Source organism: Anabrus simplex, chromosome 1 (genome assembly GCF_040414725.1).
Source record: "Anabrus simplex isolate iqAnaSimp1 chromosome 1, ASM4041472v1, whole genome shotgun sequence".
NCBI classification, from domain to species: Eukaryota; Metazoa; Arthropoda; class Insecta; order Orthoptera; family Tettigoniidae; genus Anabrus; species Anabrus simplex.
In genome coordinates this window covers 157,717,335-157,861,513 of record NC_090265.1, presented here as the reverse complement: position 1 = coordinate 157,861,513, position 144,179 = coordinate 157,717,335, and the positions used below count along the sequence as shown (strand labels likewise).

General features: G+C 41.1%; 1 protein-coding gene across 1 annotated transcript; it reads right to left on the bottom strand.

Annotated features, from left to right (window-relative positions):
• Window positions 1-52,118: 52,118 nt before the first annotated feature.
• LOC136863327 (uncharacterized) lies at window positions 52,119-141,744 on the bottom strand. The gene is made up of 7 exons (XM_068225751.1): window positions 141,629-141,744; window positions 97,895-98,024; window positions 80,844-80,981; window positions 74,680-74,810; window positions 71,442-71,594; window positions 59,453-59,520; window positions 52,119-53,508 (listed from the first exon to the last, which is right to left on the bottom strand). The coding sequence occupies exons 1-7, from the start codon at window positions 141,680-141,682 to the stop codon at window positions 53,028-53,030; spliced, it is 1,155 nt and encodes a 384-aa protein (XP_068081852.1). The 5' UTR covers window positions 141,683-141,744; the 3' UTR covers window positions 52,119-53,027.
• Window positions 141,745-144,179: the final 2,435 nt, after the last annotated feature.

The window sequence follows — 144,179 nt, the reverse complement described above, 5'->3', positions numbered from 1 at the left end:
TCTTCGTCTTGATCCGCCTCTATCTCCCTGGCTTTCAGTACCTCATGATGATCAGACAGAAGTGACGTTCGTTCCACTGTATTTGCGTTATATAGATAAATTTCATTTTTTTGCATGTTGATAACGGCATTGTACTCTTTCATAAAGTCAGCTCCCAATATAAGATTAAAATTAATTTTGTTCATGACAACAAATATGTGTGGAAATACAGTGTCACCTAGCTGGAGATCAATGTACACCTGTTCTTTGCATGTAGTGGTTTTGTCCGGAATTATTCCCTTTACTTTAACATTTGAGACCGGTATAGTGTGTATGGCATGTTTGTTTTTCAGCTCCTCACACAAAGCTTTAGAAATGATACTAATGGATGCGCCTGTGTCTACAAGAGAGTACACCCTAAGACCGTATAATCGGGTGACTATAATTGGTAGCCCCTTAGGCTTATCAAGTTGACATGGTTGTTTTTCCTCGATTAGGTCTTCCGGTTTCACGAACCATGAATCTATTTGAGCAACTGTCCATTCCTTCATATAAAATAAATCGTTAAAGGAGAGTGAAAAAGTCGGTCTTAAATTGACGTTTTTTTTTTTCTTTGACCCTCCGGCGCGTATTGCGGCGCGGAAGGATTTAGCTCCCTAGCCTCCAGCTGTTGATTCCTATGTCGTTGTAACTCTAGGCTTTCGGCTCCAGTCACATCTGGATCGGTGTCTTGATTATGAATGGCGTCCTTCCATTTTGAGCCTTTTTCAGTTTCCTTCCTTAATTCTTCAATGTACCTCATGCTTTCTCGATGACGGTTCTCCATTTCATCTCTGAAATTCCGGTAGTTACGATCTGAATAATATCTAGGTCTATCATAGGGCCTATTCCGTCTGTAGTCCTGTGGTCGGTCCCGTGTCCTGTAATTTCCCCTTCTTCGGACATTCTTCGGATCTTCCATCCTGTCCTCTCTGGGTCTCATTCTTCTCTCTTCCCATCGACGATCGTACGCTCTGGGATAGTTTTTGTACTCTTTAGGTCCACTCTGATTTCCGTTTTCAGGCATTGGAGGCGAATTCCGGTTTTTCGGAATGTCTATTACGTTGACCTGATAAGTATTGCTCCTTTGAGTTTTCGGTACTGTTGAGACATTCATGGTGTGGTCGAGCTGTCTGAGAATAGCCTCAGCCTGCACGGCGGTCTGAACATTAGCAGCAATGAGTAAGCGCTGTACTTCCACAGGAAACTGCTTTGTTATCGCCTGGACCAACTCATTTTCAGATGGTGGAGTGTCGAGGTCTTTCATTCGTCGTACTTGATTACAGAAGTAATTAGCGTACTGCGTTTGCCCATCTGTGGAATATTTTCGTGAATACAAATCTAACCGTAATGCTTGTTGCAGATCCGCTCCCCAGTATCTCTGTAGGAATAAGCGCTTGAAACCTTCATAGTCTTCAAACGTATAACGGAAAGCATGGTACCAGTTGAGCACGTCTCCCTCTAAAAATTTCTCCGCTGTTCGCAGATGTTTTTCAGTAGGGATCTTCTGTTCACGAATATATTCATCAAGGTCCCTAATGAAATTTTTAGGCGTGACCCCGTTTAAGTTGTTGAATTTTCTAGGCCTGTCCTCGCTCATTCGGATAAAATTAATGATTTGAGGTACGCTTTGTGCCGGTGTAGTACTGAGATTCACTGTAGGTTGTTCAATGTGGGTAGTATTCTGAGACGATTCAGCTATGGGCGATATTCCTTCTGTTACAGTAGATTTAGCCTGTACGACCTCTTCGACATTACTCTGTCGGTCCATTAATGATGTCACTAAGACCCTAGTGCTCCTATCCTGCAACTTCAAGAATCCTACTTCTTTTTCTAATTTTTGGAGGGCGTCCATATTTTCCTCCATCTTCTGTTTCCCGGACTTGACATCTCCGGCAAGATTAATAATTTGCTCGAGTATTTCCGACTTGTCTTTGTCAATCATGCTCTTGATATCATCGAACTGGAGTGAAATATCTTGTATCTCCATTTGGTTGACTGAGATACTGTCCTTTACGGAACGGAGATCATCGTCGACCTTCTCTTTTATTTTCTTCAAGTCTTCTGTGACCTCTCCTCTAAGATTTTTCACTTGTTCTGACATCTCTTCTTGTGCCGTGGAAATCTCTACCTTTATAACATCTATCTCCTTCCTCACAGATTCAATGTTGTTTCTGACTAGGACTACGTCACTTTGAAGAGCGGTGACCTTCCCGGTGATAACCTTATTATCCTCTTTAATCTGGCTCGTCAAAGTAACAACTTGTTCCAGGGTTTTTTTCTGATTTTCCCTGCACTCTAACACGATATTGTCAATCCGACAACTAGTTTCCTCCAGTTTTGCATATAGTTCGTCACGACCTTTTTTCGCCTCTTCCTGTATCGCAGCACCCATAATGTTCATTTTCTGACTCAATCGTTCATTACTATCTTCCTGAATTTTCCTATTCTCTTCCTGTATTTTTCTACTCTCTTCCTGTATTTTCCTAAATTCCTCTTTATTCTCCTCCTGTGCTCTCCTACTCTCTTCCTGTGCTTCCCTACTCTCTACTGTTAGAGTCTCTAATAACCTCCTAATCTCCTCGAGATCCATTCTATTATTCAGAAAGTGACCTGTGTCAGCAAACGCCGAAATGCAGAAACTTTCCCCCCAGACATGTTGATTGTGACAAGGCAAATTCAAGTTTCACGAAGAAAATTCCTAACCCTCATTTTTCCATGTGAAACACATAATCTTAAGTAAAATACTCTGAAAATTTCGCGTACTCTGTTAGAATTCTACCTAACTGGGATGGCATTAAATCTGAAATGAACCTGCCGAACCGTGAATAATTAATAATTTGAGCAAGTCAATTTAAACCACGTGGAGAAGCAATTAATCAAGTTCCACGATGGATTAAGCCACATTTTAAAGCCACAAATCGAGCCCCACGGATGGGAAAAGCCACTAAGATGTGCCCGTCCTAGTCAGTCATCGAACACGAGACACCCCAGGGGTGCTCAGTTCGGTGGCTGTAGGCTTATAAAATAGATGAATGTGGCAGGATTTATCATAGGGTTCATCAAATGAGTGCGTTCCAAGTAGAAAACAAATATGACACTTTTATTCAATTTAAAGCAGTATAGGCCATCCTGAAAGCTATGATTATGATTATGATCGTTACGTTAAGGAATTTAATCTGGCTCTTGATGTAACAAACCTAGGCACACACACAAATGGGGTGGTACACGGCAGTTGTTTCCCTGACATTCTAACAGAGTATTTACATTGTAAAATTTTTTTTTATCGTCTTCAAAGTTATTAAGTTATTTGTTTAAAGTTGAATTAAAAGTTTTCATTCAGAAAAATGAGGTCTGGGCCAAGCCTTCATCGATAATCTGGAAAAAATGCAGTAATTGTAAGAACGAATTTAATAAAGAAATAACCAAGATTCAAAAAGTTAACACTTATGACAAAATAATAAAATTTACAGTCGTTATCTTTACGATAAAATGAAAAGTTGAATTTGCCTTGGTTTTCTCTAAGTTAATCCGAGACGTCGGATATACCTGTTCACGTCATCTCACATCTCCTTTCGTGAGAATTTGTATTGAACGTTAAGTATTTGACCAATGATTAAACTAAATAAAACGCCTCTCGGGCTTGCAAACGTGAATAAATGGGGATAATGCCATCCATGTGGAGATCCTGTCCACTATCAATCGATAATATCGGTGTCACATGTTTCAGAATAGAACACATAAAAAATAACCCTCTAAATACTAATAAATCACTACTTCTACAGCTAACTACGGAAATTGGTAAGAAGACTGTGAGTACAAGAAGAAAATATCTACACTATGTACATGTCGACGAGTGTCGATCAACCGTTTTACTCTCCTATTAACAAATTTATTTAGTTACAGCAAGATTGAGTTATCACATGAGAGTAAAAATTACATCAACGAATGAGCTGGTATAATCACGAATCGGACATTATTTAGATATTTCGTCGAAGACTTGTTCTTTAGACCTAAGGCCTTCCCGAACATTCATCTGTACCTTGAGATTGAAATTACTGGATTACTTGAGAAAATTTGGGATATTCCCACGAATTAAAAGTACATCGATAAACATGGACTTTCATTTTCTTCATCTGAAGACACTAATATTAGGCTACACTGCATTTATCGCGAATAATCCATAAACATGTGAAAAGCTCAATTTCGCGAAGACTCATACCACTTATTCCATATACTCTATACGTACAATGTACCACAATGACGACTTTAACCTGTCGCATCTTAATCTCAAATATGTAGCCGTGAAATATCAGGACCTACCATCGTCCTACAAATACATAATATCCACTTAAAAGTGTCTCGATGATTAATTACATCCAATTAATTATCACATGCTTCCAATGCACATGTTCACATTAAATTCGCACATAGAATTCGGACTCAATATCCCGATGACACGTTGTCTCAGACACGAGGTACAAGTAGAAGTTCCGATACAATGAAAAATATAGAAAATACGGACGAAATATCCTACCATTAAATCCATCAAACATAAACTAATTCATATTCGTGACGAAATTTACTCAATAAGCAAAGATGGTGTCGATAACACATGGATAACTCTCTCAGAACCCTCACTGTCAAATTCATGGCCACATGGTCATTAAATAATCACATGTATCAGTTTTATGACGTACTCGAGCAAATAAACTGCCATAAAAAAAAGTGTCAAAATAGCTTACGAAGAAAAGAAAGAATAGAACAAAACTACATAGAACAGATATAAATGAGACGTAATCGACTTAACTTATAGATGAATCTTCATGTCTGGAAGTCTGGGTTCTCAATCAGCCATGCCAGGAAGAAAGAATCTGCATCCCGGCGCCGCCAACGATGGTCAAAGGTTTAGAACCTCATGGTGAAGCACTGGTAATCCATGATGTGAGATTTCGTCCTCTTCTGGAATTTATTCACGTCCACGTCTTCCGCATCCACTCGTAAGAAAGCTGAAACTTACACAAAATGTTTTAGAGTAGGCTCCAAGCACACACGTAACAGTATTTTGGGAATGACACGTACTTTAAGGGATTAATGTCTGCACACTCGACGTCTGATCACAGCACTGTTCTAAATTATATCCAATTTTTCAGACGTGTAGAGCACAGGAGTGAAGTGACGTTCCACGCTGAGCGACTGAAGGTGATAGTCCAAGACACGCCAGAGGGTGTGTGAGAGCGAGTATTCGTATCACATGACTTAAATGTCATGTCTGGTGCACATACACGGAAGTAAAGTCAATTGAGGGGCTAAATTCTTCTCCTGTACGAATCTACAACTTCATCACCATCTTAGCCACAAGGTCGTGCAAATTATTCCAAAATTTCAGTTTTTAATTTATATCCTCCAAATGTGCTATTCTTTTATCCAGTTTATTTTACTTTAGTCCTTGAGCCTTCCGTAATTATGCACGTCGCCACCAAAGATATTACAAATATTTCATTCATATCATTCCTCGCAATTACGAGTGACACGCGCTGGCCTCCTTCTTCCAGTCACCAACCTTCATATTTTTATTTTTATTCCGTTAGCCAGTCGGCCGCTCTCTGCACAAAAAAACTCGTTCTCGCCCCTGCCAAGGTCGCGCGCGCACCCCATCTCGCCGACAAGCAGACACAAGCCGCACCAACACCTGTTCACTCATTTGTGGCCTCACGGTCACAGTATCCCCATGGGTGTGTCTGTGAGTAGCCTCAACTATAGCGTTTTATAAATGATAATGACAGGGTCAAGTCGTATTCTGAATGAACAAGAAATGTTACGAGTTATTACAAGCTGAGTCAGATATGGATGAAAATAACAGCATTACCCCTTCCAACCCAAATTATTTCAAGTGATACAAAAAAAAATAGTTTTAAGTGAAAAATGACTCACATTTGCTTCCTGAACCTGGTTCTAGAAATATTTAGTATTGACATCGTTTTTACGTTGTCATATTAGTAGGACCACCGACAACATACGATAGATTCCTTATGAAATTCTTCAATTCGGTGGAACAGGAATACAAGTTAAAATTCTGTAATCGACATATCTTATTGATAAGAGATTTTCTTGGTTATAGAACACGTCTAGAGGCAAGAAAAGTAGAATTAAATTAGAGAATACGAAATAGCATTGGACAAATACTCGTATTAGGCCTAAATATTTAGAAATATATAGCCTAAAATAATAAGCATGTCCTTTAGCTATTTTAGATGAGTGCCACAAAAGGATTCTTTTCGTTAGTTCAGCTGAGCATAAGATATGTATGTATGTTCAGTCTTCAGCCCTTAGGCTGGTTGAATCCTCAACAGCTCTACCATTAGCTGTCATAGATGGCCTAGGCTTCACTGAAGAGGTGTACAAGGGAAATGAGGAGTGAAGTAGTTTCCCTTTGCTTTCCTCACCGAGCCAGAAGTTGCTATTACATATCAGTCTGCCAAGCCATCTGAAATACAAGCATCCACCGACCCTATGAGCAACATTTTCACACCATTCATAGTAGGGACTGGATGCATAAGGAATGGCATTACTAGCACCGCTCATACCTCAGTCACTTTCTAAGCCTGCGATAAGACTGAGACATGTCAATGAAAGTAATAAAATTGCTCTAGCCTAGACCAGAACACATAGTGCACTGTAAACACAAGGTCCTGCCAGGAAAGACATAACATAAAATAATATATCTGAAAAGAATCTCTCCTTACAGTAATAACAAAATTTGAAGTGAAAAGCAAAAAGTTATATTATAAGTAACGATTTTTTAAATAGTGTCCCTTGTATATCGTATCAGTCCTGAAAATAGTTTGAATTGTTCATTTGCTGATCTATACCAGTCTTACCAGCTATCTTGAAATACCACAAGAGAAATTACCAAACTGTCTCATGGCTTCATAATACATTGTAAAACGGACTAGTACATAATGACGCCATATGGCATCGCTGGGTTGGAAAGAGTTAGAGAATGACTCTATCAACAAACATTAGTCAAATTTGGGACAGTGAAGGAAATAGTCAAGATGTAGTTGATGAGACCGATAATTCTAGTGACATTCGACCAAAATGCAGGCGAATAGTCAATAATAATAATAATAATAATAATAATAATAATAATAATAATAATAATAATAATAATAATAATAATAATAATAATACCGAGCGAGTTGGCCATGCGGTTAGGGGCGCGCAGTTGTGAGCTTGCATCCGGTAGATAGTGGGTTCAAACCCCACTGTCGGCAGCCCTGAAGATGGTTTTCCGTTGTTTTCCATTTTCACACCAGGCAAATACTGGAGCTGTACCTTAGTTAAGGCCACGGCTGCTTCCTTCCCACTCCCAGCCCTTTCCTATCCCATCGTCGCCAGAAGCCCTGTCTGTGTTGATGCGACGTTAAGCCAAGTGTATAAAAATGTAATAATCCTAATTCTATTTGCTTTACGTCCCACTAACTAATTTAACGGTTTTCGGAGACGCCGAGGTGCCGGAATTTAGTCCATCAGGCGTTCTTTCCACGTGCCAGTAAATCTACCGACACGAGGCTCGCGTAATTGAGCACCTCCAAATACCACCGTAGTGAGACAGGATCGAACCTGTCAAGTTGCGGTCAGAAGGCCAGCGCCTCAGCCGTCTTAGCCACTCAGCCCAGCGAATAATACGTCAATCGAGGACAGTTTTCAAATAGAAAATAGGCTTCGATGAAAAAATGGTTTCACAAAACGCGAAAAAGTAGTCAGGAAAGCGCCGGTTCCTAATGTTTGCAAGCTAGTCCTTAAAGGTTTAATGTAGGTGTCAGTATATGTGTTTGGGTTTCAATGTACCGTGTAAGTAGGTTATTGTAATTAATACTGATGTGTATTGATCCGGAAAGCAACGACACCCAATTAATACATATTAATGACGTTTTACTATAAACTATAATGGAATGGCCTATGGCTTTTAGTGCCGGGAGTGTCCGAATACATGTTCGGCCGGCCAGGTGCTGGTTTTTAGCCCACGAGGTCCCGGGTTCGATTTCCGGCCTGGTCGGTGATTTTAACCTTCATTTGTTAATTCCGATGGCTCGGAGGCTGGGCATGAGTGCTGTGCGGATCATTAGATCTGCACCAGGCCTCCCTGGTGGCCACACTCCATTGTTATTAGGAGGTATCTGTGACGTGGTAGACACATCGGAAATAACAATCCTTCGTTTATCTGTTATCGAATAATAATACTATGGTATCTTATCTTTTTCCCAATGTGGTCTCACGAGCCGATAGTGTGATACGTCCTTCCGCTTCAACACCAGAATGATATTTCACGGCACAAGATGGATAGATTTCAACCTGTCGAACTTTAAAAATGAAGGATTTTCAAATTCACTTTCTGAAGTACTGTTTACTGTTCGTTAAGGTTACCGTAAGTCCAAAATTGGGACAGAATTTTAATCACCAACTGGTAAGGTTCTTTAAAAAGCATAAAACATTAAGCACATTTGATAACCACGTCGCAAACCACCTATCGAAGAGAAATCTACACAGGTACGTTTAAAAATATCCAACTACTAGAAATGCTGTATGTCTTCTTCCTGATATTTTCCCAGTACCTGGAGTCAGCCTTTGTATGGATTTATACTTATTTTACGGCCAGATCCATTTCCTGACGCCAAACCTGTATGAGATGAATACATAACTGCGTTTTTCAGTGTGCGTTAGGACGAACACAAACACCTAGTCCTCAAACCAGCGGAATTAATAAAAACTCCCGGCCCTGCCGGGTATCGAACACGTGGCCTTCTGAACGGAAGACCGATAGGATAACCATACAGCCAAGGAAACAACTTCTACAAATATGTATTCATACAGTAGAAAGATAAAGTATGTAATTTGGTCCATCTACCTCAGTGGTGAAATCAACTAAACTCTGTCCTTTGGTTCCCAAGATACTGAGCTCGATCGCAGCTGAAATTAATGGCAATTGAAGGTGTTCTAATGCGCGAACGCGTTAAGTTCAGCGATCCGTCATATAAAGTAGTGACATTAGGTGTTTGACCTTGTTTTCTTCTAGGCTGACGTCATCACCATCGTCATCACCGGTCAGTTGATTCGAGCTTTGTGCTACTAAGTGGTAATGGTATTTATTATTTCGCACCATTATCGTTTGCCTTCTCCTGCATCTTCATCATCATCGGCATCCATTCATTCGCTAGAGAGGACAACGGTTATTCTGGTGCTGCTTGTCATATTCCTATCATTGTAGACCTTTCTTTCTTTCTTTCTTTCTTTCTTTCTTTCTTTCTTTCTTTCTTAGTCTGTTTGCCTTCCAGGATTGCTCGGACTCAGCGAGGGATCCCATCTCTACCGCCTCAAGGGCAGGGTCCTAGAGAGTGAGACTTTGGGTCGAGGATACAACTGGGGAGAAGGACCAGTACCTCTGCCAGGCAGCCTCACCTGCTATGCTGAACAGCGGTCTTGTAGGGGCATGGGAATATTGTAAGGATAGACAAGGAAGAGAGAAGGAAGCGGCCGTGGTCTTAAGTTAGGAACCATCCCGGCATTCGCCTGGAGGAGATGTGGGAAAACACGGAAAACCACTTCGAGGATGACTGAGGTGGGAGTCGAAAACCCTCTACTTAGTTGGCCTCCTGAGGCTGGGTCAACCCCGTGTCAGTCCACGTAGAACTTTTCGAATTTCGTGGCAGAGCCGGGAATCGAACCGGAGAGTCCGGGAGTGGCAGCGAATCACACTAACCACTATATCACAGGGGCGGACACATTGTAGAACTACGCAGGTTTATTGACAAAGGTGCATTGGACAAATATATATTAAAGAGAAAGATGAGGTATAAAATGTTTGACAGTGATTTTTTTTTCCTGTTTCGTGTTCGTTTCTGTGTCTGAGAGTGAACCTAAGCATGTGGGGTTGATGGTCAAGAAAGACTAATCAAGGACGAAAGCAGTCTTAATGAAGGAAAACTAACTAGCCAGTTGTCAAGTTTTTGTAAAGCGCAACGTGCTGATGTAATGTTCTCCCGTCGAGATGGGCTCAGACACCACACGGCGTGGGAGTAATATTTTTCTCTCCTCAGGTTTTATGCCGTGTGAAGTCATCAACGGAGTAAGAACGGATGTTAGTGTACACTCAGGCACCAGTCCACGTAGCGTAGATACTCATAATGTTTATGTATGTACCGATACAAGAATGGAAAGCGCATGTAGATAGCTTTCTACAGCTCATAGACCTTTTAGGATATTTGCGTGGGAGAGAAAAATAATATTTCGATGCTACTCCTTATAATATGAAATTTCTGGTCATAAAGCATCACTCTGTGGATCAGTGATAGAGTTTTGGCCTCCTGATCCAAGGATTGCAGGTTCAAATCCTCGAAAAGCGGATAAAGTCCATTCTACATCCCATGTAGTACGATGTCGACATGTAAAAGACCTCTGGTATCACATTATTTATTTATTTATTTATTTATTTATTTATTTATTTATTTATTTATTTATTTATTTATTTATTTATTTATTTATTTATTTATTTATTTATTTAATCCGTTTAACCGCCAGGGTTGGTTTTCCCCCGACTCAGCAAGGGATCCTACATCTACCGCCTCAGTTTCCTTGAGCGGGAGTCATTTGGTCGGGCATATAACTGGGGAGGAGGACCAGTATCTCGCTCAGGCGTCCTCACTTGCTATGCAGAACAGGGGCCTTGTGATATATTGGAAGGGATAGTGAAGGAAGAGGGAAGGAAACGGCCATGGCCTAAGTTAGGTATAATCCCGGCTTTTGCCTAGAGAAAAAAAATGGGAAAACACGTAAAAGTACTTCAAGGATGACTGAGGCGGGAATCGAACTCCTTCTACTCAGTTGACCTCCCAAGGCTGAGTGGGTTCCAGTCCTCGTAGTACTTTTTTTAAAATTTCGTGGCAGAGCCGAAGATCGAACCCGGGCCTCCGGGGGTGGTAGCTAATCCCACTAACCACTACACCACAGAGGCTGACCCATTTGATACTACAACTAAAATGTTTTCATTCCTCCCCTGAAGGGAGAGGCGGGCCTCTTAGACGGCGACGCCGTCTCTCAGGCCGGGAGATTTGTTACGGTGAAGGAGATGCACGGAGAAGTTGAGGGGGTTGGCGGCCGTGGCCTGTACTAGGAACTGTCCCATCATTCGCCTTAGTGCAGGAGAATGGAAAACCACGGAAAACCATTCTCAGGACTGCCGACGGTTGGAGCCAGCCGTCTCCCGAATGCAGAGGAGTAGAGCCACGGTAGAGCCGTGGCCACCCCTCCTCTACTCGGTTGGCCGGTCAGAGTGCAGAGCTGTTGGACCACGGACCAGCCTTGGTTACTTATAGACCGAGACCCACTCTGCATCTACCGACCGACACATTTGATGTTTACTAACGAAATTTGCTATTTGCTTTAAGTCACGCCGACACAGCTATGTCTTATGGCGACGATGGGATAGGAAAGGCCTAGGAATGGGAAGGAAGCAGCCATGGCCTTAATTAAGGTACACACCGGGCGAGTTGGCCGTGCGCGTAGAGGCGCGCGGCTGTGAGCTTGCATCCGGGAGATAGTAGGTTCGAATCCCACTATCGGCAGCCCTGAAAATGGTTTTCCGTGGTTTCCCATTTTCACACCAGGCAAATGCTGGGGCTGTACCTTAATTAAGGCCACGGCCGCTTCCTTCCAACTCCTAGGCATTTCCTATCCCATCGTCGCCATAAGACCTATCTGTGTCGGTGCGACGTAAAGCCCCTAGCAAAAAAAAAATTAAGGTACAGCCCCAGCATTTGCCTGGTGTGAAAATGGGAAACCATGGAAAACCATCTTCAGGGCTGCCGACAGTGGGGGTCGAACCCACTATCTCTCGATTACTGGAAACTGGCCGCACTTAAACGACTGCAGCTATCGAGCTCGGTACTAACGAAATTAGTAAAAACTCAGCTATCGATCACCCAAGAGTGATTCTGTTCACTCTGCCATTTGTTGGAGTAAAACTACTGCGAAATTGATGTGCAGGCAACCAAGATGGCGTCAGGTTGGAATATGCGCCCACAGTAGCTGAGGCCATACGATTTTATTGTTATTCTACTATATTTATTCTGATGTTTAGACCGTGGTGATGATATTACATTTAAGAAGTTAACTGCTTGGTCATTAAGTTAATATGCCTTGATGATCTTATCATGTTTCGTTCCCTGCAACATATTAAAACTGTTAGAAACGATTTATTACTTTCAAAATCTTGCTTGATTTTTTAACTTCGCTAAAGCGTCAAAAATACTATTAAGGTAACTAAACTCGCGTTCTTTCTCCCAACTCTCACTCCTTGTCTGTCTGTTAGGTCATCAGCCCAGGGGCTGGTTGGATCCTCAAATAGCACCACCAAAGGTTATGCGGTCATAAGGAGACCCCAAAAACCAATGGCAGCACCAAAATGAGGCATACTAGGCAAGATGAGGAGTGAGGTAGTTTGCCATTGCTTTCCTCACTTGGTCAGAAAGTACTATTGCAGCATGACTGACCCTATGAGCAACACCTTTCATAAAACTCAGATGCACTAGTCATGCTCTGAATGTCATTACTCAGCACTACTCATACCTCAGCAACTTCCATATTGTCACAGCTATGGATGTTGACTGGGACTTTGGTGGAAGCTACACTTTACTCTGGCCTGTGCCAAGAGATGGATGCGAAAGTACTGTACCCATCAAGAAGTGACAGCAGGCAGATCTCACTCTTTATTGTTATTTTAGTCTCTCAGCCACCTTTTTGCTTGTCTAGAACTATGCATTTTGTCTTGGCATTTGCAGTGCTAGGTGCAGAATTACAAGCGTTCGTTTTTACTCATTTTCCAAGTTTGCTACTATTGAAATATCACCCGCAAACCGTGAATTTGTGAAGGTGACCTTAGTAGTGTATTTTATTAGTCGTTCCTTTGTTCGTTCGTAATCTGTTTTCCCTCCAGGGTCGGTTTTTCCCTCGGACTCAGCGAGGGATCCCACCTCTACCGCCTCAAGGGCAGTGTCCTGGAGCTTCAGACTCTGGGTCTGGGGATACAACTGGGGAGGATGACCAGTACCTCGCCCAGGCAGCCCCATCTGCTATGCTGAACAGGGGCCTTGTGGGGGATGGGAAGTTTGGAGGGGATAGACAAGGAAGAGGAAAGGAAGCGGCCGTGGCCTTAAGTTAGGTACCATCCCGGCATTTGCCTGGAGAGGAAGTGGGAAACCACGGAAAACCACTTCCAGGATGGCTGAGGAGGGAATCGAACCCCCCGAGGCTGAGTGAACCCCGTTCCAGCTCTCATACCACTTTTCAAATTTCATGGCAGAGCCGGGAATCGAACCCGCGCCTCTGGGGGTGGCAGCTAATCACACTAACCACTACACTACAAAGGCGATTTTATTAGTCTACATTGAGAATGCTATCCAGTCAGGTAATTCTTAATGTTTTAAACGTATTACTCGATGTAATTAAACATTTTAAAATAGAAAAGGCAGGTCCGAACCTCCACTGAGGTGTACCTGAGCCGGAGTTTACGTACGGTAGAGTTGCCAGTTCCTTTCCGCTCCTCCATTCCCTTACCCCCCACCAACAGCGAGTGACATCCCATCCAAATCTTGACCGCGCCCAACGTTGCTTAACTTGGGAGATCTCACGGCTACAGCTGTTGACTTTTAAAACAGTAAGGGCACAGAAAACATTTTCATGACTTTTGTATGAGCAATTCATAAGAAAATGAGGAGTAAGGTCATACCACATTGTACTACTCATGTCTTTGGTGTGTAAAGAAGAAGAAGAAACAGAAAAAAGAAACAATTTTCAGTCAGCAGTGATGTGGAACAAATGATTTCTAACACGTAGCTGCTGGGCAAGTGGTAACCTGAACGAGAAAGAGTGGAACAGAGCAGATGATTGTATTAGCCTACTTACTTCAGTAAACAAGGAAGGGCCAGCTAACATCTCGCTATGGCTGAGGTCACTTTGGAAAGGCGGCATCCGCGCTCTCTCCCTTTAATGAATACCGCTCTTCCTTGCGTAGCTCAGGTGCTGCAGGTGTTATGGTGCGATAGAACAGGACAGAGTTTGGAGGAGCGAATCAAGTGACCGCTCGCTGGTTGTTAGGTGACAGGGCTGCAGGTGTCACAGTCTCGCTGTAGTTACAATGTTATTTCTTCTTCTTCTTCTTCTTGTTCTTCTTCTTTATCTTCTGCCTCTATTCCCAATCCATGATGTGGTCTTGGTGTGCTAACTGTGTCAGGCATGTGTTCTTACCCTGTTATACAGCCGGATAACCTTCCTGACGCCAATCATCTCTGGAGGAATATATTCACTACCGGTATTGCGTTTTTCTGTGGTGGTTTGTAGTATACTATATTGTTTGACTGTAAGGAGATATGCATTCAGATAAACCTAAACACGACCGAGCTCGATAGCTGCAGTCGCTTAAGTGCGGCCAGTATCCAGTATTCGGGAGATAGTAGGTTCGAACCCCACTGTCGGCAGCCCTGAAAATGATTTTCCGTGGTTTCCCATTTTCACTGTGCCTTAATATTAAGGCCACTGCCGCTTCCTTCCCACTCCTAGCCCTTCCCTGTCCCATCGTCGGTGCGACGTAAAGCAAAAAAAAAAAAACAACCTAAACACGCAGTTGCGGAGCCAGAGAAATTAACCAGACACACTTAAAATTCCCGATCCTACCGCGAGTCGAACTCAGGATACTCCGAAGGCCACGCCACGACGTTGACCATTCAACCAAGCAACCGCACAGTAGTATTTACTTAATCTTGGAAGAAGTCGCCTAATGTTAAAAATCTACAGCCTGTTTCCAGTCATTCGACCGGGTCAGGTATGGAATGAATAAAGCCCGCATCTAGGGGCTAGGATAGGAATTTTGCCGGCTACCGAAGCCTGTCGTACTCCTCTGGGGTAATGATTAATGACTGACAGATGAAATGAAATTATATTGGAAAGTGTTGCTAGAATTAAAGATACCGGGCGAGTTGGCCGTGCGCGTAGAGGCGCGCGGCTGTGAGCTTGCATCCGGGAGATAGTAGGTTCGAATCCCACTATCGGCAGCCCTGAAGATGGTTTTCCGTGGTTTCCCATTTTCACACCAGGCAAATGCTGGGGCTGTACCTTAATTAAGGCCACGGCCGCTTCCTTCCAACTCCTAGGCCTTTCCTATCCCATCGTCGCCATAAGACCTATCTGTGTCGGTGCGACGTAAAGCCCCTAGCAAAAAAAAAAAAAGAATTAAAGATGACAGGGAAAACTGGAGTACCATACCAGGAGGAAAACCTGCCTCGCCTTCGCTTTGTCCACCACAAATCTCACATGGAGTGACCGGGATTTGAACCACGGAACCCAGCGATGAGAGGCCGGCGCGTTGCCGCCTGAGCCACGGAGGCTCTCACCAAATGTTATAGAAGAAAAATAAGTAAAATGGACGTCAGAGTTAAATAAACTACCGTGACATTTCACTAACTCTTTACCGAGCGAATTGGCCGTGCAGTTAGGGGCGCGCAGCTGTGAGCTTGAATTCGGGAGATAGTGGGTTCGAACCCCACTGTCAGCAGCCCAGAAGATAGTTTTACGTGGTTTCCCGTTTTCACACCAGGTAAATGCTGGGCATGTATCTTAAATAAGGCCACGGCCGCTCCCTTCCCACTCCTAGCTCCTTCCTATCCCATTGTCGTGATAAGAAAAAGAAAAAACTAACTCTTTACAGGAGAAAAAAAGAAGCAGCTGAGGCGCGTATTTTGCTACCTTTAAGACAGGTCGAATCGACAGTTCAGACCGTGGTAAACTATCGTAAGAGCCAATACGCTAAGGAGTGCAGCGGACGGCGTAAGGTTGAACTGTTGTATGATCAGTTACCATGGTTTAGCGCTGCGTTCTCCTTGCACATACAATAGTAACACATAGCTGATCTTCATTCCTGCGAAACTTACACATACAATATTGTACCAAAACAGATCGCATACGGTAAAAATTTCAAAATCATCGTGTTTGCATCTGACGTCCAGAATTATTATGAACATTCATAAACTGAACGTAAATACAATTTAAATACATTGCGACCAGTGCTTTGCTATGTCCCAGGCTTCAGACGTTGCATGCATCAGTTCGCCCGAGGTGCACAAATGTAGACAAGGAGGTGAGCCATGGTTTGTTCGTCACCGCATTCGCACAGAGTGGAGTCTCAGGCATTTTCTTTCGCTTTGTTGTTAACTTGGTCCTTCACCGACCAATTCCGGAGCATCTTGAGAGCTTTCCATGCCACCCAGTTCTCTTCGTGGCTAGGAGGGACACTTTCTGATGGTACCATTCGCCCTTAGATATAATGTTAATATATTTGTTAAAAATCGGCACGGAGATATATATGTGGTTACCGTCTATGTAGAATTAAATTCTGTCAGTTGTTCACCATGAGTGGCCTTTTTATGCTTTTCAAGTAAAGTTATAGTTTATGGAATGCTGTATCTATTTTTATTGCATAACGATGGCTGCTTGTAGAGGAAGGCCTATTATTCGCATCCTGCCCCCCGAGTGAGAGATCTCCGTCTGGCGTTGGTCTCCAAATAAACACATATTTTCTTAGAGACAAGTGCCTGAGATGCATTTTATAAAAGACTTGAAACTCGGATTCCCAGTATCATTGGCATTCGTCAATACTTACCACGTTGTTAAATCGTTTTAACCATCAAATAATAATAATTTGATAAACCACGCGTTAACATCCTCGTCCCCACGTGTTAAATGTCTAAGAAATGTTAACAGTCCTAAAATGCCTGCTGTGAATCGTGCTTTGGATGTGGAGTTGCTATATTCAGAGCTTTCGGACATAATTGACTGATCAAAGGTTTTACGACGTTGTGATTTTGAATATCTGAAGGATGAAGAATTTTTACAAAGAGATTTTTACAGAGAGATAGAATATCGAAAAATGGACCTTAGTGAGGCAGAGGACGTAATTAAAGTGAGGTTAGAATATCTCATGATCAGTCTTAGAGCTGACCTATTAAGGACATAACTCTTCCGATGTACTCTAGCCACTACCTGTTGTGTATCTTTCTACGTTGGCTTCACTGTGTTCGGAGACGTCGAGGTGTTGGAATTTTGTCCCGCAGGAGTACTTTTAAGTGCCGTTAAATCTACCGCCTCGAGACCGGCCTATTTTAGCACCTTCAGATACAACAGGACTGAGGCGGGATCGAACCCGACAACCTAGGCTTAACCATCTGAGCTACTCAACCTGGTCCAAGACACAAACATGTTTACACTTGAGGAGTATAATTTGTCTAATGAATTTTTTCTTTTCTTCTGTTCTAGCATCATCTTCATCCGTTCTATTACCAGGGCGACGACGAGGCACGTCGCTACTCGTGTGCATTACAAGGTGAGTAAACAGCGTGCTTGGCAATGTTAACAAGACCGTGGAACTTATAGAACAGTCACTCAAAAAATAATGAGCACGTGATATTGTGTAAGTTACCCGCCGGTACACTTTTCTCAGAATCAATTGAAACTACAGATATAATGTTTGTTATGAATCTTATTATTTACGTAGATAATAGCACTCTTTTTGTTGTATTTAACAAGTGATTTTACAGCATGTCAAAAACGTATCAAAGGAATACTGGCCAAAACGCTCAGTTGTATTTACTGCTATTGCTATTTCATTATTATCAACCGTAGACTGATGTTATTCGATGTAAAAGCTATTGAAGGCTTTATTGGTAACTGTTAACCTCACTCATCATTAAGATGGTTAGCATCACCTACATCACCATTATCTAGAGCCCTGCCCGGATGCGGATATCCAGTGCAGGTACTGTGCTAGTTGGATGTCTTTGGACACTTAAGACAAGATAACGATCCTGAATTTGAGTTGTAGAGCGTGATCGAACTTGCCCACACTACCGCTGAAAGTTTCCTCCTTCCTAGGATCTTGTCCGTTTAGTTTACTCTTTCAAGCTTATCTTTGGAAACATGGCCCCTTCGATTTTTTTATACAGAAATGTGTGGTAAACACAATATGCCTTTGCATTACCGCCATCTGAATAGATTTATAAGAAGTTTCACATCAAAATGCATTTTGTATTCCTTTCTCACTTCCTGAATCCTTGAATCTATCATGTTTTGTACAAAATCGTATAAATACAGACTTCACTTTTTACAGGAGAATGGAAACCCATAATTAAGGACCATGGTCTGCATCATGATGTTCTTGAGGACCATGGCCACCTGGAACACCAAGCCAGCTCACTAGCGGTGCTGCAGCAGCTACATCCTCCGGCGGTAGTGAACAAAGTGCCACCTCCTGCCGTTCTTCACCTGCAGCAGCTACATCCACCCAATATACAGCAAGAACAGTGGCTCCAGGGACATTCAGTGCAGCAAGACGTCAAAGTGGTCTTCGATGATCTCCCGAGCCAGCATGGGCTTCAGGACCTCCAGGGTCAACAGGGGCATTTCGAGCTTGGCTTGCAGTCCCCCTTGGGGCTTCATGGCCAAGTTGGCCACCAAACACATCATGAACTGCACGCTCTCCCGTCTCACCACATACCAGTCAAGCCAAACCAAATCCAACCTCATTTTGTTAACCATGTACATCAACTACAAACAGGTCCTGTCAAGTTTGAGGAGCATAATCTGCTGGTCCCTCCACCACCACCGCCTCAACTTCCTCCTCGTGCTTTCCCATGGCACAACCGCAAACCCTCAGGGGCAGCACACTTTAAGACAAATCATCTAAAGTATAAACCAAAATACAGACCCCAGTACCACAATAAGGAACCAGTGATAATACCATTGTCTGATCACGCCACTAAGCAGAACTTTGTCAATGTGCATGAGAAACCTCCCTCATTCTACGCGCAGCTAGATCACCTGAAAAACTCGGTCATTCTGGAACACGAACAGCAGTTGCTACAACAGCAGCCAACATCACACGTCGAATGGAAGGATGACTTCTTGTCCATCCATCAGGTAGTGGGTACTGGAGGAGATTCCCACGCAGTAGGGACAGAGCCAGAGCTGCTGTCATGCACAGCTTCAGGACACTATCAGGTACAAGATGCTGCCTCCGTGTTTCCTGCCACTTTGTCGGATCACACCGCGGCTCAGTCTCAGGATGCTCCTGTGGTTGTAGAGCAAGCGGAGCAGGCAGCAGCGCGTGCGCCTATAATCATACCTACCCAGGAGGCTGTGCCGATACAGGATGTACGTTCAGCGAAACAACCCAGGGGCCGCTCTCTTCCTCTGCCTCCAGGTCCCACTGTCCGACCTTCCCATTTCCCACGGTGGCCACCTCGTGCACCGGTCAGACCAGCCCCACCGCAGTATCGAGGGGCCATTTATACCTCATCTCCAAGACTTGAAAGAAGAACGGGTATTCGGCCATCCAACGACGTTTACAAGACATACTATCCAATCTACAAAGTTTTCTTGTACCGAGAGGTATCCTGATAATTTTTCTCAATCAAACATTAAACCATGAAGGATGAGAGGTGACAACATTCGTAGAACCTAGATGGCAGAATTTGACAGTTTCCTAAAATTTGAATTCTCGCAAACTTCACTGCTTGAAGACGTGTTTTTGATCTAGCTTTGCGTAACAATTGATCAAGGAATTCACAAATTATCTCCATTGAAAGATGTGTTGAAATCTAATCACAAATTGTAATTTTATCCATTACATTTTTCCAAGTCTACATGTGAGTGAAATAAAACGTTAAAACCATCTTCTCATTAGGCAGATTGTATCACGTTAAATTTTCAAAGGTATGCAAATCTAGAACTTACGCCTGTGATCTTCAATTATTATCGCCGCTTTCCTTTTACCCATGATTTTTAAACGGCATGAAAACGTCCATTACACTCAGTGAGAACTATTTTTAAACGAGGATGCTGTGAGATTTGCCATGCTGTGCAAGTCACAGAGGTTTGCCTGAATCAGCTGGTCTGATTTGGATTCCCGTGCCTTACTTTAGGATGCAATAGAAGGCCATAGAAGTGACATTTAACAATACTGATATTTATACATGTAGAAATTACGAACAATTGCTTCTTTGAGCAGTGCTGTGGGAAGGTAGGAGAGAATGTTGAAATGATAATGTTAAGTCTATATTTACATGTAAACATTATAAATAAACTGACAAGGATGGAAGTATGAAATAAGTTATAAATAGGAATAGTGACGATAAGAAACTTATTTTCAAGAAAATGGACTTACCATGATGATGTTTGTTGTTTGAAGGAGCCTAACATCTAGGTCATCGGCCCTGGATTTAACACTTCGAAAGATTGTGATAGTGCATTAATTCGCTGATTTGTTCTTGACACTACGGACTGTTTGGAATCTCGGGCAAGATATGGGATAATATTATTGTGGAATTAGCATTCGCTTAACTTATGACATGAAAGTGTCAGCAACGGGTTTTCTTACCTGCTTATTCTGGAGAATTTTCGGTTTGGAGAAGGTTTTCATTGGGAAATTATGGTCACAGTAACGGGAAACAAATGTAACAACTGATTTTTTTACAATATGCTTTTTAAGTCGCACCGACAGAAATTTTTATAGCGACGATGGGATAGGAGATGGCTAGGAGTGTGAAGGAAGTGGCCATGGCCTTATTTAAGGTAAACCCCCAGTATATGCCTGATGTGGAAATTGGTAACCACGGAAAACCATCCTCAGGGCTGTCGATAGTAGGGTTCGAACTCATCATCTACCGAATACAGGCTTACAGATACGCGGCCCATACTACACAACCAACTTGTAAGATACTGTAACAATTGTTACTCAACAACAATGAAAATAACAACTGCTACCATCCAAGACAGTTAAGTGAAATCTCACGACAGAGCAGATGGAATTTCCTACTATATAAGGAAATAATTACTAATGTTTTATTGTAATAAATGGTAATGTAGTAAATATAAGTGACAATTTGGTACCATAAGTACGCACTGGCAACTCTGTTAGCTAGCAACCAATGGGATCCAAGTAAACAGCCATTATTTCACTCCCGCCATATCTGTCAGGTTCTATCTTTTGGAATTCAGACTATAGTCCACAATGCCTAGAGTTCTTGTAGTATTTTAAATACGAGTATTAACACGGTGATGAATATCTTACATTATATTTATATTGCACACTCACACAGTACATTGAGATGCTTCACATTACATAATATGTACTTATATCATAAATTTGATGTGATAGGTCTCTCGAATGTTGCCACACTGAAGGTTTTTTATTTATATATACTTTATTACGGGCTATATATTTATATCTGTTCTATGTACATGTATACTCATTTTTATTATGTATATTATGGAGACGAGGTACAAAATGTACTGGTCTCCTACTTCTAGTCGAAATGATGTATAACGTTATATGTTGTAAATTATCATATGTTGACAATAAAACTGAAGGTAAGAGGTGAAACTAGCATCACAGTCTGAATTACACCTTTCATTTCTTCCTCTACCAAAATTCAAGAAACATTACATTCCACATGCTTAGTTTTATTCACAACTAGCATTTAGTTGCACGTACAAGTTGCAATGAGTTCTAGTGAAAAAGTTCAACGATAAATGTTTATCGCCAGTGGAACGGACTCTTGTTACGTAATAATCAGGGCGCGAATTTTGATAACGTCTCTCTTAACTTGTTTATCATATAGACTACATAACTCATGATCATGGTCCCCTCATTACAGAAATATGTACCGTATTTATTCATTTTTTTCTTTCTTTTCCATTTTGTAGTTCTAGGTAATGTTTTCAATTTTGCGTCATTATTTTGTCATGTTTTCATTATTTTCTTTTAAAATCATTTTTAGTTTTGTACACGTTATTTATTCATTTTTATGCATTTACGTTGGGTAGATCAACTCAAGAGCCTAACTGGAGAGAACTTGCAACAAGCAATTCACCATGCCTAGGGCAGAGACTCGTGGAGACAGGTTCAGTACATCCTTACGAAGGGTTAGAATAAGACACAGAAGGTAGGTATTCAACATGTCCAAATATCATGCGAGTTTTCAATAAATGAGAATACTCAAGCATCAAGCGGTTCAAAACTCAGTTCCAAAGCTCTGAAAAAGTAACCTTCTACAACCCTTATCCGTATTTCTAGCCGAGTGCAGCCCTTGTAAGGCAGACCCTCTGATGAGGGTGGGCGGCATCTGCCATTTGTAGGTAACTGCGTGTTATTGTGGTAGAGGATAGTGTTATGTGTGGTGTGTGAGTTGCAGGGATGTTGGGGACAGCACAAACACCCAGCCCCCGGGCCATTGGAATTAAACAATTAAGGTTAAAATCCCCGACCCGGCCGGGAATCGAACCCGGGACCCTCTGAACCGAAGCCCAGTACGCTGACCAGTCAGCCAACGAGTCGGACACCCTTATCCGTAATCTTTGGACATCCCATTCCCACATTGCTTCTAAACTGGATCAGCTAGGCAGCAGTTTTAAAGATGGCTGGAATTGAAGAGTATGCTCTTTTACTGGCTGCTGTCATCGAAGATGAAGAAAAAGAAAGAAACAGAAAGAGAAGACGATTCTGGATACGGGAAAATGAAAGAAGAAGAAAACTACGTGGTGAAATCCATCATTTGATTCAATAACTAAACGAAAGTGACAAGGAATTTAAAAGTTACTTTCGTCTAAGTCAGGAACAGTTTTACGAACTTCTCTCTGCTACTGAGAAAACAGCCTGCATGTTGTAAGAGGCTACTAAAAGGGAAAACAACTAAAGAATATGTACCTTGTCCGTCTCTGTAGTAGTGCAACTTGCTAGTGTTAGGGGCCTAGATAGCGGCTATATATAGGCTCTTATGAGACGGCCTAGGGGTAATTGCGTAAGATGAGAACCATATGAATCTTCCCATTGATTAAGAATTTTTCTGAGTGGTCTTCCCCCCTGGGCAAATGCTGGGGAGATAGCATCTAACTTAAGGGCGGTCTAGGGGCGATTGCCCAAGATGGCGACTGCATGCACCTTCCTAGAGGTTAGGAATTTTTCTGAGTAGTCTTCTCCTGCTGTACCGAGCGAATTGGCCAAACGGTATGGGCTAGGTCGTGAGGTCGGGTTCGATTCCTACACACAGCCCTCCTGTCAATAATTACAGCGTTGTGGTTGCTCAACTAATTAAGATAGTAATCACGTGTTCTGTTCCCAGGTTTGTTGTAACAATATTCGTTACAAGATGGTAAGTATCATTACACAAATAGGCTGTTGTGTTTGCCGGAATATTTTTTGAATTCTAAACGAATATCGACAGAAGATTCAGTCGCAGCATTTACTATGGACTAGTTCGTGAGGCCAGCAAAAGACGGTAAGTATCATCAAGAAGGCGAGCGCCATCTAGCGTTACAGAGTAAGCGTATACCATTCTGTAAAAAAATCTCCGCAGCGAGAGAACGCTGTTCAGAGTTATTTGCTTTTCGGATGGGGACGTAAAGCTTTATGCTAACCTCACAATGCTCTTCGATAGAAATGTGTTATACCACCTCCCTTTTTTCACATGCAAGTATCTTAAATAATCAAAATGTAATTGATAAATTAAGTGTGTGTTTGCGTGTAGTGATGTGTGTAAGGGCTACCTCACAGCAATTGCTTATCCTACAGTCAATTCTATATTTTTGTGTGCGTTCAGTTTTACGATAGAGTGTGCTGTGTGCATATAACATTAAAGAAATAGTTTGTTATCATGTGTAGACTGTTGTTATCTCACACATCAGAGAGTTTCAGTGTTGTTTTCAATGTATGTAATTCTTTTATGGCAACTGCGTTATGAATCATGTGTAGACAGCATACAAAAAAAAGGAGTGAGGTATTTTTATTCTTGCAATTATCCAGTGAGATTCCATATATTAGAGTTTTTATTCTGACGATAAACGGAGAGAACAGGGTACAAAGTCGATGTGATGCATGTATTATTCTAATGCTGAACAGAGAGAGAGATCAGAGTTTGAATCACGATTTCTTTATGTTTGCATCATAAAAAGTTGATGTTATATAGGAGAGAGAGGTAGTTTTATTCCATAAAATCATCATCTGCCTGCGTGTCAGTTTCTCTTGTTTTTTATCAACAAGATACCGCGCGTCCTCTTCGTCCTATCATATAATCAAGGTAAGTGTTTTTCTGTTCAGAACACGATAGGGATGTACAGTATGATGACTATTAAAGTCTTTACTGTTAGACAACAACACACTATATATATGTTCTAAACATGAAAGAAATGGATGCTCTGGGATACATCATTTCCCGTCCTCTGTAACAACATGTTTTATCTTGTTCAGGAAGAAAGGTCACTCGTCGGATGGAGACATAAAGCCATAGCGATGGTGTAGTTTTGCGCTTCCTCCTATTAACAACATGTTTTATCTTGTTCAGGAGGGAAGGTCACTCGTCGGATGGAGAAAAAAGCCTTAGCAATGGTGTACTTTTGCGCTTCCTCCTATTAACAACATGTTTTATCTTGTTTAGGAAGGGAAGTCACGCGTCGGATAGAGACGTAAAGCCTTAGCAACGGTGTAGTTAGGCCTCCTCCGAGGGGAAGGGCATCTGTTCGTAAAACTGTAGGTAGGAGGAGGATGGATTGAGCTAACCTCTGTAACTGTGAGGAGGAGGAGGAGGAGGAGGAGGAGGAGGAGGAAGAACGCGGCTATGTTCCGTCGGAGGAGGGAGGATTAAGCTAACCTCTGTAAAGTTACGTTGTCGAGAAGGGCAGTTAGCCCAGAGAACTTAGGCCGCCATTCTAAGATAGTGTCGAGAAGGGCATCTTACTACAAAACTATAGCCCAGTAAGGTTAGACCCCTCCAAGATAGTGTCGGAGAAGTGTCATGTCGAGAAGGGCAGCTACCCTTAATCCTATGATATTAGGCCCCCTCCAAGAGGGTGTCGGGAAGCGGGTAGCATTAAAACCATAATCCACTAAGGTTAGACCCTCCTCTAAAATGGTGTTAGCGAAGGGGGATGTCGAGAAGGGCAGCTAGCCTTAATCCACTGAGGTTAGGCCCACCCAAGATAGTGTCATGTCTAGAAGGGCAGCTTGCTTTAAAACTATAATCCTCTCTCCAAAAGGGTGTCGGAGCGGTCATGTCGAGAAGGGCAGCTTGCACTAAAACTATAATCCAGTGAGGTTATTTCAAAATTCCGCGACAAAACAAGTGCACGTGGTTAGGACCTGACAAGGTAACAGCAGTGAGGTTAACCACACGTTCAAATCAAGTGCACGTGGTAAAAGATGACAGCTGTCGTCTCAACAGCTGTCCGAATTCCGCGCCCCTACTTGGTGTGGATTCCAAATTCCGCACGCCCACATGCTTAAGATGGCAGCAGTGAGGTTAGATAGTAGCTCTGAGGTTAGCAATGTTCACTTGTTTAAAATTCGCGCCCATGTGGTTATGACCTGTCAATATGACAGCTGTTGAAAGCGCGCGGATTTTAAATTCCGCACCCTCTACGTCGTTAAGATGGCAGCAGTGAGGTTAGGCCCTGTTAAGATGGCAGCACTGAGGTTAGCCACGTTCACTTGTCTAACATCCACGCCCACATGGTTAGGACCTGTCAAGATGGCAGCTGTCAAAAGCACGTGGATTTCAAATACCACAACCCCTACGTCGTTAAGATGGCGGCAGTGAGGTTAGGCCTTGTTAAGCTGGTAGCACTGGGGTTAGCCACATTCACTTGTTCAAAATCCACGCCCACGTGGTTAGGACCTGTAGATATGGCAGCTGTCAAAAGCATGTAGATTTTAAATTCCGCGCCCCTACGTGCTTAAGGTGGCAACAATGATGTTAGGCCCTGTCAAGATGGCACCAGTGAGGTTAGCGACCTTCACATGTTCAACAAGCGCACGTGGCTAGGACCTGTCAAGATGGTAGCTGTCAAAAGCACGTGGATTTTAAATTACGCGCCCCTGCGTGCTTAAGGTGGCAACAATGAGGTTCAGCTTAGTCAAGATGACAGCTGTGAGGTTGTCGATGTTCTCTTGTCCGAAAAAGTAAGGTTATGGTCCATCAAGATGACAGCTGTCATATTCACAGCTGTCAAAAGTTCACGGCTTTGTTTACAAACAAGACCACGTGGTAGTGACATCACGGTCACGTGGACATGACGTCATGGGGTCAATGACCTTTGGCCGGGGTCAATGACCTCGTGGGAAAATGCTGACAGAGCACCCATTATTTCAGTAGCATCACAGCTCATACTACTGGCCTGCCATTGTAATGTAAACTTCTCATCTCCACTGTGCATGGCAGAAGGTAAGTGAACCTGCCGTTATCATCACAACTCTGCAATTCACACCTTACATTGGAAACAACGTATTGTAACCGTTCATCACCACGCCATAGGCATGTTATGACGCCTAGTTAACAATATATGCCGTTTTGCGCAACATTCTGAGACATATAGTGTCGTAATTAGCAATTTACGCCCAGCCGGGATACGAGTTGCGGTACGCAAACTCGAGGGGGTGCAGGTCTAATTGCTTGAACCCAGCAGAAGAAGGCGCATTACAGCGTAACCTTGGAATTGCGCTCTCACTTCGAGCGAGAAAGAAGGAAGAGAGGACGCTACGCGTAGAAGAGTATTTGGTCAGCAAGGCGTGTTAACTCCAAGAAATAAAAATCCTTACCGATTTACTGGCACATTCATTAGTGCCAACCCACCATATTTAACTAATAATAATAATAATACTAATAATAATAATTTTGAGATAACCCATGGAAATTTACGAGTAAGGACTCATTTGAACCGGGGTATTTTATGAAAATTGATGATGTATGAAAACGCAATACTTTGATGATGATGATGATGATGATGATGCTTGTTGATTAAACGGGCCTAATATCGAAGGTCATCGGCCCCACGCAATACTTTAAGAATGGACCGGCAACGGCGCACATCATACAGCAGTGCGTAGATCGAGGCCAAGTGTTAGGATCTGGCAACGTGAGAGAAAAGTGGGAGTCACCACGAGATAATCCATGACGCGTGCATTTATGAAACGGCCCAACGATCAGATCTACATGAAAATAGATCAGTGTAAAGTAGGAGCCAAGAGCTACAATTTTATTATTCTCACGACGCTGAAAGATCAAGATTAGCGGAGCAAATTTCCGTATATGGGCGTGGTTAACCCTTTCCATAGTCGCCACGGCTATGTCGCTATAAAAGTAACCCAGAATTAGCTCCATCACCCCCATTCTAATTTGTGCGGTCGTAGTACTTACGTGTCGGAGTGAAACTGTGCAAAATGGATAACAGTGTGTGAAGTGCAGTGTTGAAGAAATATATATGAGCGCGGTACAGATATCGCGAAAATAAGCCGTGTGGTATGAAACAAGTACAGTAGTGATGAAGAGAGGTGTTATTTTAAGTTTTACTCCTATAAATGTTTACGACTTCAGTGATGGCTCGTAAAGTAATTATCAAAGAACGGGCCAACGCATAAGGTCTCTCAGAATTAGTGAGACAGCCGATTACACTCAGTGATTAGTGGTGGCCGAATTTAAGGCATTTGAATAGTGAGTGACGCTCAATGATTTGATAGAACGGAATTCTCGATAGAAAAACGTCTGCGTACTCCATGGACACTCATGTTAATTAACGGCAACATTAATCAGGTCGTGTAATAAAAAGGGAATGAATAGTGACTTACAGAGATTTACCGCTTTTCAGGTTAGTCCACTTGAATCAATGAGTGGGTCTAATCACTGGTAGGTTATTTGAAAACACGAAGTATTCATTAAACGATTTCCCATTTTTACCTGTATGTTCTTGAGTGATCATCGAACTCAGGATTGGAATCAACTAGAGCCGCGCCTGAGTGCCTGCATTCATCTCTTCAGGGAGCGTCGACATATTCCAACAGTAGAAGACCACAGTTCAAGACATCATGGATGACACCATGAGGAAGAGGAACCAAGGACTATCTACGAGTGAATATGCCGTAAAGGAAGCCTAGAAACCCCAGGTGTACCCTCAAGATGACTACAGGCCACACACAATGTCGATGAGTACATTTTTTAATATACTAGGCATGAAATTTGTATGGTCGCATACCGATACGATTTGCATATATCAATCTTGTTTATTTTACATAATTAGTAATATTAAATGTAGGGGACACTATACGCGTGTTACTAGGAAATATTATTTTAATAATCTAATTAGGATTGTCTTCTGTGATTTAAGGATAATCACTAAATTTCAGCGGGCTTATTTGCATGGATTAGTACGTAAGGTCCCATTAAGCTCAGGTGCGTGTGAAGCATACTCTTAAGGGTCGAACAGCAATTCAGCTGAATTTATAATTCCTTCCTAATTTTTGTAACTGGTATGAATCTTCATAATAGTTTGAGTATATACTACGTATTTTCTGCCTGCTGTCATTTCTTGATGGTCACAGTACTTTTGCTTTGCATCCATCTCTTGGCACAGGCTAGAGCAAAGTGTAGCTTCCACTGAAGTCCCAGTCTCATCCATGGCTGTGACAATATGGAAGCTGCTGGGGTATGGGTGGTGCTGATTAATGACATTCAGAGCACAACCAGTGTGTCTGAGTGTCATGAAAGGTGTTGCTCATAGGGTTAGTTGTGCTACAATAGCACTGTCTGGCCCAGTGAGGAAAGCAATGGCAAACTACCTCACTCCTCATCTTGCCTAGTACGCCTCATTTTGGTACTGCCATTGGTTTTTGTGGTTTCCCTATAACTGCATAGCCTTTGGTGATGCTATTTGAGGATCCAACCAGCCTCTGGGCTGATGACCTAACAGACAGACACTACGTATTTGCTTCACATGGTAATGCATGCATTTTCATAATTCCCCTAATAATTAAGAATATGATCATCGAAGATGTACAAGCCCGAGGTGCAACTTATGAAATATATAAATGCGCGAGTGAGGTAGTGTAAGTTAAACACCTGTTGACTAGAACCCTCAAATGAATGAATAAGCAGGATGTGAGGTGCAATGACGTGAAGGCAGGGGAATTGATGCTTGTGAAATATTCGAGATGACAGAATGAAAAGAATTAGAATAATTATGGTTATCGCGACGTATTGTGCCCTACAATGCTTTTGGTTCCCGTCAAGCGAATGCTGAGCTCGAACCAAGAGCACCATAGTGAACAAAACTCCCACAAGTGTGGGCTCGTGCACATCTCTTACCTGCATTACATATCCATCCACAGCAACTCAGTCGCACATGTCTCAGGGAAATTGGGTAAAGATAATAGAGGGCAAGACATGATTAAACACGTGGATATGCAAGATAGCAAGGTAAGAACAACCAAAAGTAAATGAAATACAGGAAACAATGCTGCATTCACAGTGAACATAAATGGATTTATTACAATTTAAAGAAAATATCCAAGTATTTACAAGACGTAAAATCTCAAATAACATTTTTATTTTTGTCATTAGTTTGTCGCAGATGCCTTCCATGTCACTAGGTTATCGTATCGCCAAGCTGGAACAAGCATGAATCACGGAATAAGTCAAAAGTAACGAGAAAGGATCCTTATCTGTACAAATGCAAGTCAGAAGTGCCATCTCCTCAACATGAAAAATATAGTCTCACAGGACCTCGAACCCAAGGTCGTCTAACAACGAACAAAAATATACATAGCCTGAACTAAATGAAGGTTCACAGTCCAGCATACATAAGGCCCCAAGACTCGTCAATAAAATCGCGGAAATTACAGCTACGTCAGCAGGTAGTTAAATAAACAAGTAGCAAGACTAAACCAGAGCCATGCAGACAAAAAAGGCGACCCCCTGCTGGCTACACAAGGTCGCGGCCGGGGAAGGCTCTCCAGGCTAACACTTGAGTTCGTGCAGACAGCAATATTACTCACCCTAGCCGGTGACGTAAAACTTGACTTCCTTAAACTCACAAAAAACAACGAGATGTGTGTCGGCCCCGCTGCCCTTCGGGAGTGCTCAGCTGATCGGATAACAGCATACCTCTTGCGTTCCTCAATTCACTTCAATAATCACATAACAGGCCATTCTTAGCGCCGAAATCATTCAACCACTATCATATCTCTGCCTCCATTGGGCGTATCCATAAATCACGTTCTCTGATATCTGCCTCCACGGGCTCATCCATAAGTACACAATGACTCACTTCCCTGGCGCTACTACAGCCAGACGAATGCGGAATATTCACCTTACAATGTTCATTATTTCTCTGCGCTCGGCATAACTATAACAAAACGTGTGATCAGCTAGAAGTTGATGTAAAGATATCTCAAGCAATCGGGCATACACACCCATCCCCGTTAGCCCATGTGAGTCAAGGACTAAGTCAACATCTCCTCAGAATTACGTACAATCCCAAATAAGTATAGGCTTCGCTGCACTAACTACAGGATCTGGTCAAGAGACCCAGCAAACAGACCCAGAGGGAACAGATACCGCAAAATAAAGAAATAAAAACATCAAAATTATACAAGTGGGAAAATACAACCTACTGCCTGTCCCACTATCCTGAGTTCGAGGTCTGTACATGATTACTCTAACCAAAGCGTTATTTACATCAGACAGCTATAGTTGTGGCTGACGGCCATCCTGAATCTACTTTCAATAATTTACATGCTTAGAACTAATTGGAGCGATCTAACCTGGACGTATCGATGGCATTGCGAGGCACCCCTCTGTGGACTCCTGTAGTTTACGGCATTTTGACAATTGTCGTCGCCGGTATCACAGGTGTGCGGATTACTGGATCCATGATGGCTGATGAAGGCTTCTTCTGCAGCTTCCTCGAAGGTTGTGAGGTGTCTCCTTCGGCGTCGTGATGAGCACGCCTTCCTGGTGTCCCCACGTCGATGCTCTGGGTCTTGACAGCTCCCGTCTTCTCCAACTCGCCGTACTTCTTTCTCGTTCTCAGCGTGTCGTTGCTCCCGCTAGCCGGTGAAGGGAAAATTATTGTCCCACCTAGATCGTGCCTGGTGTTTACGACTCGCAGCTCAGATGCTAGTCTCGGAGTTAGCTCGTCGTCTTATCACGCAGTCCCGACAGCAAGACAGTCAAAGAAAGAATCTCATGCACTCTGCGGCTCTATATTTATAATGAGGCTGGCTTACCCACGCCAACGAGTTAGCGGCGATTTTCTCCCGCCCGCGGCACGATGCGTACACACACAATGCGCGCCAAGTACTTCACTTACCTGTGCATTTCTAATTATAATCGTGTAGCATATCAAAATTTAGCAAAAATTACAGAGGTTGCAATTTTCTCATCAAATCAAATGCATCTCTTCTGTCCTCACAGATATAAATTAATTTCTTTCTTCGCTCCAAATCCTTTGTTGGCACGCTACATAGGTGACGTGTTTGGCGTCCTCTGCCTACAGTTAAGAGCTTCGCTTGGGGTAATAAATTTATCTTATGAGATTCTAGAAACTTCATAATTATATAGCTGCTTTCTTCCCACGAGAACTGCTCACACTCCACTTCTCTCATGTAATAAATTAGTATACGAGTATTTTCTGTGTGGTCTCGAATATTCCAAATATCGCAGGCTAAAATCATGACTATAAAGACAATGAACGGAATGGTTCAGTATTGAGTTGGCCTGAATATGGCCAGAATAATGAGAGATAAGAATTGGCAACCTCTGAATAATTATATACTTGGAAACAAGTAAAATGAGAAGCGAAGAAAGAATTAGAGAGTGTCCTTGTTGCCCAGCTGGTTGAACGCTGCCCACAGTAAGAGGGAGAGATTTACGACGTAAAAGGGTGCCTGGTCCCGTATGCGGACCGAGTCGTCTTTAAGAGCTCTCAGAACAGTAGCACTGGTAACCTCCTTCGTTCACCACCGCATTAATAATCCCATGCCAATGATATATTATGACCAGCGTTGAGAATTTTATGAGTCTGTAATGGACTGATTCCTCCCCATTTTATCTATTAAATTCGCTCTTGATGGGAGTTTCAGATTTTGCACCTTGGAAGCTAGTGAACGTGGGTTCGACCTGAATCGGATGATGAATTTGAGCTGACACCATATGGCTTGACTAGGCCATATCTTCAAGATGTATTGTTTGTCAATGTATTTACTAGTGATTGTTTATTTCTTTGTATAATGTATTCATGTATTTATGTTGTTCTTAAGTGTTTTATGGTAATGGGTAGGAAATCACCGTTGTAGTGATCCGCTTCGTACATAACAGGGTCAGGTAAACCCAGAAATACGTGTATGTGTTCAATATAATATGTAATTGATTTAGTCAGGTAGACCGTGTGTTCGATGTGTGGCGGTGTGATTTCGTGGGTAGAAAATTGTACGCAGTCATATCTATGGGAAATTCCATAACCATGACGGATATGGCTTAACGATAAATGCCATTGCATATTTTTGTCAATTCAATCAATGAACAGATATCATCAAGTATCATTGCTAGGTGATAGAATAAATCTGTGTTTGTGTAAAGTGTACACATTATTAGTGCGCGTTAATAAGACGATATAAGGTATGCCAAAATGATGGCCAAAAACAGAACATAAATGGAAAGGACATTCCGGCATTCTGTATACAAACGATTTATGTAGATAATAACATGGCATTATCCCGTGTAATTTTATCGTGTGATTCTATCAGTTTAATTAAATTCTTTGTAAATATTGGGAACAAAACTCTTCTCATTTAATGGTATGAGTGCATTCCTCTTACTTTAGAGAAAAGCCTACTTTCGATATATTTAATGTAGTGAACATTTTTCTTTTACGAACAATCCACTGACCTAGATGCTCTTGAGCTTTAGTCGTAGATACAATGAAAGTAGGGAAGACGAGACTTCCAGTCCCGGGAACTGATTTCCGAAGATTCTCATCCAAGGAATTCCATTCATACTGTATATTTATTTGTGAAAGTGAAGCATTTAAATGATGCCCTAATATGCACGGGAAGGGTACAGTATGGGGACCTCCCCATGCTGTTTTTCGGATAAAGCTAAGCGACATACAATTTAACGAAAATATTATTCACTGCATGTACAGTAATTTACTTCGATATCAGTATACAATGTAGAATACCATCGCGAAGTACGGGTACATTTGCTACTTACGAATTAAATTTTGAGTAAGTAATATCTTCCCTTCATATTTCTGGGGTCGTTTTCTTGATCATTTTATACCATTTTTGAGGAATTTTAGATCATTTATATGTCATCAAAATCCTGGGCCCTCTGAATGATATTAGTAGAACGTGTATTAAGATTATTTATTCCTATGGATTTATTTAGTATTTTTACTACTTTAAGTTTCTCTGCACATATTTTATTCCTACACATTTACTTTTACCTCTTCAAAAACGTTTTTTACTGCGCTGAAAAGTGCTTACGCTTGACTAGTATATTGTTTTCCTTCTGAGCCCCAGTTTCGAGCTCCTAGCTTGGAATCCTAAGAGAGTTTCTAGGATCCTTCGGTCCTTGAGGTATCAGATTCTCTGGCACAAAGATTTTTAAGTGTACCTGAAAGTTCCTCATTAGTTCAAGTCTATTTTCATTTGTATCCTTATATTACGTTTATACACCGGTACATTCTGATTTCAATTGATTATCATAGGTGAGAAGGATTTATTTATTTATTTATTTATTTATTTATTTATTTATTTATTTATTTATTTATTTATTTATTTATTTATTTATTTATTTATTTATTTATTTATTTATTTATTTATTTATTTATTTATTTATTTATTTATTTATTTATTGTTCTTCTGAAGGTCAGAAAACTCCGCCTAGCAAAGAGCTACTTCCCAGATTTGAAAACAGGCAGTGATCTACCTAGAATGTCTTACAAATACGAAGTGTGATGAAATAAATGTCATTTCCTTACAGCATGGAGGAGGATAATTATTTAGTTTATTTTCCGGATTGAACCGTGTAGTTGTTTTCTGTACATTACGAACAGTTTGCCGACGTTTCAAATACATTGCAGTATTCTTTGTCAAGGGGACTGAAATACGCCTACTCGATCCGAGATCCTATACAATAATTTATATATCCTGGCTTACGTCAGCCAGAAAGTCTAGGATATACTGCATAAGACCAAGAAAATCTAACTGTGCTAAATCTGTAGAACACGATGGTAGAAGTATAATAATAACAAGTTTGAGTTTTGTGGTTCCAACAGACCGATGAATCCTTTATTTGTTACAACATTTTCTTTGTATGGACGTTCGGAAAGCTGTTATTGCTAGACATGCATCAGATGTGGAGGACTTCTGATAAACGTAGGGGAAGTCCGGGCAAAGTGAATAAACTAATTTATATCAATTTATTTCTGTAATTACGAACGACAATGACATGAACTTTACTGTAATTGTTCCTTGTTATCTTTCCATTTATTTGATATAAAAAAAGAATCAATTATTAAGCAATTCATAGTTAAAATTTGGTATAAAGTAATTCTAGCACATTATTCACTTTGCCCACATAGCCGGGCAAAGTGAATATTCACATGCGGGCAAAGTGGATAACGAAATACATTGTTTAAAAGTGGGAATGTTAGTACTAAGAAAATATATATTTGATATTTGCATACAAATGGAATTCAGAAATTTGTTTTCAATAGTTTTTATAGCGTTCACAGTTTACTTGTCATACCTAGTTTCACAAAAAAGAGAGAGCAAATGAGCTCACATTCAATACACTGAAAATTAATCACTCTTACTCCGTTCCTTTAAGTGAAATCTAAACATTATATCACAAGGTCCATATTGAACAGAGTAATTGCTGTTATATTGTTTCTGTTTATTTTTTCCCGTAGAATACTGCAGAATCGATCAATTTGAGGACGATTAAACCTGCGAACCCTTGCAACTGATGTTGGTTCTGGTATCCACAATACAATTTCGGGATGTCAACTTTGAAACCCCTTCAGCCAGTAAACTCCAGCATCTTGAAGGGCAAGGGATTTTATTCCTATTGGCAAAATCATAAGCCAATTTCATAAATTCCTATCTTGTAAGTTCATAAAAGAGACTGAACATTTCTATCAAATAGTCAACCAGTTCCAGTTCTTGTCGCTCACTGAAAACTATTCTAAATTTGCCTAACTGCTTCTTGCTAGAGCCGGATTTGTAGTGCCGGCACAGCGTAGAAAAATGCAGATCGTATTTTGTAGCAATGGAGTTAATAGGATTTGTCCTACATTCCTCCAGAGCTTTCTTCATCGTTCCTTCGGACCAGCTGCCCTGATGACTGGTTCGTCTGCAATTGTAAACCATCTGCAAAAAAATGTGCAATATTCAGATTTTTATTGATACACTTGACGTTAATTTTTTCATGTTATTTATTAATTGTTAAAATTAATCTGCTTTGAACAGGTTACAAACCTACTGGCCCTACCAGTTTACACTGGTCTGCGCGCTAAAATAAATAAATAAATAAATAAATAAATAAATAAATAAATAAATAAATAAATAAATAAATAAATAAATAAATAAATAAATAAATAAATAAATAGTTCGATATTTCTATCAAGATTAAATATTATTCACTCCAAAGTAATTATGAACAAAGTATTCAACAATATTAACCTGCCCGGGCAAAGCGAATTAATATCCGCCTTGCCCTATCCACTTTGCCCAGCTGTGTTCCATTAAGGAAATCGTGACTGAAAGCTTAAATATAATGCAGCAAGAAGTAAGCAAAGTGTGTGCATAAGTGGTTGGGAAGAACACTAAAATACAATTTAATCACTTTTAAAATAGTTAAAAATATCTATGAACAACAGCGTGTTTCTTACCTTGATAAAATTTTAAGGAATATTGCAAAAAATCTTCTAACACTTCCAGTCTCACTCTGTTTACCACTGCAGTCTTTGTACCACTGATTCTTATGTCTCCAGCAGATTACAGAACTTCCTGCAGAAGCAACTCAGCGACACCTAGCGTAATTTCCCGTAAATTTTACTTATTCGCTTTGCCCGGTCTTCCCCTATATTCCCTCAGGTATCACAATCGTTGGTATTTGCTTCTTCAAAAGGTTGTCTCTGTTTCTGGGAAAACTTGTTCAATTAATGTTTCTCAATAACCTTAAAGTCATAAGAAAATACATACATACATACATACATACATACATACATACATACATACATACATACATACATACATACATACATACATACATACATACATACATACATACATACATACATACATACATACATACATACATACATACATACATACATACATACATTCATTACCACTTAAACGTTTTTGAACACTCTTGGGTTTCTTAGATAATGGGTAGTGTTAATCAAACAAAACCAAATTCATATTACTAAAGATGAAACTCCATTGAAACACCAATACATTACATTATTCTACATTCGTTTCATGAAAGATGAAGCATAGATGACCCTTAAGGGAACACTTTCCTAAAGTTGTTTTGTAACTCACCAGATGTCGCTCTACCGTGGCTCTACGCCTCTGTATTCGGGAAACGAGATATGGCTGGACCTCACTGCTGGCTCGTATCAGCGACTACATAGGTATTGACATCAAAGGAAGTTAAGCACTTCACAAGCAAGCTTAACGTATGCATTGTTTTGTGTAGAAAAATGCAGTAATGGAGATATTAAAATGGGCAAAAGAAGAGAACATTCAACGGAATAAAAGGCTGCCATAGTTTCCTTACACACACCCTTTTAGTACTCATTGTGAATTAGTTTAATATATTCAAATTTCAGAATTTCAGAGATTTTTGAAGCTTCGTGTTTAAACTGTCAAAAATATTATTGTGTATATTTTTCTTCAATTTCTTATTTAACTTATCCAGTTCGATCTTATTAATTTCTTTCTTTTGCGCTGTTCAATTTTATGGGCGGTAACTTGGCAATTTTAAAATTATTCTGCAAAGTCGCCAACAGTTAGAGAATAGTAGTAGTCATTATAATATCCGGCTTAAGCGGACGGGTACAATAGCTTGCGTGAAATAGCAAAGCAAGGACATGTGTCTACTACTAAATGTTTTCATTCCTGCCCTGAAGGGGAGAGGTGGGCCTCTTAGACGGTGATGCCGTCTCTCAGGCCGGGAGTTGTGAGCGTGAATCAATGTCAGTCAATACTGATCTGCATTTAGGGCAGTCGCCCAGGTGGCAGATTCCCTCTCTGTTGTTTTCCTAGCCTTTTCCTAAATGATTTCAAAGAAATTGGAAATTTATTGAACGTCTGCCTTGGTAAGTTATTCCAATCCCTAACTCCCCTTCCTATAAATGAATATTTTCCCCAATTTGTCCTCTTGAATTCCAACTTTATCTTCAAATTGTGATTTTTCCTACTTTTATAAACGCCACTCAAACTTATTCGTCTACTAATGTCATTCCACGCCATCTCTCCGCTGACAGCTCGGAACATACCACTTAGTCGAGCAGCTCTTCTTATTTCTCTCAATTCCTACCAACTCAAACTTTGTAACATTTTTGTAACGCTACTCTTTTGTCGGAAATCACCCAGAACAAATCGAGCTGCTTTTATTTGGATTTTTTCCAGTTCTTGAATCAGGTAATCCTGGTGAGGGTCCCATACACTGCAACCATACTCTAGTTGGGGTCTTACCAGAGACTTATATGCCCTCTCCTTTACATCCTTACTACAACCCCTAAACACACTCATAACCATGTGCAGAGATCTGTACCCTTTATTTACAATCCCATTTATGTGATTACCCCAATGAAGATCTTTCCTTATATTAACACCTAGATACAATGGTCCCCAAGGAGATGATCGGAGAAGGTTCGGAGTTTGGCGGCCGTAGCCTATACTAGGAACTGACTCAGCATTCGCCTTAGTGCGGGAGAATGGAAAACCACGAAAAACCTCAGGACAGCCGACAGTGGGGACCAGCAGTGAGGTCCAGCCATATCTCGTCTCCCGAATAGTAGTATAATTGGATGGTTCTGGGATTTACAGCTAGATGCTCTTCTTAGATTTTAAATCGCTGTATCACGAACTATTGTTTTACAGCTGGATGCCCTTCCTGACGCAAAACTAAGATTTTTAAATCGCAAGAATTTGTTTTAAGACTAGTTGCCCTTCCTGACGCAAAACTGGCAGTATCTAGCCTCTTACATCATACACTATTGTTTTCGACCGGTTGCCCTTCCTGACGTCAAAGAACTCAGATTAAGAATCTGTTTTACAACTTCTAACACGAGAATCGGGGATTTACAGCTAGATGCACTTCTTAGATTTTAAATCGCTGTATCACGAACTATTGTTTTACAGCCGGATGCCCTTCCTGGCGCAAAACTAAGATTTTAAATCGCAAGAATTTGTTTTAAGACTAGTTGCCCTTCCTGACGCAAAACTAGCAGTATCTAGCCTCTTACATCATACACTATTGTTTTCGACCGGTTGCCCTTCCTGACGTCAAAGAACTGGGATTAAGAATGTTTTACAACAAGTTGCTCTTTCTAACATGAGAATCGGGGATTTACAGCTAGATGCTCGCCGGATGCCCTTCCTGACGGCATAAGTTGCCCGGATTTGAATCGCGGTATCCATCATTGTGTCTGACTTGCATGTATGCAAGCTCACGCGTATTTTTTTTTAGCTGAGATATCATGCTACTTCCGTTCGCCAGCTAGAGCGGAAACTCGCAGTACTGCGTCTATTTCGTCTTACAACTTGGAGGAGACAACATGTGTACATATAATTTATGATCTTTCACCCCCAATATTTTTTTTAAAAAAACATGTAAGTATGTAGTATCTCGCAACATTCTTATCCGTGTGTGTATCAGTGTTCTAGTCGTGTTGCAATTACTAAGCGAGTGACCCGAGCGAGTTGGCTACGCAGTGTGCTTTCTTGATTTTCGTATGACATATATCAGTGTATTTGCAATTACTAAGCGTCTTAGCAGTGCGATGAACGAGTTAGCTACGCGGTATAGATTTTTATTTTCGTGCTAAGCAAATCATTTGAAGTGTTGCCGAGTTAGCTATGCGATATGTGCACAGTGTGTTTTTGATTTTCATACTAGGCAAGTGATAGGCGAGATAGCTATGCGATATGTGCACAGTGTGTGTTTTACACTAGGTAAATCATTGAAGTTGTACTTTTGCTCTGAACACATCAAACAATGTTCTTACAGTATTCGATTCTAGTCTTGCTATGCTTCAATCTAATTTTCTTAGAACAAAGGTATCCCCTAACATGTTGTATCGGATCACATGTTAAGGTTAACGACATCGAGTGCAGTGTTCGATTCTAGTCTTGTTATGTTTCAATCTAATTTTCTTAGAACAAAGGTATCCCCTAACATGTTGTACAGTGTTCGGTTCTACTTGTTTAGTGATCTGAACACATCAATCAATGTTCTGATCACATGTTGTATCGAGTGCAGTGTTCAATTCTAGTCTTGTTATGTTTCAATCTGATCTTCTTAGAACAAAGGTATCCCCTAACATGTTGTACAGTGTTCGGTTCTACTTGTTTAGTGATCTGAACACATCAATCAATGTTCTGATCACATGTTGTATCGAGTGCAGTGTTCAATTCTAGTCTTGTTATGTTTCAATCTGATCTTCTTAGAACAAAGGTATCCCCTAACATGTTGTACAGTGTTCGGTTCTACTTGTTTAGTGATCTGAACACATCAATCAATGTTCTGATCACATGTTAAGGTTAACGACATCGAGTGCAGTGTTCGATTCTAGTCTTGTTATGCTTCAATCTAATTTTCTTAGAACAAAGGTATCCCCTAACATGTTGTACAGTGTTCGGTTCTACTTGTTTAGTGATCTGAACGCATCAATCAATGTTCTGTTCACATGTTAAGGTTAACGACATCGAGTGCAGTGTTCGATTCTAGTCTTGTTATGTTTCAATCTGATCTTCTTAGAACAAAGGTATCCCCTAACATGTTGTACAGCGTTCGATTCTACTTATGTAGTGTTCTGAACACACCAAACAATGTTTTAATCACATGTTGAAGTTAACGACATCGAGTACAGTGTTCGATTCTAGTCTTGATCACTTATTTTGTGTTCTGAACACATCAATCAATGTTCTGATCACATGTTGTATCGAGTACTGGCTGTCTCATAAGGAGCTATGTATAGCCGCCATCTTGCGTCCGCCATCTTGCGCAAGCATCCTTAGGGGCGTCTCTAGCCATCTTGTGCAAGGATCCTTAAGCCGCCTCATAAGAGCAACCACCATCTTGCGCAAGCATCCCTAGGGTGTCTCATAAGGAGCCTTGTATAACCGCCATCTTGCGCAAGCATCCCAAGGGCGTCTCATAAGAAACTATGTACAGCGATCATCTCGCATAAGCACCTTTAAGGAGTCATGTATAGCCACCATCTTGTGCAATTAGCGTCGAGAGATGGCTGCTGCAGAATTTTTCTTTTTAAATTATCCGCCACCATTTTTCAACTAAAGAGTGTAGCACTGAGGTTTGCGATGTAAGATGGCGGATGACAGCTGACAAAAAGCGCGTGAGTTTGTTTACTAAACAAGAGCACGTGGAATTTGCCGCCACCACAGTTCAACTAAAGATGGCAGCACGGTGCTCTGTGGATTAAAGATTGCGGATGACAGCTGACGAAATTACCCGCAGCACAGTGCTCTATTGATTAAAGATGGCGGATGACAGCTGTCAAAAAAGCACGTGGCTTTGTTTACTAAACAAGAGCACGTGGAATTTACCGCCACCACATTTCAAAGGTATCTAGCTAAAGAGTACAGCACTGAGGTTTGTGATGCAAGATGGCGGATGACATCTGTCAAAACGCACGTGGAATTTGTCACCGGCACAAAGAGGGCAGCACGGTGCTCTCTGGGGGTTGACAGCTGTCAGAAAAGCACATGGGTTTGTAAAGCGTGTAGAATTTACCACCACCACATAGAGGGCAGCACGGTGCTCTCTGGATTAAAGATGGCGGATGATAGCTGCACGTGGCTTTGTTTCCAAACAGGAGCATAAATAATTTTTCAAATTGCCGCCACTATATTTCAAACTAAAGAGTGCAGCACTGAGGTTTGCGATGCAAGATGGCGGATGACAGCTGTGACGTACCACATTTCAAAGGTAAGTAGCTAAAGAGGGCAGCACGGTGCTCTCTGGATTAAAGATGGTGGTTGACAGCTGCACGTGGCTTTGTTTCCAAACAAGAGCACGTGGAATTTGCCGCCACTACATTTCAAGCTAAAGAGTGCAACACTGAGGTTTGCGATGCAAGATGGCGGATGACAGCTGTGACTTACCACATTTCAAAGGTAAGTAGCTAAAGAGGGCAGCACGGTGCTCTCTGGATTAAAGATGGTGGATGACAGCTGCACGTGGCTTTGTTTCCAAACAAGAGCACGTGGAATTTGCCGCCATCACATTTCAAACTAAAGAGTGCAGCACTGAGGTTTACGATGCAAGATGGCGGATGACAGCTGTGACGTACCACATTTGAAAGGTAAGTAGCTAAAGACGGCAGCACTGTGCTCTCTAGATTAAAGATGGCGGATGACAGCTGCACGTGGCTTTGTTTATCTCACGCTAGTGAGGTTAAGTTGGTAGCACTAAGGTTTAGGCCCGCCAAGATGGCAGCACTGCCGATGACAGGTGACGAATTTTCATCTACTACGATAAAGAGGGCAGCACAGTGCTCTGTGGTTTAAAGATGGCGGATGACAACTGTCATAAAAGCACGTGGCTGTCAAAAAGCACGTGGCTTTGTTTACCTCGCGCTAGTTAGGTTAAGTTGGTACCACTAAGGTTTAGGCCCGTCAAGATGGCAGTACTGAGGTTAGCGATGCGTTGTTGTCTGTCAAAAAGCACGTGGCTGTCAAAAAACACGTGGCTTTGTTTACCTCACGCTAGTTAGGTTAAGTTGGCACTACTGAGGTTTAGGCCCGTCAAGATGGCAGCAGTGAGGTTAGCGATGCGTTGTTGTCAATGACAGCTGTCGAAAAGCACGTGGCTTTGTTTACCTCACGCTAGTTAGGTTAAGTTGGCACTACTGAGGTTTAGGTCCGTCAAGGTGGCAGCAATGAGGTTAGCGATGCGTTGTTGTCGATGACAGCTGTCAAAAAGCACGTGGCTTTGTTTACAAATTCAAATCTCGCGCCAAAATTCAAATTTCCCGCCAAAATTCAAATTTCCCGCGGGAGGAGGCCGCAGAACTGTCCAATTATACTACTCCGAATATAGAGGCGTAGAACCCTCCTCTGCACGGTTGGCCGGTCGGAGTGCAGAGCTGTCTGACCACGCACCAGCCATGGCCACTTGTGGGCCGAGACCCACTCTGCATCTACAGGTGTATCATATACAAGGCTTTTCACATGGCCCCACAAGAAGGAATCAAGTAAGGTGAGATCAGGTGAACGAGAGGGCCACACGAAACCGGACCTCCTCTTCCTATCCACTTTGCAGGGAATATCTGATCCAGGTGTTCACCAACCCTCAGTCCAAAGTGAGGGGGGGCTCCATTATGTTTGGCGAAGGGCAAGTGGAATGTGTTCCAGGAACGTGGGCAGAACATCTCTGAGCACCACTGTGCATACTGCTGCATTTAGGCGGGTAGGAAGAAGAATTTATGGAAACGATTAATTATGAATAACTTTTGACTCGAACGTTTCCGGACTACGGTTCCTTATCTCAAATTGATCCCTTTGCCGTCTTCCATCATCCCTGAAAGTTTGTAACATCAACACGGGTACACCCTGTATACTACCATCCACACATCCTAAATAGACTACCCTCAAATGATCCACCTGTTGCAGTTTCGTATCCTAAACCTTGCTTTTAGTCCTCTCGATTTTCTTCCTTACTGGCATCATTTGAGTCTTGGAAATGCTAGTTTTAATTACTCACTGTTCACACCAGGCAATTGCTGGGGTTGTACGTTAATTATGGCCACGGCCGCTTCCTTCCCACGCCTAGGCCTTTCCTGTACCATCGTCGCCATAAGTCCTATCTGTGTCGGTGCGACGTAAAGCAAAAAAAAAACCTTCACTGCACACATTTTGCCAACGGTCGTAGCCGTGTTGAAACACCGGATCTCGTGAAATATCCGAGGTTAAGCAACATAGGGCGTGATCTAGATTTGGATGGGTTGCCAAGCGCAGTTGATGTGAACGGGGGGGTTAAGGAATGGAGGAGCGGAAAGGAACTGGCCACCCTACCGTACGTAAACTCCGGCTCAGGCACACTGCTGAGGTTCGGACCTGCCTTCGGGCAGAATACACCCTTACTCCTTGCACTCATTTTCAGGTACTAAGATATTAGGCTGGAGGCTTTCGGCACAATCTGCCAGTAAGACCAAGTCATCGGCATTGGCGAAAATGCTTGCAACACAATAGCATATTTTTGACGTTAACTACTTGAATTTGTTAAATCAGATTTTTCACCACTTCGAGCTATATAACAGACTGCTTACGATCGATTGTTTAGAATGCAATTCTTGGCTTCTTTACAAACAGGCTAATTGTAATTGACTTTTGAAGACCTGTTGCAATACAAGGAAGACGTTTCTCCTTGTGTTCAAAAAATACCTTTTTAAATGAAGGTTAGGTAAAATATGCAAGCTAGAACGAAAATTTTATTATTATTATTATTATTATTATTATTATTATTATTATTATTATTATTATTATTATTATTATTTTTATTATTATTGAAAATGAAAACCTACAACCTGTTTTCCAGTCATTGACCGGGTCAGGGATGTAATGAATGGCTGTTAGTACGATGGGGTCCCCACTCCCAAAGTGATTTATTAATGACTGATAGATGAAAAGAGAACGGAGAGTGTTGCTTGAATGAAAGATGACAGGGAAAAACGGAGTACCCGGAGAAAAACCTGTCCCGCCTCCGCTTTGTCCAGCACAAATCTCACACTGAGTGACCGGGATTTGAACCACGGTATGCAGCGGTGAGAGGCCGACGCGCTGCCGTCTGAGCCACGGAGGCTCTATTATTATTATTATTATTATTATTATTATTATTATTATTATTATTATTATTATTATTATTATTATTATTATTTGCTTTACGTCGCACCGACACACATAGGTATGGTGGAGACTATAGAAAGGTGCAGCCCCACGATTTACCTGGTGCGAAAGTGGGAAACCACTGGAAACAATCTTCAGGGCTGCCGACAGTGGAATCTCCTAAAAACGTTATTAAGTACAGAATGGAACGTTTGGTCCAGTCCTTTAAATCTTCACATTCTTCGAATAGCATGAAATAGAAATTGAAATCGGGCATAGGAAATATGATCAAGTTGTGTATACACATGTATTTAGGGAATGTAAATGTGTAACCGAGCTGGAGAAAGAATGCTGGCTAAATACACGCTCTAACATTTGTTGCACGGGCTATAGAGCAAATATTCTTTTATTGCGTGTGTAGGTTTTGGAATACTTATCTTATTCGTGTCGTTATGTCCTGTCACTGCGCCTCAGCTAAGACAACTCAGCACCGTCGTTTCGTTCGGTGAGTTCGTTGACTGTGTAATCACTGAAGTTGGCTTACTGATCAATTGGGCGCATAAGGGTTCGGCTCGCCAGGTGCAGGTCTTTCTATTTGACTCCCTTAGGCGACCTGCGCGTCGTGATGAGGATGAAATGATGATGAAGACAACACATACACCCAGCCCCCGTGTCTATGGAATTAACCAATTAAGTTTAAAATCCCCGACCCGGCCGGGAATCAAACCCGGGACCCTCTGAACCGAAGGCCAGTACGCTGACCGTTCAGCCAACGAGTCGGACCCTCTTCTGTCATATGGAGAAATATGGGATTTCTTTTTTCAAATTTTCGTGGTAAATTGTCTACTGGGGCTATAAAATGCAACCGTTAGTTAACATTTTATACTTTCGCTGAATTGATATTGATACCTCAGGACTGATTCAAAAAGAAGTATATGGTCAGGTAGTGACATATGTATCACACATGAGACTATGGGTCCATTGTTGATCACAGTACTTGGAAATAATGTAAAGGCCCAGTGTTTCATATACTGAAAATGAAAACCTACAACCTGTTTTCCAGTCTTTGACCGGGTCAGGGATGTGATGAATGAAACATATAAAGGCTGTTATTACAGTGGCGTCGCCACTCCCAAGGTGATTTTTATTAATGAGTGATAAATGCTATGAAATGATAATGGAGAGTGTTGCTGGAACGAAAGATGACAGAGAAAACCGGAGTACCCGGAGAAAAACCTGTCCCACCTCCGCTTTGTCCAGCACAAATCTCACATGGAGTCACCGGGATTTGAACCACGGTATCCAGCGGTGAGAGGCCGACGCGCTACCGTCTGAGCCACGGAGGCTCGTTTCATGTACTATGCATTCAAATTATATTTGGCACGCTGGAAATCTGATTGTATGACAGTGGGCTTGGCAGATTGATAGACGATAGCACGTTCTGGCTATGTGAGAGAAACAACGGAAAACTACCTCTATCCTCATTTTATTGGTATATTTCTTTCAGTGGCTATGTGATTTAGGTAACGTAGCAGACAGCTCTCATTCAGGACACAGGGGGATCGGATATTACACTAAATATCTATTATTTCTGTACTTCTAAATCAAATCTAGTTAAATATTTTCACATTCAATATAAAATTGCAGTGATCGTTAGGGGTTTTATGGAGCCTAAAATATCTAGTTTGCCAAGTGTAACGTATTTAAGGTAAAAAGGTAAAATCATATTACCTGGAATCGAACCCAGCTTCCGAGGACGGCAAAAAATAGCGTTAATCATTACAGTATGGAGGTGGACATTTTAAGGCTTTAGAGCATCAAACTGACTATTTCTGTTGAGTTAACATGCGTTTTATTTCTTCGTGCATTGAATGAAATGGAAAGATTTTAATATCCCAGTGTAGGCTTGTTTCAGAGGCCTCATTGATAATTTGTCTGTCGGTTAAGTCATCAACTCAGAGGCTGACTGGATCCTCAAAAGCACTACCGAAGGTTGTGTGGTTGTAGGGAAACGGCCAAAAAACCGATAGGAGTGCCAAAATGAGGCGTACTAATCAAAATGACGAGTGAGTTTGCCATTGCTTTCCTCACTGGGCCGGAAAGTGGTGTTGGGGCACGACTGGTCCTATGTGTAGCACTTTTCATAACACTAAAACGAACTAGTCATTCTCTGAATGCCATTAATCAGCACCAGCAGAACCTCAGCAACTTCCATATAGTCACAGCCATAAATGAGACTCAGACTTCAGTGGAAGCTACAAATTGCTCTGGCTTGTGCCAAGAGTGAGATAAAATCTACTTCATCCATCAAGAAATAACCACAGGTGAAATTTGGTCTAGGAACGAATACATTCCTGGAAATTCCCAATGATAACGAAGAGCTTAGTTTAAAGTGTTGGTGCTAGTTATATTTACAAACCTTTGTGAATAATGCGTTTGATGTTCGTGTATGTCTAGTACAGTACTTTTTCCAGTATACTTATTCTATTTGTTTGCACACATATCTCTTGTGCCATGCTTTTATTCCATTTAGATTGGAAATCACATGTACCAATAAACTAGTTCTTCATTTTGTCACTTGTATCACCTTTTTATTCCATTTAGATTGGAAATCACATGTACCAATAAACTAGTTCTTGTCACTTGTATCACATTTTTATTCCATTTAGATTGGAAATCACATGTACCAATAAACTAGTTCTTCATTCTGTCACTTGTATCACATTTTCATTCCATTTAGATTGGAAATCACATGTTCCAAAAAACTAGTTCTTCATTTTGTCACTTGTATCACATTTTTATTCCATTTAGATTGAAAATCACATGTACCAATAAACTAGTTCTTCATTTTGACATTCGTATCACATTTTTATTCCATTTAGATTGGAAATTACATGTACCAATAAACTAGTTCTTCATTTTGTCACTTGTATCACATTTTTATTCCATTTAGATTGGAAATCACATGTACCAATAAACTAGTTCTTCATTCTGTCACTTGTATCACATTTTTATTCCATTTACATTGGAAATCACATGTACCAATAAACTAGTTCTTCATTCTGTCACTTGCATCACATTTTTATTCCATTTAGATTGGAAATCACATGTACCAATAAACTAGTTCTTCATTTTGTCACTTGCATCACATTTTTATTCCATTTAGATTGGAAATCACATGTACCAATGAACTAGTTCTTCATTTTGTCACTTGTAACACATTTTTATTCGGTAGTCTTATAAAAACAGAGTATTTAAAGGAATAAATATGATGGTTTTGAAACTTGGAACACTTGTTCCTACCTGTGTAGTGATTTTATTAAAAGTCCTGAAATAGTAAATGAGTTTGAGCCACCAACATAAAAAGTTGGTACGACTTCTAGGTTTTTTCGTGAATATCACGAAGTCGGTTGATCGTAGAATTACAAAAATAGTTATGCACAAAATTGTAGCTAACAAACGTACACATAGAAAAATATATTCACTGGATTGTGTTTCTAATACTTTTTGAAATGATAGGGTATCACGTTGTCATTTTTCTTTGATCGCTACATTATTGCTGCAAATGAGCTCGAATCTTCTGAACGTTCGGTTGTTTCTAGAAAGAGTTCATAATATTTGAGAATATAAAAATGACTTCAAAATGCATACCTAATTTAATTTTTTAAACTCCAGCCCTTCAGTAAATACATCTATGTTATTATTACAAATGATCGTGATGAAATGCGATCATCGTAACATAGAGCCGAACCCTTCTAAAGGGGATAATTTGGTAAACGTGATGAAAAATCTAAAATTCAATCAAAATCTCATTCATTCGTTGATTAATAAACTTCTTGGTTTACATGGTTCTCTTTGTTTGCTGGTATGGGATGGCTCAAAGGCTGGTTCATTAACAGCTGATGTAGAGTGTCCTCAGTCACCTTCAACGCTGATCTCAGGAAGTGGTACTGTAACAAGTCCTCGGCTTCGCCGTCGTCTTCCACGGTTATACGGATGTCATTTAGGCATTCGCCATGGCAGTTATTGGCAAACGGTTGTGCAATTCATTGCAACTTTTCTGCACCCACACTTACGTCCACCACAACCACCTGTGTGTGCTTGTAGAATGTGAGGTTTAGAACTGTCTCAGGTGCGACAGGATCTTTGGTTGTCACTGTCATGAGCCGATTCTGTTTGCGCTCCCATCCCCAGAGTTCGGGATATAATTGATTCGCCATCCATAGCTGCACCTGATGTTACACGCGGAAGGAGTGCTGTTTGGCTGCTCCTTCCGTTGGTGGCAGTGCAGAAATATCCGTTTTGACGTAGAATACAAAATTTGGGAATAAATACTAGAGGTGTAAGTCAAGGAAGGTATCTTTAGTAGATGCTCCATACTATTTCAGGAAAAGATCTTCCCAGCTTCTGCTACCGCATCGTGGGACTGTTGAACACGTCGGCAATATTCTATAGATCAGTGTGCTTCTTAAATTTAATACAGCTCAGGTTTCCTTTCCAGAATTCTGCTGGCGTTGTATCACACCCGCTACAGGCTTGTATGCAAATATGCTGTTCATCAGTCCCATCCCTTGTAAATTCTTGGACAAATAAATCCTTGTTTCAACCTTGCCATAGCTTGGGTTCACAAATAATAATATGCGTTATCACTAACCATGGACTTGTCATTTCACATTGTAATAATTAATGTGTTCAGCATTGTCAGATGCTTCTCTACATTCAATGCTACCATCCCGAAGTCTGGCTGAAAGCTTATAAATCAGTATTGATTTTGTTGCTTTCGTTTGAGACGAAATCAATTGAAACGGTGATCAATATATCCACACCACTGTGTATGCCCACTGGACTTTAACTGAATATCTTCAGATCTATTCAGTTACTTTTGTAGCTTTCGCTGTGTTAGGACAACCGTCAAACACGACAGTACAACTCTTACCGGAATAACGTTTGACGATGAAATTGACGTAACTTTGACAAATCGTGGAATCTCTTGGCCAAGTGACTGTGTGTAAGAGGAATTCACCATCAAAACAATGCCTAAGTTATAGAGGTTGATGTCCCTTTTTATTGTTTTATACATACCAAACCGAGCTCGATAGCTGCAGTCGCTTAAGTGCGGCCAGTATCCAGTATTCGGGAGATAGCAGGTTCGAACCCCACTGTTGACAGTCCTGAAAATGGTTTTCCGTGGTTTCCCATTTTCACACCAGGCAAATGCTGGGGCTGTACTTTAATTAAAGCCACGGCCGCATCCTTCCCAGTCCTAGCCCTTTCCTGTTCCATCGTCACCATAAGACATATCTGTGTCGGTGCGACGTAAAGCCAATAGCAACAAGAAACATATCAAAGAATACTCTTTGTTTGCCGCATCCCAGCTTCATCAAAAATGGCTAACGGAAATGAAGACAACTCGTGCTGTATGCCTGGAAGTCTTCGTTGGTTTGTTTACTGATGGATATACTTGGGAAAACTAACAATGGGTCAACTAATACAGCTTCATGAACTTTAATAGAACAAGTCTTTCCGCGATAATTTGAAATCTAAAAATGTTTTTCCAGTCATTTTGTCTGTTGCTTGTTTACAACTGCTATAGCATTACAGCTCGTGATTGTGGCTTCGCCCATGACTCCAGTAGCTGTTGTAATGATGCCGTCTCTTACATGGACTGAGGGATGACTGTCAAACCAAATTAAGAGCTTAGCAGTGATGTAATATCTAGCTTTACAGACTCCTGCAAATCACTTGATAGTTCTGCGTGAATATACAGTACTGCTTTGCCAAACTTATTAACAACTATATGAAATACTGAATCCCAAGTGCTGCAGTCTGTCCATTTCCATCAGCTGAATCACTTGTATCTCATTTTCTTCACTAACACTACATGGTGCGGGTTTTGATTCAGTGAGCCCAATGATGAAGACCCATCTGCCAAGCGAGTTGGCCGTGCGGTTAGGGGCGCGCAGCTGTGGGCTTGCTTGCATTCGGGAGATAGTGGGTTCGAACCGCATTGTCGGCAGCCATTTAGATAGTTTTCCGTGGTTTCTCATTTTCACACCAGTCAAATTCTGAGGCTGTATCTTAATTAAGGCCACGAACGCTTCCTTCCCACTCCTAGATCTTCCCTGTCCTATCGTCACCATAAGACTTATCTGTGTCAGTGCGACATAAAGCCAATTGTAAAAAGAAAGAAAGAAAAAGAAATTTATCTAGAAAATCTGTCATAAGCTCATCGATAACATTCCTCTCCTCAGCACTGACGTCAAGTTGCTCAGTGCTCTAGCAAAAGCGTGACCTTGAAAGATATTATTGACGATACTGGAGCACACTTCCAGCCATTAGGTATCCAATGCACCCCCAAAAAAGGGTCATTAAAAGGTGAAATAATTAAACTAGGCTACTCGAGTTAAACAAATTAAGTAAGATACCTATTTTGAAGACAATTTGTCTCTCTGAAATATTGTTTATGAGCTCTTTCTCTAAACAACCGGTGGTTCAGAACACATGAGCTTATTTGCTCAAAAAACAGCAGTAAGTAGCTATCAAAGTAAAATTACAGCGGTGAAACTCTATTATTTCAGAAAGTGTTAGATATGCAATAAAGTGAATAGGGCATCGTTTTAGGTAACTTTGATGGCTACAATTTTGCACATAAATATTTTTGGACTACGAACAATTGCCTTCGAGACATTCACGAAAAATATAGAGGCTGGAGCTCACCTGAGTCACTAGACAGCTATGAACAAGTGTGACAAGCTTCAAACCTCTCTTATTTGTTCTTTATATTTTTCCATTTTAAACGTTCATTGGCGTCCCTCTGCGGGCTGGGCTATGAAGTGAGATGAATCTTCGTAGAGAGTTTTTACGATCGGATGCCCTTCCTGATGTGAACCTCATCAGAAGAGTTCATGAGGTGAGATGAAATGAAGGACGTGATGTATGATAGTAGGAAGGGAGAGGGTGAAACCCGGTGCCGGCATATAGCCTACTCCTGTCGAATAGCACCAAGGCTTTACGTCCCCGTCCGACGGACGAATCACCATCAACAGCGTCATATACTTGAACGTTAACTAGTAAAATAATTAATTTATTTTAATATGGACATTAATATATCACTAACAACAGAACAATGAGGTCGATAAGTTCATTTTTATTGATTCATTTTTAATTATAAATAATTTAAGACTTTACAAAAACAATTTGTAACCACAATCATTTTTTTACTGTTTTTGGTACTATATTTAGTACTAACACTAATTATTTGCATTAGGCAGAAAGATATAAAGTCCATAGATATCTGAAATACCATTTCAGGTACCTAAAACTGTACTTAACGGCTATATGCTCATTTTTAGAGCTTGTAACAGGCGCCTAAAAGTTGATTCTTAATTACTTAAAAAACCGAGATTTAGTAAAAAAAGATGTAGAATTACCTTGTATGTAATAATACTATTGTGTCACTACTGAATACTCACTTATATACTGTGTAGAGATCAGAAGAATGCAAGAATGAGGAATGTGGCCTGCAAGCACAAACTTCCTGTTCTGTCCAGGCAGATCGGCTCTTATCTGCTACACGAAAACATTGACTCACACTTTGCAGTTTGCTGGATTACACCTGACAAGAGCGAAGAGCTGCCAGTAGAAGATAATATAAAGTCGCCTGGGTAGTAGCGGAGTTGCTATGGTAACCATTGCGTCACTGGCCCTGCTGGTGAAAACCCCTTCGCCCCGTGCCTCACCGGGCATGTGCATTCTTCTGATCTCCCAACAATACATACAATATATAAATTATACTGCTTGCCTCTTAGGTAAGTTGCCCTTTCACACAGCCCTGCCATGATAAGATGATCATTATTCATAACACTGTTACTGAAGATGCCACCGCAGTTCTCCTGCTGTTGTGAAGGTTATTCTCATGGCTTTCGCTATATTTAAGAGATGACTTATTTAAAAATAAATACTTGAAGGGATTAAGGGTTATAATTATACAACATTTTTATAACAATAGAAATATGCTGAAGAGGCGCTTTTGATTGATTTCAATAGCTTAACTTTTTATGTATGTAATGAAACAACTAGAAAAATATAATGGTATTATTTGGGATTTGATTTATCAGTAGAAATTACATTATGAAATACATAACAAATAAATCCTCAGAGGATGTAAACCAATAACATTTATAGATAAATTAATGGCCTGTTTTTTATTTCCATAGAGCACCATAATTTACTTCTACGAAGTAATGTTATAAAATATTCATAGATAAGATATCTTCACTACCAGAAGGCTACTTTCCTGAAATCAGCGATACTTTAACTGTTCATTACTAGTACAATAACATACGTTACAAAACAGTAATTATTGATTGACTGAGTTTTTTAAATGATTGCTGACTTTGAGCCATCTCATGTCTTAACGTGTACATTTATATATTTATTGTTAAGTATTTCCAATTTATTTTGAACAAATACTATCTTATTTTCAGCTTTATTCTAGCTAGTTCTTATCTGCATGGGGCGAAAGGAATTCTTTTCTAAAGTCGCAATTCAAATGTTTTTTAAAGAAAAGGACCATTAAAAAGGGCATTGATTCTCATTTACTCCCTTCTGTCGTGAAATGAATTTTCGTGTAAATTAAGAGATGTGTATTAAGGTAACTCAAATATCTAGCTCCCAAGCCAGGGGAATTAACCAGACGCTGCTATAAATCCTCAACCTGGCAGGGAGTCGAACCCAGGGCATTCTCAATCGAAGGTTGTTACGCTAACTATTCTTTCAAGGAACTGGACCGTACTTATTCTAATAATTCTCCATTATTAGGACAGTATAAGATTACGTCGAATTTCCCGAGTCAAGAAATCATCAATCAAAACCTTTTTATCACTGTTATTATTTTAACAGCCATTGCCTACCTACAATGTACAAGAGATTGATAGATCTGTTGTCTCAGCTGGAACCACTACCCTCAGTCCTATGCTGAGTTACTCGTGTATGATTAAAATGCAGTCCGTCCAATATGATCCTTACTTCGATGTTTCTTCAGAGCAGATCGACGCGGAATTTCGTCGAATGGACGAGGTTCGAATTTCTTTCTTTGTCGCGAAGGGTTCCTTCCATCGTCTTCGTAATCATCGTAATCTGGGTCGGGAATGTACGATGGAGGAGGACCCGGAGGTGGAGGCACCTGAGGAGTACGTACAGGTATAACTCGAGGCATATGGTGCTCCCTGCCGAGTGGCCGGCGATCCCACGCGGTTGGCTGTCTGTCCCAAGCGGGTGGCTGCTGACGTTCTCTGGTAAGTGGTGGATGATCACGGACGTACGGTTTGTGATCGTGGGCAGGTGCCGGGAAGTTCCAAGGGTTATCACGTAAATTACTTCCAACGTGCGGGGATTGAATGGACCAGGTGTTGCCATCCGTTTCTGGTCCTCTTTCAGGTGTAGCGTATTCCGTCGGTTGGTAACCCATGTTGTGCCTACAACAGTAAAATAACATATCAATCACAGAAATGTACCTTGAAATACAGTAATACCCAGAATTACGTTTTTCCATGGATCGACTGTTAACCACGTATAAAACGAGACGATGTATTAGGTGGAAGACAACCAACTATAATAGGGATGTGAAGGTCACAAATTGACCGACAGCCTTGCGTGCACGAAAAGCACCTGTTCAATCTGGCAACACTGTAACCACATGTAGGGTAACTACCTCTGTCAGGATGCAATAATCGTGCTGTACAGTTGGTGCACTGGATAGAGTTTTGGGTTAGCATGCAGGAGGTCGAAGGGTCGATCCTGCGTTGAGGCGTATGGTTTTTATTTCTTTCTTTCTTAATCTGCTTACCCTCCAGGGTCGGCTTTTTCCCTCGGACTCAGCGAGGGATCCCACCTCTACTGCCTCAAGGGCAGTGTCCTGGAGCTTCAGCCTCTTGGTCGGGCGATACAACAGGGGAGGATGACCAGTACCTCGCCCAGGCGGTCTCACCTGCTGTGCTGAACAGGGGCCTTGCAGGGGGATGGGATTATGGGAAGGGATAGACAAGGAAGAGGGAAGGAAGCGGCCGTGTCCTTAAATTAGGTACCATTCCGGCATTTGCTTGGAGGAGGTGAGAAACCACGGAAAACCACTTTAGGATGGCTGAGGTGGGAATCGAACACACCTCTACTCAGTTGACCTCCCGAGGCTGAGTGGACCCCGTTCCAGCCCTCGTACCACTTTTCAAATTACGTGACAGAGGCGGGAATCGAACCAGCGCCTCCGGGGGTGGCTACTAATCACACTAACCACTACACCACAGAGGCGGACATGTTTTAAATTTCGTAAATAAATTCACGCCCACGACGTGGAAAGGGCGTCTTTCAAAGCTGACCAATGAAAACGACTGTTCGTCCATTTCTAGGATCGTAGTATGTAAGTGCAAATGTTACTTAGAGGACCCGCTGAAATCGCTGTTGACGATTAAGATGCCAGATGCCATACCACCTGGACTACATTTCTTTCTTTCTTAGTCTGTTTACCCTCCAGGGTAGGTTTTTCCCTCGGACTCAGCAACGGATCCCACATCTACGGCCTCAAGGGCAGTGTCCTGGAGTTTCAGACTTTGGGTACGAGATACAACTGGGGAGGAGGACCAGTACCTCGCCCAGGCGGCCTCACCTGCCATGATGAACAGGGGCTTGCGGAGGGATGGGAAGATTGAAAGGGATAGACAAGGAAGCGGCCGTGGCGTTAAGTTAGGTACCATCCCGGCATTTGCCTGGAGGAGAAGTGAGAAACCACGGAAAACCACTTCCAGTATGGCTGAGGAGGGAAACGAAACCCCTCTGCTCAGTTGACCTTCCGAGGCTGAGTGGACCCCGTTCCAGCCCTCGTACCACTTTTCAAATTTCGTGGCAGAGCCGGGAATCGAACCTGGGCCTCCGGAGGTGGCAGCTAACCACTAAACCACAGACGCGGACCTGGACTACATTTACGAAATAAAAAGCATACGCCTCAACCCAGGATGGACCCCACGACCTCCTGCATGCTAACACAAAACGCTATCCACTGCACCAACTGTACAGCGCGACTATCAATCAATCAATCAATCAATCAATCAATCAATCAATCAATACTGATCTGCATTTAGGGCAGTCGCCCAGGTGGCAGATTCCCTATCTGTTGCTTTCCTAGCCTTTTCCTAAATGATTTCAAAGAAATTGGAAATTTATTGAACATCTCCCTTGGTAAGTTATTCCAATCCCTAACTCCCCTTCCTATAACTGAATATTTGCCCCAGTTTGTCCTCTTGAATTCCAACTTTATCTTCATATTGTGATCTTTCCTACTTTTATAAATGCCATTCAAACTTATTCGTCTACTAATGTCATTCCACGCCATCTCTCCGCTGACAGCTCGGAACATACCACTTAGTCGAGCAGCTCTTCTTCTTTCTCTCAATTCTTCCCAACCCAAACATTGCAACATTTTTGTAACGCTACTCTTTTGTCGGAAATCACCCAGAACAAATCGAGCTGCTTTTCTTTGGATTTTTTCCAGTACTTGAATCAGGTAATCCTGGTGAGGGTCCCATACACTGGAACCATAGTCTAGTTGGGGTCTTACCAGAGACTTATATGCACTTTCCTTTACATCCTTTAGTAAATTACTAATATGTGCTGACAGAGGTAGTTATCCTACATGCGGTTACAGTGTTGCCATATTGCCACTCTTCAACGTCTTTTTTTTCTGCCGGATATACTCGCAGGACGAACTTTTATGAGAGATGTTTTTTTATTGCTGGCATGTGAAGAGTCGCGCTGCGACGCCCGAGTGCGCGAATATATATCAGTTTACTTCACTAAGCAGTCCTGGAATGTAACTGTAAGCTTTCATTCGGGAGATAGTGGGTTCGAATTCTTCTGTCGGTAACCCTGAAGATGGTTTGTCTGTGGTTTCCCATTTTCACACCAGGCAAAGGTTGTACCATATTTAAGTCCATGATCATTGCTTTCCCAGTCTTAGTCTTAAAATGTTTGCCCTGTGAGTAAGGGCACACAGTCTATCCATGTACTTTATATATGTCGAAAGTGGTGGCTAGTAGGGGCGATTATCCAGGGTGCATATGTGGTGACCATCAACCCCTGCAGGCGTTGCTGCCACCTATACCTGCTAGTTCCTAACATTAATCTTTCCTATCCGACCTTCCTTGCTCAAGTCTTGTTCCCTTTTTTTTTTAATGTTGCCTTACATCACACCGAGATAGGTCTTAAGGACTAGGAGTGAGAAGAAACGGCCGCGGCCGTAACTAAGGAACAGCCCCAGCATTTGCCTGGTATGAAAATCAGAAAGCACAGTAAACCATCTCAAGAGCTGCAGAGAGTGCGTTGTTCTCTTTCGAATGCGAATGTGTTTTCTTTGAGAAGCTAAGATATGCTTTTATTTCACAGCCTTCGTAGTCCTTCTCTTTCTTTTTTGCCGATATTTTCATTCTGCGAAGAGTTTGAACTTTTCCCTTTATTATTCTGAATGTAGTTAATAATTATCTACCTGTGCTTCTCCTAAAATACGTGCAGGTTGAACATCGACATTCTTAGAGTTTATTTTATAATCTCTTGTAAAGTACGTTTACCGAACTAAAATTTATGGTTTGCGGAATTAGAGTGTTTGATTTCTTATTTTAAACAAGTATTATTATTATTATTCTTGCCTCTGTGGTGTAGTGGTTAGCGTGATTAGCTGCCACCCCCGGAGGTCCGGGTTCGATTCCCGGCTCTGCCACGAAATTTGAAAAGTGGTACGAGGGCTGGAACGGGGTCCACTCAGCCTCGGGAGGTCAACAGAGTAGAGGTGCGCTCGATTCCCACCTCAGCCATCCTCGAAGTGGTTTTCCGTGGTTTCCCACTTCACCTCCAGGCGAATGCCGGGATGGTACCTAACTTAAGGCCACGGCCGCTTCCTTCCCTCATCCTTGCCTATCCCTTCCAATCTACCCATCCCCCTACAAGGCCCCTGTTCACCATAGCAGGTGAGGCCGCCTGGGCGAGGTACTGGTCAAACTCCCCAGTTGTATCCCCCGACCAAGAGTCTGAAGCTCCAGGGCACTGCCCTTGAGGCCGTAGATGTGGGATCCTGCCTTATTCTTCTTTGTCCTTTTTTCCGGTGGATTTGGCCTACGTTTATGGCCACCTGTCTTTCCTGAGCCAACTATATCGGTGATGTTTGAATGTGCGGTGTAATATACAAGGTGTATCAAAACTCGACGACAAAAATTTAGGAATGGATTTCTCACATAGAGGAAAGAAAAAAAAAAGATTATGACAACAAGGGTTCGGAAACGTATACTTACAGATTTACTCAAAATTTTGTACATTTATAACGTACGTCTGTAACGGCAGCTGAAATACTTCAAGCATGTATCAGAGGAAATGTTCAAAGTGACGACCTTCAGCTTGAATACAAGCCTCCGCTCGTCGTCACATGGAGTTACGCCCGCGGTCAAACATGCCTGTATAGTACGTACTGCCTGATAGGTTGTCACAATACACTCACGTCAAGTTGCTTCAGCAGGAACAGGAGTCGCATACACGAGAGATTTAACGTGTCCCCACAGGTAGAACATTGTAACCGGTGTCTCGAAATTTTTTTTGCAGTAAGCAGGACCTGTAAATTATTACTGACATTAATCTGTGTCACAAAGCTTGAATACATCTGTAAGTACAGGTTTCCGAACCCCATATGGTCTTAATCTTTTTTTCTTCTCTCTATGTGAGGAATCCATTCCTAAATTTTTTAACATCGAGTTTTGGTACACGCTGTATATATAAATGCCTGGTGTGAAAATGGGAAATTACGGGAAACCATATTCAGGGCTGCTGACACCGGGGTTCGAACCCACTATCTCCCGGATGCAAGCCCACAGCTTTGCGCCCCTAACCGTACGGCCAACTCGCTCGATAAGAAAAATATTTAGTAAGTTTAATTCAAGATACTATAATACACTTTTCGTCCAATAGCTTCTGTTAATTCTTATATAAGGTTAGTAGCTTGTGTGACAAACCTGCATAAAACATTGCATATTTTGATCACGATTCAGTAACCAGTTCTTTATAAGAAAATTAGGAATTTCAACCAATCACAGCTGCTTCTCACCCCACTTTTATCATTTTCGTTTCATTGCATCTACGTGCGCTTGTCTTTAATTTAAATTCATCAGAACAGCGTACTGAAACACAGTATACGTTTGACCACAGAGCGCACAATCAATAGGACGTAACTCTGTTATTCTGATGGAGCCGACAGCCGACACATTAGCAGGCTGAGGCCAAAAAAATTGAAATGGAAATATAACAATCTAAAACTTCATAGAAAGGCAGGCTAAACACTATCACACATTTGCTTGCAAGGGAATTACAGAATGTGTAATTTTATAGACTTCATAGTTTAATATATATATTTGTTTCGAACTTTTTAAATTGAAAAGTTAATTTTAAAAAATAGGCGTGAAATTAAAAATGCCTGCGGGCATCAAATCATAAAGGACTTAAAAATCACTAAAAAAGTATTACAAGGTCCAGGATCTCAGCGATGCTGAGGAAAAGGTACTTCTGTATGACCAAAAATCAAATTTGAAAAAAAAAACTCTTTCCAAAAACATTTTACCTAAATTAATTAATTTTTATACCTAACAATAATCTATTTTAATGTGTGCAAAGTTTTATGATTGTAACTCAGATAGTGTCCATGTTACAAAGAATTGAAATCAATGAATTTTCGCGCATGTCTCCCCTTAGCAACATCATTTACTGATTGATTTTCATAATGACGTAAAATATTACCTACTGTAGATATGTCGGGTTAAGCATTTTAGTGTTATCGATAATGGATGTCGTCCGCCTCTGTGGTGTAGTGGTTAGCGTGATTAGCTGCCACCCCCGGAGGCCCGGGTTCGATTCCCGGCTCTGCCACGAAATTTGAAAAGTGGTACGAGGGCTGGAACGGGGTCCACTCAGCCTCGGGAGGTCAACTGAGTAGAGGTGGGTTCGATTCCCACCTCAGCCATCCTGGAAGTGGTTTTCCGTGGTTTCCCACTTCTCCTCCAGGCGAATGCCGGGATGGTACCTAACTTAAGGCCACGGCCGCTTCCTTCCCTATTCCTTGCCTATCCCTTCCAATCTTAAGGCCCCTGTTCAGCATAGCAGGTGAGGCCGCCTGGGCGAGGTACTGGTCATACTCCCCAGTTGTATCCCCCGACCAAGAGTCTGAAGCTCCAGGACACTGCCCTTGCGGCGGTAGAGGTGGGATCCCTCGCTAAGTCCGAGGGAAAAACCGAACCTAGAGGGTAAACAGATGATGATGATGATGGTAATGGATGTCACTCGAAAGAGAGTCGTATGGCATAGCTTAAAATAGTAAGGAAGACACTACATTATACTTACTGTGAAACGGAGTCAATGGGATCTTGATACATGCCACTGATGATGGATGATCCTTGAGACGATCTTTCCTACAAGTACAGGTAACAAAAGACAATCCATTAATCCACTGAACAAATGCTCAAATTCCAGAATATATTTTAAAAATATAGAGAGAATTTGATGTGTAGAAAGACGGGAACTTGTAGTTTTTAAAAACTGCTTATCTCGTTCTTATAATCACGGGACATGGGATCCGAACCAAAGGAATGTGATTTTTCATTTCAGAAATCTCACATTTATTAGCCGAAATTACTATTATACTTGTTCCACCTAGTCAATAAATACAAATGTATTTACAATTCAAAACTGTAAAAACATCCTATTAAAACAACAGTACATGTTTCGGCTTTATTAGGCCATCCTCAGCTGTCTAGAAATAACTTTAACTTAAAATTGATGTAGTGTAAATTGCAAATCTTGAGTAAAATTTACATCCATAGGATATCAAAATAAAATGAGTGCGTGCTAAAACATCATTAGTTGAAAGAGTCGCTTGATGTAATATGATGAAGTCAGAATGAGTCTAACATTGAGCAGTTTTGTGTAATGAATACGAGGTTTGTCCGGAAAATACGTATAAATCTGTCGGGGTGACGTATCACGTATCGCGGAGGCGCCGCCAGGTGGCACTGCTGTTGTCGCCAATCTTCTCAACGCTCAGTTCGAGTCGGAGAGCTCTGCGTGTCAGTAGCAGTGTGCGGCTGCTTGTTGAAAGTTCCCCGTTTTCACCTGCCGTCGGTATGGAGCTCTCTCTGATTGAGGAACAGCGCATCAACATCAAGTCTCAGAGCTCGTGTGGCCCGAGTTCGACCGGATTTGGCACAAGGAGGCAGGTGGATCCTTCATCACGACAATGCGCCCGCTCACACGTCGCTCGTTGTGCGTGAGTTTTTGGCCCGAAGCTCAATCACCGTGACAGACCACCCGCCTTATTCACCCGATTTAGCCCCTTGTGACTTCTTCCTGTTCCCGAAATGCAAAATGGTGCTTCGGGGGCGGCACTTGGGTGATGTGGAAGCCATCAAGGGAGAAACGACACGGCAACTGAACAGCATCACAACTGAAGACTTTCAACAATGTTATCAACAGTGGAAACGGCGTTGGCAGAAGTGCATCTTGTCTCAGGGAGAGTACTTTGAAGGAGACCATATTGTAATACCTGAATAATAGTCAAATAAAGTTATTATTCAACTTTTATACGTATTTTCCGGACAAACCTCGTACAGTGGTAATGAGATTAAAAGTTTCTTATGTTCCTTAAAGTGTGTTTCTCGTAAAAATATTGACAGCTAAATTCATTAAATTTGTTGTTCGACTTCATATAAGAACTTCTGAAATGTTAGAGTTTACAAATGTAGATTAAATTAATTTTAATGCCAGCCAGACTGCAGAGTGAACGATTTTAATGAATTAGCTGTCAACATTTTTATGTGAAACAAATTTGAAGGAACAGAAGAAACTCGTAATTTCATTACCATTGTAATTTATTACATAAAACTGCTCAATGTTAGACCCATTCTGACTTCATCATACTACATGAATCGACTCGTTCATCTAATGATGTTTTAGTGCGCACTCATTTTATTTTTATCATATCAATATGCCTTTGCTGGCGGGACCTAGTGTTTACAGTGCACTATGTCTTCTGGTATGGGCTAGAGCAATCTTGTTACTTTCATTGATGTGTCTCAGCTTTATCCTTGGCTTTGACAAAATGAAAGTGACTGAGGTATGAGTGATGCTAGTAATGCCATTCCTTACGCAGCCAGTCCCTGTTATGAATGGTGTGAAAATATTGCTCATAGGGTCAGTTGGTGCATGCATTTCAGTGGGCTTGGCAGACTGATATGCAATAGCAACTTCTGGCTCGGTGAGGAAAGCAACGGGAAACTACCTCACTCCTCATCTCCCTAGTACGCCTCTTCAGTGATGCCTAGGCCATCTATGGCAGCTGATGGCGAAACTGTTGAGGATCCAACCAGCCTTCGGGCCGAAGACTAAACATACATACATACATACATACATACATTGAACCCATGACCTTTGTGCCCTAAGAACATTATGCATAAATCGACAATCATTTAAAAGTTGGATTCTTGATAGCATGGATTTGACACGTGACGAGGGAGTGATTACCTTCGGTCCCACGCTCTGGGGTACGTAACGTCAGCCACACGTGTCAACGGCGGAAGAATCTCAAGTCATTTTTGTGAACTATTTCAAAGCGCATGTACATGGCGTGAACCAAGCCAAGTCAAAAAATATAGTGCCTATCAAAGGAGGTCAATCATCTCACAAATCGAACCCGTAAAAATTTTAAATGTCCATGAACACTACCGCCAGAAATGTAGCAAGCATGTAGTCACTTTCAAAACTCTTGAAATTACAGTTTAGGTAAGTCAGAAAATTTATAGAAATTTTCTTGGCGGCAAAGGGAGATATCCGAAGAGAGGGGGTAACTGCTATAAATATGAAGGGACGCCATGACGAAGTCTCCTTCTCCGGCATTTGTGATACAAAGCGGACGAAAAATTGTTGAGCTGCTCTGCGAAATCAAACAACGAAAGTAGACTGAGTTCAACTGCAGATTTCAGCCAGTGTGGCTAGGTCTTGTCTCCATCAGGAGATAGTTTTCTTGAGTGAAATAATTGTACCAGATAGGACGGTCAAAGTACTGAATAAATTTTAATGTGATTAAGTAATTCGTGTGCCGAAATAATTATAGTCCATCGTGTGCGCTCAGCAAACAAGTGAAGGGTATTTTCTTTATTTTTATGCTTTATTCCAGGAAACCTGAAGAAACATAATGGTTTGTAAAGCCATGAATGTAAAAATGGCTAAATAAAATGCCAGGGTCGCAGGTGAGCCTTATGACGAACACTGGTGTGACTACATGAGGTAGGTGACTTTCCATCTTACTACCTCTTATATCTTGTCTCATGATCTCTAAAAGTGTATTTGAATGAGGATATACGACGCAGTGGTCACCTCTACTAAGTTTTGTAAATGTGAGAGTACGACTAAAAGAGTCATTTGTTTTATTTCCCACTTGGATAAATGTTTGAAGTCTTGCGAGTGCCGTATAATGTTGTAACAGTTATTGAATAGGGTTTCGAAGTGATATCACGTCCAATGTAGATCGTCATCCGTGTGAGTGCACTGCCTATATTTTGTGATGCCAAATTAAGATGTTCATTCGACGTAAAATTTTTCTGTCTGCAATTTGACGTTAATAATAATAATCCATGGTTACTCATTTTCAATCGAGTGGAGGCGCGCTGTCGGGTGAGAACCTAGGGTGATGAATTTGGTCACGGAGAGAAACGTTTTTCTAGGCCCATTTTAAACTGTGTCTGACTGACAATAAAAGATCTAGTAGAATGTTTCAGTCATTTTCTCGTAAAAATCAAGTTATTAAATACGATATGCTTTATGCGAAGTTATTCATGATTAATGCATTCTGCGATGTTAGACGTCGAGATTTCTAGTGAGGATTTTATTCCAGTTCTTTGTCGATGATAATTGTGGAGCTGGGAAACAGAGGTTACTTTGTTGATATGAGATTTGTGAATCAGGTTGGACCTGTCATTGAAGCCGGGACACGGAAGCCCGAGGAATGTTTTATATGAGTTGAGATGAGATGTGCGAATCAGGTTAGAGTCCTGTCATTGAAGCCGGGACACGATAGCCCGAGGTATATTTTATAATGTTGGGAATGGAAAGAAATTCATAGAAATCCATAGCGGTATTAATTGGCGACGCGTATAATTAGCGTGGGCATCTTGAAGCTTAATCTGTGCATTTTGTTGGTTAGAATATCGTATTTGTATAAATTTGTCGGCAGAGTTTAAAGGGAGCATTTTGAAAAGCCAGTCAGCTGGAATAAACCAGGTATTTCATGTAACTGCCAAGCGAACTTGGGGGCGAGAGGCCTCAGCTGTGATAACGGGACAGACGTGGAATTGAGATTGTACTGTATTCTCGGCCAGGGAAAACGTTAAAATGCTGGATTTAGTTGAAATTCATAGCCGGTAATGATCTGAGTATTGTGAAATACTGTAAAATTTGTTTAATTGGGGACGTATTGAACATTTGAAACCATGAACTTCGAGTATAAGGAACAGAGTAACCAAATTCAGGGTTGTCCAAAATATAGAGCGATGGTTGTGATTGATCGGTTTGTCTGTGAGGGGTGTGCAAAATTCATAAATGGTAATGACGAGATATGACATCGTAATTATATGGCGAGTTGTTTGGTTTGTACGTAGATTCATAGGATATCCAAGTGTTAATAACGGTTAGGACTAGATTAGATTTTAAAGTGTGAAATCATGAGACAAGATATATAACTGGACATGAATTATGTAACAAATCTTTTCCAGCCAGATAAATAACATAAGATTGAATTCACATCACAGCTGCGTAGAAATTTGTGAAGAAACCAGAGTCCGCGGAGATAAAATTTACGGTTCTTTAACATTTCGCTAAATCATTTAAATTTATTTAATTATTAAATTCAGTGAAACCGCATTTTGAAATAACTTTAATCAAGCGAATAACTTGGAGATGCATTCTGGAAATTTTAGTTTGTTTTTCTGGGGGCATATTAAAATATAAAGTAACGTTTAAGGGGACATATCCGAAGGAAATGGATTTTACTGCCACAAAGTTTGTGAGCATTGCTATTGTTGAAATTATTGAACTTTGATTGATTGAGCAGTGAATGTGCTGGGGATAGTAAAGTGGAAACTTTGGTCATCAACCGATGTAACTTAATTGTGTTTAGCCTTCAGCCTAGAAACTTGGATGGTCAGGGGGTCATCAACCTCAGTGACTTGGATTAGGGCCATATGCCATTGTAGCATCATTTCCTTGCGGTCATCATCCACGATGACTTTAAAGTAACTTAGAAGATTAGATGTCGGTCCATGACATAGACGCAGGTCACATCGATTCAATTAAGGGTTCATGCCGTAGAACCACTGTGTGGCACACACCAGTTGGACTGCCTTAATTATACCCAGAGTCCAGAGTTCGTGTTACGAGGGCTGGACCATAACGAATCACTATGATGGTGCATGTGGTCTCACATGGAAGCCGAATTTAAGGATCTCCAGACTTTCCTTTCTTAAATAATTAATAATTGAGACAATGGTTTCTAGTAAGAATGCCCATCAGGCAGTTACGTTAAAGTCTCACACCAGTGTTCTGACGTTTATGTAAAATGATTGTGGTGTCCAGTGGACACAATTGACTTCTATGATACCGTTGACATATCAGATTGCTTCAGAATTTCCTGAATAAATAGGAATCTTTTAAACAGACCTTTCATTCCAGTAGATAGATTAGAATTACTGAACCCTACCTTTACCTCAGCAAGTGACGAAGAACCCGATACGACCCAAGAGACAGATCTCATGAACTTTGCTGATAGGTAAGGAAGGTAGGTATCCCTCAATATGGACCAAAGGGTTCAACACACATACATACATACATACATACATACATACATACATACATACATACATACATACATACATACATACATACATACATACATACATACATACATACATACATACATACATACATACATACATACATACATACATACATACATACATACATACATACATACATACATACATACATACATACATACATACATACATACATACATACATACATACATACATACATACATACATACATACATACATACATACATACATACATACATACATACATCATCATCATCATCATCATCATCTGTTTACCCTCCAGGTTCGGCTTTTCCCTCGGACTTAGCGAGGGATTTCACCTCTACCGCCGCAAGGGCAGTGTCCTGGTGTTTCAGACTCTTGGTCGGGGGATACAACTGGGGAGTATGACCAGTACCCCGCCCAGGTGGCCTCACCTGCTATGCTGAACAGGAGCCTTGTGGAGGGATGGGAAGATTGGAAGGGATAGGCAAGGAAGAGGGAAGGAAGCGGCCGTGGCCCTAAGTTAGGTACCATCCCGGCATTCGCCTGGATGAGAAGTGGGAAACCACGGAAAACCACTTCCAGGATGGCTGAGGTGGGAATCGAACCCACCTCTACTCAGTTGACCTCCCGAGGCTGAGTGGACCCCGTTCCAGCCCTCGTACCACTTTTCAAATTTCGTGGCAGAGCCGGGAATCGAACCCGGGCCTCCGGAGGTGGCAGCTAATCACGCTAATCACTACAGCACAGAGGCGGACTACATACATCATATCAATGTAAATTTTACTCATGTTTTGCAATTTCCAATACATTAATTTCAAGTTAAAGTTATTCCTAGACAGCTGAAGACGGCCTAGAAAGGCCGAAACATGTACTGCTGTTTTAATACGATGTTTTTACAATTTTGCAGTCCATCCACATAGTATTGACCTCAGGAAGGGCACTCGGATATAAAACAGGGCCAAGCCCACATGTGCGACACAGATCGCACCCACGACCCCCACCAGAATGTGGGGGAAGAGGTAAGAGAAGAAGAAGGTATTATTATTATTATTATTATTATTATTATTATTATTATTATTATTATTATTATTATTATTATTATTATTATTATTATTATCATGATATTTTATATATAATGCTATAAAATACTATAAATGGTTTTCTGAAACGTGACATGGAAAATCCAAAATTTTGATTTGCATTATTATCCTTATTCCTACTGATATAACAAGAGCTCTATACATTTATTCAGAGACAATCTGGAGCTCGAGTTTTATTTATTTTGACTATTTAGCGAACAATTACAATACGAAATAAATAATGATAATATAAGTGTATATGTACCAGGCGGTCCTCCATCCCCGTACTTTGTACTTAGAAGTGTCCGCCTGCACTAATCATGAACAGGATGCCTTATCAGTGGCTTACAAAGGAGCGCTACTACGTGCTGTATTTCGGACATAAAACAAATAGTAGTCATTTTACTACAGACGTTCTTTAACAGGGTGCATTTGTAAATACACCAAAAAACATAAAATAATATTTAATAACTTATTAATTTTAGGTACAGATATTCCATTCTACCAAAAAATTACTTGTATATGCTTTGAAAGATCCATTAGCTCGTAATTGCAATTCTGTTTGACGAAATACGTGTATAGAAGGCAGGCGGCTATTTGGAAACTCCTGCACATACCGTCCGCGAGCTTCGGCTGCATTCCAACCAGACTGTCCATAGATTAAAATTATGTCTGTGCATTCGTTGTTCCTGAACACGGCAACCATTAACGATATGTTGACAGCAACTCTAGTGCTACCCTACTCTACCAAATACCAGATTACTACTGAGCGTTCGAAAACGAGGTTTACTAAAGCAAGAGGGCGCATATGACGGGTGGTGCTGAGAAACATGAAGCGAACAGTCGTTCGGTTGTTATCTCTATATTCTGGCTAAAGTAACATGCAGGCAGTAATTCCCCTGTGAAAATCAGTTATTATTACACATCCCATTTATCATTTGTGCATGCGGTACACTTGTCAGTAGAAGGTACGGTACGGCGTTGGCGGGCCACCAGGTGTACAATACATCAAACATATAGGTATTCACAACCTATACCGAGAACAAAACTTTCAGCACGGAAATGTTGTTGTTGGAGTCATCAGTCCATAGACTCGTTTGATGCATCAGTCCATAGACTGGTTTGGTGCAGCTCTCCAGATGCCAGCCTATCCTGTGCTAACCTTTTCATTTATACATAACTGCTGCATCTTACATCTGTTCTAATCTGCTTGTCCACCCCTACCGTTCTTGCCGCCTACACTTACCTCAAAGAAACAACAACAGAACAAGTGTTGGGTGTCTTAAGATGTGTCCTATCATCCTATCTCTTCTTCTCGTCAAATTTAGCCAAATCGATCTCCTCTTTCCAATTCGATTCAGTACATCTTCATTCGTGATTCGATCTATCCATCTCACCTTCAGCATTCTTCTCTAACACCACATTTCAAAAGCTTTTCGGTAGTTGCAAGGGCGGCAGTCTAGATGATTGACAGATACGGCCTTGTAATAACACTCAGCATGGCTTAGCTGTGTTGATAGTGCTACACGGCTGAAAGCAACGGGAAACTACAGCCGTAACTACCTCCCGAGGACATGCAGCTCTCTCTGTATGAATGATGTAACGATGATGGCTTCCTCACGGGTAAAATATTCCGGAGGTAAACTAGTCCCCCATTCGGACCTCCGGGTGGGGACTACACGATCAACAGGAAGATGGATACTGACATTCTGCGAGTCGGAGCGTGGAATGTTAGAAGTTTGAATCGTTGTGGTAGGTTAGAGAATCTGAAAAGGGAGATGGATAGGCTAAAGTTAGATGTAATTGGTATAAGTGAAGTACGTTGGCAGGAAGAACGAGATTTTTGGTCAGGCGACTACCGAATTATCAACACAGAATCAAACAGGTCAAATGCAGGAGTTGGTTTAATAATGAATAAGAAAATAGGGCAGCGGATAAGCTACTACGACCAGCATAGTGAAAGAATTATTTTCGTCAAGATAGACACCAAACCAATGCCCACCACAATAGTGCAGGTCTGTATGCCTACTAGTTCAGCGGATGATGAAGAAATCGAAAGAGTATATGAGGAGATAGAAGATTTAATACAATATGTAAAAGGTGACGAGAATCTAATTGTGATGGGAGACTGAAATGCAGTGGTAGGCCAAGGAAGAGAAGGTAGTACAGTAGGAGAATTTGGATTGGGACAAAGGAAGGAAAGAAGAAGTCGGCTGGTTGAATTCAGCACTGATCATAATTTAGTCCTTGCCAATACTTGGTTCAAACACCACAAACGACGGCTGTATACATGGACGAGACCTGGGGACACTGGAAGGTATCAAATAGACTTCGTTATGATTAGGCAGAGATTCAAAAGCCAGGTGTTGGATTGCAAAACTTTCCCAGGAGCAGACGTGGACTCTGACCACAACTTGTTGGTCATGAAATGCCATCTAAAGTTGAAGAAATTGAAGAAAGGAAAGAATGCAAGAAGATGGGATCTAGACAAGTTGAAAGAAAAGAGTGTGAGGGATTGTTTCAAGGAACATGTTGCACATGGACTAAATGAAAAGGCTGAAGGAAACACTATAGAGGAAGAGTAGAGAGTTATGAAAAATGAAGTCAGTATTACTGCTGAAGAAATGTTAGGAAGGAAGAAAAGATCAACTAAGAATCAGTGGATAACTCAGGAGATACTAGACCTGATTGATGAACGACGAAAATACAAGAATGCTAGAAATGAAGAGGGCAGAAAAGAATACAGGCGATTAAAGAATCAAGTGGATAGAAAGTGCAAGGTAGCTAAGGAAGAATGGCTGAAGGAGAAGTGCAAGGATGTCGAAGGCTGTATGGTCTTGGGAAAGGTAGATGCTGCATACAGGAAAATCAAGGAAACCTTTGGAGAAAGGAAATCTAGGTGTATGAATATTAAGAGCTCAGGTGGAAAGTCACTTCTAGGGAAAGAAGACAAAGCAGAAAGATGGCAGGAGCATATCCAACAGTTATATCAAGGTAAAGATGTAGATAATTTGGTTCTGGAACATAAAGAGGCTGTTGATGCTCATGAAATGGGAGATCCAATTTTGAGGTCAGAGTTTGACAGAGCTGTGTGCGACCTAAATAGGAACAAGTCACCTGGAATTGATGACATTCCCTCCGAATTACTGACTGCCTTAGGAGAAACCAGCATGGCAAGGTTATTTCGTTTAGTGTGCAAGATGTATGAGACATGAGAAGTCCCATCCGATTTTCGGCAGAATGTTGTTATACCTATTCCCAAGAAAGCCGGTGCTGACAGGTGCGAAAACTACCGCACCATTAGTTCAGTATCTCATGCCTGCAAAATTTTAACACGTATTATTTACAGAAGAATGGAAAAACAAGTTGAAGCTGAGTTGGGAGAAGATCAGTTTGGCTTCAGAAGAAATGTAGGAACACGTGAAGCAATCCTGACTTTACGTCTGATCTTAGAGGATCAAATCAAGAAGGACAAGCTCACGTACATGGCATTCGTAGATCTAGAAAAGGCATTCGATAATGTTGATTGGACCAAGCTATTTATGATTCTGAAGATGATAGGGATCAGATACTGAGAACGAAGAATTATCTACAATCTGTATAAAAATCAGTCTGCAGTGATAAGAATCGAGGGCTTTGAAAAAGAAGCAGAAATCCAGAAAGGAGTGAGGCAAGGCTGCAGTTTGTCCCCCTCCTTTTCAATGTTTACATAGAACAGGCAGTAAAGGAAATCAAAGAGAAATTTGGAAAGGGAATCACAGTCCAAGGAGAGCAAATCAAAACCTTGAGATTTGCCGATGATATTGTTATTTTATCTGAGACTGCAGAAGATCTCGAGAAGTTGCTGAATGGTATGGATGAAGTCTTGGGTAAGGAGTACAAGATGAAAATAAATAATTCCAAAACAAAAGTAATGTAGTGCAGTCGAACGAAGGCAGGCGATGTAGGAAATATCAGATTAGGAAATGAAGTCTTAAAGGAAGCAGATGAATATTGTTACTTGGGTAGTAAAATAACTAACGATGGCAGAAGTAAGGAGGATATAAAATGCAGACTAGCACAAGCAAGGAAGAGCTTTCTTAAGAAAAGAAATTTGCTCATTTCAAACATTGATATCGGAATCAGAAAGATGTTTTTGAAGACTTTCGTGTGGAGCGTGGCATTGTATGGAAATGAAACATGGACGATAACTAGCTCAGAAAGAAAGAGAATAGAAGCTTTTGAAATGTGGTGTTACAGAAGAATGCTGAAGGTGAGATGGATAGATCGAGTCACGAATGAAGAGATACTGAATCGAATTGGTGAGAGGAGATCGATTTGGCTAAATTTGACGAGAAGAAGAGATAGAATGATAGGACACATCTTAAGACACCCAGGACTTATCCAGTTGGTTTTTGAAGAAAGTGTAGGTGGTAAGAACGGTAAGGGTAGACCAAGGTATGAATATGACAAGCAGATTAGAGCAGATGTAGGATGCAGTAGTTACGTAGAAATGAAAAGGTTAGCACAGGATATGGCGGCATAGAAAGCTGCATCAAACCAGTCTATGGACTGATGACTCAACAACAACTATTCTCTTTCTTCCTGAACTAGTCGTCGTCCATATTTCACTTCGTAACAATGCCACGCTCTACACGAAAGTCTTCAAAAACATTTTTCTAATTCCTATATCAATGTTTGAAGTGAGCAAATTTCTTTTCTTAAGAAAGACCCTCCTTGCTTGTGCTAGTCTGCATTTTATGTCCTCCTTACTTCTGCCATCGTCAGTAATGTTACTACCCAATTAACGATATTCATCTACTTCCTTTAAGACTTAATTTCCTAATCGAATATTATCTGTATCACTTAACTTCGTTCGACTGCACTCCATTACTTTTGTTTTGGACTTATTTATTTTCATCTTGAAGGCCTTCTCCATACCCAAGACTCCATCCAAATCATTCAGCAATTTCTCCACATCTTCTGCAGTCCCAGATAAAGTAACAATATCATCGGCAAATCCCAGGCTTTTAATTTACTCCCCTTGGATTGTGATTCCCTTTCCAAATTCCTCTTTGAATTCCTTTACTGCCTGCTCTATATAAACATTGAAAGGAGGGAGACAAACTGCAGCCTTGCCTCACTCCTTTATAGATTGCTGCTTCTTTTTCACAGCCCTAGATTCTTATCACAGCAGACTGAATTTTATACCTATGTTAGATAATTCTTCTTTATCGGTGTCTTAACCCGGTCACCTTCAGAATCTCAAATAGCACGGAAATATATTGCTTTATTTTTGTATTAAACACTAATATACAGTTACGAAAAAACATGGTGTGTCCTTTACATTCGAAACTTAGAAGTAAGTCAATTAATGTTGAAATATATTAATTATAGCGTATTTACCTCAATTTTACCAACGCCATCGAAACGGAGTGCGGCTCGTGCGAGGTAAACCACAGAAGCCACGTTGAAAACCCATAGCACATATCCACGAGCAGCCAAGGACATCATTAAGGCAGGCACTGAGAGGAAGCCCGCGCATGGACTTCTGGGATGCTGTGAACATAACAATTCATCAGCGTTGATCTGCTGTACAAGACTGAAAAAAAACGAGGTAAATAGCATGTTCAAACCAATTTCCACTTGCTGCCTTCAACATGAGATGGAACGTAGAATTAGTGTTTATTTATACCTACATTTATTTCCATCTAACTTTTCACAGAGGAGATCAACATAATCATCTTCAGAAGGTTAGGAAATTCCTCAAACTGTGGCGATGGCTGCCCATCGCATGATCACATGGGCAACCCGTCCGACTCGTTGGCTGAATGGTCAGCGTACTGGCCTTCGGTTCAGAGGGTCCCGGGTTCGATTCCCGGTCGGGTCGGGGATTTTAACCTTCATTGGTTAATTCCAGTGGCCCGGGGGCTGGGTGTTTGTGCTGTCCCCAACATTCCTGCAACTCACACACCACACATAACACTATCCTCCACCACAATAACACGCAGTTACCTACACATGGCAGATGCCGCCCACCCTCATCGGAGGGTCTGCCTTACAAGGGCTGCACTCGGCTAGAAATAGCCACACGAAATTATATGGGCAACCCGAAGAAATTCTATGTATTTTAAACGTTGTAATTGTGAAAAAAGAACCGAACGTAGGTGTCTGGGATTTCAAACTGCCGTTATTTATCATGAAGCCGCCAATGAGGTTTCTTCCGCAACTCCTATAGCGTGGTATATCGTTGAGAGCATTTCTAGGATTTGCGATGAGTTGCGGGCGAGGTGCGATGAGACGTTCGGGAGGAAAAAATTATCGTTTTAATGTTGTGTTGGAGATGGCTTTGAGCCGGCTGCCGAAACCAGTTGCACTCGTCTGGACAATGATTAATGACTGACAGATGAAATGAAATGATATTGCAGAGTGTCACTGGAATGAAAGATGACAGGGAAAGCCTGAGTACCCAGAGGAAACCTGTCCCGCTTCCGCTTTGTCTAGCACAAATTTTATATGGAGTGACCGGGATTTGAACCACGGAATCCAGCGGTGAGAGGCCGACGCGCTGCCTTCTGAGCTACGGAGGCTCTAAAATATAATATTATGATTGTAAACTGAACGAGTGGTGAGAAATCATATGTTTGTGTGCGTTTGTACATATTGTATATAGACCTACCTGCTCCTTTCCCTCAGTCTTGAATAAATATTTGTGTAAAAGATCAAAATATTAACTGTGCACTTGTGTTTCCTTCTTTCTTTTCCTTTAAAGTCGTGGGTCATGGTGGGTAAGGGTTGGACAAGTGAATGAAGTTACGTAAGGCCCGAATTTCAGAAAAGTATGGATGATTTCGGATTTTATATTATCTTTATTACCAATTCTAATACTCAAAGATGAATTGCTTAATTTGTGGATGTGAAATTAAAGTAAAACACGAAAGTTGCAGTGAAGAGAATGCTTCTCAAAGTGGAAGGGCTACCAACATATAAATAATTGAAAAATACTTATCATGTATGAGATACGCAATATCTTAAATAAAATGTCTGTTGCTCTTAAATTATGAGTTTGTAATTCCATCCTTTTCTCCCCTTGTGGGTGGGGGCGGTAGAATAACGTCCACGGTATCTCCTGCCTGTCGTAAGAGGTGACTAAAAGGGGCCCCAGGGGCTCTTACATTGGGAGCGTGGGTTGGTGACCACGGGGGCCTTCAGTTGAGTCCTGGCATTGCTTCCACTTGTGCGAGGCTCCTCACTTTCATCTATCCTATCCGACCTCCCTTGGTCAACTCTTGTTCTTTTCCGACCCCGACGGTATTAGAGCATTCGAGACCTTGGGAGTCTTTCATTTTCACGCCCTTCGTGTCCCTTGGCTGACACTTTCACTTTTCAAAATGTCGTATCCCTTCTATGTTTTTTCTCTGATTAGTGTTACCGTATATAGGGGATGGTTGCCTAATTGCTCTTCCTCCTAAAATAGTAATCACCACCACCATTGTATGGTTTTCTATGTGGCGGAGAAAATTCGGGAACAGTTTTTCTTTTTGCTATTTATTTTACACTTCACCTATTCAGACACTTTTATGAGTTAAAGAACGCAATCAAGAGCCACTAAATTTAGCGACGGTGGTCCGGGCTTTCACTGCACTGTTCCCGAATGCAAGCTCACAGTTACGAGACCCGAACCGCATAGCCAACTCGTACGGCGTGGACACTGATCCTTGGAACATCTATATATTTGAAACACGAAGCTGATTCTTGTTACATCGATTTTGAGAGAACAGCTGAACCGCTGGGTATTGTAAAGCATTCTGACGAAAGCTCTTGGCCTGTAGATTTGCAGAGTGTTTTTAAAAGCATAAAAACATCTTGCCGTATATATTTAAATTATTAAAGAAAAATGTAGCATTCTGATTGGCTAACGCGCTCGGGTACTGGCGAGCCCAAGGCCCCCTGAAACGTGTGATCGCTGAGCAGCAGGGACGATAGGGGAGGTAGAAGGGGAGTAGGCACGCGTGCGTAGTTAGTGCTTTACTAGTCAGCTGGTACTTCCTGGACAGGAAAAACCGCTGTTTCGCTGCCCAGCTGTTCAACAGTGCACATTACGTTCAACATTTATCTAAATTTAAATGAGAATTCGGTGTCTGGTTTAAAAATTAAATTCCAAAGCAACTGGCTATATTCGATTGGCATGGTTTAATATAAAGCTCCAATGACAAATAATCATTCATAATTGTGTGTGAATCGTCTTCTGAAATATATCATAGGTAACGTCATTCCATTCCTTCTGGTGGGAAAATTATTGTTCTTGGAAGAGATTTCATAAAGGTTTTGTCAGTTTTGCCACATAGTCAACCAGTTATTTAATTACTAAACCAAACCCCGTAGTGTAAGAACCCCGAAGGGCCATAGCCTACCAAGCGACCGTTGCTCAGCCCGAAGGTCTGCGGATTACGAGGTGTCGTGTATTCAGCACGACGATTCCTCTCGGCTGTTTTTCTTTCTTTTCTAACCAGTTGAAGCCCGTCAAGACATGGCGGTCAATGGGGTAAATATTTATTGACGGATTTCCTTATAGTAAAATAAATAATAATAATAATAATCCATAAAATAATCAACTTGAAATCAAGACTGTAATGTTACATACCTCCGCTAAAGTGTTGTAGTCGACTCCAAACACTACGGTGACAGAGAAATCCAGAACACAAATGGCGCCAGTAACAATTGTCCACCCGTAGAGGATGTTCCGTGTATACTTCCACTCTTGCTTGTGCATGTCTGAAAAGAACATTTGGATTACACCTGCACTATTCAATAAATTACCAATGAGCATTTACTCACACAAAAGTGAGCGGACTCTAGTAGATGAATCAAAGTCTTTGTATTCCTCAGAAAAATATATCTCATTGTAACGTGATGGCCGGTGTATGTGTGTATGTTTAGTCATCAGTCCGAAGGCTAGTTGGATCCTCAACAGTTCCACCATGAGCTGTCATAGATGGCCTAGACATCACTGAAGAGGCGTACTAGGGAAATGAGGAGTGAGGTAGTTTCCCGTTGCTTTCCTCACCGAGCCAGAAGTTGCTATTACATATCAGTCTGCCAAGCCCACTGAAATGCATGCACCAACCGACCCTATGAGCAACAGTTTCACACCATTCATAGCAGGGACTGGCTGCGTAAGGAATGGCATTACTAGCATCGTTCATACCTTGGTCACTTTCATATTGTCAAAGCCAAGGATAAGACAGAGACAGATGAATGAAAGTAACAAAATTGCTCTAGCCCATACCAGAAGACTTAGTGCAGTGTAAACACTAGGTCCCGCCAGAGCAGATAAATAAACACATGGCTGGTAGCTTCTACTGTATGATTTATTATTAATCACTGATAACTGCTCACACAATTACACCAGTTAGTGCTCTCTGTCTGTCTGTCTGTCTGTCTGTCTGTCTGTCTGTCTGTCTGTCTGTCTGTCTGTCTGTCTGTCTGTCTGTCTGTCTGTCTGTCTGTTCTCAATATTCACTCATACTAATTCACACTCAGTCTTTCTCGGCTGACACGGTCTCACTCAACTACGCTATACTAGTTTTACTTCCTCTTGAAACAATAATCACCACCACCACCTGTTACTCGAGCCACTTTATTCGTGATGTACAGGCCGTACTGTAGCAAGAGCGGGAAAGCAATCAGCTGATCGTTAGGGTGGAAGTTTAGCACGTGGGTTAGTTGAGTTACTTTTGAATTCTCCGCTCTTTTGTTGAAATTTGTATCGCTGGCCGCAGTTTACTCAGATATATATGAGGTAAGTCCTCATCGACTGCATTATTAAGTGAAAAGTCCTTAATTAGTGAAGAAAGTGCGAGCATGTATTCGTATGAGGCTATAGGTTAATAAGATAGTTTTTCAGTGTTTTAATATTGTAGTTTATTTGTGTCCGCCTCTGTGGTATAGTGGTTAGTGTGATTAGCTGCCACCCCCGGAGGCCCGGGTTCGATTCTCGGCTCTGCCACGAAATTTGAAAAGTGGTACGAGGGCTGGAACGGGGTCCACTCAGCCTCGGGAGGTCAAATGAGTAGAGGTGTGTTCGATTCCCACCTCAGCCATCCTGGAAGTGATTTTCCGTGGTTTCCCACTTCTCCTCCAGGCAAATGCCGGGATGGTACCTAACTTAAGGCCACGGCCGCTTCCTTCCCTCTTCCTTGTCTATCCCTTTCTTTCTTCCCATCCCCCACAAGGCCCCTGTTCAGCATAGCAGGCGAGGCCGCCTGGGCGAGTTACTGGTCATTCTCCCCAGTTGTATCCCCCGACCCAGAGTCTGAAGCTCCAGGAAACTGCCCTTGAGGCGGTAGAGGCGGGATCCCTCGCTGAGTCTGAGGGAAAAACCAACCCTGGGAGGTAAACAGATTAAGAAGAAGAAAAGAAGAAGAAGTTTATTTGTGTAATGTTATATCCGTAGTGTAAAATTAATTGAGTTAGTACACTCAGAGTTTTATTATCAACCACGATTTGTATACAATTAAAGGTTATCAGTGAGAGAAATTATCATGACTAAGGGTTGTTGAGTGCCTGGCTGCGAAGCCATTTATAACGAGGAGAATACACTCCAGTATTTGTGTTCCCCTCTGATGAATAAAGAGTTAGGTTATGGAAGAAGGTAATTCCTAGGGAGAATTTAATAGTTAATCACAACACAGTTGTGTGAATCAAAAACTTTCCTAAAGGCCAAATCCTGAGGGAAGTATGAATTTCACGTCCAGATGGTGAGTTAAAAGGTCTTACAATGGCATAAACATGGGTAACATTAGGTTTCCTATTTGTTTATGTAATCAGACTTACGGCTTATTTGAATTCGGTGTATTTGGAAATTCAAGTCCAATTTATGCATTATCGGAAGGTATTGTGGAATAAGAGTGCAGATATTTTTCCCTATCAAACTACATATCGTAGGCAATGGCACAGGGTTATTCCATGAAAATTGAATATGAAAATAATTGTAAAGGCATTATTTGATCTTTAAAAAACTACATTTCTTAACAATAACAACTTAATTTCATAACAGTGACAGTAAATGTTTGGTTACTGTTAGACATTATCTTACTCGTGATCTCCCTTGTAGGTACTGAATTGGTGGTAAAGAAATAATTTACATTTGCAATATATTGTATTGGTAATTGGTTGCATGTTTTCTAACAACGTGTAGTATGTGGAATGTTCAAGTTGACTAGAAAATGGATAGAAATCGCAAGGACATGTCTCAACGTTTTCGCCTGTACTCACGGAAACGAACGGATATACGCTTACGCTGCCTGAACCGTCAACGATAGATCCCAAGTGTAAGCATACGAATTGTAGAGCATAAAAACCTCTACAAAAAAGTCCGGGATGGTATATGCCTCTTTCGAACCGGATGCCCTCTAGAAGCGATTTTATGTTATAGTCCGCAGTGAAAAAACATAACTCCTTAAGATTAAATAAATATTTCGATATTATCCTCGAACTCCTCATCGAAATACATTGTTTGACCTCCTCCACTATTTCATAAGGATTACAAACACCTTGTCAGGACATTATTTGCATGAATAGTTTAGAAGTTATGACCATTTTAGACTGTAGTGGTAATTCGTTCCCTGTTGTCTGCTAGCAAGTTGTCTCTACCTAGCCGCTAGAGGTGCTAGTGTCGCTCCAGCTGTCAAATGGATGAACCTTCCTCTTATTAGAGCTTCGCGACTGTATATATTAGACTGTGTTTTGACGCTCATTTTACTCTTTCAGTTGCCGCAGAAACCGATAACTGTTATGGCGACTTATGGCTGATTTTTAATTCATTTTGTCGAAAAAATACCAAATGTTTCACCCGAGATCTTTTACATGCCGACATCGTACCACGTGGAGTGCCCAATGGACTTTTCCCCACCCTTCAAAAAATTTGACTACCTCTTTCGAGTTTCAACTTTCAATCCTTGGATTCGGAGACTGACACTCGAACACTGATCCACAGAGGCAGAAATTGTTTTAATGCCTCTTCGTTCATGATTGCTAATGTAAATAAACTTTTATATCTTGCTTTTAACGCGATAAGTCAACTTATGATGAAAGGACTAAACTTAAGGAAAGAGGCTGGTCACTTCAAGTTACATTTGATGTTGCCTTGACAAGCTGTTATCATCATGAGTATCTCCATCGACACAAAATTGATTGTATTGGGCTGTGTTCTACTCTATCCTAAATCTTCCACAGGATCTCCTCAAGGAAGAACCATATTATTTTCCAATTTTTTTCTGCACCTGATGACATCAGAGTGCAACCTATTGAGCGACTTGTAAGTCATCTAAACTTTTTTGTAGCCTGTTGGAAGTTTCACGTCCCGTATGCCAAGACATTCTTTAAAGATATTAACTTATGATAAGCCATCTGAAACTCTTCTGGTGGTCTTGCAACTGGTGATAACTTTTTGAAAGGGGAAATTGTAGGGATGTTGATGCCCTCTTTATTATAAAGCATAAGATTAACGATTTATAAATGCCTTCTCCCAGTACTACAATACAGGGTGTTTCAAAAATACACGGCATAAATTCAGGGTTGAATTCCTCACATACAGAGAAGGAACATGGATTCGGAAATGCGTACTTTCTTGGTCTCCACGATCACCTGATTTAAACCCGTTGGACTTCTTTGTGTGGGTTTAAGCAAAGTATTTGGTGTACGCGACTGGCGACTGTTGTGGACGATGAAGCAACACTTCACGGCAGAATTGTAAGATTCTTTGAAACAGTACGTACAACACCGGACATATTCGAGTGTGTTCGTAACTCCATGCAACGTCGAGCATAAGCCTGTAGTATGGCATGAGGTGGGCATTTTGAACACCTGTTGTAAGATAATGACCGGAGTACATCAGTACATGCAAGAACCCCAACAACGCTTGAGGTTATAGCCTACGACAGAGTCTGATATCCCGAAAAATACCCGTTTCCGGACCCATGTTTGTATACATATTTTTCCTTCTCTATATTTGAGAAATTCAACCCTGAAATAATGGCATGTATTTTTGAAACACCCTGTATACCTCCCCAGGTTACAGGCCCATGAATACTCTCATCATCAGTTGTATCCCTGGTTTACTTTCCTTTTTTAGTGGCTCAAGAACACCTTCTTCTATATTAGTGGCCCTGCACCTCATGACACCAGAGTGCAAACTATTTAGTGACTTGTAAGTCATGTAAACTTTCATGTGGCCGTTAGCAATTCAGAAACACTTTTTCCATTTTAGTGGCCCTGAACCTCATGACACCAGAATGCAACACATTTAGCGACTTGTAAGTCATGTAAACTTCATGTGGCCTTTACCGACCCATAAACACGTTATTCCATGCTAGTGGCCCCGATATACGATCCTCTATCTTTAGCGACCCATAAGCACTTTATTCCATGCTAGTGGCCCTGTTATGTGATCCTCTATCTTTAGCGACCCATAAACACTTTATTCCATGCTAGTGGCCCTGTTGTGTGATCCTCTATCTTTAGCGACCCATAAACAATTTATTCCATGCTAGTGGCCCTGTTATGTGATCCTCTATCTTTAGCGCGACCCATAAACACTTCATTCCATGCTAGTGGCCCTGTTATGTGATCCTCTATCTTTAGCGACCCATAAACACTTTATTCCATGCTAGTGGCCCTGTTATGTGATCCTCTATCTTTAGTGACCCATAAACACTTTATTCGATATTAGTGGCCTTGATGTAGACTACTTTCCCTCTATTTTAGCGGCTCATAAACAATATCATCCATATTAGTGGCCTTGATGTAGACTACTTTCCCTCTATTAGCGGCTCATAAACAATTTCCTCCATATTAGTGGCCTTGATGTAGACTACTTCCCTCTATTTTAGCGGCTCACAAACAATTTCTTCCATATTAGGGGCCTTGATATAGACTACGTTCCCTCTATTTTAGCGGCTCATAAACTATTTCTTCCATTTTAGTGGCCTTGATGTAGACTGCTTTCCCTCTATTTTAGCGGCTCATAAACAATTTCTTCCATAGAAAGGGGCCTTGACACACTTTATTGTGACTCCAGCGGCTCGTAAACACTTTCTTCCATAGTAGTGGCCCTGATATACTTCCGTCCAACCTAGGCGCCCCATATCCTCTTTCCTCTAAAGCACGGCCCTGAAATTAGGGGCGCATAACAACTTTCTTCTCTAGTATCGGCCCTGGCATATTCCGACTTCAGTAACTCATAGCTACTTTCGCCCATAATAGTGGCCTTGACATGCATTCCTTCGACGTTAGTAGCCCATAGCTACTTTCTCCCATGTTAGCAGCCATTACATAGGCCTACTCTCATTCGACGTTAGTGGCTCATAGCTACGTTCTTCTATAGTAGTGGCCCTGGTAAACGAAGAGGGCTATGAGATAACAATATTAGCGACTCGTCTGGCATTTTATCGCTTTGTTTCGTAATTTACCATATAAAATTCTACAGTAAGGGTGCATTTAAAGTTTTGTCCAAAGGTGAGCTTTCATGTGTGAAAATAAATGTTTACACACTTTATTACCAAGTACTGATTTCTAGAGATTTATGAAATGTTATACATAAATTAAAATAAAGAATGTATGTTGTCAATGATTCAGTAATGTTCTAATTTAATATACTGTGCTTCCACAAATACTGCTGATTCTTAAAGGTATGATACTAACAGATCAGAATATTTAATATCTTGATTTATTAAGAATGATCTCATTAGTTATGTCTGGAGAAGACTTCGACAGTATTACAGGTGTAAACTACAATTGTGCACTTACTGGTAAGCATCACAGCGGTGATGGCGAACCACAGAAAACTGGCTGCGAAGTAGATTGCAACAATGATGATGACGTCATCACGGTTCAGTAACTTGTTAACACCGCAAGGGATGCACGTGACGCTGCTATCTGAAACATCTAAAGACACACATTTAATTTAAAAAGTAATCTCCTTTAGTATGGCCAGAAAGTAGGATATTCGGTTCCCCGGGTTCAATTCCCAACTCTATCAGTATTAACCTGAGAGTGAAGAGGCATCATTAGGCCCGGTATCCACTGTGCAAAACATAACGTGCAGGTTTACCAAGCTCTCTAAGACGCATCAACGAACAACTCCTCTTACAAGAGAAACACCCTGCACATTCCCGCACACACCAAACATACACTTACTCACACAACAGGAACACTCTGACCACCCCCACATCAACACCAAATGGTACACCCACTCTCACAATAGAAATACCCCGATCATTCCCGCACACAACATTAAACAATACACCCACTCTCATAACAGGAACATCCCGCAGCCATCCTCACACAGAACACTAAACGATAGATCAACTCTCACAGCTGGAACATCCTGATCATCCCCACTCACAACTCCAAACAGTAACCCATTCTAACAACAGGAACATCCTGATCATCTCCACTCACAACACCAAACGGTACACCTACTCTCACAACAGGAACATCCTGATCATCTCCACTCACAACACCAAACGGTACACCTACTCTCACAACAGGAACATCCTGATTATCCCCACTCACAACACTAAACGGTACACCTACTCTCACAACAGGAATATCCTGATTATCCCCACTCATAACACCAAACGGTACAGTACTCTCGCAACAGGAACCTTCTGATCATCCCCACTCACAACACTAAACGGTACACCTACTGTCACAACAGAAAACATCCTGATCATCCACACTCATAACACCAAACGGTACACCTACTCTCACAACAGGAACATCCTGATCATCCCCACTCACAACACTAAACGGTACACCTACTCTCACAACAGGAACAGCCTGATCATCCCCACTCATAACACCAAACGGTACAGTACTCTCACAACAGGAACATACTGATCATCCCCACTCACAACACTAAACGGTACACCTACTGTCACAACAGGAACATCCTGATCATCCCCACTCACAACACCAAACGGTACACCTACTCTCACGACAGGAACATCCTGATCATCCCCACTCACAACACCAAACGGTACACCTACTCTCACAACAGGAACATCCTGATTATTCCCACTCACAACACTAAACGGTACACCTACCCTCACAACAGGAATATCCTGATCATCCTCACTCATAACACCAAACGGTACCCCTACTCTCACAACAAGAACATCCTGATCATCCCCACTCACAACACTAAACGGTACACCTACTCTCACAACAGGAACATCCTGATCATCCCCACTCATAACACCAAACGGTACAGTACTCTCACAACAGGAACCTTCTGATCATCCCCACTCACAACACTAAACGGTACACCTACTGTCACAACAGGAACATCCTGATCATGTCCACTCACAACACCAAACGGTACACCTACTCTCACAACAGGAACATCCTGATCATCCCCACTCATAACACCAAATGGAACAGTACTCTCACAACAGGAACATCCTGATCATCCCCACTCACAACACTAAACGGTACACCTACTGTCACAACAGGAACATCCTGATCATCCCCACTCACAACACCAAACGGTACACCTACTCTCACAACAGGAACATCCTGATCATCCCCACTCATAACACCAAACGGTACAGTACTCTCACAACAGGAACCTTCTGATCATCCCCACTCACAACACTAAACGGTACACCTTCTCTCACAACAGGAACATCCTGATCATCCCCACTCATAACACCAAACGGTACACCTACTCTCACAACAGGAACATCCTGATCATCCCCACTCACAACACTAAACGGTACACCTACTGTCACAACAGGAACATCCTGATCATGTCCACTCACAACACCAAACGGTACACCTACTCTCACAACAGGAACATCCTGATTATCCCCACTCACAACACTAAACGGTACACCTACTCTCACAACAGGAATATCCAGATCATCCCCACTCATAACACCAAACGGTACAGTACTCTCACAACAGGAACATCCTGATCATCCACACTCACAACACCAAAGGTACACCTACTCTCACAACAGGAACCTTCTGATCATCCCCACTCACAACACTAAACGGTACACCTACTGTCACAACAGGAACATCCTGATCATCCCCACTCATAACACCAAACGGTACACCTACTCTCACAACAGGGACATCCTGATCATCCCCACTCACAACACTAAACGGTACACCTACTGTCACAACAGGAACATCCTGATCATCCCCACTCACAACACCAAACGGTACGCCTACTCTCACAACAGGAACATCCTCATCATCCCCACTCATAACACCAAACGGTACACCTACTCTCTCAAAGGAACATCCTGATCATCCCCACTCACAACACTAAACGGTACACCTACTCTCTCAAAGGAACATCCTGATCATCCCCACTCATAACACCAAACGGTACACCTACTCTCTCAAAGGAACATCCTGATCATCCCCACTCACAACACTAAACGGTACGCCTACTCTCACAACAGGAACATCCTCATCATCCCCACTCATAACACCAAACGGTACACCTACTCTCTCAAAGGAACATCCTGATCATCCCCACTCACAACACTAAACGGTACGCCTACTCTCACAACAGGAACATCCTCATCATCCCCACTCATAACACCAAACGGTACACCTACTCTCTCAAAGGAACATCCTGATCATCCCCCATCAATACAGTAAACGGTGCATCTATTCCTTCATGATAGATGCAGCTTGCATCTGGAACTTGATAACAGGCGCGTTACGGAACCTGATGTCAACCTCGTCAGTCAAAAACAAATATAAGATATATTTAATTTCTATATGGAGATACTGTCGTGGCTATCACGAGGAAAACATATCCGCTTCTAGTATAGGCCCGCGGCGTTCGAACAGACAACGCCGCCTTAGCAGCCGCCTGACGTGCAACGTAGAAACAAGAAACCACACGCTCTTTGTTGCGAGGAATCTTATTTTAAGTTTATTGGTTGTGGAAATTAACAGGAAAGTCGTGATTCTTGAAAACTGTCTAGAGACGTATGATGATGTATTATGAAATCAATATTACACCCAAATTTCAGAAGTAAACTTTTCTTAAACATTAGGGAATTGGCAAAAACCACTAAACCAAGTGTGAATACAAGTGTTCCAGACTTTAACATTGTTACTGTAGGCTACATTAACCACTGTCCTTGTGTTGTTACGTATTTCGACAAGATCGGTTCTTGTCTTGCAAAGATTATTTAATAGGGTTTATCACATTGCTGATTGCCATTATTATATTGATACCTACTCAGAATTATCATTTTTAGCGTTGTCTATCAGAAACGTCAACCGAAAAAGTCAATAAAAACAGATTGTCCTTATTAACAAAAGTGTTACAGTACTGGAGTGTCGCCTCTAACTGACTCCATTAATACAAAATAGAGTTCTTAAGAGTAAGTTCGTCACTAGTTCTCTCTTCTGGGGATTACCATTCTACACTCTCCTTACTGCCAGCATAAGAAAGAAAGTCAGGGAATATTTTTCACGATATACTGTCATACAACCAGAGGTTTCAAGTACATATTCTCATTGTTTTCCGTCCGTGCCTACACAGTGAACGATAATAAAGTTTGAACAATGAAACATATTTGATTGAAATTAAGGTAAAATACAGGACGAGTTAAATGGGGCGTACTGAAGCCAGATCTACTGCACTTACAAAGTTGTTCAAGGCCAGGCATATGAAGTGACAAAAGTATTACACGGGTGAGTTTTTAATGAAAATCCTCGAAATTTCTTATATATTTGTTTGTTGCATATTATTTTATCTAATGCCCTTCAGATCGGAGTATGATACATTTATTTAGGTATGGTGGGGCAAGACTTAAATGCACACATTATAATAAAATTTAAATGTAATTTTGAATGGTATATTACTAATAATAATAATAATAATAATAATAATAATAATAATAATAATAATAATAATAATAATAATAATAATAATAATAATAACTTCCTGAATGTATTTGCATTACGAAAGTTATAGCCAAACAACCTTATACAACCGTTAGGCCTGTCCACTATCCTCACGCAGTAGTGTTATTTCTTCCAAAAATTCCTCTGAGTCCCTGGATTGTCCAGGTTCTACTGAATCGGAACCAGTTGGTGATGCAGTGTTATGCGGCGCTGGGCGAAAGTGCGATAACTTATGCATGCTATCTGATACCGAGCTCTGGTTTATTTTAAAAACTATTTCAGGCATTCATAAACATTTATTCTCTCTTAGTCACCAACATGCAGACAATAACGAAACTGGTTACTCATTGCCTAACATTTCTGCGTTACCATCCGAGCATTTTCAAATAGTATTTAATTAAAAAATATATAGTTTTCGTTCTTTCTTTCTTTCTTTCTTTCTTTCTTTCTTTCTTTCTTTCTTAATCTGTTTACAGTCCAGGGTTGGTTTTTCTCTCGGACTCAGCGAGGGATCCCACCTCTACCGCCTCAAGGGCAGTGTCCTGCAGCGTGAGACATTGGGTCGGGGATACAACTGGGGAGAATGACCAGTAACTAGCCCAGGAGGCCTCACCTGCTATGCTGAACAGGGACCTTGTGGGGGGTTGGGAAGATTCGAAGGGATATACAAGGAAGAGCGAAGGAAGCGGCCGTGGCCTTAAGTTAGGTACCACCGGGCGAGTTGGCCGTGCGCGTAGAGGCGCGCGGCTGTGAACTTGCATCCGGGAGATAGTAGGTTCGAATCCCACTATCAGCAGCCCTGAAGATGGTTTTCCGTGGTTTCCCATTTTCACACCAGGCAAATGCTGGGGCTGTACCTTAATTAAGGCCACGGCCACTTCCTTCCAACTCCTAGGCCTTTCCTATCCCATCCTCGCCATAAGACCTATCTGTGTCGGTGCGACGTAAAGCAACTAGCAAAAAAAGTTAGGTACCATCCGGGCATTTGCCTGGAGAAGAAGTGGGAAACCACGGAAAACCCTTCCTGGATGGCTGAGGTGGGAATCGAATCCATCTCCACTTAGTTGACCTCCCGAGGCTGAGTGGACACCGTTCCAGCCCTCATACTGGAAACCTACAACCTGTTTTCCAGTCATTGACCGGGTCAGGAATGTAATGAATGAATCAGATATAGGCTATTAGACCGACGGGTTCGCTACTCCCAAAGTGATTTATGAATGACTGATAGATGCTATGAAATGAGAATGGAGTGTGTTGTTGGAATGAAAGATGACAGGGAAATCCGGAGTACCTGGAGAAAAAACCTGTCCCGCCTCCCTTTTGTCCAGGACAAATCTCACATGGAGTGACCGGGATTTGAACCACGGTATTGTGCCGTTTCACAGTTCTTTATAAGAGCTGTAGGAACAAAGATGGAGTCTCTGCGATCAAAATGTTAAATAAAATGCATTTAACGTCAGTACGGGCCGAAATGTAAGTATTTTCATCAGTCGGTTACGGAAATAACCATGTATAGAAGGCGCAGGAAAAGAATGACAAATGGACATTATTTAAACCTATTATTCAAAAGAAAAATTTGCTCATCACTTATTATATAATCTGACCTCGAAGCAGTGAGAAGACGCAAGACTAGATTGGAAAGGATTATCCAGCTGAACTAAATATTATAATTTGGAAACGAAATATAATTCGCGACTACACGCCAAACAGCTGTTATCAAGATTTAATCGCTGCGCGGAAGATTAAATACGTGAAAAAGGAGATAAACAGATTACAATAGAACTACGTCACGAAGTGGCGCAGAGCTTCAATAAATTTGCCCGATACCGCTTAATAGTGAAGGACACTGATCAGCTGTTGAGTGCATTTACACCAACAAAAATATATAGGAAAGAAATTCATTTTCAAATTGGAATAAATATTTAACATCTATCTTAGTCGATTTGGAGCTAGTTTATTGGATTAACTGTACCATAACGAAATCCATACAATCTGAGCTTCACAAGAGATATATTAGTTGAAGAATGACAGCAATGAATCACATATTTTGTTATTATTCTGTTACATACGTACGAGATTCCACTATGATCCTGTAAAGAAGCAAGGCAACGCTATTTGGATCCTGATGAGGCGATACGATGTTGGCTATCCCGGATGACCAGTAATCAGTGTTGAGGAGCTACGATGAACCCGATCACTTGTGGAGTAACCAGATGACGAGATCCTAATCTCAGATGACCGGAGATGAGGAGACATCGAGACCACCTTGAGCAAAGCTAAGTCCATTATCTAAGTCGTTTTCGTAAGTAAGAGAATATTATCTTTTATTATTGTATGTTGATATGTGTGTTTGTGCGAAGACAGTGCGTAGATAAACGTCTAGCTGAGATGATTGGAAGTAGGTATTCATCTATATGAAATGTCAATTCCATTAGTAGGCGTGGTCACCAAGTGATATTCCGATCGTAATGTTTCCAGTGATATGTGAGGATAGATAGCTAGAGTTATTATTATCAGCGAAGAGTAAAGAGTGAAGTTGGCATTAATACCAGTGTGCCCTATTTTAATCAAAGTCACTCAGTGCGAGATCGTATATAGGAAGTGTTTATGAAGGAATAAGGCAGTAGACTACTCAGAGTTATGATGTTAAATTTGGCACTATGACAATAGGAAGTAAAGTAGACATTTTATGAATGTCATGGCACGTTGATGTGCAGTGATTTACATATGATGAAGTGAGAGATTTGTTATACGTGAAATGTGAGTAATAATTAACGCGTTATAGATATGGTATAAGGATGATAGTGATTTATGATGGTCATATTTATTTTTTCTTCGAGAGAGAGATAGTCATAGTTGTTCTAATTGAGATGACGTGATTTTCAAATGATGTTTCTGAGAGTGTCAGTGAATTCATGCCAATTCTATGTAATAATTCTTGATCCTATGCATTTTTACATAGCTTAGGATATGATCTCGAGACTGGTAGAGCAATGTTTTTATCCATGTTAGGATTGCCTAGTGAATCATATGTGTAGTCATGATAAGGTTTAAGCCTTCACTGATTTATTTAGGATGATCTTGAAAACTCTCACTGTGTATAACATTATTCTGGACAAAATTCAACCTACTAGACTAACGACTGGTGACATAGATTTTCAAAAGAGAATTATTTTTAGTCGGAGATAGTGTCATCTGACCAAGTAGATTTTCGGTTAGTAGTATGTGTGATGATAACTACATAGGATATGTGTGGTGACATTTTTTGCAACCAAATACGCATGTAGTCTAATAATCAATAAACTAAGGTCACATTACCTTAAGTTCATAAGGTAAATCTTACGATACCGTTACTTGAAGGGTGATTACGACTTACAATGGACGTAGCTTAGCTTATGGTGTGTGACACAGGGAAATATGAGTAACTAACAGACAACTAAGCATGCGAATGTGAATATTTAAGCTGTGAAACATACAAGAGAGTACTTGTCAATTCAAAGTCAAGAAAATTTTGTGATAGTTTTTATTGAGAATTTTAAACCTGCATCGAGAGACACAGTTAGTGAAAATTAAATAATGTGACAATTTAAAGAGTAAGGAATAGGTGGTAACGAACAGAATTTCATATTTATTCCAAGGATAACTGATATTCAGACAACTTGAACTCCAATTCTTATCTGAACATTAACTCAACAATTCCACAAGCGTTCTTTATTTCTCAAGAGAGTATAGTTAGAGATATTGTAAATAGTAATTGATACAATTTTTATTTTTCTTCTTAACGGATGCATCCTATACTCTTAGTATTCTTGATTTTAATGTTTATTTTCTTGCCAGTACGGCACATGTAAATATAATTAATTTCATTCACATTGATTTAATTCGTTATCGCCCAACTTCGTAAGTGAGTTGCATACGGATGAAAACACATATTTCTCAATAGTTCTCAAATGTTACATAATATTTATTCTAATACTATATGATTTTGAGAGATCAATGGGCTTATGAAGTGAAATAATGTAATCCGAGGAGGCATTTATTTATGATGAATTCGGAAGACGTAGTTTTTCTGAAATGTTGATGACGGATATAGACTATAGGAATGACAATGAGTCACTCACTTCAAGAAGTATTCATTGGTAAAATTTGAGATAATTTTTATTAAATGTCTGATTTAATATTTGAATAAATATGGAATAGTGAAACCTCAACATTCTTTCTATGTGTTCCTAGAATAAGTATTAGTTGTAAGACTATAGTAGTTTCAGTTGACGACAATTTCTCTAAGAGCTAGTAAGAGTATGGTATCTAACTAGTTACGGGTAAGAGACATCTTTCAACGTTAGTTAGAATCTACCATTAACCGACCTGGACGTTTTTCTATTACGGAACTCACACCCATAAAACTTAGTCATCGGACCAATTGAATTTAGAGCTAGTCAGGATCTCTTGTGTCCATGCCTGGACGCGAGAACGGCGCAGTATCCAGCGGTGAGAGGCCGACGCGCTGCCGTCTGAGCCACGGAGGCTCCCAGCCCTCATACTACTGTTCAAATTTCGTGGCAGAGCCAGAAATCGAACCCGGGCCTCCGGGGGTGGCAGATAATTACGCTAACCACTACACCACAAATTTCTCTCTATACTTATACTTCTTCCTTTTTCTTTCTTTCTTTCTTTCTTTCTTTCTTTCTTTCTTTCTTTCTTAATACGTTTACCCTACAGTGCTGGTTTTTCCCTTGGACTCAGCGAGGGATCCCACCTCTACCGCCTCAAAGGCAGTGTCCGGGAGCGTAAGACTTTGGGTCTGGGGTACAACTGAGAAGGAGGACCAGTAACTCGCCCAGGAGGCCTCACCTGCTATGCTGAACAGGGGCCTTGTGGGGGAAGGGATAGGCAAGGAAGAGAGAAGGAAGGAGCCGTGGCCTTAAGTTAGGTACCATCCTAACATTTCCCTGGAGGAGACGTGGGAATCCACGAAAAACCACTTTGAGGCTGGCTGAAGTGGAAATCGAACACCCCGTCTACTCAGTTGACCCCCCGAAGCTGAGTGTACCCCGTTCCAGCCCTCGTATCACTTTTCAAAATTTCGTGGCTGGGCCGGAAATCGAACCCGTGCCTCCTGGGGTGGCAGCTAATCATGCTAACCACCACACTACACAGGCGGACATATATATTAATTTGAGGGAGAAAATAAAGTTAACTGCAGTGTCCGTAATATTTTTATTCGCATTTTTATTTTAACGTTCTCTCAAATAATTTATTTTGTACAAAAACAGTATTGCTACGACAAGACTCGAATTCACGCCGTCGACGAGTAAGGTGACCATTCGGCCACCGCTCCGCTTGACTTTGTAGTAACTCTCCAAGTCGCATTGAAATCGGGGATTCATTCACTTTTCGGCAATTTTAGGTTACGGACCTGACATATTTAAGTAAATGTGTTATATCACCTCCACTTTATCCAAAACGGATCCTGCGGCTTGACATTTGTCCTCAATTTTCGAAAACCAAAGCGCATTGACCCTTATACACGAGTTACTGTTGAAGCTCGTTGAAGTCGGTTGAACGCAGGGTCTGGCCTCTCCTGGCAAGAAATTCAAGCAACTGCTGCCCTGGAGACACTGATAAGTTTCAGTCTGTCGAAAACTCTAACCTATTTTCAATAGTGCTTTGTTCATTATGGCTTTGGTGATTAGGCATCATTCTTTCATAATCTGTTTACCCTCCAGGGTTGATATTTCCCTCTGACTCAGCGAGGGATCCAATCTCTACCGCCTCAAGGGTAGTGGAGTGTGGGACTTTCGGTCACGGGATATGACTGGGGAGGAGGCCCAGTACCTCGCCGAGGTGGCCTCATCTGCAATGCTGAAGAGGGGCCTTGTAGGGGGATGGGAAGATAAGAAGGAAGAGAAGGAAGCAGCCGTGGCCTTAAGTTAGGTACCATCCCGGTATTTGCCTGGAGAAGTGAGAAACCACGGAAAAACACTTCAAGGATGACTGAAGAGGGAATCGAACCCTCCTCTACTAATTTTACCCCCCCCCCCCGAGGCTGAGTGGACCCCGTTTCAGACCCCGTACTTCTTTTCAAATTTCGTGGCAGCTAATCACGCTAACCACTACACCACAGAGGTGGGCGGTAATTATATATCTTTGTAGAAAACTTTCTCCTGATAATTCTAAAAAGTCGTTTTTCTTAGTATGGGTCGTCCTTTGCCTTCTTCAGTTTATAAATAGTAAGTATTCAAACTTACGTCTTCTACATGCTACCATTTTGAAATTTGAAATTTTAACAGTTGTTAAGAGGTTTAACACAGAGCTGCAGCCATGTTAATTTAACACAAGTATTAACAATTGGTTAGAGTTAACAATTCTTGATGAGACGGCCATTTTGTTAAATTAGGTGTTAAGTCTCCTTAACAGCAGTGCTAAAAATTAACATTCGTTGAAGAAACTGGGCCTTAATCTGCATTCACAAATATTTTATCAAGGTTGTTACAGGTTTGAAAACAGCTGCAACACCTCGGGATTAAAACATTTTTTTAACGTACAGTATGATATGTTAGGCTACAGGAGACATCTCTGACTGAAATATCTGATGTCCATGTAAGTACTGTAACCGTTCATGACATCGTCATATGTATATAGAGATATCCTGCATAGAGAATATGTCGTTTTCCGCGCAGTTCTACGTTAAATAGCCGCCAAACGAGGATATTCCTGACGGTTCCGGGACTCGAGCTGCTCGCCATAGAGTCGCGCGCCCCTCCTCTCGTTGCGCGCAATTGGGAAAAAGAGGAAGTACAACCGCTTGTACGTGGAGTTCGCTCCTTCTCTGAGCGAGAAACCTGGAACGAGAAAGATGTCACATGACTGAGAAGTGAGGTCACGAAACGGCATGAAAGAAGTCGTCTCAACATATGAAACAATATCATCTTATGTATTCCCCTAAATATATAATTGTTCCAATGCGTAGCTTTCAACTGTTTCGATGATATTAACATTAATAACACGGAAATACTTGATGGATAGTTTCGAGTTACGACTTCGATGAATGAGGAGATTTCATGCTGATTTATCATGCCGAGAAGCATTCTACATAATAAGAATAATAGGAAGTACGCAGATAGTTGATGGCATGAAAAGATTGACAACGGAAATTTAAAAATCCCAGGGACCAGGCTCCACCCATTGAGAATTGATACTGACGCTTTGATGATTGCAGACGAACCCGCGAAGGACTCGGAACGAAAGTTGATCAGTGGAAAGAAGGATGTACAGGCTTCAATTTGATATAAAATTCTACTTTTAAATCTACCTTTCAACGGACCGTTGTTGGACAAGGGGGCGTGGTCTGACTCCCCCTCCAAAAAATAAGGCTTCTCACTATAAAGGCGAGTGGCAAGAAAGCAGTATACGCAGTATATCCAGTGCATTCGGTCTAATCAGCAGACACATTTTTTAGTAAACATTCAGTTTCAATGTTCAGTGTTTCACATTGTGAAGATTCTTATTGAACAGTATTGTGCAGTGGTAAATGACAACACATAGTGAGTGACATTGCGCTGAGTACCAAGTATTTGTTACGTTTTAAATTCAGTTTGCTATGATCCGTATGTGATAAAAAAATTTACTTCGATTATGTGTCAGAGCGGCACGGGATTGTAAAAAAAAAAGGGAGGTGGTCGATTGAAGTGAATTATTACGTGTGCAGCTACTAAATTGATCAGAGTGAGTGTAGTGGATTGTGCCTAATTATGCGAGTCATATAAATATAAAATATAAAATCAAAGGCATTTATGTTGACAATTGGGCTTCAGTGAGAATTGATGGTAGAATGAGTTCTTGGTTCAGGGTACTTACAGGAGTTAGACAAGGCTGTAATCTTTCACCTTTGCTGTTCGTAGTTTACATGGATCATCTGCTGAAAGGTATAAAATGGCAGGGAGGGATTCAGTTAGGTGGAAATGTAGTAAGCAGTTTGTCCTATGCTGACGACTAGGTTTTAATGGCAGACTGTGCCGAAAGCCTGCAGTCTAATATCTTGGAACTTGAAAATAGGTGCAATGAGTATGGTATGAAAATTAGTCTCTCGAAGACTAAATTGATGTCAGTAGGTAAGAAATTCAACAGAATTGAATGTCAGATTGGTGATACAAAGCTAGAACAGGTCTATAATTCCAAGTATTTAGGTTGTGTGTTCTCCCAGGATGGTAATATAGTAAGTGAGATTGAATCAAGGTGTAGTAAAGCTAATGCAGTGAGCTCACAGTTGCAATCACTATTCTGTAAGAAGGAAGTCAGCTCCCAGACGCAACTATCTTTACATCGGTCTGTTTTCAGACCAACTTTGCTTTACGGGAGCGACAGCTGGGTGGACTCAGGATATCTTATTCATAAGTTAGAAGTAACAGACATGAAAGTAGCAAGAATGATTGCTGGTACAAACAGGTGGGAACAATGGCAGGAGGGTACTCGGAATGAGGAGATAAAGGCTAATTTAGGAATGAACTCGATGGATGAAGCTGTACGCATAAACCGGCTTCGGTGGTGGGGTCATGTGAGGCGAACGGAGGAGGATAGGTTACCTAGGAGAATAATGTACTCTGCTATGGAGGGTAAGAGAAGTAGAGGTAGACCAAGACGACGATGGTTAGACTCGGTTTCTAACGATTTAAAGATAAGAGGTATAGAACTAAATGAGGCCACAACACTAGTTGCAAATCGAGGATTGTGGCGACGTTTAGTAAATTCTCAGAGGCTTGCAGAATGAACGCTGAAAGGCATAATAGTCTATAATGATAATGTATGTATGTATGTATAAATGAGGTTAAATGAAGGAAGTAATTAAATACAAGGATAGTTCGATAGCAGTGTTACAGGAAGGCGTGAACTTACAATAACAGTGAGCGGCTTATTAGCTATCATTTCAGTAGATCGGGTGGCACCCTCCGTATTCTCTCAAACGCAATGAGTTGTGTATCGTATCAATGATTAGTGAAGTGGAGTGGGTCGACTAATGACCAGTAAAAAAAATATTAATACCTAACATTCATATCCTGTGATGGTGACCGGCTAGTGTGTGATGCTCCGAGATTAAATTACTTGTGGAGAACTGGAGTATGCAAATGAAAGTATCGATATCGGGCTACAGGACAAATACCGATATGGGACTGGATGCTTGAGTTTATAAATATCCTTGGTCATAACAGAGTTATAATGCATGTCACAATTAATGCATTTATGACAAATTAGTTCTTCCTCATTTGCATATTTGACCTCCGAGAGCTTCGGGTTTGAAGGGGGCCTGTGAGCAGTCCGCTGTACAGTTATTCCAACGCAGCAGAGATATTCGAGAGCTTCCGACGCCAGACGAGAATTCAACCAACATGCAGGCGAATCGACAGAGAACGATTCTGGGGGCCACCGCAATCAATCAATCAATCAATCAATCAATCAATCAATCAATCAATCAATCAATCAATCAATCAATAAATACTGATCTGCATTTAGGGCAGTCACCCAGGTGGCAGATTCCCTATCTGTTGCTTTTCTAGCCTTTTCCTAAATGATTTCAAAGAAATTGTAAATTTATCGAACATCTCCCTTGGTAAGTTAATCCAATCCCTAACTCCCCTTCCTATAAAAGAATATTTGCCGCAGTTTGTCCTCTTGAATTCCAACTTTATATTCATATTGTGATCTTTCCTACTTTTATAAACGCCATTCAAACTTATTCGTCTACTAATGTCATTCCACGCCATCTCTCCGCTGACAGCTCAGAACATACCACTTAGTCGAGCAGCTCTTCTTCTTTCTCTCAGTTCTTCCCAACCCAAACATTGCAACATTTTTGTAACGCTACTCTTTTGTCGGAAATCACCCAGAACAAATCGAGCTGCTTTTCTTTGGATTTTTTTCCAGTTCTTGAATCAGGTAATCCTGGCGAGGGTCCCATACACTGGAACCATACTCTAGTTGGGGTCTTACCAGAGACTTATATGCACTCTCCTTTACATCCTTACTACAACCCCTAAACACCCTCATAACCATGTGTAGAGATCGGTACCCTTTATTTACAATCCCATTTATGTGATAGATCTTTCCTTATATTAACACCTAGATACTTACAATGATCCCCAAAAGGAACTTTCACCCCATCAATGCAGTAATTAAAACTGAGAGGACTTTTCCTATTTGTGAAACTCACAACCTGACTTTTAGCCCCGTTTATCAACATACCATTGCCTGCTGTCCATCTCACAACATTTTCGAGGTCACGTTGCAGTTGCTCACAATCTTGTAACTTATTTATCACTCTATAGAGAATAACATCATCCGCAAAAAGCCTTACCTCCGATTCCACTCCTTTACTCATATCATTTATATATATAAGAAAACATAAAGGTCCGATAACACTGCCCTGAGGAACTCCCCTCTCAACTATTACAGGGTCAGACAAAGCTTCACCTACTCTAACTCTCTGAGATCTATTTTCTAGAAATATAGCAACCCATTCAGTCACTCGTTTGTCTAGTCCAATTGCACTCATTTTTGCCAGTAGTCTCCCATGATCCACCCTATCAAATGCTTTAGACAGGTCAATCGCGATACAGTCCATTTGACCTCCAGAATCCAAGATATCTGCTATATCTTGCTGGAATCCTACACGTTGAGCTTCAGTGGAGTAACCTTTCCTAAAACCGAATTGCCTTCTATCGAACCAGTTATTAATTTCACAAACATGTCTAATATAATCAGAAAGAATGCCTTCCCAAAGCTTACATACAATGCATGTCAAACTTACTGGCCTGTAATTTTCAGCTTTATGTCTATCACCCTTTCCTTTATACACAAGGGCTACTAGAGCAACTCTCCATTCATCTGGTATAGCTCCTCCGACCAAACAATAATCAAATAAGTACTTCAGATATGGTACTATATCCCAACCCAAGTGAAGGCATGATGATGGTAGCTTAAATGCATGTCTGTACTTCCTGAGGAAAGATGATTGCAGATATCTGAGCGCTAAGTACATTTTTGAACTTATTCACATGACAGTTAAGTCACATCACCATAAATAAGTAGCTTTCATGTAAATACATTGAATATTATTTGACCATGACGACGTTTCAGAGGGATTATAGTTTTTGTAAGATTTTTCTGTGAGATTTTCTTCGTGGTGTTGAACCACTAATTTCATTCATTGTGGAGAAATATTGCATGATAGTTATAAGACCCTAACATAACTAGGGTAATGTAAAGGGATAAATTTTCGTAGTATAATCCAGTCGTCTTAAAGTGACAATTAAATGCTATGATTCATCGTAAGAGTTTGCGATTATTCATTCTTGATTGCACGTCACATAGTGGTAGAAACTCCTCCTGTCTAGATTTAAGACTGCAAACTCCACGACAAAAATGGTCAACTGTGGGGGTGTAAGTGAATTATGTAGATCGCGATTAGCCGTGATTTTTTTCTCTCTGAAGATTAGGATCTTCTATTTAAATATGCATGTTCTCGAGATATGAGGAATGAGAAGACGGAACCTGATATGTAAGTTCGTAATTTTGAGAGTGTAGTGGTGTTATTTATATATGAGTTCCCCTGTTGAATATATATAATTAGGGCGATGTAGAATGCCGCCTTGAGAATAAGATAATTGAGGCCAAATGTAGGTAGATATATGATGTTACGCTGAGAACGTTTAATGAACAGAAAGAAAGAAAGTGTCTTTGCGATGATATTAATATTTAAGAATAGCAGGTAGTCTGGAACTCTGCCCTGCCTGGGAGGAGAACGGGCTGTCCCGGCTGACCCGTTTGACAGTTTTATGAGGGAATGGCAAGGGAAGGCTCTAGCGAAGTTTGTTTGTCACTTTGTAAAAGGAGACACATTTGGTTCGCTCTTTTCTTCCACTAGTATAACGGAGACATGCAAAAATTAAGAAAACGACACCGTCGCAGAGATCCCCAAATTTCATAGGTGAATTAAATCCTCCCACCTTTCTATTATTTTGTTTTATTAAAGTAAAAAACCGCTATAGGGTTGTGAGGTTGTGACACCCCACACACGTCGAAGTCCCTGGGTTCAAGTCCCAGATTCTGGCGAGAATTGTTGCTCACCAATGGTAAATGAGATGCGCTCAGGAATTTTGTAGTAAACCTCAGCTAACATGATCTCAGGGCATCGTGATATATAAAATGAATGATAAATTGAGTAAAATGATTCATGCCATGAAGGAGATATGCCTTTGTGAAAGGTACGTGTACAGTGTTGTGTTAGGATATATAATAAGGTTTTCCGTGTGTTAAATAGTTCCGAAAGGGGACCCCCTTTCAATGTATTTTCAGTGATTTGAAGGTTATGAGGTGATAGATGCGTATCTGAGATAGACAGAAAGAGACATCCAAAGCTTGAACATAATTTATGAATCAAGGCATTGTAGATATAAATATCTCAGCATATCTTTTTGTAGCGTATTATACAAGTGTTTCCTTAGCTAACTAAAAAATGTTTGTGCAAAAATATATGATCTTCCTTCTCATTTAGTAGTATATTCGTATTCCTCTGATATCTGAGACTCTTTTCCCCCTGCTTAGAATGAAGTAGCTTAAGCCCCTTTTCAGACATACCACATACCCAAGCTCTTGAGCCAGCCAAGGAAAGACTCAAGTAGGGGTGATGGACTTCGATTCCAGGGATTGTTCGAGGGTCTCATCAAATAAATCCTTTCAGCCACTTCATAAGCCAATTAAGATAAATTATTATGCACTCGAACCCTGGACAGGTGCAGTACAGACACTTAACATTAATTTTCCGTCCCAATCGAAAATTTGTAAAAATCAGGTCGTACATGTGAGGGATTTGTGGATACACGTATGATACATGTCATGAAAATGAAGTATTACCTTACCTGTAAAATACATGCAAGATAGAGCATTCGGAAATAGATCTACAGGATCTGCGTTTATCGGTGGTTTGATATTTCCGCTATATGCTAGGATTCCTAGAAGAGACAGTATCCACCACACTATGGACTGCAACTGTAAAAAATAAATAAATAAATAAATAAATAAATAAATAAATAAATAAATAAATAAATAAATAATAAATAAATAAATTTCACAAAGAGCTGAATACAGAATGCAGAACAACGAACTATACTAACAACTAAAGGGCATTACAACAGTTATGAAAAACAGGAGACTAAACTTATACGGTCACGAAGTCAGGATGAAAACTCAGAGAATCACCTTGTGAGCCTTCAACACAGTTTCTATAGTTTGTGTCAAATGAGAAGCCGTTCCAGTTGCGGTCGTAGCAGCCGCTTGGTTGGACGATTCGGAGTATCACAAGGCCAAAACGCTTCCCATCTGACACAGACTTTAGGTGGAAAGCGACTACTGCCAAGTCGACGAGACTAGTTAGAAAAGGCATAGAGCAATTATGATAAACCGACTCCAATGATATCTACAACAGAAATAAGTAAAGAATTCTGATCCTGTTCGACATAGAAGGGAGTGCTGGAGCACGGAGTTCGAATGTACTGCTCAGAAAGACACAAAATTTGAAAAGTGGTAACTTTCTTTCAGTAGCATGGTATTCCTTTGGTTCATGCATGGCCTGATAATTCCAGTATTCCACCTATATTATAGTATGTTATAGGAATGCGGAGGTAGCTCACTTAACAGACATCAGCAGAGCAGCGTTGAGCGCTGTTTGTGGCTCGATCCCTCCTGGCACGGTTTGAACGGCAGCACAGAGCTCGATAGCTGCAGTCGCTTTAATTGCGGCTAGTATCCAGTATTCGGGAGATAGTGCGTTCCGACCCATCTGTCGGCAGGCCTGAAGATGGTTATCCGTTGTTTCCCATTTTCACACCACACAAATGCTGGGGCTGTACCTTAATTAAGTCCACGGCCACTTCCTTCCCACTCCTAGCCCCTTCCTGTCCCATCGTCGCCATAAGACATATCTGTGTCCGTGCGACGTAAAGTCAATTGTAAATAAACATTTTTAACGACAGCGTAGTAGAATGCTGTTCGTGAAAAGTGATAAATTGTGCCATTTTTAACATGATCTAGCATTTCGTATGAGTGAATTGCTTTTAATTACGACATTCCAGTCGGTTAATATTGTATGCTGACAAGAATACTGACGTCATTATCTTATTTTAGTTGGAATTAGCCTTGGTGTATTGTCTTCTTCTGTTATCTTTTTCGATTCTCTTGACTCTCTAAGTATTATCTTTACGCTATTATGAACAAAAATGTCCAACTCACCTGTGACTGGCAGCAGGCAATTTGGCCTGCCAATACAATGAGAACTCCCTGAAACGGTCTTCACATGAGTAAACGGCGTATGGCGACCTTCCCGCCATGTTTTTCCGGTAAAACTAGGAGATTTGTAATGTAATAAAATCTCATTCACAACGTGTCCGGCTCCATAGCTAAATGGTTAGCGTGCTGACCTTTAGTCACAGGGGTCCCGGGTTCGATTCCAGCAGGGTCGGGAATTTTAACCATCATTGGTTAATTTCGCTGGCACGGGGACTAGTTGTATGTGCTGTCTTCATCATAATTTCATCCTCATCACGACGCGCATGCCATTTCGTTTCATTCACAACGTGTATACTACTTCATTCAGAATTCTGCATACAGTGTAGGATTCCGTAGCGAAGCACGGCTACATCAGCTAGTTAGAAATAAAAGACAAATATTATGTGTGGATAATAAATGTTATCCAATCGAACGTGGTACACTTGGAATGTGGGCAATAACTCGATGTAGTACAGGTCTGTGAAGTGAGAAATAAGAGACATAATTTAAGAGTTCTGGAGTGATATTACGATTAAAAGTAAGATCAATAAATGAATTGCCCAATATGCTGGGATAGTTGCTCGGCAAACATTCAAATTTAAATGATGTTTCAGAACATCAACCTCCAACTGAGCGGGCGAGTCAACACAGCGCCATCTTATAACAGAGTATGCGTGTGACGTCACGTATGTGGCATAAATATTGTCTTTTTTTTTTTGAAGCGCCATTTCGTAAAAACTACGGCTCAGGTTTTCAATTCTATTTTAAAATTTTTGTTTTCTCTTTCTTTCTTAATCTGGTTACCACCAGGGTTGTTTTTTCCCTCGGGCTCAGGGAGGGATCCCACCTCTATCGCCTCAAGGGAAGTGCCCTGGAGCATGACACTTTCGGTCAGGGGATATAACTGGGGAGGAGAACCAGTATCTCGCTCAGGCGGCCTTGTGGGGGGATGGAAGATTGGAAGGGATAGACAAGGAAGAGGGAAGGAATTGGCTGTGGCCTTAAGTTACGTACCACCCCGGCATTTGCCTGGAGGATAAGTGGGAAACCACGGGAAACCACGTCGAGGATGGCTGAGGTGGGAATCGAACCCGGGCCTCTGGCGGTGGCAGCTAATCACGCTAAACACTACACCACAGAGGAGGACTTGTTATTTATTTACTATTTCCTTTTTTGCAACTGGTAGCCAATTGATATGCCAATTGATACATTAAACATAAGTGTTAAACACTCCACGATAGTTATTTTCGCAGACAGAACTAATTAAAATCTACTGCATCATTGTTTGGTATAAAATTAATTAGTTCATGGTCAACAAACCTAATTAACGATATTTCACGACCTGAGAGTCAGATTCGGGGAAGTTCTGGGAAATTCGGGATGAGTTTTCACCGTGTTACAGTAGCTCTGTTGTTCTTGTGTAATATGTATCTTTCCCATCAAACTGTTCACTCCATATTGTACTTCCTCTTTCCTCTAGTGATGGCCTGCCCTATTTTTCTGATCAATTGTTTCTTCTACACATCTTTCTCGGCTCCTGCTTCTATGTTCAAACGTTCTACAGGCTGAAGGTGTATTCCTTGGTAACTGATTTTTGCACGAAGTAGGTTAGCAGTGAGCATTCTGTTGAACTTACATCTAGGATCGTGTTATTCTACCACTACCATAGAGGAAGTACTGGTTTATCTGCAGGCTTATCAAATGTTAAGACAATATACCACTGATCCATCAGATGTGATGTTTATCACATACACGGTAAACTCATATCTTGTAGTTCTGTGACGAAGTGGATTACTACATTTCCTGCCGCAAGATACTGTATTGTTTCAGATCACACGTCTAGCGAGAGTCATGTTATCGGATAACGAAATATTCCAACAATTGCACTTGAGAACTTCCACTGGAAACACTGGAAAACGTGACAAAAACATTCGCCAATATATTCTCCATTTTATGAAAATATGCTTTATATTAAACTAGCATTTGTATCCGTTCTTCGCACGGGAATTTGCGGTGGATTGTGTTTCCTTCGTGAATTCATGAGAAGTTCTTTTTTTTCTTTTTTTTTTTTGCAAGTTGCTTTATGTCTCACTGACACAGATAGGTCTTATGGCGACGATGGGATAGGAAGAGGCTATGAGTGGGAAGGAAGCGTCCGTGGCCATAATTAAGGTACAGCCCCAGCATTTGCCTGATGTGAAAGTGGGAAACCAAGGAAAACCATCTACAGGGCTGCCGACAGTGGGATTCGAACCCACTATCTCCCGAATACTGGATACTGGCCGCACTTAAGCGACTGCAGCTATCGATCTCGGATTCATGAGAAGTAACGGCTCCATTCACACGTTTAATGCGACATGTTAAAATAAGATTTTCCTACGAAAACGTGGGGCAGCAATGTGAAATACACTGACTGACAGAGCAAATGCAACACCAAGAAGGAGTGGTCAGAACTTTATGCCAATTGCAGGGTAGACTGACGTCACTGAGGTATGCTCATGATGTGAAATGCGCCGCTGTGCTGCGCACGTAGCGAACGATAAATGGGACACGGCGTTGGCGAATGGCCCACTTCGTACCGTGATTTCTCAGCCGACAGTCATTGTAGAACGTGTTGTCGTGTGCCACAGGACACGTGTATAGCTAAGAATGCCATGCCGCCGTCAACGGAGGCATTTCCAGCAGACAGACGACTTTACGAGGGGTATGGTGATCGGGCTGAGAAGGGCAGGTTGGTCGCTTCGTCAAATCGCAGCCGATACCCATAGGGATGTGTCCACGGTGCAGCGCCTGTGGCGAAGATGGTTGGCGCAGGGACATGTGGCACGTGCGAGGGGTCCAGGCGCAGCCAGAGTGACGTCAGCACGCGAGGATCGGCGCATCCGCCGCCAAGCGGTGGCAGCCCCGCATGCCACGTCAACCGCCATTCTTCAGCATGTGCAAGACACCCTGGCTGTTCCAATATCGACCAGAACAATTTCCCGTCGATTGGTTGAAGGAGGCCTGCACTCCCGGCGTCCGCTCAGAAGACTACCATTGACTCCACAGCATAGACGTGCACGCCTGGCATGGTGCCGGGCTAGAGCGACTTGGATGAGGGAATGGCGGAACGTCGTGTTCTCCGATGAGTCACGCTTCTGTTCTGTCAGTGATAGTCACCGCAGACGAGTGTGGCGTCGGCGTGGAGAAAGGTCAAATCCGGCAGTAACTGTGGAGCGCCCTACCGCTAGACAACGCGGCATCATGGTTTGGGGCGCTATTGCGTATGATTCCACGTCACCTCTAGTGCGTATTCAAGGCACGTTAAATGCCCACCGCTACGTGCAGCATGTGCTGCGGCCGGTGGCACTCCCGTACCTTCAGGGGCTGCCCAATGCTCTGTTTCAGCAGGATAATGCCCGCCCACACACTGCTCGCATCTCCCAACAGGCTCTACGAGGTGTACAGATGCTTCCGTGGCCAGCGTACTCTCCGGATCTCTCACCAATCGAACACGTGTGGGATCTCATTGGACGCCGTTTGCAAACTCTGCCCCAGCCTCGTACGGACGACCAACTGTGGCAAATGGTTGACAGAGAATGGAGAACCATCCCTCAGGACACCATCCGCACTCTTATTGACTCTGTACCTCGACGTGTTTCTGCGTGCATCGCCGCTCGCGGTGGTCCTACATCCTACTGAGTCGATGCCGTGCGCATTGTGTAACCTGCATATCGGTTTGAAATAAACATCAATTATTCGTCCGTGCCGTCTCTGTTTTTTCCCCAACTTTCATCCCTTTCGAACCACTCCTTCTTGGTGTTGCATTTGCTCTGTCAGTCAGTGTATAATGAAGCTGAAGAAATTCAAGAAAGATAATAAAGACCCTTTCCGAATTTATTGCACGGTAAAAGTTCCTGGTCCGAAGTAGTGCGAAATTCTCAATGGTTCTCAGGTTGCATGTTGTATCACTGGCGTGGCGCTCTGACATTGATGATAACCTCCTTTACTATCTGCATTATCGAAAAGAGTAAAATGTCTCTTTAGTTTTTCCCATTACCCACCTTGAAGTGACATGTATGTCATGTCCCACGGGACTTGGAATAAAAATCCAATTTTTCGTAAACATTTGCGTTAATATCCGTCGTACGATAAATAAGTACATGCAACAAAGGAACCGAAATAACATATTCTTAAACGTCTGTTATATACAGTCTTTTGATAGACCCAATGTTATCAACAATATTTCAGAATAATCTTCCTATAAATACCAACTCCATGTGATTACCATGACATCACATTCACCTGATAACTCAATCCTGAGTGTGTAGATTCCAAACACGTAGTTTGGTTGAAATAAGTCCAGCAGGTTTACACTTTCAGGAATAGACAAACACCAAAGGAAAAAGTTCTACCTCATGTTTCCTCGGTGTTCAGTTACATAAGGTGGGGTTAATTTTCAAGCCGAGCGAAATATTACGTATCCTCTTATTTTTTCCTGTTGTGGATCCTTCAAATACTGTAACTGTATGTCTGCCAAGGTCTCCGTCACTGGCTGCAGAGTATGAAGCCCGTAAAAAGTAGTAATTTTCTCCGTCATTTGAAGTGTAAGCGAAATTATGCACATACCAAAAATTATTTTAAATGAAAGGACTATATTATATTCTACAGATTTTACATATAATCAGTAGTGTAAAAGAAAATTGTAAATATTCTGGTCTTCCTATAAATCCCATTCTATTGAGTGATTTTTAAATGGTACGCATACAGAAACCTGTTCCTGGATGAGAAGACTATAAATATGAAGTTTGGTAGAGGTGTAATAAATAGTGTAAGAGAAAATTTTAAAAAATATATTTGTCTTCCCATAAACCCCCAGTCTGATCAGTGATTTTTAAATGATATGCATATCGAAACCTACTCCTGGATGAGTAGACTTTAAATATGAAGTTTGGTCGAGATATAATCAATAGCGTAAGATAAAATTGAAAATCTCTTATGGTCTTCCAATGAAATGAATGAAATGTCGTATGGCTTTTAGTGCCGGGATATCCCAGAACGGGTTCGGCTCGCCAGGTGCAGGTCTTTCTATTTGACTCGCGTAGGCGACCTGCGCGTCATGATGAGGATGAAATGATGATGAAGACAACACATACACCCAGCCCCCGTGCCATTGGAATTAACCAATTAAGGTTAAAATCCCCGACCCGGCCGGGAATCGAACCCGGGACCCTCTGAACCGAAGGCCAGTACGCTGACCGTTCAGCCAACGAGTCGGACATGGTCTTCCAATGAAATTCAGTAATTATGAAATAATATGCATATCGAAACCTGCTCCTGGATGAGTTGACCCTAAACATGAACTTTGGTCGAGATCTATTCAGCCACTTACCCGCGATGCTAGAACAAACAGACAAACAAAAAGACATGAAAGCTGAAAACTAGTGATACGACCTTGAGCTGACACAAAACGGATAAATATATTAAATATGGGGAAATCAATTGCATTACAGAGAGCGGACCCCTACAACTTTATTTATAAAACCAGTTATGATGCCGAAACCCCAGCGAAAGTGTCTGGTTCTCTTAAATGTTGGGCAGCGATGGGTTTATGAGACTTGGCCGTTAACCGTGTTGTTACTCTTCGGGCAGAATATAATGACACATTAGCTTGTACGGCGAGACGCGAAAGGGATATTGTTGGAGTTCTTTCTAAGAGGGTTCATATTTCATGAAGCTGTTCCTCTGTTAAAACAGTTCGTCTCCTGTTGAGGAATGTCAAAACAGGTTTGCTCCTTTAAAGATGGTAAGGAATGGTAAAGATCCACTTAATTATAACAGAGAAATAAAGAGACTAAGAAGGTGCATATTGGAAAGGAATAGAGTTAGAAATGGCTGTGGAAGTAAGGAGAAAGTCAACTAAGGATACCGTGATGGCAAGTATAATTGGCAGTCATACAAATTTTTACGAAAAACAGAAGGGTATGTATAGGTACTTAAGGCAGAAACAGGTTCCAAGAAGAACATTCCTAGAATCATTAATGAACAAGGGGAGTGTGTATGCGAGGACCTTCAAAAGGCAGAAGTATTCAGTCAGCAGTACGTAAAGATTATTGGTTACAAAGATAATGTCCAGATAGAGGAGGTGATTATTGCTAAAGAAGTATTAAAATGTACATATGATAACAATGATATTTACAATAAGATACACAAGTTCAAAACTAGAAGAGCGGCTGGAATTGATAAGATTTCTGGGGATATCCTGAGACAATGGGTTGGAATATAGTATCATATCTAAAGTACTTATTTGATAATTATTTGCATGAAGGAGCTATACCAAATGAATGGAGAGTTGCTCTAGTAGCCCCTGTGTATAAAGAAAAGGGTGATAGACATAAAGCTGAATATTACAGCCTAGTAAGTTTGACATGCGTTACATGTAAGCTTTGGGAAGACATTCTTTCTGATTATATTAGACATATTTGAAAAATTAATAACTGGTGCGATAGAAGGCAGTTCGGTTTTAGTAAAGGCTATTTCACTGAAGCTATGCTTGTAGGATTCCAGCAATATATAGAAGATATCTTGGATTCAGGTGGTCAAATGGACTGTATCGCGAATGACCTGTCTAAAGCATTTGATATGGTGGATCATGGGAGACTACTGGCAAAAATGAGTGCAATTGGACTAGATAAAAGAGTGATGATGATAAACGCGGTTAAAAGTAAAGCTATGAATTTCACAAATAGGAAAAATCCTCTCAGTTTTAATTACTGCGTTGACTAGATGAAAGTTCCTTATGGTGATCATAATAAGTACCTAAGTGTTAAAATAAGGAAAGATCTTCACCGGGGTAATCACACAAATGGGATTGTAAATAAAGGGTACAGATCTCAGCACATGGTTATGAGGGTGTTTAGGGGTTGTAGTAAGGATGTGAAGGAGAGGGCATATAAGTCTCTGGTAAGATCCCAAACAGAGTATGGTTCAAGTGTATGGAACCCTCACCAAATTACTTGATTCATGAACTGGAAAAAATCCAAAGAAAAGCAGCTCGATTTGTTCTGGGTGAATTCTAACAAAATAGTAGCGTTACGAAAATGTTGCGAAGTTTGGGCTGGGGAGACTTCGGAGAAAGTACACGAGCTGTTCGACTAAGTGGTATGTTCCGAGCTGTCATTGGAGAGATGGCGTAGAACGACATTAGTAGACGAATAAGTTTGAGTGGTGTCTTTAAAAGTAGGAAAGATCACAATATGAAGATAAAGTTGGAATATAAGAGGAAAAATTGGGGCAAATATTCATTTATAGGAAAGGGAGTTAGGGATTGTAATATCCTACCAAGGGAGATGTTCAATACATTTCCAATTTCTTTGAAATCATTTAAGAAAGGGCTAGGAAAACAACAGATAGGGAATTTGCCACCTGGGCGACTGCCCTAAAACAGTTCAGGATTGATTGATGGATTGATTGATTGATTGATTGATTGATTGATTGATTGATTGATTGATTGATTGATTGATTGATTGATTGATTGATTGATTGATTGATTGATTGATTGATTGATTGATTGATTGATTGATTGATTGATTGATTGATTGATTGATTGATTGATTGATTGATTGATTGATTGATTGATTGATTGATTGATTGATTCCGTGTTTTTTCACTAAATCACGTATCGTATTCTTATGGAGAGCGAGGATGGCAGGAAATTTGCAAATGAATCGAAAGTGGCACTCTAACAGAATAATGCTTCACATAGCACAACACAATGAATACATGCTGTTCTATTGCATAATTCACTCATCAAACACTCAATAACTCTGGTATTCATTCAGAAACTACGCTCTTTCAAAGCTAACTCATTGAACACACTATCAATACCACAGATGTTAAACTAAAGTATTGCGTTGAAGACACGGGACTTATCGCTTAAACGTTACTACATTAGATCACATTAGCTCAACGTGAAGCTATATATTTCTCGGCAAATGAGTTACCGGCCGTGCCATCGCCTTTCCGTGTAGATCCCCGAACATTCGCACAGAGCTAAAAGAGAGACCTTGTAAAATAGCTTGATGAAAGAATTATAATTCAATCGTTGAAAGAAAAATTCTCATTACGAAGGAAAGAGCAAACACAATAATTGTAATGAAAATGTATGCCAATATTTACTTGAAAATTTCATACACCTCATAACCTATTAAGGAGGACACATTTATTGAAGCTGCTTACAATAACAGGCAATGTCTAGTTACATGAAAGTACATCTCGATCACGGCATGTTGGATTGGTATTTCCAAATAACAAGCAACATGTTGCCTACTGTTGTTGCATGGCCTCCTACCAAGAAAGGTATCTCATAAAAAAAATTGATGGCGTATTACCATCATTCTATATACAGCCACGATCATGAAACTCCTAGCAAGAAAGATGCTTTATAAAATATGGCGGCGTGTTCCCATCCTCGTATGTAGAGCATTTCTTGCTGAACTATCATAATATACAGCGCAAGTTGATGTCGCCTACCGACAATCTGTCCATCAAGACGATCCAATCTTGGTGCGGCCTGGCAATTAAATTAATTACATAAAATTACTCATCATTAAAAGACTACCCAACGGATTTCGTTCAAACAACCTCCTAAACCATCTCAGTAGTAAAAAGAACAAACTGTGAAATTTTCAGCGAAATCGGTCGAGTCGTTTTGGAGTCCATGTGAGGCAAATACACACACACACACACACACACACACACACACACACACACACACACACACACACACACACACACACACACACACACACACACATAGTTTCACTTTTATATATGTGTAGATATATGTTTCACCATTTCTAACCAGATTTCCTTGTATCGCTATATTCCTCACATGATGACGTATTTGCCTTTCTTCTATACTACTTTTAAATGCAAGTTTTTGACTCTGTCGAACCGTATATCAGATGAGTAGGCTACAAGATAAATAGTTCACGAGTGTCCAGAAAACATACTTTCTCATTCGACAAACCACAGCAGTCCGAGGTGCTATAAAGCCGATCAATGGTGACAAATTGTAAAAATATTGATAACTAGCGAATGTACCCGTGCTTCGCTACGGTATTCTACATTGTATTCGAATATCGAAGTAAATAGTGTACATGCAGTAAATAAGATAGTTTTAAAATTGCATGTCTCTTAGCGTTATCCGAGAAAGAGCATGGGGAGGTCCCCGTACGTTTCCAATGTAAAGTGTTTGTTACGGATTTGTGATATAACGGCAGGCTCACTTGCCTACTGGCATTCACAATCAGGTTGGGAAGTTTACATTATAATTGCAGGCCCCATTGCCTACTATGCGGACAGAATCGATTTGGGGAGTTTTCGTTAAAATGGCAGCCCCCCTTTCCTACCTCCAGACAGATTACAGTTTTTATTATAATGGCAGGCAATTACCCTACTATCACTCGAAATTGAGTTGTGCAGTTATCATTATAATGACAGGCCCCTTTTCCTACTGCCAGCCAGCGTACTGCCAGTCACACCAAGTTGGTGAGTTTCCATCAAAATAGCAGGCCACTATGCCTAATGCCAGTCACATTTTAGATGAGTACATTTCTTTATAATGGCGGGCACCCTTGCCTACTGCCAAACACAATCGGGTAGGGGAGTTTTAAACAAAACTGCATGCTCACTTACCTTCTGCAAGTCAAATCGAGAAGGGAACTATTCATTACAATTGTAGGCCTTCCTTACTAATGACAGTTACACAGGAGTTGGAGAAGGAACCCTTTCATACTGCCAGTCAAAGTCGGTGTGGGGAGTACTGATTACAATAGCAGACCGACCCTTTCTCGATCGCTAAATCGACATCAGTGAATATATATAGATCGACATACGAAAGTATATGCGTGTTTACAATATTGAAGACCTTCATTTACAGATTAACTGCTACTAAACGTACGTCATATCGACAAAGGATTATACCATAAGACACGCCGGATTTAGTGGCCTAAATGGCTGGTCCAATGATATGTCATCTATTCTTGGGTCAGATTTAGAAACGTGGAACAGGGTAAAGGTTTTGTAAGATCATCTCACATTACATTACTTTTCGGATAATAATGTGACAGCTACATACGTAGCATTTGGCTCACATATGGCTACTGAGTGGGCCAATTTTCGTGAAGAGTTTGATGATTCTGTATTTCATATAAGTAATTGAAAGTATGAATAATGCATGTGAAAATTCCAAATTGACTTAACATCGATTAATAGAGAAAAATCAAACGTAAAAGGGATACAGATACGGCATAAAGTCATAAGACCAAGGTTGTAGATCATTCCAAATTGAACGGAGATTGTGCAATCCGTTACGTGATAGGAATTTCCGAAGGTATGCACCATCATTAAAATTGCCTGCATATTTCGATATTCTTCGGGGATAAAAAATGAAAAATTTAATGATATAGGATTTTTCATTCGTTACAGGCTAAAACGTATAATTTTGTCAAATTTCAATTATCTTCTTATTCTTCTGGCAGATTATCCCACAATGTGGATTTTGGGCGAGGCGGGTAAAAATTAGGACTTTCAGGAAATCAAAAATTATGTAGATTGTTATTATTACCCCTTAAACGGAAAGCTGTACGAAAATTTCGCCAAAATAGTCAGTGTAGAGGTACACAGTCGTTACGATTTGATTTATATAGATAAGGAATCTGCTCCATGTAAAACACCTTTTGGGCTATGTCCGCTGGACTTAACCTGCAAATGTGACCATTCATGATATCTCCCTTATTAATCCTCCTGACGAAAAAATGCACATGAAAAAAAAGGTTTAGAGGTGGAATTCCATCAGGTTTGGTCGATTTCCAGTCAGGTTGGTCTTGTTCTGTATATATTGTGGAAGAGTAAAATCACCATTTCGGTTCCTTATAAACCGCCAGTCCATTCCGGAACATGAAATGTTATTTACGTTTAAAACCTACCTTTGGACAGGTGGATGCTAAATATAAATTTTGTTTCGAATGTCTTCAGTAGTTTTCAAGTTGTAAGGAATACGCTTTACACGCACCCGCTCGTGAGATAAGTCCGATGGGACTTGTACAGAAAAACGGTCCTTTAATGAAATCTCCCTTATTGATCCTCGTATCGAAATGATGCACATGAGAAAAAAAGGTTTAGACATTAATTTCTACCAAGGTAGGTAGACTTCCATAAACTTTTGTTGTGTATATTTTTTGGAAGTGCAAAATCACTGTTTCGGTTTCGTATAAACCCCCAGTTAGTTCAGGGATTTAGAAACAATATTTGCCCTGAAACCTATCAAGGACAGGTGTATTCTAAATACGAATCTTGGTGGAAATGCATCCAGTAGTTTCTAGCATTCACGTACATACGGCGTAATTAAGGAAGAAAATAATACAGTTAAGAATGTTGAAACTAATAGAAAATGGATTATAACTGAGGACAGCCGGATAACGACAAATAAATAAATGCCGTGAGTTATGGATATAATAAAGCGCTAACAGAGGAGAAATTTAGGTTCAGTGATTCTTAGGTAAACAAATATGAAGATGACTAATGGTGTTATTACTTAATCTATTCGAGGGCGGTAATAACCTCCAACGATATTCCGCCAATATCACGCAGATGAGCCGATTGATGCCTCTCTTGCCATCTACCCAAGGAACAACCACGAATTTAAAAGCATGATGAGGAAAATGGCAATACGTTACTTCCCTACTGGCATGCAGTCAGAGACGTTGCCATGGTAACCTGTAGGTTCGTTGTCGGTCTGTCGGTCACTAAATGCAGAGCATGATACCAGCAGAAAATTGTAAATTTCTCCGTCATGTGAAGAGTAAGGTAAATTATGAACATAACGAAAGTTGTTTATAATGAAGAGACGTTTCACGTACGGTAAACGAAGTTTACAGAAAATCAATAGCATAAGAGAAAATAGAGGAAAACCACTGTGGTTTTCCTATAAACACCCCGTCTATTCAAAGATTTTAAAATTATATGCATATCGGAACCTTTGCTGGGATGAGTATACTCTAAATATGAAGTTTGGCTGAGATCTATCCAGCCGTTTCGACGTGATGGTGGGAAAACCACTCTGGTTTTCCTATAAACCCCCGTCTATTCAAGGATTTTAAAATGATATGCATATCTAAACCTTCCCCGGGATTAGTATACTCTAAATACAATGTTTGGTTGAGATCCATCCAGCCGTTTCGACGTGATGGTGGAAAAACCATTCTGATTTTCCTATAAACCCCCCATATATTCAAATATTTTAAAATGATATGCATATGGAAAACTTCCCCGCGATGAGTATCCTCTAAGTATGAAGTTTGGTTGAGATCTATCCAGCCGTTTCGACGTGATGGTGGAAAAACCATTCTGGTTTTCCTATAAACCCCTTGTCTATTCAAGGATTTTAAAATGATATGCATATCAAAACCTTCTCCGGGATGAGTATACCCTAAATATGAAGTTTGGTTGAGATCTATCCAGCCGTTTCGACGTGATGGTGGAACAGACAAACAGACAGACAAACAGAAACAATTTTATTTATATAGATTTTTACACTCGTTCTTCACCCCCTTTCCATCCCCGCCCAAAGGAGTCCTACGAGTGCCTTACACAACAGTATATTTTTTTCCCAGATATTAAGTCTTATTTGTACCTATTTTGGTTGACAGCTATGCCCAAACGTACATGCATAATCTCACTGCTCTAGAATCCTGGAGCTGACGTTGCCATGGTTACGGCAGTTCATTTCTTTATCCGATTCCTAGAGCAGGGGTAGTGTGGTGCCAATATCTCCGTAACGGTTGGTTTTAGGGCCTTAAAACATGGTTTTCGGGCCCGTAGGGCTTACCGAGTTTTGTTCTTTGCGTCAAGAGGATTAAATTGAGCTTTGTCTCGTCCTTATACGACAAATTCGATATTTTGCCTATAATAGTATAAGAGAAAATGGAGGAAAACCGTTTTTCCTATAAAACCCCCGTCTTTTCAAAGATTTTAAAATGATATGCATATCGAAACCTTCCCCGGGGTCAGTATACTCTAAATATGAAGTTTGGTTGAGATCTATCCAGCCGTTTCGACGTGATGGTGGAACAGACAAACAGACAGACAAACAGACAAACAGAAACAATTTTATTTATATAGATTTTTTCTAATTCCTGGCCTTTTCTACAAGTTATTGAAGTCGGCGCTAGATGTTGATTTGGTACAGTTTTACGGTAGTATGCCTTTCCTGTGCCAATTCTTTTGGAAGAATGCATTCACCATTAGGCTACGTGTCTCTGTGGTGATTGCTAGTGTAGAGTGTTGAATTTAAGTGTATTAAGTCGAGCAAAAATATTCAGTGTCCGAGCCATGAAGATTTACCATACGCTGTTAAAATCCCCGTCACAGCCGGAAATCTATCCCGAGACCCTCATAAAGTACGCTGACGTTTCAGCAAGAAGCTGAACCTCGATAATAAATATCTATTGAAAATAATTACACTTATACTTGGAGGGTGGTAACTAAAATCATCCAAATCATTTCAGATAAAATCAAAATATGCAATTTTGAGTACAGATATTTTAATGTTTCACAATGTGCCTTTCCATGGCTAAATGGTTATCGTGTTGGCTTTTGGTCACAGGGGTCCCGGGTTCGATTGCCGGCAGGGTCGGGAATTTTAACCATAACTGGTTAATTTCCTTTTCACGGGGACTGGGTGTATGTGTCGTCTTCATAATAATTTCGTCCTCATCATGACGCGCAGGTCGCCTACGGGAGTCACATCAAAAGACCTGCATCTGGCGAGCCGAACTTGTCCTCGGACACTCCCGGCACTAAAAGCCTTACGCCATTTCATTTCAATGTTTCACATATTTAAAATATGCTGATTTTACACTCTATGAAACTAATCTTGTCATGGTGATTAGACTGATTACATAGAAATTCAATCTGAAATTAAACATTATATTTTATGTAACCACGGTGTTTGGAAACGAACGAAATATCAATAATTTTAAAACTGAGTTCTACTAGAACAGCGAAGGTGTTTTACAATGAATAGATTACATTTCTGCATTTCCCTTCAATACCAAGCTGTATGACACATCATGAGTAATATAATATGGACTTACCTAATTTTATTTTGACTTATACTCCATCTCCTAAGGGGTCATTAATTACACGCCCTGATCCTAAATAATCGGGCGAGTTGGCCGTGCCGTTAGGGGCGCGCATCTGTGAGCTTGCATCCGGAAGAAGGTGGGTTCGAACTCCACTGTCGGCAGCCCTGAAGATGGTTTTCCATGGTTTTCCATTTTCACACCAGGAAAATGCCTGGGCTGTACCTTAATAAAGGCCAAGGCTCCTTCCTTCCCGCTCCTAGCTTTTTCCTGTCCCATCGTAGTCATAAGGCCTGTCTGAGTCGGTGCGATGTAAAGCAAAATTGTACGATCCTAAATACGCCAAATCAGTGTTATCTCAGGAGTGTTCTGTAATATTGTCTAAGTTTCTACGGGACATATAACAGTTTTGTCACTATCACCTTAAAAAAACGAATGACATATATCTTCTTCTTCTTCTTCTTCTTCTTAATATGCTTACCCTCCAGTGATGGTTTTTCCCTCGGACTCCACGAGGGATCCCACCTCTACCGCCTCAAGGGTAGTTTCCTGGAGCATGAGACATTGGGTCGTGGTATACAACTGGGTAGGATGACCAGTACCTCGCCCAGGCGGCCTCACCTGCTTTGCTGAACAGGGGCCTTGATGGAGATGGGAATATTGGAAAGGATAGACAAGGAATATCGAAGGAAGCGGCCGTGGTGGCCTTAAGTTAGGTACCATCCCGGCATTTGCCTGGAGGCGAAGTGGGAAATCACGGAAAACCACTTCCAGGATGGCTGAGGTGGGAATCGAACCCACCTCTACTCAGTTGACTTCCCGAGGCTGAGTGGACCCCGTACCAGTCCTCGTGGCAGAGCCGGGAATCGAACCCGGGCCTCCTAGGGTGGCAGCTAATCACGCTAACCACCACACCACAGAGGCGGACAATGACAAATATATCAAGGATAATTCAGTACCATGGTCAGTAAAACTGCTCGAATATACAGTACTTTTGCATCCATCTCTTGGCACAGGCCAGAGCAAAGTGTAGCTTCCACTGAAGTCCCAGTCTCATCCATGGCTGTGACAATATGAAAGCTGCTGAGGTATGGGTGGTGCTGAGCAATGGCATTCAGAGCACAACCAGGGCGTCTGAGTGTCATGAAAGGTGTTGCTTATAGGGTTAGTTATGCTACAATAGCACTGTCTGGCTCAGTGAGGAAAGCAATAGCAAACTACCTCACTCCTCATCTTGCCTAGTATGCCTCATTTTGGTACTGCCATTGGTTTTTGTGGTTTTCCTATAACTGCATAGCCTTCGGTGGTGCTATTTGAGGATCAACCAGCCTCTGGGCTGATGACGTAGTAGACAGACTTGTAAATTTTATACGTTTCGAACTTGCTGTCAATTTTGGCAGTTCTTTTGTGAACATCAGGCAGCCCCTATGGCTCTGACAAAAATTAGGAGTCATCAGTTTAATCAGGTAAGTTCTTAAGAACTACGTTGAGAACCGCAACATTTTTAGCATATCTTCAGCATAGTTTACGTCATAGATACATATTACGATTCATTCCTTCTTCAATCTCTCATCTTGCTAAAGGTCATCAGTGTCCCATACTGTTACTACCTTCCTGATCACTGAAGGCCAGATTCTAGTTTTCCCAATTTTCTTTCTTTCTTTCTTTCTTTCTTTCTTTCTTTCTTTCTTTCTTTCTTTCTTTCTGTGATATTTATTGCATGCGTGGAATAGAAGTTCGATATTGGCGTCTCCACAAATCTTAAAATTACTTAGTGGAACGTTATACGGATAAAATTATTATTATTGTTATTATAATTTCAATGATTATGCGGTTTCGAGGTGCTACCTAACTGCTGATAACAAATTATTACTTCGTTACACTGACAGAAGAAAACTCTAGCAACTGATTCTCTTCAATTGATTTTAGAAGAGCGTTTTGTTATTATTGCCTAGCAGAATGCTGTGTATGAAAGGTAGTCTATCAGCAGGCGCTATGCGGCTAATGGCGAACCCCTTCTGAGGCCCACGTACATCGGTTTCCTACGAACGCGCACGAAAACAGCCGGACGATCCAAACTCCTAGAATGAAGCTGAACATTGTCCATTACAACCGGCATTGTTCTTAATTGAACATACAAATACCAGCGAACTGCGAAAATACAGACTGGTTAGGATTTTTTGGACGAGGAGCTGTATTTTGGCATGGACGTTGATAAGCTAATATTTGTGTAACAAAATAGGAATTATTTATGGAATCGACACGAGTATCATGATCACATGATAAATTTGCACGAGTTATGGACGGAGGTGGCGAGGGAACTGAATGAACCTAGGAAATTTCGTTTTATATATTTTATTCACTTGACATCACTCTACTTAATTCTTGTCCGAATATTATTTTAAAAAACAAGCTTTAAGTGTCATTGGCATAATAATTTCCGCGTCTGGTTACTTCATTCTTACATTTGACGGTTGTTTGCAATTTGAATTTCAAAATTGTTCCTTACATCTCTATTATCACAGACTGTACCAGTACCATAAGGTACTTCAATTTTCCCGTCTAATCACTTCATTCCTACGGTAATACCCAAGGCATATTCAGGAAAGTGGAAGAATGCCAAGAACAGATGGAACAAATAAAAACACTAATTGACAACTCAAATGTAGAGGAAGCAGTTCATGAACTGGAGAAACTCTTAACACAAGCGGCCAGCCCCAGGAAAGTGCGAAAAGCAAAAGCATGGTTCGATCAAGAGTGCTTCCTACTAAGGAAAGAGGTGCTTCAAGCTCTACACCGCCAGAAACCAACCAAGAGCATACAACGCATGAGACAGTAGCATGGCCTCCACTTACTACAAATGAGGTTCAAAACATTATTGAATCCACAAAAAGGAAAAAAGCTGCTGGACCGGATATGATATATAATAAATTCATTAAAGACACGGCTCATCTACTAGCACCAATTTGGACGAAACTTTATAATAAATGCATATAAACAGCCGAAACCCCAGATCAGTGGAGACAATCAATAGTAAAGGGAAAGGAGATCCGAAGGACACAAATAAATATAGAGGAATAGCGTTGGAAAACAATCATTTTAAGGTATTCACAAAACTAATCACAGAAGAAATAAGGAACACAGTAGAAGAACACCTCCCAGAATCTCAATTCGGGTTTAGGAGAGGAAGATCCACTCTCGCAGTGGTGGAACTACTGCTAAACAACATATGGGAAGCTATCGAAAGGAAGGAAAAATACTGTACAATCTTTATAGACTTCACAAAAGCCTTTGATCTCCTGGGCCGAGCATTGGTACAAAGGAAGCTCGAGGAAACTCTAGGAAGAGACAGCGCCTGGACAAAGAATTATAAACTCCATAAATGAATGGAACAAGATAAGGATCTCGGACAGCCTAGAACTTTCAGAACCAATAATTCAAACAAATGGCCTACTCCAAGGGGACCCACTAAGCCCTCTGCTGTTCATCCTGGCAGCGAAGGACATTATAGAAATTGCACAAAATGATGATGTAGCAGCATGCGCCTACGCGGATGATATTGTGATCAGCTCAAAAAGCTTAAAGAAACTGCAGAACGCTATAGACGATGTGGGGAAATGGTGCATTGAACACAAGTTCGTAATTAGCACCGAGAAGACGGAAATGATGGTGTTCAGGTCAGGAGAGCAAATACCAAAATCGACAAGAATCACCTTGGAAGGAAAAATATTATATATCACCAAAGAATACAAATATCTAGGGATAACACTCCAGCCGTCTGCAAAATGCTTCCCTAAACACACAAGAAAGGAAGCGACACAAGCCATTAGAGCGATAAACGAAATAAGCTTCATCAGATCACTAAATCTAGATACAGCAATGGCGCTCTTCAAATATAAAATCGTACCAATATTGCACATTGTATTGAAATTATGTGGACACACCTGAATGAAAAGAACTTAGCAACACTGTAAAGAGTTAAAGCAACATACATCAAAATAACAATTGGAGTGGCAAAAACAACAAGATCCAGATTAGTCTACCTTCTCGCGCGGGAAACTTTCCTCATAGAGGATCAAAGGACAATGTACCCCCTACCCAACACAACGGCATCGGAGAACCTACTAAGAACACTAACTAGGAAAAGAGAAGAAGTACCCAAGGAATTCTATGGAACTGGAGCCATGATCGATCGTACATGGTCAGCAGCAAATTTTGAGATGAGGCACGTGCTTACAAGACTTGCAGTACATGGATTCCACCATGCCATTTGCGAAAACCCACCATACCACGAACCGTCAAACTCATGCAAGTGTGCATTGTGTGGACAGTTATGTGAACGATATCACTTAGAAGTTTGCAACAAGAGGACTAATGTATGGCTATTTAGCTGCAATAAATGTTTAATATCCCAGACATATACTAATTAACTCGATCAAATACCTAGCCAAAGACAAAAAAACGTCGAACAGATTCATCCGAATTTGCAGTTCACAGGCATCCACTTCCAACGGGCTACTACCCCTACAGCGAGGTTTGTAAAGCACTATTTTGTTTATATCGTTGACAGGATAACCACACCATCTAGTTTATATTGGCAATACTATCGCCTGATGGGGACGACGGAAAGGTTGTTTGTTACGAAAAATAATCTGCCTCTGAGTAGGAGTCAGGATCTGTACTTCACAAAATGACCATCGTCAAAATTCACAAAATCATCACTGTAGACTTTCAACTTGCTCCATGATGAGTGAATTGAGTGATCGCAAAAGTTACATCAAAACTGAACTCTGCCGGTGTTGTAAAACATCCAGAGCGATGAGATATGCAACCTCTGCTGAAGAATTTAGACTGAATCACTACGATATATAAACACATAATCAAACGAACTACTTTGGGAAGATCATATTCGTACTTAGAAGCAGCTAATTTCATCATCATCATCATCTGTTTACCCTCCAGGTTCGGTTTTTCCCTCGGACTTAGCGAGGGATCCCACCTCTACCGCCTCAAGGGCAGTGTCCTGCAGCTTCAGACTCTTGGTCGGGGGATACAACTGGGGAGTATGACCAGTACCTCGCCCAGGCGGCCTCACCTGCTATGCTGAACAGGGGCCTTGGGGAGGGATGGGAAGATTGGATGGGATAGGCAAGGAAGAGGGAAGGAAGCGGCCGTGGCCTTAAGTTAGGTACCATCCCGGCATTCGCCTGGAGGAGAAGTGGGAAACCACGGAAAACCACTTCCAGGATGGCTGAAGTGGGAATCGAACCCACCTCTACTCAGTTGACCTCCCGAGGCTGAGTGGACCCCGTTCCAGCCCTCATACCACTTTTCAAATTTCGTGGCAGAGCCGGGAATCGAGCCCGGACCTCCGGGGGTGGCAGCTAATCACACTAACCACTACACCACAGAGGCAGCAGCTAATTTTCTCATCAAAATCCACCGTTATCTTGTGGATGAAGTAGGCCTATTGCAATAGTAGCAAATATTCCGCATACAAACTAGACAACATCTGGTGCTTTCTACAATGCCTACAATATTGTGCTTTGCCAAGTTCGAAATGGGATAGGTTCCTCCTAAGATGTTGGTATTGCAACATACTTCCAAATGTCTTAGGTTAATCCATTGAATGAGAAAAATTCGTATATAGCCCACATTCATTCCATATCCACAGGTAAACAGTAATATGGGTGATCAATATCAGCAGCCTCATTAGACAGGTGGTCAAGAATAATTTTCAAAGTCTTTGTTCGTCGTGAAGCGGGTTGAGTGAGTCTTATTAACAATATACAGCGCAAGTAGATTAATGTGACACATATCACGGCCGTTCCATCATATAGGCGTAATTCCCACAGTATTAATCCATTATATAAATGCGAAATACCACTCACTCACCACGATATCTCAGGAAACTGATTACAGCGACTATTTAGAGTTTAAAGTACATTTCCGAGCTAGAGCCTCCATGGCTCAGCCGACAGCACGCCAGTCTGTCACGGCAGGGTTCCGTGGATCAAATCCCGGTCACTCCATGTGAGATTTATGCTAGGCAAAACGAAGGCGGGACAGGTTTTTCTCCGGGTACTCCCATTTCCCCTGTCATAATTCATTCCAGAAACACTCTCCAATATAATTTCATTTCATCTGTCAGTCATTAATCATTGCCCCAGATGAGTGCGACATGCTTCGGCAGCCACCACAATTCCTATCCTCGCCGCTAGATGGGGGACTTCATACATTTCATTCCTGAATGACTGGAAACAGGCTGTGGTTTTTCTTTTTTCACATTTTTGAGCTGAAAGTTTTGTTCTTTGTATAGGTGTATGATTTGTTTTATATTTATGAACATTAATTGGCATTACTTATCCAATTTTGTAGTTACTCGTTAATAAAACTTAGGTCTAGATATTCCCTACATACATTCTGGAACTATCTTTATACTACGGTAGGAAATGTTAATAGAGGTTCCTTTAAGGTAATGAGTAATAGCAAAGGAACAGATTTAAATTATTCAAACCCTAGCGGAGGGGGTGTAGAAAACGTAAACGGTGCAATGTTTGGGAAAGACAGACGCAAGCTGTTATGATAGTTAACCCATTAACTGCCCTACTTTCTTCCTATAATTTAAACCTTTTTCTAAGTTTCTTAAAGCATCTAGAAGCTTGTAGAAATAGCACCGAAAGCAATTTTGACTCGCCATTATCTACCATGTGCCCCAGATGGGAGATCAATCATTAAGTAGCTCACTGCAGTAACAGGAAATTATTTATGAAAATGTGCTATTAGATGTAACCTATGAACTACAGTATAAGAAAAATAATATTGTGGAATAGTTATCTATACCTATAATTGAGTTAAAGCCTTACAATTTGTGAACTGATAGCAGGTAGTGAGTTGTTTCTTTATGAGGTAACCAGGTTTGTGGAGCTTGCAGAAGATGTGAAAGGAACGTGAGAAGCAAAGTTCTTATTAACATGAATCCTCCGTGTGAAGAACGGGTAAATAGCTATTTCTTTTATAAGAAAGGGCAAATAAGATTATATTTTGAATCGTCTCATCCATAAACATTAGGAACTAACACTAAAGGATTCGAACTCCACTGTTGACAGCCCTGAGATGGTTTTCCGCGGTTTTATATTTTCACACCAAGAAAATGCTGAGGCTGTACTTTCATTAAGGCCACGATCGCTTCCTTCCCACTCCTAGCCCTTTTCAAGCCCATCGTCGCCTGTGTCGGTGCGACGTAAAGCAGATTGTATTGTAACACGAAGAGCTACCTCTATATACCGAGTGAGTAAGCTGAGTAGCTCAGATTGTAGAACGCTGGTCGGCCCTCTGAGCTCAGGTTGACGAGTTCGATCCCATCTCAGTATTAAAAAGTGCTCAAATACGCCAAAACGAGTCGGAAGATTTATCGGCAAGTAAAAGAACTCCTGAGGGACAAAAGTCAAAAAATCGTAAAAGTAGTTCGCGGGACACTAAATCATTAACATTATTAGATACAGGCTTGCATTCATGAGGTGATGGGATCAAATTCTATTATCGATAGCCCAGAAAATATATCTTTGAAGTTTCTCATTTTTTTTCCCTAGTTGCTTTACGTCGCGCTGACGCAGATAGGTCTTATGGCGACGATGGGACAGGGAAGGGCTAGGAGTGGGAAAGAAGCGGCCGTGGCCTTAATTAAGGTACAGCCCCAGCATTTGCCTGGTGTGAAAATGGGAAACCACGGAAAACCACTTTCAGGGCTGCCGACAGTGGGGTTCGAACCTACTATCTCCCGAATACTGGATACTGGCCGCACTTAAGCGACTGCAGCTAACGAGCTCGGTTTTCTTATTTTTACACCAAGTTGACGCCTGAGGTGTGTCCCAATTAACACCATAGTTGCTAACCCTTAGTCTTAGTCCTATAGTCGCGGAAAACCTAACAGTGTTAGTCAGCCTTTAAAAAGCACGCAAAAAACTTATTATTATTATTATTATAATCGACTGAAGTCGTAGCCCTTGGACTGCGCGAGGCATGTCAACAAATTTCTCGTCTCCCTGAATCGTTTCTATGTTTTTTTTTTTTTTTTTTTTTTTGCTAGGGGCTTTACGTCGCACCGACACAGATAGGTCTTATGGCGACGAGGGGATAGGAAAGGCCTAGGAGTTGGAAGGAAGCGGCCGTGGCCTTAATTAAGGTACAGCCCCAGCATTTGCCTGGTGTGAAAATGGGAAACCACGGAAAACCATTTTCAGGGCTGCCGATAGTGGGATTCGAACCTACTATCTCCCGGATGCAAGCTCACAGCCGCACGCCTCGTTTCTATGTTACAACTAAGTGAACTGACATAGACTGATTTGTGCAGTGCATCCAGATGAGAATAAGTGTATGATTTATGCAGCATCTACCATATTAGTGTTTTCTCTTTTTTGGTAGCAAGGTATGCATTAATAGCACAGCTGTTTTAATGTATAATTTACTTTTATATACCTGAAGATGCTTGAATAACCTATAAAATAGTTATGACTCGTTTTATATAATAAAATAAACACCTCAATTTGGATGCGGCCTACACACGCCTCGAGCAACTGCTCTTGTTGATAATCCTTCTTGATGTAATGTTATTATACGTACAGGTTCACATGTCGACATTGTACGTCATGACATCCTAGACGATCACTACTCTGCTGTCCGACTCGTTGGCTGAATGGTCAGCGTACTGGCCTTCGGTTCAGAGGGGCCCGGGTTCGATTCCCGGCCGGGTCGGGGATTTTAACCTTAAATGGTTAATTCCAATGGCCCGGGGGCTGGGTGTTTGTGCTGTCCCCAACATCCCTGCAACTCACACACCACACATAACACTACCCTCCACCACAACGACACGCAGTTACCTACACATGACAGATGCCGCCCACCCTCATCGGAGGGTCTGCCTTCAAAGGGCTGCACCCGGCTGGACATAGCCACACGAAATTATTATTACTACTCTGCTTAGAGCACACCGCTAATACTTCCACACTAATGCTACATTTTCAACTGAAATATTGCCTCATATTTGAGTGTGACGTTCTGCCTGAGGGTCGGGGTTCGTATAGTTGTGAGTATGCTTACAAACATCGTAAGGGTCATTTTTCCGGTCTGCATAGAGCAGAGATGCTCAGCTGGGCGCCCGTAGAGGGTAGCCCAGTGAGGCCGGGCTGACGTGACGTAAATGCGGGCAGCTTACGTAGCAAGCATACGTCACAGTGAAGCGAGAGAGGGAACGCACTTTGCAGGGAAGGGAACAGTGACGTTCGATTGTCATGACGTAGCTCTCCTCCACTACCCAGCGAAATGCTGAATAGGGTAGAGTATTTAAGAAGAAAACGGCTCTAATCGCATGAAAGCTGACACTTGCAAGATATTCCGGTTTGATTTATACTACGCAGTTTTATTTTCTTATATTTTTACGTTCAAAGAAAAATAACACGTTATAATTTTTCTGGTACAATTTACACAGGTACAGGGTTGAAGCCTACAAGCTACGATTTTCAATTCCTTGGTTGGGAATAACACATTTCCGTTTCTTAAAACGTAAAATTCCTGTTATTTATTCAGAAAAAAGTACTACTGTGTATTTACATAATTCAGCAAATTTACTGTTTGATTTTGCACAGTGTTGTAGTGTTGTTTGAATTTTTCTGTTCACTGAATTTGAAAATAGTATTTAAAACTTATTAGACGCCCGATGATAATAGCTAGCCTCTAAATGGCGAGGGGGTTTCACCATGAATGGGGGAGAGACATATTTACTGATGTGAAATGAAAACCTTCAACCTGTTTTCCAGCCAGTTACCGGGTCAGCGATGAAATGAATGAAGTCTCCATCTTGCGACGAGGATAGGAATTGTGCCGGCTGCCGAAGCCTGTCCCACTCCTCTGGGGCAATGATTAATGACTGACAGATGAAATGAAATGATATTGGAAAGCGTTGCTGGAATGAAAGATGACAGGGAAAACCGGAGTACCCGGAGAAAAACCTGCTCCACCTCCGCTTTGTCCAGCAGAAATCTCACATGGAGTGACCGGGATTTGAACCACGGAAGCCAGCGGTTAGAGGCCGACGCGCTGCTGCCTGAGCCACGGAGGTTACATAGATATTTACTATGCAAGGATTAAAGTACAACAGTGTAAATGTATCTACCAAATAGATATACAGTATCCCTTCAAATAAATAACCTAACTGATGTCATTCCCGGTAAAGATCATTGGATTGTTGGTGAGTTTATCAGAATATTTAAACCCAAACAACCACAATCCACAGCTTATCCACCTTAAATCTGTATTATATTCGAAATGCTCTTGAAATTTAATACTGAACATTGTAATTCATTACGTACGTTACAAAAATTTTTGAGGCTGTAGGCATCTTTATTGTAACCGGTCAGTATACACAAACTGCTATGAACATAAATAACTTATTTCTTACAAGACAAATGGAAAATGGCGTGGATTTCTGCCTCCATTTCAAACTCGTGTATCGCCGCTGTGATCGGGAGTGACTGGGAGAACTTCGCCCAGCCTTCACAGCCTGTGCTGTAACCACGTCACTGTGGCTGAATAGCATACGCTCATCACCTGCCCGCCCGCTTACAGTGCTGGGCTCCCGCGGGACGAAATGCCTAGCGTAAGCACATCTGAAATACACTGACTGAGCAAATGTCATCAGATAGCGGAGCACTGATGCGCAGTTGTGTTGTCTGCTCACCACACGCCCCCTGTGCCAGCGGCAGTTATATAGGAGACCTTGTGAGCAGTGGCTGTGCGTGTGACAGGTGTAACATGGAACGCCGTCGTGAGCTGACACCGTTCGAACGGGGTATGGTGGTCGGTGCCCGACGGATGAGAAGTGCGATTTTGGAAGTGGTGCGGGAATTCGGCTTCACACGATCAACCGTGTCCAGGGTGTATCGTGAATGGTTGAATGCGGGTGTCACCGTCCACAACAGACATTGTGTGATGGACACTGGACCGGCCGTCTAGCCACCCTCGACGACCGTGACCGGCGACATCTGAGACGGATTGTCAATAGTGACAGATGGGCAACCATGCAACAAATCACGGCTCAATTCAACACAGGCCGTGCTAGACACGTTTTCCAGTGGACAATCCGTAGGAACATGGGTTATATGGGGTATGGGAGCCGGCGCCGCACACGGGTGCCACTGTTAGCCCAACGTCATCGGGTAGAACGACGCGCATTTGTCGCCACTCACAAGGGATGGACACTGAAACAATGGCGTAACGTGATATGGTCGGACGAATCACTATTTCAACTCCACCATGTCCATGGGAGGCACCGTGTATGGCGCAGACCACATGAAGCGATGGATCCCGCCTGCCTGGAAGGTGCGGTCTAGGGCGTTGGTGTCTCTATTATGGTCTGGGGTGCATTTTCCTGGTATGGAATGGGCCCCCTCATTGTTCTAGAAGAGACTTTGAATGGTGGTATATTGAGCTGCTCGCAGACCATCTCCACCCATTTTTGGCCTCCAGTGCCCAGACGGTTCTGCGGTGTTTCAATATGATAACGCGCCGCCACATCGCTCCCACGTCGCCTGGGAATGGTTCCAGGAACATGCAGCGGAGGTCCAACGACTGCCATGGCCACCCAGGGGCCCCGATATGAACCCTATCGAGCATATATGGGATGTCCTGGAACGCACCCACGAAGAGACCAGCATTGGCGGCCGCTCTGCAAACGGTTTGGTGTCAGCTGCGTCCAGAGGACTACCAGGGACCCGTCGACTCACTTCCACGGCGTCTCACTGCAGTTCGCAGGGCCAGAGGAGGCCCCACACGCTATATTAGGTGACTATCCCATGACATTTGCTAAGTCAGTGTAGAGCATAAAGGGGTGATGCAAAACGTTTTTGATGTATTTTATATGCTCACATTCTTAATTTCCGGAAATATTCTATGTTATCATTCTGGTATTGTACCAAAGATATGTGTAGCTGTAACCTGCATCTTCCTGGATTTAGTCCGTTATGTGCTGAATTTGAAGTGATATGACTGGATTGATTTGGAAGGTATCTGTTTCCTGAAGGCACGGAGCCTTAGTTTATTTTATTTGAATCAACGATTCAGTTTGAGGAGATAAGCGCTCTATCTATTTAATCTACGTCACGTTATTGTCTTTTCTTATCTTAGAATGAGCGTGAGAAATTTATTGTCCTCGAACGCTCTACATCCGACCGGTATCTGACTCTTTTTGGAAATAGGCCTACATTGTAATATATGACGCATATGTGTAAATTACCAAGATGTCATAGTAGCGACGATTAAGGGGGAGGTCGAGGGGGGAAACGAGCAATTTGTACAAGCCCTGGTGTCTCATCCGCTAATTATTTCCTTCATTTTCTGTAATTATTAACGAAATTATTAGCGGAAATACGCCAAAAAGTGACGTCCATGCGGCTAAACGATTTGTATAGCGCCACTACAAGTGATGTCCATGCGGCTAAACGATTTGTATAGCGCCACTACAAGTGACGTCCATGCGGCTAAACGATTTGTATATCACCACTACAAGTGATGTCCATGCGGCTAAACGATTTGTATAGCGCCACTACAAGTGATGTCCACGCGGCTAAACGATTTGTATAGCGCCACTACAAGTAGTGGAGACTTTGCATGTGCTGTGAGGAAGGGTAGCAGAGGTATATGTTTTGTCAAAGTCATGAACACTGAGGTATGATCCCATGATGATTCTGTCCTCTTTGGGTATGATTCACCTGCTTGCCGCGCGCATTCGTTAGTCCGGCAGTCTCTTTAGTGTCTGTTAGTTTCCTTTAGTTTCTAAGTGTGTAGTCAAATACTAAATGATGTTTAATTGTATAATCACGCCATACTTCTATTTCATTGTAATACATGTGTAATACTGTTCCTTTGGTGAAATTTTTATTGTATAGTATTGAATCAAAATCTCAAATAAATATTATCACCACAGTTAAGTTGGTAGGCTGTCACCCTCTACCTCTCTGTCGAAATTCCATTTTGCAGCTTTCTTTTTTTTTCAGTTTTCAAGTATATATACCCCCTCCCCCGCTATATCCCACAAACCCGGACACTTTGTTGTCTTTACATATTTTTTTGTCTCCCCTACTTCTAATTCCCAATCGCCACTACTGGATGTCATACCAACCGTATTAATATAAACAATTATAAATTTTGCCTGTATACTTCAAGTGTTGGCCTCATGCTTCGTATTTATCTTGGATTAAGTATGCAAGAATTGAAAAGTTGTTCCGTTCAATTTGTCTGTCTCAAAATCACGTGGAAACGGCTTGAAAGAATTTCTTGAGGCTCGGTATTTAAATTCAGGGTTATCCGAAAAGTGCTCTGGGCTGTATATTATTTGATTGGCGTACAGTGGCGTAGCAATATAAAGGGGATCCAAAGAGGAAACATCGAATTTCTCCGTTAATATTACTGTAGCTGCATATGAAAACTGTGCAAAATATAACATCCGACCTTTTATGTTCCATGCTCTTTTATCGTGCAAGGAATAATAACGGAGTTTCACGATATTGTAACATTTCTTTACAAACTTCCAATTATCTTCGGGGAAATTATCTCTAGCAGTCCATAACAACAATTAGAGAAGAGCTATTTTTCAGTTTTTTTAAATCTCAGATACCGTTTTAATAATAAAATGTTATTGGCTTTACGTCCCACTAACTACTTTTATGGTTTTCGGAGATGATGATGATATAGTTTTACCGTATAGGCTGTAATAATGGAGGTAGTCGCAAAGTTAGGTCTTTATTACCAAGTCCACCAGCAGCGAGCATCGCTTAGGAGGAAAGATTGTTCAGTAGCCATGGTAACGAACCTGCTGGTGATGGTAGTTCTTGTGATTTTTATGAGCAGAAAAACAACGTGGTCACTAGCCCCTATTGATCAGTAAGATAATAAAGATTACTAACGAAAGGGTATATTTCTACAGTGCACATGCAAGGTCGTTCCACTTCATCAGTTAACGGCATCATTTAACTACACAAGCCTCAAAATGAATATCTACAGGCAGCACTTGAAGCGCATGCATCTATCCGCGACATGACTGTCTTTTGTTTATGTCTTAGCCCCTCCACCTGCAGCGCTGACATCGGCGTATTTACTTGCGACGAACTGTTGCCAACTGCAACTCTACGTTTGTTGTTTGTTGCTACGTCTTTGTTTGGAGGTTGTGATATATTAAGAACAACCTTTTATTTATAGGCCACCGAGCGAGTTGGCTGCGCAGTTAGGGGCCTGCAGCTGTGAGCTTGCATCCAGGAGATAGTGGGTTCGAACCCTACTGTCGGCAGCCATGAAGATGGTTTTCCGTGGTTCCCATTTTCACACCAGGAAAATGCTGGGGCTGCACCTTATTTAAGGCCATGGCCGTTTCCTTCCCACTCCTAGCCCTTTCCTATCCCATCGTCGCTATGACCTCTCTATGTCGGTACGACGTAAAAACAAATTGTAAAAAACATATTTATAGGTCTGCACACGTCGTGGCTTGTGACACAGAAACCATTGGTCTAACATGTCAGGAGTATTTTCCAAAGAGCCTCTGTTTCGTGTTAGATACTGGCTCACATTGTTTAGGACTTTTTCTTATGCGGTGGTTGTATTTAAATCTACAGTATGTGTGATGATTTGTGGAAACGACGTCATTTAGCATGATATTTCACCCAATTGCAGTGGTCGTATCTGCTGATCGTATGGACAACGACCCGTGCATCATTATTTGAGGTTATAAAAGTAATACATTTCTGGAGGCGGTTTGGTGAGTCCCTGGCAATCATAATGAAAACGTCTCTCCTCTACAAGCTACGGGAGGTAAGATAAACATCATTTAACCTCCGTTATGATGTTATTAATTTTTCAGGTCGAATAATAAAATGTTATCCAGCTAACTGCTCCGAGCCACTCAGCTGTCTCTCAGCAATTGATTTTAATACTGTCCTTAATTTTACTGTAAAATGTTTATTACCATTACATTTGTTATGTGTTAATTGATCATTCTCCCAAGTTCCGTTCCGTTGTTAGATTCCCTTATGTAGTTACCAACTGATTCTAGCTTTCACGTCCTCCTGCTGAATTTAACTAAGATGAAAATTTCGATTCGTATTTTCACTAGCAGCCTCTCCCTCGTGGAGGTTATTTGATGCCGACCTAACAGCTGGGTCACGATCTGAAATCTCGGTGAAATAATGTGAAATTTCAGGCGGGCGAAACGGAGTGAAAAAACTTTTCTCCGAAACTTATGTTTTCCCTGTCAATTTAATTCCAGCCACACTACACAAATATTTATTACTGTCCGGAAGGTGTACGACAGGCCTCTGCAGCCGGTACGTTCCTTCATCTCGGAGTAAATGTCTTCATTACCTTGCCCAGCATTTAGGTGAAGTCAGGGTGAAGCATTTTACTTCAATATCATGGTGATTTAGTTTCTCCACCGGTTGACTCGAAATTGAGATTGCAATAATAATTTATGTCTACCCCTTAGTCCCGTTCATTGATGCGGGATCCGAGATGTGGTGAGATTAATTTATATGGCATGTATTTTAACCATTTTACAAATAGGTTACCGGCAACAATTAGAAACACATTATTATAGCAATGTTATATTTGCAAAGCAAGCTGCAATAGGCCATCTTTTTTAGAGCACACGCATCATAAAAGATACACATTGCATTGTATTGCCATAGTCTTAATTATAGCCAGTAGAATAATAATAATAATAATAATAATAATAATAATAATAATAATAATAATAATAATAATAATAATAATAATAATGTACCGTACTGTACTACAGACCACAGTGTGAAATTTTATAGTATTCGGTTACATCCTAACGAAATGGATTTGGAAAGGCAGTAGACAAATATAATTACAAAAATAGGCCTCCATTACGCAATATCAATAGCTCACAGAAATGACGTATTTTACCTCCGTAAATTCATGTCCTCATTCCGAGTTGGTGCATTTCTTTTCAAGCACACCCCTAAAGGAAATGAGCTGCATGCACCTTTTTAACCATATATCAACCCTCATGCCAATCTTAATTTTCTGGCAGTGTCAGGATTCAAGCCCGGGCCCCCGAGGAAGGAAGCTAGTAGCTCCAACCTTTATATTACAGGGGTGGATTTTATAATATTATAAATATAGACCACAATATAAATAACTTTAAGTGATTCTGAACTTTTCATCTCATGCATAATTTTTGACATGCGGTTTTAATATCAGGAATTTCAATAGGTCCAACGTCAAGCCTGAGTCTTTTTATCAGGAAAAGTTCCTCTACTCTCTTCCCCCTGTTGTAGTTCTCTTTCCCTACGTTTGAGATGCGAGGTCGAGACCATCCACACGGTCGATCAGTACGTGAGGTGACATGTTCTGAGCAAACTGCGTAAACAATAGCTGAAATATGCTTACATTTCATGGAAACAATTTTTCGCTTTCATGAAATAATAACGATTGTTACCAAGGCCTTCCTTAGCAGCATTAACCTACGCTAACATGATATCGTACTAGAAATAGACCAAGGATATTTTTCTGAATACAGCATTGTTCAATGTGTATATGAACATTAATTTCGTTATCACCACAACTAATACATAAATTACTACGTTGCCTCTATCGTGAAATGGTAGGATATCTAGTGAGCCAATGTTTCTTTCTGATCACATTTGCAGTTATTGCTCTGTTGATACTTCCTGCGAACTCTTTTTCTTGTAAATTTATAACATGACCACTTTCTGCAAGTTTGGGATAATGTATCCAATTGTTGTTGCATAAAACATTCTGAAACCCCATTGTTATAATTTAGTCGGCCATGGCAGCACGCAGTGAGACGACAGCGGATATGTGCGCTGTGATACGCATTAACTTACAATGTTCGCCACTCGCATCGCAGCGGTTCATTTCTCCCATCAGCGCACGGAGCCTATAGCCGCAGCGCGTTAACTCGTAATAATATTATTTTTATTAATTAAAGAATTTGGTCAATTACAGGCCGCTTAGAACCTAAGACTGCGGTTCCAAATTTTCCTTTTCCTTTTCTTCCCAGAACTGTTTCATACGTTGGCTGATCGCCTGCCTCTGTTCCTCCGAAAACACCCTCCCAGGTTGAAGTCAAATCTGCAAAAGCGAAAAATCGGCAGAAGTGACCTGTCGCCGGAAGTCCACCCTGTTAGTTACGATGTCATCGGTGATCTTCAGCCTTTGTAGATCCTATCGTATCTCTTGAGCCAACCAGTGGTGTGTTTTAATTTGGAGATATGTTCAAAAATCCTCTTAGTTAGCCTGTCGTCGTGCGTTCTGTGGAAGTGGCCATAAAACTGAGAGGTCTTCTGTTTTTCTCTTCATCCTAAATATCTTTATTCTTTTGTATGGACTACATATTCTAAGATTTGTCGTCCGGTCGTACTACGGAGGAATTAGCAGTAAAGTACTCGTTAAGAGTCTCGACAGGTACTTTAATTTCTTCTCTGTTCTTGTTCTTCGTAAGTAAAAGGTTATTAATAGATTTCCACAATGTCGTCGCTGTTCTACCGTCGGGCGTAATTAACCTGTAAGCGTGTCACAGTTTAGCATTTCGTATTTGTTGTGTTGTCTTATTTCGTAATTTCCTATATTCGTCAAAGTTTTGTACGGTAGGGTCATTTTTGTACTGGCTGTGAGCGCAGTCTCTTTGTTTCATTAGTTGTCTGATTTCGTCATTTAACCACGGGGAGAGTCCTCTCGATATTCTCGCTCGCCGCTTTGGGGCATGCTTGTCAAATAGTTCCGTTACTTTGCTATTAAAGAAGTCAACTTTGTCGACTACATTGTTACAGTTCTTTACATCATGCCAGGGTATTTTGCCTGCGTCCTCCAAGAGTCTATCTTTATTTATATTTTTCAGTGGTCGATAGGTAATAAATTTCTGGGAGGGTTTCGGTGGCCGGAGGTTATACGAGATTTATATTGCGTCATGTGCAGATATACCAGGTACAGAGGTTTGACCAACACTGAGAACTCTGTCTGAGTTGCTGGTGACTGTAAGTTCTAATAGTGTGTGCGAATGAGATGTATGGCGAGTTGGAGAGAGATGAACGATGTCCATATTATAGGCCTGAAACAATGTTTTCAGTCGTGTGGATTCGGAAGAAGTTGCGTCAATTAAGTTCGTATCCCATTATTATTGCGTGAGGGTAGTAAGGCAGTAGTTTAGTTAAGTGAGCTTCAAAATATTCTAACTGCCCTGTATTCGGAGGTTTGTAAACTACTCCTACGAGGGCTTTAATCCCGTTCGTTGTTATTTCTACAAATATGTATTCTGGTTTCCTATCATACCTGCCTGGTGAACGACCTAACAGCTAGATAGGTCATATGGCGACAATGGCACAGGGAAGAGCTAGGAGTGGGAAGGAAGCGGCCATGACCTTAAAAAAGGTACAGACCCAGAAATTTTCTGGTTTGAAAATGGGAAACCAGGGAAAAACATCTTCAGGTCTATCAACAGTGTGGTTCGAACCCACTATCTCCCGAATTGGAGCTCACATCTACGTGAGTCATGGGTGAATGGCACTTAAAACACCCCATACGGTTATCAGCCTTAATTAGTTTGTTTTGTTTTGTTTTGTTTTGTTTTGTTTGTTTGTTTGTTTGTTTGTTTGTTTGTTTGTTTGTTTGTTTGTTTGTTTGTTTGTTTGTTTGTTTGTTTGTTTGTTTGTTTGTTTGTTTGTTTGTTTGTTTGTTTGCGTGGTTGCTTGTATGTGGAGAGGTGCTCTGCAGAACATTAGCACCTACTATAGATGGTAATGACTCGAACATGCTTTGTTTCATCCTGTAGTCTGCCAGACTATGTAGTTCAGGCGGTAGGGTGCTGGTCTCCTGAGCTCAAGTTGGCAAGTTGGATCCTGGCTCAGTTTGGTGGTACATGAAGGTGCTCAAATACGTCAGCTTCGTGTCGGTAGATCCACCGGCGCATAAAAGAACTCCTACGGAAAAAATTCCGGCACTCCATCGTCTCCCAGAACCGTAAAAGTAGATAGAGACCGTTAAACCAAAAAATTATTATTATTATTATTATTATTATTATTATTATTATTATTATTATTATTATTATTATTATATCCGACTCCTTGGCTGAATGTACAACGTTGAAGCCGTCGGTTCAGAGAATCCTGGATTCGATTCCCGGCCGCGTCGGGGATTTTAATCGCCTGTGATTAATTCTTCTGGCTCGGGGACTGTTTGTTTGTGTTTGTCCCAACACTCTCCACTTCATATTCAGGCAACACACCACACTACTAACTACCACAAAAACACGCAATAGTGATTACATCCCTCCGCATAGGATTGACGTCAGGAAGGGCATTCGGCCGGTAAACAGGGCCAAATCCGCATGTGCGACATAGTTCGCTCAGGCTCAGGCGGCAGCGCGCCGGCCTCTCACCGCTGGGTTCAGTGGCTCAAATCCCGGTCAATCCATGTGAGATTTGTGGCGAATAATGCGGAGGCGGGATAGCTTTTTCTCCGGGTCCTCCGGTTTACCCTATCATATTCCTTTCCAGCAACACTCTCCAATATAATTTCATCTGTCATTCATTAATCATTGCCCCAGAGGAGTGCGACAGGCTTCGGGAGCCGGCACAATTCCTATCTTCGCCGCTAGATGGGGGCTTTATTTTCCATTCTTGACCCGGTCGAATGACTGGAAACAGGCTATGGATTGTCATTATTAAGGCAAGGCATTTGATGATTTTGCATCTTTTTTTTTATGAAGGCCAAAATATAGCTTGAGTATATGTACATGTGTTTCATAAATTGACTGATTAAATAAGGGCAATTTGTTAGGGCACTTTTTTTTTTCATTTTTTGCCGTTTACAAGAGATAGGTCATTTTTGGAGCAATTTATGGTCATTTTTGGCATTTTTAATTGTTTTCTGGGAAGTGTTATATTTCGTTACATTTGGATATTTTATTAATATTATTTATGTTTACAATACTTGTCTATTATGTTTAACTTAGACAAATAACTTGCTCAAGAAAGAACGTAGACTTGCAACATACCCTGCTGCCACTAGTTTTCAAGGAAAGAGTATATTCAACTCGATTGCACTTCCAAGAAAACATATTATAAGCAGTACCTGCTTCCCCTATATGTAAGACGCATAATGGACTCGCCCAAGCTGGGCATTGCTCCTTATCTTCAGCTAGATAAGAAGGAAGTCAGTCGCCCGTGTGCTGAGAGTCGAGTGAATTCTTTGTTGACAAGTACTGTAAGATGCCCAAAGTTAAAGGAAGTACAATTGTTAAATTAAAACAATTCGTTACACAATATGGAGAAAATATATTTTCCACTGATGGGAAAATATTATTTTGCAAAGTGTGTGATGTGCGAGTTTCAGCAGAAAAGAAGTTTACAGTTGAACAACATGTGTCGCGAGAAAAACATAAACGTGGTGTGCAGCGACTTGAAGATAAAAGAAACCGTAGCTTACACCAGACACTACTGGGTGAATCTTCATAATTTTCTCCATTTTGTGAGAAACTGTAACAGCATTTTTATGCGCCGATATTCCACTGAACAAATTGAACCATCCAAAGCTGCGTACATTCTTAGAAGAGGAGACTAGAAAATCTGTACCAGATCCCAGAACATTAAGAAGAACCTACGTTGGAAGATGCTATGACAAAACGTTACAAGAAATAAGGATAAGGGTAGGAGATGGAAACATATGGGTATGCATAGATGAAACAACAGACAGTATGGGACGATATATAGCCAACGTTATTGTAGGCGTCCTGGAAGCAGGGAATGCTGGAGAACCATTTCTACTACATTGTGAGCAATTGGACAAAGCTAACTGGTCAACAATTAGCAAACTGTTTGACCAGTCGTTGAGGCTATTGTGGCCCGATGGCGTTCGGAATGACAATGTGCTGCTTTTAATAACAGGTGCAGCACCCTACATGGTAAAGGCTGCAAATTCGTTACAAGCACTCTTCTCGAAAATGGTGCATGTTACATGCCTAGCCATGCGTTACATCGGACCGCGGAAGAGGTACGACATAATTTTCCTGAAGTTGACAAGTTAATTGGGTGCATAAAGAAAGTGTTTTAAAAGCCCCATCTAGAGTTCTAGCATTCAAAACAAAAGCTCTTGAATTCCCTTGCCCTTTTCACCTGTTTTGACTTGATGGGGAACGTGGATTGAGGCTTGTTGTTATTACTGCGAGAACTTTGAAGTTGTAAAGAAAGTGGTCGATTCCTTCGACAAAACTGAGGTTGGATCAATAAAAACAGCCCAGGAACTCTTGCTTGACAAAGAAATTGCAGGTAAACTTTCCTACATAAAAACAAATTTCGGATCCCTTCCTAATGCAATAAGTGCTGTAGAAAAATCCCAAGTGCCACTAGTGGAGCAGCTGCAAATTGTGTATAAAGTTGTGAATGATCGGAATCGTGTGTGTGGTACAGTGGGTGAAGTTGTATCCATGAAACTGAATAAGGTGTTGCAAAAGAACAGTGGGTATAAAACTTTGTGTTCTATTGGCAAAGCATTGTCGGGTGAAAATTTTTCTCTTACCGACTGTGAATTGAATCCGAGAGATATTGCTTGTTTTCAGTATGCACCAATTGTTTCAGTTGAGGTAGAGAGAAGCTTTTCCATGTACAAATCGTTACTTGCAGACAATAGGCAATCGTTTTCATTTGAGAACCTACGCAAAGTTTTTATTGTGCATTTCAATTCGAATTTATTGTAAACAGCCACGGAAGTTTGTTTTCTTAAATATTCTTTGTTAATTAAATGACACCTATTTGCTTCGAGAGTATTTGAAGAATATGCCAATTCTAAAATATTTCATTTTTTTTCACCAGGGGTGCAAAGTGATATTTACTTTGTTAGTAACAAAATTTAAACTTAATGCATTGTCATCCGTTAAAATTCTCTCTCAAATCAGCTAATTGTTTCTTAAAGGATTAATAAATAAGTGACTTACGATTGATTTATTGGTCATTTTTTACAAATTTTGTCATTTTTTAACCATTATTAGGTCATAAATGCATTTTTTATTTTGCACTTTCTTGCTATTTTTTGGTCATTAAATGCCTTGCCCTAGTCATTATTATTGTTATTATTATTATTATTATTATTATTATTTATTATTATTATTATTATTATTATTATTATTATTATTATTATTATTATTATTATTATTATTATATTCCTGACCCGGTCGAATGACTGGAAACAGGCTGTGGATTTTCATTATTATTATTATTATTATTATTATTATTATTATTATTATTATTATTATTATTATTATCAGAAGTTGAAACCAACCACATTACATAGCAAATATTTACATGAGCCTGGCTAAGTAGCTCAGGCGGTAGAGCGCTGGCCTTCCAACCCAACATAGCTGGTTCGACTCTAACTCAGGCCGGTGGTATTTGAAGGTGCTTAAATACATCAGCAACGTATTGGTAGATTTACTACCATGTACGGGAACTCCTGATGGAAAAAATTGCGGCTACTCGGCGTCTCGGAAAACCAGAAAAATGTAGTTAGTGGAACGTAAAACCAGGAAATTATAATTATTATGTTGCCATTGATGCTTTCACGGCCCGTACTTATAGACATGATATAGGCTTCTGGGCTTATGCCGTGTCAACAATATAAGGCGAAATTCTTTACGATTCGCAGAGAATTGTGCTCTATCTGATCAGAAGAAAATCTTGACTGTCCACGAGAAAGGTTTCAACGAGCTTTTGAATTTAAACGTTATAATAGAAGTGGAAATGGTTTGTTCATTTGTCACCAGGTGGCTCCCCGGACGCGGTACCGCTGCCAATGTCATATGTTACGTACAAATGTTATGTGACCCTCTTAGATTGATTCTGATGGCCCGACCGGGAATCGAACCCGGGGCCGCCGGGTGACAGGCGGACGCGTTGCCCCCTACACCGCGGGGCCGGACTAGATGGACATTTGAAATTGTAAATAATAATAATAATAATAATAATAATAATAATAATAATAATAATAATAATAATTGTACTGTGGGTACACCTTCTCCGTCCTGTTAAACTGCGCGCCTTCCATAAGGTCATCTGTGTTACGGAACTTGAACTAATGTAATACAAGGCACTTGGATTTTCAACCATTCGATGTCTCTACTATCGACCTAAGTGCCGGTATGGGGTGACTAAAATTTTCTAAACCTCTACATTCTTAACACACTTTTGGGCTTTAATATTTCTCGTTTAGTCGCCCCTATGTAGAATAGGCTTAGCCTGTGCAACTTCCGGCCATAAGCCCACTTAGGGTTTTAAGAGTTTTTTCAAAAGGGAGTGCGAGTGTTTGACATCCTAGCCTTTTGTTCATGTTCATTCATATTAAACCTGGCGGGATTAAGGATAATTAATTCTTAAGGGAAAGACCATTTCTTAAGGGTGGATAACCTTACATTGTGAAGATTGTTTTGTTCATCTATCAAAGTTGTCAACTCTCCTATCGCTTCCTTCTTCTTTAGTTATTAACCAATCAAGATTTTTGGGAATATCTCCCCTAGCCAATTGAAATTGGAAGCGCGAACAGGCATCCACTCTATCTGTAAAGAGTTCTGGAAACTTCCCCTCGAAACGTTATAAAAGCTGAGCGCTTTAAGGCCGTATTGTCATATTCATCACTCTAGTTGATCGTGTGCGGCGTGTATTAAGGAGATCAGGGGCCGTAGATCGGCGTTAGGAAGGCCCAGCAAGCAAGGTAATGGCAGAATTTCCTTAATATGTGATAGCTCCGACAGATAGCTTGAGGGAAAGATTTCAGACTTTTTTATTTTATGTAAAGTCCTAATTTATGGTTCAATGTATATTTTAGTTAGGTCTGAGGACTCTGTTCTAACCACTGCTAGGAAACATGTAAACTAAGGGAAAAAAGAGTGATCTGCCTATGTTGATTCCCAATCAATTTGGTATGGGGTGACTAAAATTTTCTGAACCTCTAAATTCTTAACACACTTTTAGGATTTTATATTTCTCGCTTAGTCACCCCTCTGTAGAATAGGCTTAGCCTCTGCAACTTCGGGCCATAAGCCCACTTAGGGTTTTAAGAGTTTTTCAAAAGGGAGTGCGAGTGTTTGACATCCTAGCCTTTTGTTCATGGCCATTCCTATTAAAACTTTTTTTTTTTTTTTTTACATGACGGCCATTTAGAATGGGCACTCATTGCCCCTGTTTATCTGGAATGGTTTATAGACCAGTGTGTTACAAACTGTTGAGCAGAAGTGACTGCAAGTACATTATTTGAAGTTTGTCAAGCATAATCTTGCAAGAAGCTTGTGCCTCTGAGAGGTTGGACTACAGAAACTTTTGGAGCTCAGTCTCCTAGAATGTAAATTAGTGGAGCAAACATGCTCTTATGAACGTGTACCGGTGTAGAGATATATTGTTCGTTCCATGTAGATTATATTCTTCTTCTTAATCGGTTTAGCCTCCAGGGTTGGCTTTTCCCTCGGACTCAGCGAGGGATCCCACCTCTACCGCCTCAAGGGCAGCGTCTTGCAGAGTGATATTTTGGGTCGAGGGATACAACTGGGGAGTAGGACCAGGACCTCGTCCCGGCCGCCTCACCTGCTATGTTGGACAGGAGCCTTGCAAGGGAATGGGAAGATTGGAAGGGATATAGAAGGAAGAGGGAAGGAAGCGGCCATGGCCTTAAATTAGGTACCATCCCGGCATTTGCCTGGAGGAGAAGTGGGAAAGCACTTCGAGGATGGCTGAGATGGGAATCGAACCCACTTCTACTCATTTGACCTCCCTAGGCTGAATGGATCCCGTTCCAGCCCTCGTACCACTTTTCAAATTTCGTGGCAGAGCCGGGACTCGAACCCGGGCGTCCGACGGTGGCGACTAATCACGCTAACCATACACCACAGATGCGGACCCCTTGTAGATTATCGAGTGGATAATTTCTCTTCTTCTTGTACCTGATTTTTGGACTTATAGTCCGCTGTTGTTATCAGAGCTGACGATCTCACTTGTTTATTCCGATTTTCTGGCTATCAAATTTTAACCCCCCTCCCAAGAAAGAGGAAAGAAATAACATTTCAAAATTTAGTTCTTTAATTTATGCTCTGGTCATTTCCTTGTCCACCCCCTTCAACCCGGCACCTTCTTACACCTCTGTGTTCCACGAAATACCCGTAATAATAATAATAATAATAATAATAATAATAATAATAATAATAATAATAATAATAATAATAATAATAATGTATGTCTATCCCTTTGTCTTGTTTTCTGATACGCCATCGGAGATGAGTCCAGATTAAATTATATGGCATGTTTTACCGCCGTATGCCCTTCCTGTCGTCAACCACAATTGAGGAGCTAAAGATGAAATGAATGATGTAAATGAAATTCGAAAAGGAGGTGGGAGGAATCAGTTTTAGCTTATGAACAGGAACTAATAGGATCTGTTCCGGCATTTTCCTGGACGTGAAAATGGGAAAGCACAGAAAAAAATTTTCAGGACGGTCGACGGTGGGATTCGAATCCACTCGTCTCCCGAATGCATACACTGTCTCCATAGACGTAGCGCTTTAACACGCGCGGCCACTCCGCTGGTATAAGAAGAAGAAGAAGAAGAAGAAGAAGAAGAAGAAAGAAGAAGAAGAAGAAGAAGAAGAAGAAGAAGTGAAAGAGCTCTATATTTAGCTGAAATAAAATGGCGTACGGCTTTTAGTGCCGGGAGTGTCCGAGGACAAGTTTAGTTCGCCAGATGCAGGTTTTTTTATTTGACTCCCATAAGCGACCTGCGCGTCTTGATGAGTATGAAATGATGATGAAGACGACACAGACACCCAGCCCCCGTGCCAGCGAAATTAACCAATTATGATTAAAATACCCGACCCTGCCGTGAATTTTACCCGGGACCCCAGTGACCATAGGCCAGCACGCTAACCATTTAGCCATGGAGACGGACATAGTTATAGAACGAAAAACAGGTAAGAGTTAACGAGGTACTTCAAGGCACCCCAAAATCTTAAAACTTAAATATCTCTAGACAATTTCCGAACGTACCGAAGCGGTCGAGAAGAGAGGGTTGAGTTTCAAAGCCAAATGTACAAATGTAATAATAATAATAATAATAATAATAATAATAATAATAATAATAATAATAATAATAATAATAATAATAATAATAATAATAATAATAATAATATATCTCCTCAGCTATCGCATGAAATATTTCGATTTGACGCTATTTAGGCTATATGCATGTCAATTTCGGCATTCCATTTTGCATCAGGAAGTCAGAAATTCTAATGGGCGACCTATTACTGAGTTTTTCCTGATTAATTTTGCGAAGGCAAACACCAGATGTCACACTAGAGACATTTTACATGCCCACATCGAACGGCGTGGAGTTCCCAAAAGACTTCTCTTCACCCTTCAAAAATACTACCAGCTCTACCAAGTTAGAACCTGTGATACATCGATCTAGAGACCGAAAAGCTACCGCCGATCCATAGAGAGAACACTTTTCTTGAAAGAAATTACGCTTGTGACGTTTGGATTTCAAGAAGAACTATGGTCATTTATCAACAGCCATAAACATATTTCAGTTTGAAATGCCCATACCCGGGCCAGACAACATCAGATATCGACTATTTAACGGTAATATAATGATATATAAACCAAATGAGTTCATGAAGACAGGATCTTCTAGTGTTTAATCTGCAGGCTTCTGTGAGCGAAGTAAGCAATTCCCTAATCATCTGTTTGAAGCAGTCATTGTGGCATTTATCTTCATTAAATAGCGAGTAAGGTCATTATCTTCTACTTCGGCTCCGTGACTAAATGGTTAGCATGCTGGGCTTTGGTCACAGGAGTTCCGGGTTCGATTCCCTACAGGATCGGGAATTTTAACCATCATTGGTTAATGTCACTGGCACGGGGACTGTGTAATCTCCATTATCATTTCATCCTCATCACGACGCGCAGGTCGCTTACGGGAGTCAAATCAAAAGACCTGCACCTGGCCAGCCGAACACGCCCTCGGAGACTCCCGGCAGTAAAAGCTGTACGCCATTTCCATTTCATTATCTTCTAGATTTTTTGTTCCTTTTACATTCTACAATCGTTCTGTTACCTTCTATGTTAAAGTAGTAGTATTTCTTGTAATATTTTCTTTCCATGGAATTGCTTGTTGTACTCTTGTTGTATTAGTTGTTGCTGTTGTTGTTAAATACGTAAGTCGAGTCATAAGTCATGGCAACTATTTTTTTTTTCTCGCGAACAGGAGACAACACGGAAAATCTAAGATATGCATTTGGAAACGTACGGTATGTACTTGCGTATGACGCCACTAGATGGTGTATGTAAACAACAGTGCGGGTCTAAGCATGCCCCCAAGTTCAGTGTGTGAGTGTGAGCGTCACCAAATGGAAGTCAACAAGCAGGAGCCGCCTTATTCGCCTGATCTGAGCCCATGTGACTATGATCTAATCCCCAAAGTCAGGAAGCCATTACGTGGACAACGGTTTGCTAACAAAGAGGACATCGTAACAGCATTCCGGAGAGAGGTGTCACACGTTAGCGATGCAGCGAATGGTATTCAGCGCCTGCCCCACCGCTGGCAACACACAGTGGAAACCTTGGGTGATTATTTCGAAAGTCTGTAACCAGTGGAGACGTGTCCTTTGTACGTAGTCTTGTGTAGTTGCTGTCTATACCATAATAAAACAATGTTTACCAATGGCCTGTGTTAGGTCACTTTCCTACGAGAATCTCCTGAAGTCAGAATTTGTCTTCAGGCACTATGCATAAGTACATGCCCTATATTTCCAAATGCATATCTTAGATTTTCCGTGTTGTCTCCTGTTCGCGAGAAAAAAATATATTTGCCATGACTTGTGACTCGACCCTCGTATGTTTACTTAATTATCACACTACTGTAAGTAATTACTGCCACCGGTATATTTCCCAACTGTGGTGTATTTGTTAATAATAATTACTCCCTTCTATCGCATTGATTGACTCTACCATCTAACAATGAGAAGTTATAAAGGGCTCAATTTCTATCTCATCCAGTATCCGAAGTTCCTCAAGGTGAAGACTGAATAATTAAATTCATCTTATCCTAACAAGCAAATTACAATTAACTATTCGAACTCACCAAAGCAATCCATCCCGCCAGGAGTCCGACGGGTCTGAGTAGGGGTGACACCATATCCTAGCTGCTAGCCACTGTGTTCGGCTGCAGAACTTCAACTAGCAAACTCTCGCTTATCAACACAATTACGAGATAACAACATCAACCAAAGATTAGCTTATCCCTCATTAACTGATAGGAAAAAAAAAAGTCGTTGGGAAACATCAAACTTAAAGTTTCAATAACTAGAATATTGCACTTATCTAATAACTTTGAAATGATTTCTTCCTCTTGACAAGTTAAGTAAAATTCATTGTTCATGATCATATCATATTCTGAGAGGAAAGAGGACCTCAAAAACACGGCAGAATGCGTCATTGAGAATGGGACCACTGCCCTTATCTTGATATCCTGTTCTAACGGCGCGTAGTAAGAAATACACGACATTGTCGGATAAAATGTTATGATTGCCAACGCCTTGACAAAAATGATCGATATGTTTTCTGAGGAAAGGCTAACTGCGACTGAAGCTCATAAAGTCTAATATTCGTTTTATCTCGCATTTTATTTCTGGAACAGTCGACATGTAGGAAAGTTCAATCTGCCGCACAGATGCAAGAATTGTTCTTCCTCTGACACCAATATTCACCGCCTCTCCTCCTATTAAACAATTTTCTATCACCGTAATCACAACCTGTGGGAGTGTTTGTGAAAAAGTGGCTATACAAGGGTACGAGTGAGCTTAAAAATGACTGGGTATTCTTACTCGAATGTGTATAACATAAATTAATATTATTATTTTTGTAAGAGTACAGTGTTTGGGGTGTAAATGTATAAATTTAAAATTGTATACACGTACGTAAATAATCAGCATAGCTTATGTAAACATACATGTGGGAATGGAGGCACTTCCGTGTATGTGGGGCTTGCCCTTTCTCCAAGTACCACTCCTAAATTACATGTACAATTTAAGGAAAATAAATAAATAAATAAATAAATAAATAAATAAATAAATAAATAAATAAATAAATAAATAAATAAATAAATAAATAAATAAATAAATAAAGTACTGAATTATAACAGCTACTTAAGCAAAGAAAAATCAATATAAACTTTTTCAGACCATATTTCAATAGTAATATTTTTCATGAAAAATGCCTCCTGAAAAATGAGCGAATACAAATATTCTGTTATATAAACTGCTGCAGAAGCTGTCCACCCTCATATCGCAGAAGTTCAAGAGGTTGTAAGAGAAATCGTTCGGAAGGTCTGTAAATTAGGGCAAGAAGAAGGAGAAGAAGAAGAAGAAGTGGTTTACAATTACAAAGAAAAGTGGGGCCGGTGACCTAGATATTAGGTCCCTTCAAACAAAAAACATCATCATCAACATTTTCTGAGATATCTTGCACGTTTAAGCTTTCAACTTTATAGAGTGCCTAGTTCATGCTTCAAATCGCAATTTATGTTAATAAGAATGCGGATGGCGGTAGATGTACTGTTCGCGAGGGTTTTGCTAAGTACTGGCTTTACGTGGAAGTGGGGACAGGCGAGGTAGAAGAGTCTTTTAGTGTTCATTTCCTAAATACTGCCAACAAAAGAAAGTGAAGAAATTGTGAAAGGTAGAAAATCGAGCTCAGTCTCAACAATACATGTTTACCCGATGTGTATAAATGAAGAGAGAAAGAAGTAGAAATGGACAGGAACAGAGGCAAATTGAATGAAGTGCCATGCCGTAGATATTTGTTGTCTTGCAAGCACTTTTCGGTCCCGAGAAAGGTTTTCAGAAACTTAAGAAAATCAATGGTCTAGAACCATACTCTTTTAAGTCCATTTTGATTAAAATATGAGTTATGAAACTCAGCGAATGTTCCATATCCAGAACCGTTTTGTTCTACGTCCATATTTCCTATTAATTTCCGGTCGATACTGTTCCACGCCGAAGAATCACAGTACCAACATAATGTCAGACACAACATCGCTTTACAGTTGTATACATTGGTTTACCTTCTAATGTGATTGCTTTTCTTATTATGGTTTGTGCTCAATACGACCAAACCAATGTTAGCGGTAAACCAAGAACGCTTTTTTATTCTACCTGTTTACCATAGTGTTGGAAATCCTTTTGTTTCTAAGAATATGGCTAACCTGGTTTCATAATGGCGATGCGCGCCAGTGTTTACACTGTGCCGTATTGTGCTTTCCGAAGGTCTGTTAACATTATTAAGATGGCATCTGATTCGGACGACAGTTTTAAAGATTTAGAACATGTCAATAATAGTTCAAATAGTGATTCGGATTGGTTCATCCCACCAACTCTACAGACATCGCCAGAAAAAAAGACGGGAAGATCTGGAAAGTCCCAAACATAATTTCCATACGAGTGTCTTAATTACCATTATAGGCGAGTTGCATACGACGGTTTATGCTCAACGATAATTATAACCCTTTTTTTTTAAATATTCATAAATTTCTGTCGAGATGTCGCTTGACAATTGAGTTTACTGAACAGAACTAAGAGCGCATGCGCTGGGTTATTGATTTTCCGTGAGTGGATCAGAGACCTTGACAATGTCAT

Coding starts and splice junctions, on each gene's coding strand:
- LOC136863327 (XM_068225751.1), bottom strand. CDS start 141,682: ATGGTGTCACCCCTACTCAGACCCGTCGGACTCCTGGCGGGATGGATT. Junction 80,982..97,894: donor ATCTTGCATGTATTTTACAG/GTAAGGTAATAC, acceptor GTGTGTCTTTAG/ATGTTTCAGATAGCAGCGTC. Junction 53,509..59,452: donor CCCATTGACTCCGTTTCACA/GTAAGTATAATG, acceptor TTACTGTTGTAG/GCACAACATGGGTTACCAAC.